Consider the following 122,028-nt stretch of genomic DNA (forward strand, 5'->3'; position numbering starts at 1 on the left):
TGATCGGAAGGTCGGCGGTTCGAATCCAAGCACAGGGCAAGCTCCTGTTGCTCAGTCCCAGCTCCTGCCAACCTAGCAGTTCAAAAGCACCTCAAAGTGCAAGTAGATAAATAGGTACCGCTCTGGCAGGAAGGTAAACAGCATTTCTGTGTGCTGCTCTGGTTTCGCCAGAAGCGGCTTATTCATGCTGGCCACATGACCTGGAAAAACTGTCTGCGGACAAACACCGGCTCCCTTAGCCAGTAAAACAAGATGAGCGCCGCAACCCCAGAGTCGTTCAAGACTGGACTTAACTGTCAGGGGTCCTTTACCTTTACCTTTAGGCCCATTAAATATCTTTGCTTTGATTGATATAACCCAGGGTTTCCCAAACTTGGGCCTCCAGTTCTTTTTGGACTACAATTCCCATCAGTGCTGTCAAGTATCCCGTTTTCCCCGGGATTCTCCCTTATTTCAAGCAGTTTCCTGCTGCTCTCCCTTATTTTTTAATTTCCCTTAAATTTCCCGTTTTTAATGGAAGCAGCTCCTCCCCTGCTGGCCAGGGACTGGGTGGGAAGACCTCGCCTACTTGGGGAGAAAAGCCTCAGCCCTCAAAGCAAGTGGGAGCCATTTCCCGTGCTTACAGGGGGGTGTATTCCTCCCCCTGCATCAGCCCCTATCCGTTGCCGCCGAGCCCCTCAGCCGGCCAATAGGGTTAGCTGGCAGGCGGAGCCTGGCTGCCTTTGAGCAGCTGCTGCTTCCTGTCCTGTTTTGATGGGATCAGGCAAGAAGACGATGGGGCTCCATTGCACGGAGTACATAGCTGCCCTCCTCTTTGCTCCGCTCTGAGCCCGAGCCCGCTTGGAGTTTACATTGCTGCTCCGCCCACTTTTGCTTCTGGCTCCGCCCACCACTGACATGTGACTGTCCCCGGGATAGGTGAGACTGCTGATCCCTTATTTTCAAATCCGAAACTTGACAGCTATGATTCCCATCATCCCTCACCCCTGGTCCTGCTAGCTAGGGATGATGGGAGTTGTAGTCCAAAAACAGCTGGAGGCCCAAGTCTGGGAAACCTTGATCTAACCGATGCAAAAGTTTAGCATCGTGGCAACACTGAACTTTCCGGGTTTTCCAAAAGCGAGCCTCTCCCGCCTCTTCCTGGAGATGCCATTGGGAACTGACCTCCTGCACGCACTGCAGGTGTTCCTACCACTCAGCTACAGCCATTCGCCGCCCCCGTTTGACAGTTGCGTACAAGAAAGAAGTGGGTGGTTATATAACGCTAATTGTGCTTTGAGTTGTGTTATGTAACAGGAGCAAGCAGCCCAGTATCTCCTTGTGCCATCTCCAGCATCTCCAAGTTATACATGCAAACAATAAACAGGAGATCCGGAAGAAACAACTTCTTTTTTTCCGGGTGAGAAAAGTCAAAATTCCTTCACGTCCACAATTTTTAAAGACCCCAGAAGAGTATTCTGTTTGCAGAATACTTTTTTAAAAAAAAAAACCCAACAACAACTAAGTGTAAATATATTAAAACGCAAATAGGATTTGAGTGTGGGGTGAACTTTTTGTTTTCCTTTTGCGATAAGGTGAAGGTGTAAACAGAAATTTTAGGGGGACCACGAAGGGAGGTGGAAGTCGTAGGTTGAAAGACTGGTTGCTAAATTTGAAATGTTGCATAATTGTTTATCTGTTGCGGTAAAAAAAAAAAAAAAAAAGAGGATCTCCGAAGCTAAGCATTGGCAAAGCAAGCGGCCGGAATGGACATTTCCATGCTGCAGCGCTGAGCCATGGAGACAGGAAACAGGGGGAGGCGATGCGATTGGGAGCGGGAGAGATCCCAAACACTCACGTGCCAGCTGAAGCTCGATGGAGCCTTTGAGAGTGCCTCTGGGACGCATCAGAAGCATCACGGTGTAGACCTTGCTGTCGTTGGGCCTGACCCTGGTGATGAGGAGGGACCCGTTGGGGAAGCCAAATTCCCTCCCCGTCTGTTGCACCCCGTTCCGCTGCGGGTTGCCGTTCCCGGGGAAGTAACTGAAGAGCCGGGTCGAGCCGTCCGTCGCCACGCCTCGGTACCAGTCGATCTGGCGAATAGTGCCCGTCACGTTGACCACGGCAAACGTGACGTTCTGACCCTCGGCGGGGGTCTCCGGGATGGACACGACCGAGACTCTGCCAATGGTAGCTTGGCTCAGGGGAGCCCACAAGCCCACGAGGCAAGCTGTGTGAGAGGAGAGGGTCAAGGCAGGTGGCCGCAGGTACTCACAGCATCCTCCAACAGCACCTGTCTGCCTCTGTATCCTACTGGTCTGAAAGCTCCGCCCCTCCCCCCGCTCACCTGGCTCAGCATGTCTACACCAGGCATGGCCAAACTTGGACCTCCAGATGTTTTGGGACTACAATTCCCATCATCCCTGACCACTGGTCCTGTTAGCTAGGGATGATGGGAGCTGTAGTCCCAAAACATCTGGAGGGCCAGGTTTGGCCATGCCTGTTCTACACTAAGGTTCTAACTTTTTTTAAAAAAAAAACAGCCTCCTGCTCCTGTAGATTAGTTAGATGAACTTTTGCCCAGAAGCAAAGGAATGAACGGTCATTTCTTTTGACAAAAGGCCACCCCCGAAAAGCAATAAATCTGTTTTTGTATAACTAACTGTATAATAGGCATGGCATGTATTATAATACAGGAGAAATAGATTCCAGCTTTTACAGCGATTCCAACTTTTCATTTCCCTTTTCCGGCGTTTCTAAGCAAAAGTTCATTTTGCTACAGGAAATGGCGCTTTTTTCTGGGTTTTTTTTTTTTTTGGCAGGGGGAGTCCAAAAGTTATAACCCTAGTCTACACGCTACAGATTCAAACCAGCTTCGGACCAGTTCAGCTGCCAGCAGTTCCCAGTCCAGCAGGAAGTCGCAGATGTGCAGCACCCTGACCCTAGGGGGAAGGGGCGTAGCTCGGGGGCAGGGCAGCTGCTTTGAGTGAAGAAGGCCCCGGGACAATTCTTGGCTTCTCCAAATGAAAGGGACCTTCAGGTGGAAACCCTTAGAGAGCTGCTGCCAGCCAGTGTAGACAATGCTGGTCTGGAGTGGCACAAGACAGCTTCCTACATTTTGCAGTTGCCAACTTCTCAGCCAGCCCCTGCTGCTGTGTGGTCAGAAGTTTGGCCTACCGACCACGGTAAAATTAGGTCAGAATTTTGCCAATCTGGCACCATTTAGGTGTTTCGGGTGGCTCCTATCAGCCCCTGGTTGGCAAAGACTGAATTAGGTAGAATCATAGAATTGGAAGGGACATCTAGAGTCATTTAGTCTAACCCCCTCCAATACTGGTAATTCCAGGGATAATGGTTTTACAGGGTGTTCAGGGCGGGGGGGAGGGGCTCCTTGTATATTCCCCCCCCCCCAACTTACTTCAAAAAGTGGTAAGCCTTGCCGAATCTGGGGAGGCCCTCCCACTAATTTTGCTGCGTGCCCCCAAATTCTGCCGGATGGCACCATAGCCTATGAATCCGCTTGCGCCAGCGATGGGGACTCTTTGGCCAGCCGTATGTTATTGGGCTGCACCCCGTCCAGCACTGACCGATTCCCTACGATACTCCCAAACTCTATAAACTGTAACTGGATCTATAAACTGGAATTGCCAACTTTTTAAACTGACCCCGCTCTTCTGTCTTTAATGGCAGCTTAACATGCAGAACTTAAAACAGGCAAAAGTGCCCCCCCTCCCCTTTGTATCGCCTCCATGCCAGGAAACAGAAACACCTTCAACGTTCCAGTTGCTCATAGAGCTGCCAGCTTCAGGATTCTTTTTTTAAAATGTATTTATGTTAGAATCATAAAATCGCAGAGTTGGAAGGGACCCCGAGGGTCATCCAGTCTAGCCCCCTGCAATGCAGGAATCTTCAGCTAAAGCATCCATGACGGATGGCCATGCAACCTTTGCTTAAAGCCTCCGAGGAAGGAGAGTCCACCACCTCCCGAGAGAGTCTGTTCCACTGCTGAATGGCCCTTACTCCCAGAAACTTCTTCCTGCTGTTTAGTCGCAATCTCCTTTCTTGTAACTTGAAGCCATTGGTTCGAGTCTTACCCTCCGGAGCAGGAGAAAAACCGGCTTGTTACAATAAACAGAATTAATTTAAGAAACCATTCCAAGTGTTACCATAGGTGTCCCTTGAGCAATAGTTTGACCTGGGACACTTCGCAAGCGACCATCGCCCGTTAATTTTAATATATTTTGATTTTTTTCTTAAAAGCAGAAGAGCAGGCTGTGTCAGGTTTTTTTTGGTCAGTTGGCAACCCTATGTACAAATCCCCTGCCCTGCCCAAAACAGCTGGCAGCCTTGTGGGTGGGCTTCCCATTGCTTACCCCTCGGTCATCAACTCACCTACTAGCAGGAAATCCCCAGGAAAGGGGACCCGGCTACAGAAACCCTGCATGGTGGTCCTTGGTGGAAGTTGGCCGAAGTTCACCAAATGACCCCTCCGAGCGGGAATAACACTTCTGAGGTTAAAACCGACACCGGGCAGTCAGCTGGGCACCTGGGTTTCTTCCTTGTTCCATTCCACAGGGTAGTTTCTCCGTGTTGCTCTTGCGAGAGGATACTGATCCTGGCAGAGTCCTATGCCAATTGCTGCTTTCTCCTCCTCCTCCTCCTCCTCCTCCTCCTCCTGGTGCCTGTCTGGCCCCTTTGGGGTGCGAGCCTGTGGGATGGAGGGGGGGGGAGGCGGGAGCAACAACATCACCCAAGGCCGGAGTCAAAGGCACTCAAGCCTGACTCACTGCCTGCCAGGAATGTCCTGCGATATTAAAATTTCGACTGAGCCAACCAGCAGGCCAGGTGTGCTGGCTCTGTGCCGTGGCCGGCGTGGGGAAGTTGTGGGGTGAGCTACAAGCCCCCCCTCTCTGGGACCGGACCTGGGAGGGCCCTCCCTCCCAGGAATCCTAGCACCCCATGATTAGGTGGCAGTGCAGTAGAATGGTTAGGGTACCAAACGAGGGCCCGAGGCGCCGCCAATGACCTGGGTTCAAATCCCACAGCTGAACCACGAAGCTCACTGGGCGACCTTGGGCCTGTCACTGCCTCCCAGCCGAACCTACCTCACAGGATTGTTGTGAAGATGGAACGGAGAGCAGGGGAAAAGCAGGTGAAGGTGATACAGAAATGCAACAATGGCAGCAATACTCTCAACCTTACCTAAATAATAAAAATATTTGTTTGTTTGTTTGTTTGTTTGTTTGTTTGTTTGTTTATACATACTCCACCTAAATGGCTAGGTTTCCCCAGCCACTCTGGGCAGCTCCCAACAGAATATTAAAAACATGATAAAACATCAAACATTAAAAACTTCCCTAAACAGGGTTGCCTTCAGATGTCTTCTAAAATATCTGGTTGATCCTTGTTTTAGCCTTGGCATTGATTTATATGCTTCCCCCCCCCATCCATCTTTCCTTGAACTCCCCCCCCCCCAAAATAAAAACAGGGCCCAGGTTCATAGAGTTGGAAGGGACCCCAAGAGTCCTCTAGTCCAACCCCCCCCCCCCTGCAATACAGGAATCCTGCCCACAGCCATCCCGGCTGGGTGGACTCGAACCACCAACCTTCTGTTTAACAGCCAGACACACAGACCCATTGCACCACAGGCCCCGCATATAATTTCTCGCTTCCAAATTCAGCAGGGCTTCCTCCCGAGTTGTGCAGTGCCTGGGATCAGGTTATAACAGCGCTGCACGAACCACCCACCCCTCCTGCCACTTACGTGGAAAAACAAAGAGAATTCTGGTTTTCTCTCACCTTCCGCTAGGACGAGGAGACAAGATCTGGAAGGGATCTTTCTGCCTCCACCTTCCCTGCCTTCCTCTTGGCTTGTGCTTCTCACCCACACATTCCCAGTCCTAACCCGACCTGACTAGTTAGACCGCAGGGTGACAGAGAGATGGGATAGGTGGGGCTGGCTGCAGGCATTTGGGTGCAGGGAGGAGGAGGAGGAGGGAGTGGGGTGCCTTCCGAGACAGGCAGGGTGCAATTATCTGTAGCACACAGAATCTCTGTAGCCAGCCCAAGCTGCGCCGGTTGGATTTCTGCCTGCCGCACAAAGTCTGCTTGTTGAGAAATTGAGTGTGGGCGCACCATGCTCTATGATAGCGCTTTAAACAGCCGTGGCTTTCCCCCCAAGAATTCTGGGGGTTTTGTCAGGAGAGAGACGCACCCCCACAATTCCCCTCGTGGGGCTACAATTCATAGAGTAGTTTAACAACAAATCTTTCTTCCTAGGGAACTCTGGGAATTCTAGCTCTGTGGTGGGAATCTTCTTTTAAACAGTCATGGCTTCCCCCCACCAAAGGATTCTGGGAGCTGTGGTTTGCGAAGGTTGGCGAGAGTTGCTAAGAATTCTGGGAGTTAAGAGCTGCAGGAGGCCGCTATTATCTTCCCAGAGCCACAATTCTCAGAGTTTCCTAGGAAGAGGGATTTCCCCCCCCCCCTTCTACTCTTTAAAAAAAAAAGTGCTGCAAACAGCACTGTGGTGCTGGGAATTTGCGTGAATGAGTCACCCAGAGGTTATCCATTGGCGGAGGCGTCTCTGTGCTGGTTAGTCTGGTCTCCTTGGCTGGCGGTTGGGTGCCTTGCCGACTGTGCCGCCTGACCCAGAACAAAGCAAAGAGATGCCAAGTTATACACGTAGGCAGTGGTGGCCGAACTGCACTCTGCACTTGCTTAGAGAGATCCTTGTTTATTCTCACGTCTGATATGTAGGGTTTGCTACGGGTGGAAAGAGTTGTCAGGAGACCCCATTCCCCCTCAAAGAGCTACAATTCAGAGTGATTCAGCTATCAATCTCCCTCCCTGAGAAGCTCTGGGAATTATAGTTCCGATGGGGGGGGGGGAGAGAATAAGAGGCCTCCTAACAACTCTCAGCACCGGAGCAAGAATCGCCGCCTTGCCCCGTTGCCTTGCCCAGGCGGAGATGGCGCCAATTTTTCAGGCAAGATGGCTCCAATTTTCAGTGAGATCTCGCCCCAAATGGACGTGATCTTGCCCAAAACTGGCGCCGCCGGCAGCAGTGCTTCTCCATGACTGAAAGTGGCGGCAGGGCAGCTGCAGGCATGTCACCTGGGGACACTGGCCACCTGAGGCAGCTTACCTAATGGCTGGGCATGCTCTGCTCAGCGCCCTTAACAAACTTCCGCTCCCAGAATCCTTTGGGTGAAGCTGTGGCTATTTAAAGTGGCACGATACACATACACTCCAACATTTCTCTGATGAAAATAGGGGCATCCTATTAAACAACAACAACAACAACAACAACAACAACAACAACAACAACAACAACAACAACAACAACAACTTTACTATTTATACCCCACCCATCTGACTGGCTTACCACTCTGGCTGGCTTCCAACATATATAAAGCATAATAAAACATTAAACAGTAAAACCAAAACAATAAAACTCCCCGACACAGGGCTGTGTTCAGATGGTTCGGGGGTCGGATAAGTCCATACCCTCCAAAATTTCTCCAGAGAAAATAGGGACATCCTAAGGAAAAGCGGGACAATTGATGGAATGCGCTCAGCTTGCAGATTTAACATATAGAATAAGAGAACAAGAAGAATGTACGTTTAAAGAAGACTGGGAAATGTTTGCTGAATATATTGGGGGGGACTGTGTTTATTTAAAAATGCTGGTAGCATTAATTTGAATTCAACAGTTACAGGTATGTAGCCGTGTTGGTTTGCCATAGTCAAAACATAGTCTGTTTCAGTGTATCTGAAGAAGTGTGCATGCACACAAAAGCTCATGCCAATAACAAACTTAGTTGGTCTCTAAGGTGCTACTGGAAGGAATTTTTTTATTTTTTATTTTGTTTTGAATTCAACAGTGTACATAAGCTTTGATGGATGTAACAATGCATTACTGAATGGTTTGGTTTGATAAGCAGGGAAGTAATTGATTTAAGGTTGTTTAAATGAATATTTTGAAATGTGAAACAGAAAATTTAATAAAAATGATATTTTTAAAAGGGGGGGGGGAAGGAAAAGCGGGACATTCCGGGATCGAATCAGAAACTGGGACAGCTTCTGTAAATCGAGGACATCCCCTGGAAAATACAGACACTTGGAGGGCCTGAAATAATCCCTTAAACGTATACTACAGTCGGGTGAGGATAAAGACCACTTTAACACCATGTCTGATTTGGTCCTCCCTTCAGATGTTCCACATCTGAGCCTCACCACTGAAGCCGGCTTCCACAACCTGACATTAAAGCACACACTAGGCCAGGTCTCCTGCATGGTTCCTCTTTAAGGAGGAACAGAGTTCAGAGGAACCTCAAAGGTCAAGGCATCCAACCCGCTATCAACGCAGAAAATCTGGTGCTACAGCCTCCCTCGTAGGTGGAAGGAGAGTCCACCCTCCTCCAAAGCCAACTCTGCCACTTTTAAACAACCTGCAGCATCAGGAAGTTCGCAGGGAGGTGCCTGAGATTGAGTCAGTCCACTGGTCCTTCTAGTTCATAGAATCATAGAGTTGGAAGGGACCCAAGGGTCATTTGGTTCAACCCCCTGCAATGAAACTTGGTTCGAGCATTGGTTCAAGTCCTACCCTCCAGAGCAGGAGAAAACAAGCTTGCTCCATCCTCCATGTGACAGCCCTTAAGATATCTTAAGATATCTGAAGATCACATCTCCTCTCAGTCTCCTCTTCTCCAGGCTAATCATACCCAGCTCCTTCAAGCACTCCTCATAAGGCTTAGTTTGCAGACCCTTGATCATCTTGGTTGCCCTCCTCTGCACATGTTCCAGCTTGTCAATATCCATCTTAAATTGTGGTGCCCAGAATTGGACAGAGTATTCCAGGTGTGGTCTGGCCAAGGCAGAATAGAGTGGTGCTCTGACTTCCCTCAATATGGACACTATACTTCTGTTGATGCAGCCTGGAATAGTGTTAGCTTTTTTCGCTGCTGCATCACACTGTTGACTCACGTTCATCTTGTGGTCCACCAAGACCCCTAGATCCTTTTCGCATGTACTGCTAGTAAGCCAGGTGTCCCCCATCCTATATTTCTGCAGCTGCTTCTTCCTGCCTAAGTGCAGAACCTTGCATTTGTCCCTGTTGAAATTCATTTTGTTACCTTGCGCCCATTTCTCCAACCTGTTAAGGCCATTTTGAATTCTGAATCTGTCTTCTGCAAACTTAGCTACCCCTCCCAGTTTGGTGCCATCAGCAAATTTGATGAGCGTCCCCTCAATTCCTTCACCCAAGTCATTTACAAAGACGTTGAACGGCAACGGGCCCAACAGTTCAATACTATCCACACTTATGGGCAGAGACTCTCCAAGGTTTCATGCAGCCCTACCTGGAGATGCTCCAGTTGAGGCTCCAGTACTTTGGCCACCTCATGAGAAGAAAAGACTCCCTAGAAAAGACCCTGATGTTGGGAAAGATGGAGGGCACAAGGAGAAGGGGACAACAGAGGACAAGATGGTTGGACAGTGTTCTCGAAGCGACTAGCATGAGTTTGGCCAAACTGCGGGAGGCAGTGAAAGATAGGCGTGCCTGGCGTGCTCTGGTCCACGGGGTCACGAAGAGTCAGACACGACTGAACAACTGAACAACAACAACAACAACAACAACAACAACAACAACAACCTGGAGATGTGAGGGATTGGCCTTAGGATCTTCTGTGGCAAATTCTCTAGCATTGCGCTACGGTCTTGGCCGGCCTACACATGGGACAGTGTGAGGCAACCACCTCAGGCAGCTGCATTCACAATGACAGCATATCTGGCTTCTAAGGAATCCAATGCCCACTTGCTGATGTTGCCGTGATAGCAACAATAGCTGCTGCCTGCTCCTTGGAGCCTCTGGGCGAATAGGAGGTGCTGCTGGTCTCCTCTCACCCTTGTTTCCGACATCGATCTCTATTCCCTCTTGTTCCTGATGCAAATCTTCACTCGCCCCTTCATCCCTGGCTGGGAGGGGCGCCATTTTGTGGTTCGCCCTCAGGCACCACAATGTCTTGAGCCAGTTCCTGCTCAAACACTCCTTCCTCAAACACTCTGGTAATGTGAAGCCATCGCTCTGGGCCCTCCCCTCTGAAGCAACAGGAAAATATTTGCTCCATCATCTAATTGACAGCCCGTCAGATATTTGGAGATAGCTATCGTGCCTCCCAACCGTCTCTTCTCCAGGCGAAATGTAGGCAACTTTTTCAACCTTTCCTCAAAGGGACAATGTATCCAGTCCCCCCCCCCTGGGGTTCCTCTGTGCAACCTCAGCATTGAGCATCTGTCCTGATTTGCTTGCACAAAGGCTACACGGAGGTTAGACCGTGTCCGGTCACTAATTTAGCATTCTCTCCTATTTGTTTCTGGGGGCAATTATACGACAATGAGCATTCGCCGCACGTTCGTTCCTGATTTGCTTATGGGGAGAAGTGTAGCTGTTTGGGGTTGCTGGGGGTGGGGGGAAGATCTATTTCCATTTCCACAGCAGGGTCCCTGTCTCCAACATCCCAGAGACACCCAATCAGCAGGAAAAGGGGGATTTCTGGCCACGGGGAAGAAGCCCTTGCACCGAATCGGTGTGAAAAGAAGTGCGTCGGCCAGTGAGGATCGGCTCCTAGAGTCACTCTGCAGAAGGCTCATGGGAAGAACACGGGGGGAGAATTTGTTCTGCAGGCTCTAAGCATTCAGGAACACACAGGAGACTTTATAAACTTAGAAAGGGAGAGTAGCTGTGCGTATCACGAAGGTGCCCTGCGCGTCTGAATTCCCACAACACTGCTGCTTCCAGAGTACTTGCACATTTTCCCGTTGATGGTTCCTTCATCCCACGCTTTGCATGCATCCCCCCCCTCAATTTCCCAACTGCAAAATCTCCATTTGAAAGAGGATTTTGAATGCTGGGAGCGACCCCTCGCAGAGCTGCAATTCCCAGAACCTTGGGGGGGGGGAACTACAAATGCATCTGGTATGGGAGGGGCTAGCAAACCATCAAAGGAGGCGCTTGCAGGTTTCGTGAATTAATGAGGCCGTTGGCTGGCCTTTGTCTCCGAAGACACACCGGGAATGTGCAAGGAGGTCACACCCACCTCCAAGTGCTGGTTACCAAAAAACAAACAAACCCGTTTGTCTGGGGCCAAAACCAGTTTGGCTTGGCTTGCTTAGGAATGCTTGAGAAAGAGGAAATATCGGTGGATTCTGCTATGTTCAGATCTGATATGGATTTTTCTGGGTTGGGAGGGCAGTGCTGCTTCGAGATGGATGCTGCTGCCCGCTTTTGCAACCTGTGCTATATCTCTGAGGAAGGGGCACATCACAAGAGACATTATCTATGCGCCACATCTGGCCAAGGGGCCAAAAGAGGCACCATCTCCCGCCTCTGTTTTATCGCAGAAATGTTGGCTTTTAATACCTGATTTCCCCTCTGTCCCAGATTCTTCCCAGCACCAAATCTTTCAGCAGACCTCTTCCGGAGAGCTGTTTCAATGCAGCTGTACTGTTTTCAAGTCTCCCTTTTCCCTCTCCTTGGAAATAAGTCCCAGACCCCTGGGGTGCTCCGTTCCTACCAGAGCTGCCTCAGTGAGGAACGCTTCCCCTGTTGAACTTCTGCGTTGCAGGGCAAGGGTTGAAATGCACAGGTGCTCTGCTTGATAAACCATCCTAAGCATTATTGGAGGGAATCAGCACCTGTTAGCCAAAAGAATCGTACTGTGATCTCTCCTGCCACCTACTGGCTAGGACAGGAACATTAAGTGAGAAATGAAATAACAGTGCTACCTTGGTTTACGAACTTAATCCGTTCTGGAAGTCCGTTCTTAAACCAAGGCATGCTCAGTTTACAAATGGAACACACTCAGCAGTAAGCGGAACATGTTCTGCTTCCAAGGCAAAGTTCACAAACCAAAACACCTATTTCCTGGTTTGCGGCGTTCTTAATCCAAGTTGTTCATAAACTAAGCTGTTCTTAAACCAAGGTACCACTGTACTGTATGCAGAATTAGCTCTAAAGAAAGAGGCTTCAGGATGCAAATGACTTTTGTTCTTACTATAGGTTTTTAGTTGTTTTACTCATTTCGATCTCTTATTTTTAGTCCTAGCTCACATGTTGCTCTCAGGGTGGTCACAAACGACCCCACTGCTGTTTGTGCTTGCTGAAATCCCATAACTTTTTATACCACAAATGTTCTAGATTGTTTTTGTTCTGCTTTTGTCGTGCCCGAGCCCCTCTGGACAGCAATAATGTGGTGCTGTTGCAAGAAACATGAACTTGAACTCCCCTGCGTGTCCAACACCCATCTACTCCCTGCTCACCATCCCAAGAGAGGGATAGCATCAGAGAATCATAGAGTTGGGAGGGACCCCAAGGGTCATCTAGTCCAACCCCTCTCCAAGGAAGGAGAGTCCACCACCTCCCAGGGTAGCTTGTTCCACTGTCGAACAACTCTTACTATCAGAAAGTTCTTCCTGATGTTTAATGTGTGGTGTAGTGGTTAAGAGCGGTAGTCTCGTAATCTGGGGAACCGGGTTCGTGTCTCCACTCCTCCACATGCAGCTGCTGGGTGACCTTGGGCTAGTCACACTTCTTTGAAGTCTCTCAGCCCCACTCACCTCACAGAGTGTTTGTTGTGGGGGAGGAAGGGAAAGAAGTATGTTAGCCGCTTTGAGACTCCTTCGGGTAGTGAAAAGCGGGATATGAAATCCAAACTCTTCTTCTTCAGAATCTCCTTTCTTGTAATTTGAATCAATCGGTTCCACCCTCTGGAAAAGCAGAGAACAAGCTTGCTCCATCTTCCACGTGGCAGCCTTTCAGATATCATATCTCCTCTCAGTCTCCTCTTCTCCAGGCTAAATGCACCCAGCTCTCTCAACTGTTCATCATAAGGCTTAGTTTCCAGACCCCTGATCATCTTGGTTGCCTTCCTCTGCACATGTTCCACGTTGTCCAGTGGCGAAGGAACCCTCTCTGGCACCCGGGGCAGTGCAGCCCGTACGGACTGCCACTTGCACGTCCATACGGGCTGCTGCATATGCACAGTCCGTACGGATGCTGCACCCTCGGCTGCTCTACAGCTGGGGGGAGGCAGGGGCCATCTTGTCACCCCTCCCAGAATGGCACCCAGGGCGAACCTCCCCCTCCGCCCCCCTTCCTACGCCATTGACCTTGTCAACATCCTTCTTAAATTGTGGTGCCCAGAATTGGACATAGTATTCCAAGTGTGGTCTGGCCAAGGCAGAATAGAGTGGTTCTATTACTTCCCTTGATCTGGACTCTATACTTCTGTTGATGCAGCCTGGAATAGTGTTAGCTTTTTTTTTTGCTCCTGCATCACGCTGTTGACTCACGTTCAGCTTGTGGTCCACCAAGACCCCTAGATCCTTTTCGCATTTACTGCTAGTAAGCCAGGTGTCCCCCGTCCTATATTTGTGCAGCTGGTTCTTCCTGCCTAAGTGCAGAACCTTGCATTTGTCCCTGTTGAAATTTGTTTTGTTAGTTTTGACCCAGTTCTCTAATCTGTTAAGGCCATTTTGAATTCTGATTCTGTCTTCTGCAACCTTAGCTACCCCTCCCAGGTTGGTTCCATCTGCAAATTTTGATGAGCGTCCCCTCAATTATTTTACCCAAGTCGTTTACAAAGACGTTGAACAATGTCAGGTCCATTACAGAGCCCTGCTTTTTGCTTTTTTTCCAGGAAAATGAAGAACCATTCATGAGCACTCTATGGTTTCAACCAGCTACAAATCCATCTAACAGCTACTTTGTCCAGCCAACATTTTACCAGCTTCTCTGCAAGAATATCAGGGGGGAATTTGTCGAAAGCCTCGGTGAAATCTCACAAGGGACTCTGCCGAAAACCTTTCTGAAACTTTTTGCTGGAGTCAAAAAGTGCAAATGTTAGTCTCATGAGAAATGACTAATCGGTGATCTGTAGGCTTCCTGAGTCATGACTTTACTTTCGGAGGAAGACTTTGTTGTCTCTGCGGAACCCAATTTTTTCTTATGGAGGGTGGCAATTAAACTATGCTGGTAACAGGCGATTTGTGTGCTGAGCTTGGCATTAAGTGGAACGTCAGGGTATTTACTCATACCTTCAAGGTCACATTTAGAATAAAGATTAGTACCAGGGACTGCTCTGAATTCCGGGATCTCTTCTTTGATCAATATATGTCAACTGCTCTGATGCCCTGATCTACAGCAATAAACCACACGCAAAGTTCAGAACTGCACCCATTGTGACAGTAGCATTGGAGAAGCATCGCAGAACAAACTAGCGCAGAATAAATCCACTACAAATGCACTATTATTTTGTCAATAGCATGTTGCAGAACACATCCACAAGGACATGTCATCAAATATATGGCAGATCCTGATTTGGGATAAGGTATCGGGAGATCTTTGACCTGGGTGGTGGTTTATATCTGCTGCGGGCATGATTCGAACACAAACCACCCTTCGTCAGCTTTTGCAGAAAAAAAATAACTGCAGTTCTGGTTGGGTTTTGCAGAAAAGCGCACGGGGTTTTTCAGAAAAGCACACGGGGCATAGCCAAGCCTTAATTTCACAGGTCGCGGTTCTCATGTGCAGCAGCTTGGTCTGCCGAGATTGGCATAGGGCTGTGCTTCACAGTCGCAATGAAAACGGCTGGTTTCTGCAGATCAAGCTGCACTTGAGAACACGAGGGCAGAGCTTAGAAAAACCAGGCAAACACGACTGTCCCTTAGTTCAGAGGGGCGGGGAGGAAATCTGTCTGATCCTCTTGGGCTTCCTTGTTCTGCGAGTCCTTTTGAACTGAATCAGTGCAGGGGAAATCCCCTGCTCTATTGTGCTGGTAAATATTTACATTCCTCTTCCTCTCTCTACCCCTCCCCTCCTGCAAGAGACCAAATCAACTCTGGAAATCTCCAGAAAAGCCCCCGCTGTCAGATTGTCACGGGGCAGAGGGAGCTGAATAAGGTTTTGGTTCTGTTGGAACAGCAGGGCTCATTAACTTTGCCGTTTAAGGGTTAATTCTGCTGATGCTACTGTCAGCTATCCAAGAGGGGGACAGGTGGAGGTGTTGCTTAGCAGCCAGTCACAGAATCGTAGAGTTGGAAGGGACCCCCAAGGGTCATCTAGTCCAACCCCCTGCAATGCAGGAATCTCAGCTAAAGCATCCATGGCAGGTGGCCATCCAACCTCTGCTTGAAAACCTCCAAGGAAGGAGAGTCAACAACCTCCCAAGGGAGTCCCTACCTCCTTGTTTCCTGCTTGGCAGGGGGTTGGACTGGATGGCCCTTGTGGTCTCTTCCAACTCTATGATTCTACCACTGTTAAAAAGCTCTTGTGGCCTGACCTGAGAAAGACAAAACCCTTAGGTTAAGGTTACCAGATTTTCCCCCCCAACGAATCCAGGGACACTTATTGTTTGCTATGTACCGGTACATGTGAATGCTGAGAAAACTGTAAATCCGGGTACTGTCCCTGGGAAACGGGGACATCTGGTAACCTTACTTTAGGTTACTGTCTCTTTAAATTATATGCCGTTTTTGTTCAGTTTGTTCGGGAAAGTGTTGGTTTGGACTTTTCTCTCTAGACTCTGCCTGCGCTGTTTAAGTGGCTTTGCCAGCAGGCCCATCTGTCTGCACTGACCGGCAGTGGTGGCGCTCCTGGGTTACAGTAAGTCTTACCTGGAGAAGCCAAGCAGATGCCCTATCTCTGAGCCTAAGGCCTTCACCATTTAAAAACCACAAAGAAATCCGCCCTCGCTGGTGCTGCACCACAGAACCCCTGGCCTACCTTCCCAAAAGAGATTCAGGAGACTCCAGTAGTTTGGATATTTTAGATGGTTGTTTGGGAGGGATGGGTTTGTTCGGGCCTAGCCACGGGGAGAGTATATACCTTCCTCCAAGGGTGCCAACTTGGGGGCGGGGGCAGGTATGCCCTGCCCTGCATAATCAATCACACACCATTTGACTGGCAATGCCCATCAACTTTGGGGGGGGGGACAGCTTCCTCAAATATTTTGTGGGGGTGGTGAAGGGACCCTGGCCCCTAGGAGTTGGCTCCTATGCCTTCCTCCAACTGAAAAAAATCACTCCGCAACAGCTCTCCAACAACATCTGGAGGGTCCCTGTTTCCCCATCCCTGATAGACAACCTGCACACCAGGAATGAGGCCCCTCTGGCCTTTTTGATGTTGACTCCAGCTGCCATCTGACAGGCCAGGGGGTCTTCATCCTATCTACAGATTCCCCAGTTCAAACACGGCGTTTGAAACACTGCAACGCACCTAACACAAACACTTCTCCAGCCTGTTTTGAATTGCCAGTGCGGATATTTTATTGAGGTGTTCTCCTTTAGTGGAAGGCAAGAGGAGATCAGAGGGAAGTGGAACCAAAGGGGAAATTCATTCATCCAAAGGGCCAATTCCTTCATCCTTGGAAAGAAAGCTGTTGGTCCATGGGAGGGGAGCCAGATTCATCAGTCTGTAACGAAGAGGGAGAGAGTCAGCTCAAGGGGGGGGGGGGAGAAAATTGCCTCTACATTGTAAGCTGCTATTTGAGACACAGGAGCAAGGCCTGTCAAACGCTTGGCAAAACCAATAGCTGACATGCAATGGCATTTAATATTTGTCAGTGGGCAGCTTATTTTGCACCTATTACATTTTTTTTAGCATGCACTTCCTCTAAGGAATTTAGGGTGTGTGTCCCCCTCACTTTACACTCTCAGCAGAGATCAGTTAGGCTGTGAGTGGCCCTGGATTATGCTGGGCCTGAGTACAGACTTGAACCCAAGTCTCCTGATCTATATCCAGCCCTCCAACCACTACACGATTCTCCCTCCCTTTAGCCAAGAAATCAAGAGATGGCGGACAAGGTCAAGACACTCTGATCGCAAATTTGACATGTGTAATTGAAGTGGAAGGATTCAAACGTTTGTGGGAGTGACCGAGCGTGCCGGCAAGTAATCACACAGTTCAAAGTTGGAGTCAGCTCTTTATTAGAAAAAACCACCATCTCCACAAACTTGGCTGAGTGCCATGTAGCTCAATCCCTGTAGGTCTTACTTCACGAAATCAGTTGCCAAGACCCCCCCCTTTCCAGGGCTTTTCCCAAGCAAACAGAGACTGTGCCTGCATGCAGTCAGTCTCTCCTCTACCCTTTTCATGCCTCTCCTGGTTCTGGGAGACCAGAAGGGAGGGGAGCTTGTCACAGCAGGAGGGGGAGACACCCCTGACTCTTCACCAGCCTGATTCATCTCTGCCTCTTGGCCTCTGCTTCAGCTTCTTCCTCTGATTCTAGATTTCTTTCTACCACAGCCTCTTCCTGCTCACTATACCCTGTTACCTCTTCAGCTTCTGACAGCTCCTCCTTCCAATCTTCTCCCTCTGACCACTCATCCCTCTGTCCCACTACCACTCCCCAGACTCAGAGCCTTCTTCCCTTTGGGGTTCCCCAGCTGGTTCCCCCCACCATTCCTCTGCGTTCAAACAGTCCACGACAGTGGGTAAACTCTGAATCACTGCAGGTAGTCCCACTTCCCCTTTATGTACTCACTGGAAATGTTCAGCCGTGTCAGAGCATCTTCCCATCTTTGACCTGAGCGGTGCCCATGCAGGGCGATAAAATAGTAGTCCCCGACGTCGGGGGGCAGCACGCCTTGGATGACTAGGGCGCAGTCTCTCCCCAGGCTGTGGCGATCCGTGGAGCCCCCACCCCTTGAGACCACCCTTCCGGCCTCAATCTGGAAGACCATTCGTCCCTTGTCGAATCTGTTACCCCGGAACCAAAAGCAGATGGTGGGGTCCCTTATGCCCTGCACAGAAAGGGTGACCGTTTGTCCTACGCGGGGGGTCGATGGGCTGAGGACAATCTGGATGGCACCGGCCAGCTGGAGACAGGAGACTAAGGCTGCAAGACAAGAACCAAGAAGAAAGGTTATAGGAAGATTTCGGGAAGTTCCGGGTGATTATTTAATTTATATACCGCTTATGTGCCGACAAGGCTTCTAAGCAGTTTGCAGGCGTAAAACTGACAAACGATAAAACAATTCCATCAAAAACATTTTTTTTTTAAATCTGCAATTAAAACGAGCACCAAACAAGTCCATACAGCACAGCAAATAAAAGAGCTCAAGCAGAAACGTAAACCGTCAAGCTTGGAGATGCTCGCTGGGGGTGCTTGCTGTCTAAACAGGGATGTCAAAACAAAAAAAAATAAAAAAAAATCCTTCCAGTAGCACCTTAGAGACCAACTCTAAGGTCTCTAAGGTAAACAGGGATGTATTGAGGAGCCGGCAGAATGCCAATACTGATTGGGGCCTTTTGTATTTCAGCAGGGAAATTGTTCCGCCACATCGGTGGAAATTCCCGCTTCTTCGTTACCACAAGCCGATAAACCACGCAAGCTTCCTTCTCTCGCTCCTAATGTTGGCAGCTGCCTTTGGACGATAACCGGATTTCCAGGGATTTACAGGGGGAGCTTTTCGGAACGCAGAGAAAAGACTTATCAACTGCTAGATCCAGCTGCAAAAGGCGTGTCCTGGTGGGAATGCTAACGCAACACACTGGCTAATAACTGTTAGTAATTTACTGTTAGTAAATGCAACAGCGGCTCCATTATCCAGTGAGCACTGATCCATTAGCATGATCTTCACTAGTATGTATATTTCATTGGTAATTATTCGCTGGTGAAGACTTTATTCCGAAACAGTTGAACTATTCCGGATGCACTGTCCTTTTGAGACTTCGGAGAGACGTCATCCTTTGAGAATTTTGTGAGACGTCTTCCTGTGAGAGACGGTTTGGCGTTCCTCGCTATTCATTGGTTGTTTGAATCTTTGTTAGCCTCTGATACATGTAACAACTTGCAGTAACTTGTATATTTTGTGAGATGTGTTGTATGGTATTTATATATTGTTTCGAAGTGGCTTATTCGTATATTTTGAACGGCATCATACCAATTATATATTTACTAACAGCTATTAGCCAGCGTGCTGTGTTTGCATTTTTGTAGATTGTCACATTTTGCAACACAGCTGTTTCTGTTTGTTCTGGTGGGAATGCTGGCGACACTATTCCCTCCCTGAGCTCAGGATAAGGCAGGTGCTTGTGGTCCTATGCTCCAAGTTAGGAGCATTTCAGACCCCGAGATTTCAGGGTCCAGACCTGAGACCTAGGGGCAGCCCCTGGTGGTATGAGGGGAGACCCCCAGTGATGTCACAAGGGGAGGCCACTGGAGACGGAGGTTAATTGGGAGAGGAGAGCAGAGGGCAGCAGACCCTGCAGACTGTCTAGGCTATATTTTCTCCTGCCAGGCTGAATCTTGCAAGCTTCGTGCACAATCTTCTTAATGATCTTTATTTTATTTTAGGGACTTTCGCCCACCTGGAGATCCATGCCCTCCACCTGCCACCTGGAGGAAGCCAGGCAAACCTGGAAGCTTCAGGTCAGACCTGGAGGTCTGGTGGTGACTCTATCCTTCTCTCATTACAAGGCTCGGGAACCCTGGTCTCTTTTCCACCCTCCACCCTGGGGGCCCTTCCCACCTCTTACCTGCCAGGGTCAGAGCCCTGAGCAGAACAGCCATGATGCCTGGGTTGCCTTCTCTGTGGTGCAAATGCCTTCCACCAGGCCGGGGGGGGGGCTTATATATTGTGCAGAGGAGGAATTTCCCCAGTACGGGCAGACATTGCCCAAGTGAAAGGAGGATGGAATGAAAGGTTAGGCAAGATTGAGAAAGGGAGATTGAGAGAGAGAGAGGAGAACTAGGCGTTCTTTCAAAGGAAACTATTTCCCCACAGCGGAAAGTAACAAATTGGTCACCTACTTGGCCACTCATCTGTTCAATACCTAATTTGGCTCTTTTGAGAAAGAAGCTGTTTGTCTGTGGCCTTTTCTGCACAGTCTGAGGGATCGGGGAAGGGGAGAGGTCTGATTCCAGCCTCATTTCAGGCCAAAGCTATCAAATCCCCACTTTCTCCCAACGGATACGCAAACCGAAAGGCATCCACCTTTCGAAATGCACCCTTCTCTGAATTTTGCAATGCCATTTTTCTCGCAAGGTCGTATGAGCAGAAACGAACTTGCTAGGGTAAAGCGTGCATACAAATGCATATGCTGCTGAAAAATGACATACAAAAATGCATCATGCCGGGGGGGGGGGGGAGGGCAGGAACCGCTTTGCAAAATTGTGCACATTGGACAGGATTGCATGCAGAATATTCAGGGAAATTGACATGGAAATGTGGAGAACTGGGCTGAAGGTTGGGGAAACGAGAAAGCAGCTTTAACCAAAATGAACAGGTTCTCTTGTCTGTAGGGAGGCAGGGACGGGCACAAAACGTCCATTAAAAAGAGTGTGCATGCCAAGGAAAGACATCACCTGTTGGGTTGCTGCCTCACAAGCACAGCTATTAAAAGTGCAGGAGCATGGCTAAGTGCATCTGGTAGAGAGAATCAGCTAATAATAATAATAATAATAATAATAATAATAATAATAATATTTATACCTCGCCCATCTGGCTGGGTTTGCCCAGCCACTCTGGGCGGCTCCCAACAGAATATTAAAAACACAATAAAACATCAAACATTCAAAACTCCCCTAAACAGGGCTGCCTTCAGATGTCTTCTAAAAGTCAGAGAGTTGTTTATTTACTTGACATCTGAAGGGAGGGTGTTCCACAGGGTGGGCGCTGCTACTGAGAAGGCCCTCTGCCTGGTTCCCTGTAACCTCACTTCTCGCAGGGAGGGAACCGCCAGAAAGCCCTCGGAGCTGGACCTCAGTGTCCGGGCAGAACGATGGGGGTGGAGACGCTCCTTCATGTATACTGGACTGAGGCTGTTTAGGGTTTTAAAGGTCAGCACCAACACTTTGAATTGTGCTAGGAAACGTACTGGGAGCCAATGTAGGTCTTTCAGGACCAGTGTTATATGGTCCCCAGGTGTTCTGTGAGGCTGCATCCGATGGGCATCCTACTGAGAGCAGACCTATTGAAATTAATGAGCGCACTGTTAAGTAGGTTCATTTATTTCTATAGGTCTGCTCTGAGTATGACTGGCACTGACCCCAACCCACAACCTATAAGCTGGGAAGTAGTTTTGGACAAAGCATAGTGACTGGTCCTAGGCCACCCAGTGGGTGGGGCACAGAGCATCTTTCCTATGCCCTGATCCATGGACAAATCACCTTCGTCATGGGGGCAACATTCCTGGGTCACATGTCCACAGGGGGTGTGGCCAGAGGGAAACATGGGCGGGGACTCTTTTTCTTCCTCCTTTCAAGTGTGCAAAAGCCAGAGGTTTTCTACACATGTGCCTGCCTCCTTGCAAGGGAAGCAAGAGGCATTATTGCAGCCCAAGGACACATTCTGGACCAGAGATCCCCAAACTAATTATTTTTATTTATTTATTTATTTATACATACATACATACATACATACCCTGCCCATCTGGCTGGGCTTCCCCAGCCACTCTGGGCAGCTTCCAACAAAATAATAAAATACAGTTTTATTTGGTCTACTGCCCCCTTTTCAGAAAAATAAAATACTCAGCGCCCCCCTAGAAATCTGCCTCCTTTCAGTGAACAGACAGAAAGATGCAGTGACAAATCTTCATTATTTTATGCGTCTGTATTTCTGCCTACAACATAGTAAAGAAGTGTTGTTCTAAATAAGGGCACCTTGAAGCTTGACGTTTCAAAATCATCTGTTGAACTCAACCACAGTAACATCCGCGTTGCACACAGAAAATTAAGGTAGCGGATCGGTTACAACTTGCGTTTTGTGGGTTTGTTTGGAAAATAAAGACATCGCGACTTTATGTCACATGGGGAAGCGCCATTACACAACAGATGAAACATGCAGAAACGGTTTTGCAAAACTCAGTTTTCTTTCTCTTTGCTTCCTTATTTTCATTCAATGCCCCCCCCCCCCGATTGCACCTGAAGTTACTACCGCTCCCACTCCTGGATCATTCTAGTCCCCCCCCCCGGGGGGGTGATATCACCCACTTTGGGATAAGACTGTCCTTTTTTATACTTTATTAGTAGATTTGTCCTTCCAGTACAAAGTAGTTTGTTTCTGGTCTTTCATAGCACATAGTTTAGGAATGTCTACATTAAAATCCTTATAAAAAAACCACTTGTCTACAGTCACTGTAGGCTATATATGAAGGAATAACATTTCTTACCAAGGGTATTTCTACAGAAAATGTTCAAATTATCATTTTAAAATCCTTCACCAACTTATTACATAAGCTACATTAATTAAAAACTAACCACACAGGTATTTTCATATATTGCACATTAAGACCTGCAGGTCAGCCACTGCTGTAAAGGCAGGCTTCATTTTCATCACAGAAAAATTATATTATAATTTTTTTATATTATAAAAATTATAAGCCCTAGTCAATCGAAAGACCCCCCCCCCCCCGAGACAGACTGGTAATGGCGCCAGTCTGGGGGAAGTCCTCAGAGCCAGACAGAGTAGGCCTGGATCCATGGTCCCTCAGCCTGCTCTAATTCAACCTGTCTCTAACCTTAAAGGTGTTTCCCCAAGGCAAATTTTAGACTGAATGTTGCCTGAGGTGGAGACCTTCCCTTTCATAGGTCACATCCACACCAGGCATTTAAAGCTCACCCACCCACCCACCCCCCAAAAACAACAACCATGGGAACTGTAGTTTGCTGGGATTGTAGCCCTGTGGCGAGTAAACTACAGTTCCCAGGATGCCTTGGGAGAAGCCACTTGCTTTAAATGCATGATGTGACCACACACAAAGACCATTATAACAGTGGTAGTATTTGAATCCTGGTGCCTCGTATTTTAACTATGGGTAAATTTTATTTTTAAGCGGTGTGTGTCTTTTTCAAATGCTAACGTTAATCTGGTGCTTTCCATACAATCACAGCACTCCCCCAGTAAATGTCAATATTTTATTTACACTTTTTCCATCATTGCAATTTCACATTTCATTGAACGCAACCACACCAACACTGACTTCCCTTCCACCGCTTCCATGGTTCTATTTATTTATCCAGTAAAACTGCATGTTCTAAATTTCCTCTTTTTCCAAGTTTCTCTTCCCCCTATAACTATAGCTAAAGTATTAAACAGCTGAATTTGCGCTAATACTGATGAATATTTAATCTTATTTACATAATTCTTCACATACTCTGCAAACACTTTCCACTCTACCTTAAATACTCCATCTTCCTGATTCCTTATTCTTTTATTTTAAATTTGCTAATTCTGCATATTCTGTTAATTTCACCTGTCACTCCTCCTTTGTTGTTCTCTTTCCATTTCTGAGCATATACCATTTGGGCAGGACAGCTGTAACTGTGTAGAAAAAAAAAGTTATTTTGATCTGTAGAGACTTCCATTCCTAATATTCCTAATAAGAAGGTTCCTGGTCTTTTTATAGATATCTTCTTAAACGTCCCCCCCCCATTTCATTATATTTTGTTGTTGTTCAGTTGTTCAGTCGTGTCCGACTCTTCGTGACCCCATGGACCAGAGCACGCCAGGCACTCCTGTCTTCCACTGCCTCCCGCAGTTTGGCGAAACTCATGCCAGTCACTTTGAGAACACTGTCCAGCCATCTCATCCTCTGTCGTCCCCTTCTCCTTGTGCCCTCCATCTTTCCCAACATCAGGGTCTTTTCCAGGGAGTCTTCTCTTCTCATGAGGTGGCCAAAGTACTGGAGCCTCAGCTTCAGGATCTGTCCTTCTAGTGAGCACTCAGGGCTGATTTCTTTAAGGATGGATAAGTTTGATCTTTTTGCAGTCCATGGGACTCTCAAGAGTCTCCTCCAGTGCCATAATTCAAAAGCATCAATTCTTCGGCAATCAGTCTTCTTTATGGTCCAGCTCTCATTTCATTATATATCATCTCCCATAATTCCTTCACATTTTCACATGTCCACCACATATGATAAAAAGTACCCTCCATTTCTTGACTCTTCCAACAAGTACCCGGCTCTGATTTACACATTTTTTTTCTAATTTCCCCAGTAAATTGCAGGGGAAGCACTTCAGTTACTTTACCCTGAGAGTGTCCCGGAGATTTTGTAATATCTGTTTTACTTTTGACTATACAGGAAGAGCATGCTTCAACCAAACTCTTTTAAGATTACCTGGGGGGAAACTATGGTAGTTTCCACAGCCGTTGCTTAAATCAGCCACTAGGTGTCGCCACCGATATCTCCAATCCAAACGTAGGCATAGAAGGGTTGCCACCTTCCTTTCCTAGCCCTTGCTCCTCTGCCTTTAACAGCAGCCAAGTAACCAAAACGATCAAGGGTCTAGACTCTGGAGCAACTCCCCTATGAGTAAAAGTGTTGCAATACAACAATTCAAAGTGTACGTGCTTTGCATTTGTGAGCATCTCTTGATTCTGTGGTAGGCATCAGATATGAGGTGCCAAGAAAACCCATTGAAAATCATAGAAATGTAGAGTTGGAAGGGACCCTAAAGATCCTCTAGTCTAACCCCCAATATGCAGCTATCCCAGGCGGGGATCGAACCTGCAGCCTTTTAAAAAAATTACTTATACTTTTCAAGTTTATACATTTCATTAGTTTTACAATCAATTTAACATTTCCAATTCTGACTTCCTTCCCCCTCTTTCTGCGGTTCCTTAATATTTTTAATACCTTCTGCATATTTGCTCATTTAATTACCTACTTTAAATATATACCCTTATGAAACTGCAGGTTATTACAATAACCCTGCCAATGTTTTCATCTGCTTGCAATTTATCTGTAAATATTCAACAAACCATTTCAATTCTTTTATAAAGAGTTTGTTATCTTGATTTCTCATTCTTCCGGTAAGTTTCTTCATTTCTGCATATTCCATGAGTTTTTGTATTCATTCTTCCTTCGCTGGGACTTCTGCTTCTTTCCACTTTGGGGCAAGTAGCACTCTTGCTGCTGTAGTAGCACAAATAAATAAATTTATATACAATTTAGGTAGTTCTGTCCTTATAATTCCCAAAAGAAAAGCTTCTGGTTTTTCGAACCTGCAGCCTTGGCGTTATCAGCACCATGCTCTACAACTGAGCTATTGAGGCTGAGATTTCTTTCTCTTAGATATTAACTGCACTTACCGGTACTTCCCACCTTTTTCTCCCGAGTTCTTCATTTAACCCTGTGAGGGAGGTGTCCATCAATTATTTTTTTAAAATAATTTTTATTAAGTTTTACAATTTCATAATCTTCACAATCAACACTATCTCAAAAAAGAAAAGAAATATACAGTAAATCCCCCGTGACTGCCTTCAACTTCCTCTTCTTGTTTTTTTTTAAATATTTACTTCCCCTGCTTGTTTTATTCTACCTTAATATTGCAAACTTTAACTTTAAATATTGCTATATTCTTAACATTTTTATACCATGCTTATTATCAAAATTCCTCTTACGCTTTGTTATTTTCCAATTTTTACATCTTGATTTCCATATTTGTTTTGTTGATTGTGTTTGCTGAAACCCTGCTAGTGAGTTCACTTCTTTACAATGTTTCTGTAGATACAACATAAATGGTCCCAGTCTTTTTTGAAGTCTCTGTTGTCCTTGTCTCTAGGTTTTCCAGTTAACTTGGCCATTTCAGAATATTCCATCAGTTTTTCTTGCTCTTTTTCTTTAGCCGGTATCTTATCCTCTTTCCCCTTTGGGGCTAGTAATATCCTAGCCGCCGTTGTCGCATACAATAATAACCTCTTCTGCTCTTTTGGCAAGTCTTGACCTGTAGAGCCCATCAATTTCAATAGCTTGACTCTGAGTAGGTCTGATATTGGATGCAGCCGGAACACCCCGGCGTGACGACAGCTATAACTTACCAGTGTATCTGCAGAGAATTACAGAAGCACACCAAACTCCCTGGAAAATAACCGTGCAGGATTCTGCAGCCTTTACTCAAGTCAGCCGCTAGGTGTCAGCCTAGCTATTGCCAAGCCAAGCTCCCTGGCTGAAGAAAGGGGTTGCCAACTTTGTTTCCTAGTCTTTGCTCCTGTGTGCCTTAAGCAGCAGCCTGACACACAGCAATTTAGTGTGTGACACAAAGGGATGGAATGGCGAGGAAAACTTGGGTTTATTCAGGCGAAACTGTTGTTAAAGGCCGGAGAGCAGGCCCGGTTTTAATAAGTGGCAGCCCTAAATTGGTCTAGACCAGGGGTAGGCAACCTAAGGCCTGGGGGCCGGATGTGGCCCAATCGCCTTCTAAATCCAGCCCACAGACGATCCGGGAATCAGTGTGTTTTTACATGAGTAGAATGTGTGCTTTTATTTAAAATGCATCTCTGGGTTATTTGTGGGGCCTGCCTGGTGTGTTTACATGAGCAGAATGTGTGCTTTTATTGATCTCTGGGTTATTTGGATTATCTCCATGACATGTACAGCTTCTTCACCTGATGCTTTCGAACATCAAGCTGCACAGGAGCAACCAAGAGCTGTTTTTAACCCATCAGGTGGCATCCCAATGCTAGCATCTAGCCTGGACTGCATCTTTGTTTATAAACTAATTCAGATTGACTAATTCACTGGATTAATTTGTGCTACTGTTTATCTTAAATATCATAATTGCGGGGGGGGGGGGGGGGATGATACTAGTAGTAGTAGTAGTACAGTACTAATAGTACTGATAATAATACTAATAAATGTGTTTACACCCAATTTTCCCCCTGATGCTTCTCAAGGCAGCTTTCAGATAAAGACAAGTATCACTGAAAACATAGAAAAACAAATCATTAAAAAACAATTAAACATTGATAGAATACACACACACACACACACACACACACACACAGTATATATTCTGTTTAAATAAAATAATTGCTGTGTCTGTAAAATTCTAAAGGCTTAACAAGAATTAATTAAGTAATTGAACCATAAAAGAATTATCTCCTGCTTTTCTTTTCTTTTCTTTTTTTGAAAGAGCTGTATCTGCAACTAATTCCCTTTGGAGCAGCTGAACTGGAACCAATTCCTTATGAAAATGAACTTCCCGCTTTAATATTTCTTAAGGGAGACTCTTCTCCAACACGTTGCTTCCTGGCAGGGCCTTGAAATTGTGGAACGGGACTTTCCAAAAGTCTGGCTTCTGGGAAAACCTGCCTTTGGGTTTAGGCAGTCCAGAGGCGGGGGAACAATTGCAGGAACTGCACCCCCCCACACACACACACACACTTTATTTGGGCTGCTGGCAGAAGGGAAAACTCTTCACTTTGCCAGTTTTGCTCAATGCAAAGAGCCATCTAAGCTCTCCTCCCCTTTCATGTGTGACTTCACTCACCCTCACACTGTCTGTGGGGAGGGTGGGGGGAAGTTCACTATTTTAGTATAGTGGTACCTCGGGTTACAAACGCTTCAGATTACAGACACTTCAGGTTACAGACTCTGCTAACCCAGAAATAGTACCTTGGGTTAAGAACTTTACCTCAGGATGAGAACAGAAATCGTGCGCTGGTGGCAGCAGGAGGCCCCATTAGCTAAAGTGGTACCTCAGGTTAAGAACAGTTTCAGGTTAAGGACGGACCTCCAGAACAAATTAAGTTCTTAACCCGAGGTACCACTGTATTTGCATGGATCCAAATCATGGGGATGCCTAGCTCAGGGGTCAGCAACCTTTTTCAGCCATGGGCCGGTCCACCGTCCCTCAGACCATGTGGTGGGCCGGACTATATTTTGAAAAAAAATACGAACGAATTCCTATGCCCCACAAATAACCCAGAGATGCATTTTAAATAAAAGGACACATTCTACTCATGTAAAAACACGCTGATTCCCGGACCGTCTGCGGGCCGGATTTAGAAGGTGATTGGCCGCATCCAGCCCACGGGCCTTAGGTTGCCTACCCCTGGCCTAGCTGAACACCCGAGGCTCCTAGACCTTTCATAGTTGTGTGGAAGAGGGAAGGCCAGGAGGAGGGAAATGCCATGCAAAAGTAGATTAAAGATACAGGCACACCCCTTCCTTCTTGGCATTTCAGACCCCCTGGGTTTGTTTCTGGAAGACTCAGGACAGATTAAAGAAAGTTCTTCTTCAAGGAGCACATGGTTAAGCTGTGGAATATTTGTTTGTTTGTTTGTTTGTTTGTTTACAGCCCACCTATCTGGCTGGGTTTCCCCAGCCACTCTAGGCGGCTCCAATAATAATAATAATAATAATAATAATAATAATAATAATAAGCGATAAAACATCAAACATTAAAAACTTCCCTAAACAGGGCTGCCTTCAGATGTCTTCTAAAAGTCAGATAGTTGTTTATCTCTTCGACATCTGGTGGGAGGGCGTTCCACAGGGCGGGTGCCACTACCGAGAAGGCCCTCTGTCTGGTTCCCTGTAACCTCACATCTCACAGTGAGGGAACTGCCAGAAGGCCCTTGGAGCTGGATCTCAGTGTCCGGGCAGAACGATGGGGGGTGGAGACGCTCCTTCAGGTATACTGGGCCGAGGCCGTTTTGGGTTTTAAAGGTCAGCACCAACACTTTGAATTGTGCTCAGAAACGTACTGGGAGCCAATGTAGGTCTTTCAGGACAGGTGTTCTATGGTCTCGGCGGCCGCATTCTGGATTAGTTGCATTGATGGCCAACAACCCAGATGGCTTTAAAAGAAGGTTGGACAGATTCACGGAGAGCTATCAATGGCTACACGCCAGGCTGGCTATGGAGGCAGAAATGCTTCTGAATCGCAGCTGATGGAAACCACAAGAGGGGAGAGGGCCCTTGTGCTTGGCTTCTCCACAAACATCTGCTTGGCCACTGTGAGAACAGAATGCTGGACTAGATGGGCCATCGTCATGATCCAGCAAACTCCTCTTCTTATGCTTTTCCAAAACCCGAGGATCGAACTATTTCTGACACTATTCACCACTTCTTTAATTCTTGCATGGCTGAGTTGTTTGAAAATAAATATCGGGCATGTGGTGGAGAGCGAACTGAACTGGGGCAACAGCACAGGTGGGGGGACTTTAGCCTTTTGCCACCTTGCTGTGGTTCTGATCCCAGTGGCCTCTCTCACACATGCACACACACACACACACACCCCTCTGCTATTTGCAAAGGTATCTTCCCATTGCAAACAGCAGACATGGGGGTGGGATTCTGACTGGGCCTGCAAAGGGGGGGGGGTTGTCATTGAATGTTCCCTCCTCTGTTACAGACCTGATCTGGTTCAGACACCTGCTATTTATTTTTGAAAAATAACAACCACAAAAGAGTTTGCAAGTCATCCAGGTGTCCTGGGGTGAAGGGCAAATAATAAATTGAAATGATGGTTATAATAATACATGGCTCTGGGCAGAGAGGGGATCTTTCCCAGCCCAGCCCTCTGATCCTTTTAACTAGTGGCACCAGAGACTGTAAGCATGTAATCTCAGGATGGCTGTCACCCATCCAGTCGTGTCTCATGAGTTGAGAACATGTACTGTATCCCCAGTGACTGAGCAGTAGGACACCTGCATTGCATGCAGATTGTCCCAGGTTCAGGGCACACAGATATCAGAGGAGGACGAAGAGGAGGAAGCAGCCTTGTCATTGCTCCCGTCAGTCCACTAGCACCAATTCAGTGAGGAGGCTGCCCGCTGTGTCTCTGCACGATTCACTGTTCTGGCCTTGTTTCCTCCCAATCAGCTGCAGACCGGTGTGAGTCGCTGTGCTCTGCTTCCAAGCCAGAGCCATGCTTGGAAAAGCAATTCACAGGGAAGCGCAGACGGGCGAGGGCGAGGCAATCTGATTTCCTCACCCTAAAAAAGAAAAAGAAAAAAGCTTATCAGAGAAGGCCTCCCTTCCTCATTGGCATGGGCGAAGAATGCTTCATGTACGGTAAGAAGCACGGTCCCCACCCACGTGACGGGGAGAGCCCTCGCTTGCCCTTCCTCCTCCAGTTCACCTCCTTGGCAGATCTTTAGATGTACTTGGCTCTGGAGCTGGCGGTTAACCCCTTCGCCTCCAAGGTGGCTGCCCTCTCCTCCCTCGGCCAGCAGGGGGCTCCGTTCCCTAGCCGCGAGCGACCTCGCCTGCCCTTTGGACCAATTCTGGGGGAATCCCATTCAGTTTTCCCCTCCCTTCCCCAACCGCGAATGACGCGTCATTTGCGCAGCCGTTCCGTGCAGCTCCGGACGGAGCGCCGCTGCGCTTTCTGCGTCCTCTGGGGGAACAACCGGATCGCCCTGCATCCTCCTTTCCAGCTAACTTCTTGCTTCTTCCTGCCAACCCACGCGACGCGGTGTCTCTCCTGCTTCAGCCTGCAGGAAAAGGCCAGGTTGCCACCTTTGTTCCCCCTGGCTTTTCTCTCACCGCGCCACGCCACGCCACGCCAAAGGAAGCGGCGCGCTTGCGAGATCTCCGCGTGGCAGGCTGATATTAAAGGAAGAGGAGAAGCAGGGCTGCAGGCTGCCACCTTTTCTCCTTGCTCCTGCTCCTCTGCGCTTAACAGCAGCCTGCAGCGCAGAGATCTGGCAGGCGAAGCTTTTCCTCGCATGGAGAAAGACGCTCGATCTGGTAGATTTCTCCATGCCAGGCAGAAATCCAGCCCACGGACTGTGATAAAGATGGGGCCAACCTCGCATCGGACTTATCAAGAGAGCAACGTTATGACACTGAAGCTAAAAAGCCAATGCTCGTGTAAAGTCGTTTTTACGCTTTGTGGAAAAAAAATATTATTTTAATCGAGGTACAACTTACAGGCAGAATTTTAACAGGTGCAGCTTGCCGCATGATCACGCTGTTAAATCTGCCAGATTTTGTTGGGGGCGGGCAGAACCTGAGTTAGTTATGTACAGTTATGCCCCCCTACGCCCAATAATAACATATTGTGGGGGCACAAGTAAGCCCTGCCCTGCATAATCGAACACATGACGTGGTGCACGGACCCCATTTGAATGGCAATGGCCATCAACGGGGGGGGGTATTTTATTGGGGAAGCCGAAGACCCCCCTCGGCCCCAAGGAGTTGGCTCCTATGTAACGCTTAATGCCAAAATAGGCTAATAAGCGATTTACAAAAGTCTAAAAGCCAGCTACACAAAGATTAAAATGTGTGACTGCAAGGCGGTGGGGAGACGCAAACAATGGCTACGAGCCACGAAGGCGATGCTCTGCGTGCATGGCCGGAAGCAGGAACGCTTCTGAATACCCGTTGCTGGAGAGCGCAGGAAGGAGAAGGCTCCTGTGCCCGGGTCCTGCTTGCGGGCATATCACGGGCATCTGATTGGCCATACAGGATGCTGGACCAGATGGGTCACTGGCCTGATGGTCCATCAGGGCTCTTATGACTGCAAGACCAGTAATTCCAGAACCGAAGCTACCCTTAAGTAAAAACCACTGAGCCACGCAGCCTCATTCATCGCTGGGCGTCTTTCTCTCATTCGCCTGGCCGCTTCCCGAGGAAAGAGTTAAGCGCCCCGTCGCCTCCTCGCCCTGGCGAAGGGCGGTCGCACTCCTTGCCCTTCCCCTCTGGGGCGTTCCCCGCTGGGAGGGGAGAAGTCCGGGAAAAGGGCCGCAAAAGCGAAGCGAAGCGCCCCCCCCCCATCCCGCTCGCCTCTCCGCCCGGGGAGCTGGCAAAGCGCCCTGGGCGCACCTGGCCTCTTTGGCAATGCGCCTCGGGCGCATGGCGCGCAGGGCTCCCCTGGCCGTTTTGCGCCTGCCGGGGGAAGGAGTTTCGAGAGTGGGCAGGCGGCCAAGAAGAGGAGGAGCTGTAGGCGGAACTCCCCCGGGGAGGGGAGGCCGGTAAGAGGCGTCTGTGAAAGTCCCTAGTATTCAGCTGAGCCGACGGGGAAGTCCCGGCTTCCTCTACCGCGGAGGGTGGGAGAAGCAGCGGGTGTCACCGCCGCTCCTCGGGATTCACTCGTGGGCGCCCGCAGGGCACTGAGGGCACTGCCATCGCCACCCGGACCGTCGTGTTTGGGCGGCGGGGGAGCACTTCCAGCGAGGAAAAAGAAAAACAAGAGAAGAGAATGACTTGGCAAGGGACGGAGCACGGAGACCGGGCGCGGCTTGGCTGGTGACTCCTTTCCCCGGAATCCAGAAAGCGGACGAGGAGGGTGCGGGTGGGGTTGTGACCTTCCTGCACCCCACCCACCCTCGTCTCTCTCCCTGCTGCTCTCGGAAAGGACTGCCTGCCGGCTTCCTGAGAGTGACACCTCACCAGCAAAGCGCCCAGGTGTGATCACATGGCACGTCGGTGGAGGTAACCGGGCCATCCATTCTTTCGAGCCTATGGAAAGGGATTTGAAGCGTCCGTCCGAGGGCGCTTGGAAAGCGGCAGCCGTCAGAAACTGAGAGCCTCCCCCAAGCTCCCTTGGGTGAGCAGGTTCCCTGGGGGCTTTTGGTTTGCGAACATGAGCAGGTGATGGTGACTTTCCGACTGCCCACTCAGCAGCACCCGGGAAAGCTGACCAGGTGGACGCCTCCCCCTCCACCAGCCCTTGACCCAGCTCTGGAGCCGAAAGCGAACCCTGCCCGGGAGTCCCTGCCCAGCGACGGCAAGGAGGATTTGGCAAACATGGCCGGAGAGCTACCTGTGGACTTGAGCACCTGGCGGAAAGGGGGCAGCCAAGGCAGATGCGTCTCCCCCGACAGAGAGGTTTCTTTGGATGCCTCCGGGAGGCAGTTGCCCACTTCCCGGGAGCCCGAGGAAGCCCCGAGTGCCGTCTGCCAGCCCGGCCCCATCCTTCCAGGAATGCGGAGCACGGCTTCCCCCCAGGCGGGGCTGGAGGGGGAGAAGAAGGCCAAGACATGCTTGCCCTTGCGGAAACGCCCGTATGTTGTGCCGGGGGCAGGTGGGGGCGCCCAGGGGCCGCTGGCTGGCAAAGTCCCCAAGACGGAGAGCAGCGAGCTGTGGGGCTCCCCCTTCAATGGTTACCACTCTCCTTATATCTCTGTCAGCTACCCAAGATTCCCAGCTGTGTATTACTCAGGTAAAGAGAAGGCACCCTCTCTGGAATGCTCAATCCCCTTCCCCCAGCAGCTGATTTTTCTACCTCTGTATCTTTAGGGTTTATTTTGCAGGCAACTTCCTTCCCAATCACTTGGCACCCACCCGCTTGCCTTTCCAGCAGCGAGAGTGGCTCACCTGCGGTGCTCTAGGTCTCGATGGACCACACACCCCATCATCTCCGGATTGTGTTGGCCGTGGCCGGTGGGAGATGGAGCCCCACAACATTTGAGGGCCACAGGTGACCCACTCCTGGTTTGCATCGTCCCTTTTGCGATCCAAGGGTCCCACTTGGTAATTAAGGCAATGGAAAGGCCTTGGACTTGCACAAAAGGTTTTTGTTTTGTTTTGTTTTTGTTTTGTTCTGTTTTTTAAAAAAACCTTTCCCAGCTGTAGGGGTCAAGAAGAGGAAGGCCTGCAGCAAGGAGGAAATGAATCTGTCAGGCAGGTGTGGCAGCCAGATGGATGGGAGGTCTGTGAAGCGGGTGAAATGGAGATGTTGGTGCCTGCCTTGGTCTGAATCGAGAAGTCCCCTTGTGTGCATCGCACCTCAGCCCTGAAAATGCCTAGGTGGCTGTAGCAAGCTGCTCCTGGCCTGCAGTGAAGAATATTTTCATTTATTTTATTATTGTACCAAGGCTGCAGGTTCAATCGGTGTATGGAACAGCTGTATATTCCTGCATTGCAGGGGGTTGGACTAGTCAGGGTTTCCCAAGCTTGGGTCTCCAGCTGTTTTTTTGGACTACAGTTCCCATCATCCCTGGCCAATGTTCCTGCTAGCTATGGATGATGGGAGTTGTAGTCCAAAAACAGCTAGAGGCCCAAGTTTGGGAAACCCTGGACTACATGGTCTCTTCCAGCTCTAAAATTCTATGATTCTGTTCTTATTCATTTTATTTCTGCCCTTCCTTCTGGAGCCCAGGGCAGATCTTTTAAATCATTAAAAGATATAAAATCATTAAAACATCTTGATGCAGTAAAGATGCAGACTGGGAAAGATCTCTTGTCCAAAGAGCCTACTGTTGGCGAGCTGGAGCACTCTGCAGAACGCATGTGCTGTAGAAAGAAACGCCTGAAGTATTTTTTATTTTATTATTTATTATGAGTTGTTTGCCATTGGACCAGCTAGGGGCTTGGAGATGACGAAGCTTCTGAGCACAACAGAAGTCTTTGTCAGCTGTGAGGCCAGCACAGGTGCAAGGTAAATTGAAGCCCCCTCTTCACGTGGGGAATCCAGACTTCACGGAATGTTTTGTCAGAATTGTGGCATCTGTGGCATCGGGAGAAGCACACCTGTGGCAGCGCTAGATGCTCAGGCTTTACTTCTGCCCGTGTCTCCATCGAAGGAGCATCCATGAAGCTCACCTTCTCCCTTTGAAACCACTCCCTTCCTTGCTGCCCACTGGGTGTGGAAACTCTGCGCTTCACCTCAGGCGGCAATTAAGCAAAGACCGTCCTGAGTTGCGGCGCAAATGCGGCCAGACCGAAACCAAGCACATCTTATTGGATGCAGTCCACATCCGCTCAACACATTTAAAGCACTCTTTCAGCACTGTTAACAAACTACAGCTCCCAGAATTCTTTGGGGGGGAGCAGTACAAAGTGGTATAAATAGTGCTTTAACTGTATGGCGCAGATTGGACCCGTTAATTGCCCTTTTCTGCTGCCGTCCCACCCACTTTGACCAGAGTGAAGAAATCTGAGCATCTTAGCACCAAGAACCAAGGTTTTTTGGGAGGGGGGCAGTTTCCTCCTCTCTCTCTATTTTTAAAACAAATCAACAGGACCACCCTTGTCTTCGGTTGTTGCGATGTCTAAAACGCACCTGCGTATACGAACAGCGATAACAAAGCACCCTTTAAAATGTGCTGCTGCCTTTGGAGGCAATGAAATGCAACCTTGGAGCTTTGCTGCCACTCTTGCTGCTTGCGGCCCTATGCGCCCATTCTCTCTGCCACCACTACCGAGGCTCAAAACGGCATTCCTGGCTCCTGAAGAAGCTGGCGACGGGCAGAGCTCAAGGAAAGCCTTCCAGTGAACTTATCAATGAGGGGACTAGGAGTCCCGGACGCCTGGGTTCTTTTAGGGTCGGCTTTGCGTCTCATTCCAACCCCTTCTTTCTCTTTTTCCCCACCTCCCCGTTTCAGGTTTGGCCGGCCCCTTCATCAGCCCCGAGATGTCGCCGCTTTTGCATCCCGTGACCCCCAACCCAGTGCTGAGGGTCCCCACCCCTTACTCGTTCCTCTGCCCCATGGAGGCCCAGCTGGCCCTAGACGTTGCCACAGCGACCAAGCAAGATGAGGACGGAGACACGTAAGGAGAGGGAGAAGCTGGGTGCTCGAGGGGAGGGAGCTGGAAGTGCAGGAGAAGCCGGGACGGATTGGGGCCTGGCAGGCAATGGGGGTGGGGGGGTGAGCTTCAGTTGTGAGGGTCGATTCTGAGAAGGCATGTGTGCAATACCTGGGGATTTATAATTAAACGGCAGCTTGCACATGCTCAGAGGACTTCCTTGTTTCTGATTTTCCCATCCCGGCACCGAAGTCTGAGTCCTGGGTGGAAGTTGAATCTCGCCTCTAGATTCAATTTCCACGGTGGGGCTGAAGAATTTGAGGCATCATTTGAGGAGGCAGAGAGGGCAACTGCCAACACCCCATATTTCACCCCACATGCAAATGGTTGCTTTGTGGTATCTCTTATCTCTATGCTGGTGACCAGCCGCTTGCAGATTCTGGTTGTGGGGAGAGGAATTGCAGCAGTTTCCCGTGCAAATGCCATGACCCACCCCCAATGCGTTTGCAGAACGCGTAGTTCTAGCCTCAGTGACTATCTGCGTAATCAGTGAAATGGGCCTGTGCGCTAGCTAAGCCAACAGCACACAGCCCCTTTGTTTTAAAAAAAGGAAACAAGCAGCTGTTGGTTATTCTGTACAGACATTTCTATAAAAAAGAGCATAACTGCAGCAAACACATTTAAAAATACACTTTTTTTTCAGGGGAGGGAAAGGGTAGGTTATTTGACTTGGAAGGTATCCAAGAGTTGAGCCTTCTGGAATCTTTCTGCTGTAGATTTGAACCCGGGTCTCCCAGGATGAAGAAATCCACCCTTTGCATAATCAACACGCACCAGCCTTCCCTAACCCTCCAGATGTTTCGAACTACAACTCCCGTCAGCCCCTGGTGTGCGGAATTGTGTTGCTGCACCATGTCAGGGCAGCCGTTTACTTAGGCTGTCCGCCACAGTAGCTAAGTTGAGCCTCCATATCCAAAAGCAGTCTACCCCACCTCTAGGGCCAAACAGCAGGAGCCTGCCTCTTTCCACCCTGGGTGGTTGGAAAGATCATAGACGTAGCCTAAGTTGTACAGGTAATGCTCTTCCTTCTGGTTTGGGTTGGGGGGGGGGGAGTGGAGTGGAGGGACATTTGGAGAGGAAGGCCTCTCCGCCTTCCTGCTCCTCTCACTGAGCAGCTTTGTTTAACTGGAGCCAAGTGAAGCTGCCAAGGGGGAATCCCCTACCCAAGCTACACCCCTCTCCCTCCCTCTCTCTTACACACACCCTGACTTCCTCCCTGTCTGCTTACGTTTCCCCTGCTGTGTAATTGTTGGCAGTTCCGTCCCTTTTTCTGGAATGGGGCAAAGCAAAGGGGAGGAGTGATCCCCCGCCCCACTCTCCTCCTTAAGCCATCCCAGATCCTTCTGAGCTGCAGAGCCCCGAACCAGGGGTTGTTGTTGTTCTCCTCCTCCCTCTCGGCTGCTTTGTGCCGCAGGGGGGGCTCCTGCGGTGAGCCCTTGAGGCTCTCTTAGCGAGACAGGAAGCGGAGGTCAGGGCTCTGCTTACTTACTGGAAGTCGGTGCCCTGGGAGCCCTTCCCGTTGCCTGTGGGCTTGGCCCCAGACGATAAGGTGGTTTCGTTTCATTGCAAATGGGGAGAGAGAGAGGTCGCTTCTGCGAAGTCAGGTGGAGCCAGGGGTGCTATGTGGCAGGGGGTGGGGGCATTGGGCAGAGGAGACTTTGGACAACCTAGAGCAGGGGTCAGCAACCTTTTTCAGCTGTGGGCCAGTCCACCGTCCCTCAGACCATGTGGTGGGTCGGACTATATTTTTTGTTGGGGGGGGGAATGGAACGAATTCCTATGCCCCACCAAAAATAAAAATAAAAACACAGAGATGCATTTTAAATAAAAGCACACATTCTACTCATGTAAAAACACCAGGCAGGCCCCACAAATAAACCAAAGATGCATTGTAAATAAAAGGACACATTCTACTCATGTAAAAACAGGCTGGATTGAGAAGGTGATTGGCCGCATCCGGCCCCCGGGCCTTAGGTTGCCTACCCCTGACCTAGAGCAAGAGGGGGCTGCAAGCCGGGAGACCCCTTAATCCCACACATGACCCTTTATAGAGGGTTCAGACAGCAAACCGGTGTTTCTCAAACTTGGGTCTCTGGCTGTGTTAGAAGCTCAGATATATAAGCTGATCGCCAAATGGCACCTTGAACTTTGACAACGGAATGACGAGGCACCTTCCCCCCCGCCCCCGGCGAAATTTATTATGATGTTGCTCAGTCGGTAGAGCATGAGACTCTTAAGCTCAGGGCCATGGGTTCGAGTCCCGTGTTGGGCAAAGGAATCTCAGGCTTTGCCCCTTCCCTCCCGAGCTCTGCAGGGGCAAAGAGGAAGCTGCATTCACACTCCCCATTTGCTCTGACCTTGCAGAGCTACAGTTCCCGGCACCTGAGCAAACTGCAGCCTCCTGGATGCTCCTCGGCTGCGAGGGCCGGTGTGATAGCGCTTGAAATGTATGGGGGAAGGGAAGGCAGGTGGGGCCAGCTGCAATGGGGTGCTGTGGCGTACCCCATTCACTCTCGTGGATGGGCGCCCCTTGGTGGTCCTTGCAAATGGTTATGGCAGGCTGCTGAGCTGAGCAAAGCAAGGGGGTGGGCCGACTCCGGAGAGGTGAAAGGCAGGGACGGGGAGGGGGGAGCATTTGTGGGGTTTCTTGCACCCAGGGCATGGTGGTGTAGTGACTGGGGTGTTTTGAAGAGCTGGCTCTCAGTGCAGTACAAATGACTTGTATAGGTTGGTTGCACTATTAAGAGGCAATATTAAAAACAGCTTAAAACGGCACCCAATCACAGAGATAAAGTGCGTCCTAAAAACGTACATCTCACGTCATGGGTGATTTAGCATTTCTGCATCTCATGGGGGGGGGTTGGACTGGATGACCCTTGGGGGTCCCTTCCAACTCTATGATTCCAAGTGTCAGAAGCCCCGGTATAGTGTTTCTTGTATAATGAAGGTGGCGGACGTGCTTCTGGGTGCAGGGAGCTCCACGGCTTGGAAGCCGCTGCTCCAATCCACGCCACCTTCAGTCCCCAGTCGACTTTTCTCATGTGTCAATGTCCCTGTAATGCAGCCTCTGCCAAAGTGGGGCCTCCAGGTGGCTGATGGGAGTTGTAGTCTGGAAGGCACCAGGTTAACAAAGCCTGCTTTGCAGACCAGGAGGGGTGGGATCTCTGGTCTAATGGATTCGCAGCTCATTTCTCTGTCCCGTTCCAGGCCTCTCCACATCGCTGTGGTTCAGGGGAATCTTCTGGCCGCTAGACGGCTGATCGCTCTTTTCCACCAGGGGAGGCAAAGCCTGGACACCTTCAACAACCTGCGGCAGGTAAGTGTGAGCCACGGGGCAGGGGCGTGCTGTCGGTCCATCATTCAGAGAGAGGCAGTGTGGTGTAGGGGTTAGAGGTGTTGGACCCAGCCTCAGGAGACCAGGGTATGGAGCTGGTTGGGTGACCTTGGGCGTCACTCGCCCTCGGCCTGACCTACCTCGCAGGGTTATTGTTAGAGGGTAAAATGGGAAGGAGAACTATGCATGCTCTTTGGAGGAAAGCAAGGCAAACGGAAATGCGAAAAATAAATAAATCCCACCGTGGCCACCAAGAATCTTAGCATAGAGGATGTGAACGCAATCATACCTTGTTTTCTGTCCGCAGCCCCTGATATTTTGAGGTACACTGCTCCTGGACATGGGGGCTTTGCTTTAGCAGCACGTTTGGGAGGACTTGGAGGGCTTCTCCATCCGAGCGCTCACAGCTTGGGGTTGTGATCGCCTCTCTCTTAGGCCACGGGGAGAAAGTTTCCTTCTGGCTTTTCATTCTTCACACCATTGTGGGCAGCCAAATGTTATTGTAGGTTTCAGGCTGATTTCACACAGCTGGAAAAGTGGGGAGAGGAATCATAGCAACCTGCCTTATACCAAGGCCACATTCACCCCAGACATTAAAAGCACCGCAATACCACTTTAAACAGTCGTGGCTTCCCCCAAAGAACTGGGAGCTGTAGTTTGTTAAGCCCTGTTCGGAGACCTCCTGTTACAATCCTCAGCCTTGTTTCGCAGTCAATCCTGCTTCCCACTACAACTGTGGGAATTGTAGTTTTAGCGAATGGAATCAGTTATCTCCTAACAGCTCTCAGCACCCATAGCAAACTACAGCTCCCACAATTTTTTCCTGGGGGGGGGGCGCTGTTTAAAGTTGTATCATAGTGCCAGGGCCGGCCCAAAACAGTTTGGCACCTGAGGCAGAGCCCAAAATGGCACTTCTCTCCCCGCCAGGGAAGAAGGGGTGAAGGAAGATCTACATCAGGAGCAAGGGGGGGGGGAGAGAAAAATGGACATGAGGGCTATGCCACCCTGGTGGATCTTGCCACCTGAGGCGGTCGTCTCCACTTGCCTCTTGGGTGGGCTGGCCCTACTTTAAATAGTGCATTAACCTTTCCTCTTGGTTGGGCCGGCCCTGGCTAAAGTTCTACACCAGGATCTGCTGTCCCAGCGGACTCTGCCGCCTGAGGCAGTCGTCTCACTTTGTCTCTTGGGTGGGCCGGCCCCACACGGTGCTTTAAATGCACAGTGCAAACTGGGGCCAAGTCCGTCTAGCTCAGTTTTGCTTGTGCACTGACTGACAAAGCCATGGCTCTCCAGGGTTTCAGGCAGGGGACATTCTCAGCCCTACCCAGAGACGCCGGGGAATGAGCCACGGGACCTTCTGCATGCGAAGCAGAGGCTCTGAACCACGGAGCCACAGCCCTTCCCCCTCCAGGAGGTTTTAGAGCATGATCAGGTCTTGTGCATCGAGGGAGGGAGAGAGAACAGGTTCCCCCACTCTTCCCAGGGCTTCCAGTAATGCTGGGGTATTCTGGATCCAGACCTTTAGAGGCCCTAAGCAGTTAATAGACTTTGGTGCCCCCATATACAAGTTCCAAGGTTCCAATTTGGTTGTATTCCCAAGATGAATGTATATCATCAACCTCTAGCTGGGATAGCTCTGTCGGTAGAGCAGGAGACTCTCAATCTCAGGGTTGTGGGTTCAAGCCCCACATTGGGCAAAAGATCCCTGCATTGCTAGATGACCCCCAGGGTCCCTTCCAACTCTATGATTACTATTATTCGTTCTATGTATGCACGCATGTATGTAGGTATGTAATTTTTTTCATTTATTGTGGGAGCCATTTTTTGCTGGGACCTGGTTCCGACGCACCATGGTAAATCCAGCAATGGAAAATTTCTGTGCTGCCCCCTTTGAGGGTGTCCTTATTTTGCTGAATGGTTAATCCAGCCAGTAAAGAGAGAGCGAAATAGGAAATTTGGGGGGGGGGGGCAGACAGCAGAGGGACAAGGAAAGGGGGTGTTTTCCCACCACGGGATCCATTTCCTTTGGCTGCTAACATACAGCCTCCCCTCAAAACAAAATAAAATAAAAAATCCTTCCAGTAGCACCTTTGAGACCAACTAAGTTTGTTCTTGGTATGAGCTTTCGTGTGCATGCACACTTCTTCAGATACCATGCACACGAAAGCTCATACCAGTAACAAACTTAGTTGGTCTCAAAGGTGCTACTGGAAGGATTTTTTTATTTTATTTTGTTTCGACTATGGCAGACCAACACGGCTGCCTACCTGTAACTAGCCTTCCCTCAAGAACACGGCCCTCAAGAGAAGGAAGACCCACACAGAAAGCACAGGGATTTGGGCAGAAACCTTGCCCAGGGGAGACCAGAGATCGATCGAGGTTTACTGAGCTATCGATCCATTCTTCTGCCGAGGCAGGGGGTTCCTGGACGCCTGTGCCCCCTGTGGAAAGTTGGCAGCTTTAAGAATTGATTATTAACGTGACCACAGCCATGCAGGTCCATCTTGTGCAGATGTAGTGCCCTGCTGGAGTGAGAGAGAGAAGAGAAACGACTTCAAAATGTAAAAAGTGGTGGTGGGCATTAGGTCCTGTATTGCAGGTTGGGATTTTGAGTCTGAAAAGGCGAAGGGTCATATCCAGGGTTAATTCTACTCAAGAGTTGACGCATTGGGTGCATTAATTGCAATGGGTCTACTCTTGAGGCCACATCTGCGCTATGTATTTGATGCCCTGTTACACCGCTTTAGCAGCCGTGGCTTCCCCCGCAAGGAATCCTGGGAAACGTAGTTGCCAGCAGGAGGCCCCCTATTCCGCTCACGGAATCAATCCCTCCTCCCAGGGAACTCTGGGAATTGTAGTTCTGCGAAGGGGGTCTCCTGACAACGCTCAGCACCCATTAAAAAACAAAACAAAACATCAGTTGCCAGGATGCTTTGGGGGGAAGGAGCCCTGACTGTTTAAAGTGCTATCCTATTGCGTTATTGTGCAAATGGGGCCTGAGCAGAACCCTCTTGGTTTGGGACCAACTCTGGTTTCCGGGATATCTGAGCTTCCTAATGCTTGGTGAATTTCCCTGAAAGTTTGCGCAATCCTATCTTCCCCTGGGATCCGTCGCCATGGAGAAGCCTTGGGCGTGTTCTCAGAGCGGAGGTGGAGAGGTGGCGGCAGATCAGGACCTGCTGGGAGATCAATACAAAGGCCTTCCCTTCCAAATTGGGTCTGTTTTGTGGCTCATGAGCTCATGCAATCATTGGCCTGACGTACTGATCCGCCATATTGTTGGGACACCACCCACCTCAGTAACTAAGTTGGACAGGCCTGTTTCCAGTGTGGTTTAGGAAGGACTCAGGACTCTTGGTCCCTTCCCAGGATGCCTCAGGGCCAGCCTGGGATTTTGCGGCCTCCATGGCAACCAAGGGACCGGCTCGCATGATCTTCGGCCCAATGCACCCCTCTCGTTTTTGTTTTTGTTTTTAATAAAAATTTATTGAAATTTCCACATAAAGAAAACAACAAATAAACAACACCCATTCTACAAATAAAAAACAAACACATCAAACAATACAAATAAAACTTAAAAGAAAACTAATACATACCTCACACCCTGACACTGGAACACACCAATTCTTAATTATAATCTTATTTCAAATCTTATTAAGGGGGGACTTCCCCCGCTCTCTCTTCTGCGTTCAATTCTAATTTACTTTAGTAACTTTATAACTAGTTTAACAATCATTCAACATTATTCTTAATCTTCAAATAAACATCTTATATCATTCCACTTATTAATATCACATAAAATCCTATTCCAAATCTTAACTTCTTATATCTTTTTTTTCCTCTTGACATAGTAAAGCTATTGCTGTTATTACTTCTAATTCCTACCTTAAAAATAAAAATTGTAATCAACACATTATCATAAAAAAGCCTAAATATTTCTTCCCTTCTCCAAATCGCTTATTGCCCTCTGACGTCGGAGTACCATGGCTAGCCTTCCTAATAAATCTCATGCATTCTTTTACCCCACCCCCCTCCTCACCGCTTTCCCTCTTCCCATTTCAATTTCCCACCAGTCTTCCCCCCAACATTTTCCCAGTCCAGATCTTCCTTCCCCCACACCAATTTCTTCTTTCCAAATGTCACCTTTTCCTTGTTCCGTTTTTGTATTTGCTCCCAGTAGAGAGCGGGGTCTGGCTATGATAGTGGGGTGCCTTAAACCTGTTGCCACAGTCCAGTGTTTCTCAAACTCGGGTCTCCCGGTGTTGTTGGACTACAACGCCCATCATCCCTAGCAAGCAGGACCAGTAGCCCAGGATGATGGGAGTTGTAGTCCAACAATGCTCTGGTGGGTTTTTCCAGAAGATAATTGCTGGCGATCCTTTTGAGTCCCTGGCCTCGCTGTTGTGTGATGAAGTGAGGATAAATCTTGATTTTTATCAAGTCTGAATTATTCCAATGTGCTGAATGTGTGTGGAGGCTCCAGACACAAAATTCAGTTTATTAAAAACTGAGGGTTTTATGTGTTTTTTTCAACCCAAGTTTCTAGCCTTTAAGGCTGAGAAGAAAGGCTTGAAAGTTGATGGACAATTCTTGTCTGAAGCAGGGAGTGAGGCTTGAGTAGGACTTCAAGGGTCAGGGTTTAAGTTCACAGGTAACTTCTCCTCCCCAAATAAGCTTAATTTCCATAATTCACAGAGATCTCAGTATTCAGCATTCTTTGCTACATATATTTTTTAAAAAAATTACAGTGGTACAGTCTGTTTTCGGACATCTCCGTTGCCAAACGTTTCGGTTTTCGAACGCCGAAAACCCGGAAGCTAATGTTTCTGTTTTAGAACGCGCCTTGGAGGTCAATTGGCTTCCGCTGTGTGTATCTGTTGTTTTTCACAATTTTTTTCTATTGGATTGGCAGGCCGCCCTTTGTGCCTTGGTTTTCGAACATTTCGGAAGTTGAACGGTCTTCCGGAATGGATTACGTTCGAAAACCGAGGTACCACTGCATTTGGAAAGCACAAAACGCAACAGAAGTAGCATGGGAGCTTGCTGGAGCAGGGAGAAGTAAACTCTTGAGAGGCTGGGGGTCTCCTAATCCTTGGACCAGGCAGGTTGCATAAGGCTTCCTAGGTCAGCTCTCCCACAAAGCGGAGCAGAGATTGTAGTTTAGCAGTGGCACCGAGTCTGGAAGGAGACCAGCCTGGCAAAAGCTGCACGCCAAGGAGAGAAGGCCCCAAACACTGCAGCCCTTCAGGAGTCTTCGACGGCTTAATTCCCAGCAGCTTCTTCTGCCCTCCCCTCTCCCGCCCAAGGGACTTTCCCTAGCCCTCACTGGTGGCAAACCCCAGGCAACTTCCTCAATGTGTGGCTCAAGAAAGACACAAGGACTCTGCACTCAGCAGCACTGAGTCACAACACCAGGAACAACAGGCGGAAGTTGCAGGGGGGTGGGTAAAGGTTTTAGAGGGGGTCGGGGTTATATATATATATTATATAAGCATGCAGTTTAGGGTCAAACCATCCTGCAGATAAAAAGCCGCCTCCGAAAGCATGCAAGGCTGTGTGCTTTCTCCTCTCTCTGTTTCTGTCCTTTTTTGTGCACAGCCAGCTTTCGGATTTGAGGCGGGCAAGGTTTTTAAACTAGATTTCTGTGGCAGCCATAAATCTGTAAAGCAGGCGCGGCCTTGCGCAACGGAAAGGACGGCTCGTGGGAGTTTTGTCTTGTTCACGCCCATCCGCAATCCTCAGACTGCAGGAAAGAAGGTTCCCAGTGGCAGCTAAGGAGATGTCTTACTAAATGAAGACTGGCTCCTGGGTAAATCCATCTTGCATCCTTCCAGCATAGATAGGTTCCGGGCCAAATTCAAAATGCTGTTTCTGAGCCTTAACATGGCTCAGGACGCCAATCTCGCAAAGACTGCCTCTCTGCTTATGAACTAGCTCAAACCCTCAGCTGAAGCTCTTCTCCGTGTTCCTCCTCCAGAGGAGGCCAACACCAGAATGGGGCCTTTTCAGTGGTGACTCCCCTCTTGTGGAATGCTTAGCGAGGCTCACCTGGCACCATCATTGCTCACCTTAGGGCGCCAGGCAAAAACATTTCTTTGGCTTTTAATGAGCTGTGGCTTCCTTCAGTGGGTGGGGTGTTTGTGTTTTAAAAAAAGATGAATGATCTTTAGATTTTTTTGCTGGTTTTAATGTGTATGTGTGTTTGTTTGTTTGTTACTTGCATGTTGTTGTTTTTTAAAAAAGCAACCCATGTTTAATAAAGAATAATGTTCCTGCTTGAAATCCCAAGCAGTGAGAGTCCAGAAATTTTGCCTTCCAAAAAGGAAGACTTGCAGGGAAAAGTCCTCTTCGGAGATGTCCTGATCTAATAAGGACTCTCAAAAATGAAAAGTTGAACCTTTTCGCTGATTTGATTGCAAGGTTGGAGGAGACCCCCTTTCTGGTCGTCTTCACTGCACTTTTCCACTAGCTGGAATTTGGTTTTGCTGCCACCCAACCGCTGCCGTGTTGTGCCCCAAATGTTGGCATTATCCTAGTCCTCAAATTGCATTTGATTCTGTCTCTCTGTATTACAGCTTCCTAGTTACCTAGGGGTAGCAAACCTATACCTCCCATTTTGCGGGGGGGGGGGACCACGACGACCCGTTCCGATGTCACAAGTACTCAGGATTCCTCACAGCCCATGCACACTTTAATTTCCCCCATGATTTCAAGTCACAGTAGGAGAGTGGGGTGGGTTTTTGTTGTTGTTGTTGTCTTGCCGCTTTCCCCGGGAAAACCCCCTCTTTACTGCTGAATCGGAACAAATGCCAATTGGATTTTACATGATCGGGAAACAGCTCCACCCTCTTGGAGTATGTACAAATGTCACGTGTTTAGATCCCCCTGCCCCAAGCTAGTAGCAGAAAGTGACAATGCGAACTTGCCTTCTACCCGGCGATCCTGGACCCATCTGTTACTAGTATTGCCTCATCGTCAGTTTCTCTGCTGTAACATCTGGCTTTCCAGGGTCTTGGGGGGTGGGTGGATGAAAGCTCGCACAGGCTTGTTCCTGGAAATCCTTTTAACTGGAAATGAAAATTCAATCAGCCATGAATGACACTCACTTTTGTCTTCTACAGTTTTGGTTTCTTTTTAGTTTTGCTGGGGCAGAGCTAGCTTCCTCATGTCCAAATGCTTCCTGGTACATTTTTGATATCAAAATCATAGAATTGAAGTGCTGGAAGGGACTCCCAGGGTCATCTAGTCCAACCCCCCCCTGCAATCTCAGCTAAAGTATCCATGGCAGGTGGCCATCCAACCTCTGTTTAAATACCTCCAAGGAAGGAGAACCCGCAACCTCGCGAGGGAATCCGTTCCACTGTCAAATTGCTCTTAAGTTCTCCCTATTTTTGAGTTGGAATCTCCTTTCTTGTAACCTGAACCCATTACCTCCAAGTCCTACCCTCCAGAGCTGGAGAAAACAAGCTTGTTCCCTCTTCTTATGTGACAGCCCTTGAGATATTTGAAGGTGGGCCACCCTCTCCCTAGGTATCAAGGCAGATGATGCCATTTTACAAAAGCCGGTGGGGTTGGGAACAGAACAAAAAAAAAAAAAACACCCTCCAGTTGTGCCAAATCAAGCCATCCAACGGCGTTCATTTTCCGCCTCGTCCCTTACAGACCCACCTCTACCACAAAAGTCTGGCCAAATGACTTCCAAACCAAATGCCTTCCACAGTGCTATGTTAAACTGTGGAACTCTCTCCCACAGGAGGCAGTGGTGGCCAACAACCCAGGTGGCTTTAAAAGAAGAGGATTGGGCTATCAATGGCTACGAGGCACGATGGCTCTGCCTCCGCAGTCAGAGGCGGCGATGCTTCTGAAAACCAGTTGCTGGCATCTGGTTGGAAAACAGGACTAGATGGGCCTTTGGCCCGGTCCAGCACACTCTTAAAAGATAACCTGGGCTCTGACTTTGGAGGGTCTCCGAAAAAAAAGAGCTTTCCTGTTTACAGACTCTCACTCACTCACTCTCTCTCTCTCTCTGTCTGGAAGCCTTTCCGAGGAAAACAACTGCACCCTACGCAAGTCAGATTGCGGCGAGGGTTCGAGAGAATGGCGCAATGCCGCCAAAATAGGGGTGTGTGTTTGTGTTTGTGTCTGCGTGGAGTTCAGGGTAAAGCGGGCTGTAGATTGCCCTCCCAGCCTCGCTGTCATTTCCTTATCTGTTTCTCATAAACCCTTCTTTTGCACCAACCCTGTCCCTTTCTGAGAAGCGCCCGATTGCGTCAGCGCAGGCAGGTGCTGGGGGCTGCGGTTTCTTCTGTGGGAACCAGCTGGGTTTCCTCTGGTTAGCTGGCTGCGTAGGAGATGCTGAGTTTGAACCCTGCCACTTCTTCGGTTTCTCTTCTGTGACATCTCCAGCTACAAACAGCTCCGGGGGGGGGGGTCTGCATTCAACTTTCCCTGTAGTTGTTCTGCTGTTACCCAGAAATGACCTGCAACAACACAGCACAATTTTTCATTGAGTTTTGTGTTGGAAACGAATCCTTAGTCTGATCCTAAATGCTACTAAGAAGCAAATCCGGTAGCATTCAGTACGAGCTTATTCTCTGTTTAAAGGTCTGTTTCGGATTTAATGTGTGACCGTGGTTTCCTGCTAGCTCTCCTAGCTGTGGAGACCCCCAAGCTCCTTCTCACCCCCTTCCACCTCTCTCCTCCTTGTTTACATGCCAGAAAAAAAGAGACAGGATGTTTCTACATCCAGAATCAACTCCCCATGATGCCCAAACTCAAAAACTGTGGGGTGTTGCTGTTGTTTTTGCTATGGTTTCAGAGTAAGCCAGGTTCTGAAACTGCAAATAGATCCTAACTAGAGTTTAATCAAGCCATAGTTTCCCAAACATCACAGGGAACTGTTATTAGTTTACAGTTGGAATCAGAAGCTTCCACTCCCATCTTCTCCTGGGACACTTGGCGGGTATGACGTTTTATATTGATCAGCAATGGTAGCAGGGGCTGGACCTTCCTGTTGAGTTTTCCATTACAGTGGACTCTCTGGATATGGATTTAATTCGTTCCGGGGGTCCATGCGCACCCCGAAAAATCTGTAACCAGAGGTGCTGCTTCGGCGCACGCACAAGCAGCAAAACCCTGAAAATACTTCTGAGTTTTCCGCTTTCACAACCCGAAGCTTACGTATCCAGAGAGTTATATAACCTGAGGGTCCACTGTAATTACCATTTGGGAGGACCCATAAAAAACATAGACTGTGAATGACCATAATCTACCTGGGGGGGGGGGATGAGCAACTGGGACCCCTGTTGCATGCACGGTTTCTCACGCAGGGAACGTTTCCAACTTTAACCATTTCAAACATTAAAACAAAAGGTTCTTTCAAACCCTTGGACCTCCTTCCCTCCCTCCATGGGTTCCATATTTAAAATAAAGTATTCTGCATTTTTTACCCTTATCCATCTATTATATATCCATAGTTATCATAATTGATTCCACATTACAAGTGTCGTTATATCCTTGCCAATGATTTTAACTGTTTACAATGGTCTTTTTAATATATTGAAAATTTTACTCCAGTCTTTTACAAATACTTGAACTTCCTGGTTTCTGATCTTTCCCATCGGTTTTACCATCTGTGCATACTCCCATCAGTTTAGTCTGCCATTCTTCTCCATCCTTCCATCTCTGGGCTAGAAGCATTCTCACAGCCATCGTCACATACATAAAAAAGCTTTTCCTGTTATTCTAAATCCAATTGTCAAGGCTTGCATGACCCTTATCTAAAGCAGCAAACATGTACACAATACTGTGAGCTGCTTCTATGGAAGAGACGCCGTCATCCATTTTGATCCATCATGGCTGCTTCAAAGCATGCCTGAAACATACCGCAGCTGCTGGCTTTGACGGATATGAAGGCCTTGGAGGGCCCAGATTAAGAACCTTAGTTATAGTAAAGGTAAAGGGACCCCTGACCATTAGGTCCAGTCGTGTCTGACTCTGGAGTTGCGACGCTCATCTCGCTTTATTGGCCAAGGGAGCCGACGTACAGCTTCCGGGTCATGACTAAGCCACTTCTGGTGAACCAGAGCAGCGCACGGGAATGCCATTTACCTTCCCGCAGGAGTGGCACCTATTTATCTACTTGCACTTTGATGTGCTTTCGAACTGCTAGGTTGGCAGGAGCACGGACCGAACAACGGGAGCTCACCCCGTTGTGGGGATTTATCTACCACAGCGCCACCCGCGTCCCGTTAGTTATAGTAGACCTCTATAAATACATAACCAGCAGCCACCCGCATTCACAAAGAGTTTCTTTTGTCCCCTACAAACTCCAGACCCCCTTACACTTGGCCGTCATCACAGCCCAGCCAACTCTGGTGAAGCTGCTGTTGTCTCACGGAGCGTCGCCCATGGTGCTGGACCGCAATGGGCAGACCGCCCTCCACCTTGCCTGCGAACACGACAGCATCCATTGCCTGCAGGAGCTGCTGGATGGGAGCCCGGGTCCTCTGGATCTGGAGGCGCGAAACTTTGAGGGTAAGCGTGGAAGAGGAACCAGGAATGGGGTGTGGAAATGGGTTGGTGTGTTGATTGGGACCCAAGGATATACCGGTAACTCCCCAAACCGCTGCCCTAATGAAGTTTGGAGCTTTGGTTAACTTCCATCCATCGTAACACCACCCATGGTCATGGAACTTCTCAATTTGAGCACAATGGATGTGTTACTTGAACCCTGGGCAGTTGAATTTTAGTAGTTATGGGGGGGTCCCCACTAGCTGTAGATTACTGTGATCTGGGTAGACTGTATGGAAAATGGCGGTCTTGGAGATCAAAGCCAACATCTTCAACTTTCTATGGCAGCTGATTTTGGCCTCTACATAGTATAATCATGAATACATGGATGGATGGATGGATGGATGGATGGATGGATGGATGGACAAAACATGTCTCTCCCGTATCGGTCTCTATAGCCACAGCAGGCACTGTAACCTTCCTTGACTTCACCCCCCATGGTCTCCCAAGAAAGACCTATGCCAATCAAATGAATAAATAAAATGCCGTTATTACTGTAGCCAGTGTAGATCCCTTGGCATATTTTATATGTGAGCAGCAGGAACCTCTATTAGGCATCCTGAACTTGCTACAGCTTACAAGCCGACTTCAAGGGTAGCCCCACACAGAGCACATGGCAGCAATCCAGCTGTGAAGTTAACCGGTGCATGGATCACAGCAGCTAAGCTATGTCTTCTAGGAATGCCCGCCATCAGCAGTACCAGCTGAAGCTGGCAGTAAGCACTCCTTGCCACTGAGGACATTTGGGTGATGGAGATAGGTGTAAGCGCACACCCAAGCTGGGCAATTGCTCTTTGGGAGGGAGCACAGCCCCATCTAAAAAAGCAGGTTTCTGTATTCCTGAACCTAGGAACCAACCAACCACAGTGATTCCATCTGACCAGGGTTCAGTGTCAGTTTATTGGCCCTCATCCAGCCCACCGAGGCACCCAACCTCCAGTCTAAGGCATGCACAGCTACTTGTGACTCAGTTGCAACAGAGAAACAGAACAGGCTGTCACCTTGCCCACAGACTCCCAAGGACCACTTCCAGCAGCTTCATACAGATGTTAAATCTAGATGTTTGGCGCCTGAGATTACTTTTTTAGGGCCCACCCAACTCTTCTGGCTGCAAATTGTTTTGATTTTAATATTGCATTTTTCAATTGTTGTCACCCACCCTGTGACCTTAGGAAGAAGGACGGCTAAGAAATCTAATACAGCCGTACCTTGGAAGTCGAACGGAATCCGTTCCGGAAGTCCGTTTGATTTCCAGGATGTTTGGGAGCCAAGGCAGGGAAAGTTGAAAGCTTCTGCAGCCAATCAGAAGGTGCAGAAGCCACGACGGACATTCGGGTTCCAAAGAACTTTCACAAACCAGAACAATCACTTCTGGGTTTGCAGCATTCGGAAGCCAAAACGTTTGTCTCGCAAGTCGTTTGACTTCTGAGGTACGACTGTAGATACTAATTATTATAGTATCTATAGTATAGTATATAGTTTTATTATTAATAATAATAATAACAATCTGCTATTTTTGCATACACCAGCAATTAAAGTCATCTTTTCACATAAGCTTAAAAGCCCCAAACTGCACACTTCTTGAGGTGAAGTGAGCAGAGCTGTATAAAGTATTCCAAATATGATTGCAACATAGGGTACTTCCTATTATTATTATTATTATTATTATTATTATTATTATTATTATTATTACCATACACTTTTATATACTGCTTTCAGTCACAAGGAGACCTTAAACTGGTTTACATATAGCAGTCAAAGTCATCTAAACGTAAATCCTGAAATACCATTTTAAACCACAGCGATAAAATTATTATTACTACTGCGTTTTCTGCATCATTTTGTTTTGTTTCCACATTTTCTAGTCATTATATGGAGGAACTATCCTGCCTCCGTGAGACAGATAATCCTCAGGTGTACATTTCCTTCCTTCTTCAGTCGTCTCATTTCTTTCTCTCTTGCATTTTGACCAGGTTTTACACCTCTCCATGTGGCTGTTGGAACCCAGAATCGTGACATTATTCTGACTCTGCTAGAACACGGGGCAGATGTTGATGCTGTGGTAAGTAACTACTGGAGCTGCACTGAACGTTCTCAGAAGACGTTGTTCTGAGGAAAATTGAAGACGGGTTTCCTTTTTCTTGCTCTGCTTAGAAGAGGAAGGCCATTTCGCAGAATTTTCTCCAACATTTGTGGCGGCTGCCATTTCCCTCCCACAATGCCCTGCAACAAAGCTAGGCCTGGGGCATTATGAAGGATGCAAAATAGGGCCCGGGCTACAAACAAATACACACACAGGCCACATTCAAACCATCTATGTAAAGCACTATGATACCACTTTAAACGGTCATGGCTTCCCCCCAAAGAATCCTGGGAGCGGTAGTTCGTTAAGGGTGCTGAGAATCGTTAGGAAGCCCTTATTCCCCTCCCATAGCTACAATTCCCGGAGTGGTTTAGCGCTCTATCCCTCTTCCCAGGGGACTCTGGGAACTGAGGCTATCTGAGGGGAGCAGGGGACCCCTCCCAACAATTCTCAGCACCCTTAAGGAACTACAACTCCCATGATTCTTAGGGGGAAGCCATGACTGTATAAAGTGGCATCATAATTCTTTACATGGTTTGACTGTGGCCACACACACAGTCACAGAGGGAGAAAGAAAGAATTTGTCCTCCCGTCATGACTAATGACGAGCCCTACTCCCAAGAAACTGTTGGGGGATTTCCCTTCCTCCGAGAAATTCAGTGAAATCCACCTTCCCCCTTCCAGAAAAGGGGAAAAAACCAACAACCCACCCAGTAGTTGCCCACAAATGGGGTGAAGAATTTTGAGAGGATGTCTTGCTCACAGCTCTAATATTGCAGGGTTCAAGAGAACTCTGTCCAGGAGCTGGATAGCTCAGTTGGTTAGAGCGTGGTGCTGATAATGCCAAGGTGGCAGGTTTGATCCCTGTATGGGAAAGCTGCATATTCCTGCATTGCAGGTGGTTGGACAAGATGAGCCTCAGGGTCCCTTCCAACTCCAAGCAAAGCTTGCTGCCTGCATAAAGCTGTAAATTTCAGCAAATGTGCATCTGTTTCCATAGCTTGTTTCTTTGCTGAGGGGTTACAAACACTTCGGGTTACAGACTCCGCTAACCCAGAAGCAGTACCTCAGGTTAAGAACTTTACCTCAGGATGAGAACAGAAATGGCGCACAATGGCGGCAGCATGAGGCCCCATTAGCTAAAGTGGTACCTCAGGTTAAGAACGGACCTCCAGAACGAATTAAGTTCATAACCAGAGGTACCACTGCACAGTGTTTTACAAGAGGGCAGGTCCCTGTCCCGAGGAGCTTACAATATAAGATTCAGTACAATGGCGCTTGGAGAATGGATTGTAAACAAAGGGTAGGAGATCTACAGTGTTGTGCCAAGAGCTCTGCAGAAGCAATGGCTTTGAGGAAGGATTCTGGAGGAAGCGGAGACGAAATGGGCACCACAGCGCTCCTGGGCAAGCGAGGCAGGGTGGGTGGAGTTGTTTGAGGACATAAGAGCTGATTAGACAGCCGCAGGTGTGGAGAGTTACTTGCTCCTGCAAGTCACAGGGAGAGGCTGCGCTCGGTCATCACGGCCCGTTTGCTAGACAAGCTGCTGAACGGTGCCTTGTCATGGCTGTGAGATTTCAACATCAGACTTCCAAATCTCATTGCCTGCAGCCTCAGGAGATGACTTGCATGTGAAAATGACCCAACACAGATTAATCACTGCAAGCAAGATGTCCCCCCCCCTCTATTTCCTTAGTGTAAGAAGAGCCTGTCTGTTAGAACAAGCCAAAGGCCTATCTAACCCCGCAGCCTGTTCTCACAGTGGCCAGTCAGATAATAATAATAATTTTAGGGACGCGGGTGGCACTGTGGTCTAAACCACTGAACCTCTTGGGCTTGCTGATCGGAAGGTCAGCAATTCGAATCCCCATGATGGGGTGAGCTCCCATTGCTCGGTCCCAGCTCCTTCCAACCTAGCAGTTCGAAAGCACACCAGTGCAAGTAGATAAATAGGTACCGCTGTGGCGGGAAGGCAAATGGCGTTTCCATGCACTCAGGTTTCCGTCATGGTGTTCCATTGCGCCAGAAGCGGTTTAGTCATGCTGGACACATGACCCGGAAAGCAGTCTGTGGACAAACGCCGGCTCCCTCAGCCTGAAAAGCGAGATGAGCGCTGCAACCCCATAGTTGCTTTTGAATGGACTTTACCATCCAAGGATCCTTTACCTTACCTTAATAATAATTTTATTATTTATACTTGGCAGCTTCCAACACACATAAAAACTTAATAAAAAGTCAACCATTAAAAACTCCCCTGAACAAGGCTGCCTTCAGATGGCTTCTAAGCTTCTAAAAGTCAGATAGTTTTTTTATCTCCTTGACATCTGATGGGAGGGCGTTCCACAAGGCGGGTGCCACTGCCAAGAAGGCCCTCTGCCTGGTTCCCTGTAGCTTCACTTCTCACTGGGAGGGAACCTCCAGAAGGCCCTCGGAGCTGGATCTCAGTGTCCGGGCAGAACGATGGGGGTGGAAACGCTCCTTCAGGTATACTGGGCCGAGGCCGTTTAGGGCTTTAAAGCTCAGCACCAACACTTTGAATTGTGCTCGGAAACGTACTGGGAGCCAATGTAGGTATTTTAGGACTGGTGTTCTATGGTCCTGGCGGCTGCTCCCAGCCACCAGTCTGGCTGCCACATTCTGGATTAGTTGTAGTTTCCGAGTCACCTTCATAGAATCATAGAGTTGGAAGAGACCACAAGGGCCATCCAGTCCAACCCCCTGCCAAGCAGGAAACACCATCAAAGCATTCCTGACAGATGGCTGTCAAGCCTCCGCTTAAAGACCTCCAAAGAAGGAGACTCCACCACACTCCTTGGCAGCAAATTCCACTGTCCAACAGCTCTCACTGTCAGGAAGTTCTTCCTAATGTTTAGGTGGAATCTTCTTACTTGTAGTCTGAATCCATTGCCCCGTGTCCGCTTCTCTGGAGCAGCAGAAAACAACCTTTCTCCCTCCTCTATCCTTTTATATACGTATTTTTTGCTCCATAAGACTCACTTTTTTCCTCCTAAAAAGTAAGGGGAAATACCTGTGCGTCTTATGGAGCGAGTGGTGGTCCCTGGAGCTGAATTGCCCAGGGGCCAAAAGCAAATTGTGCTTTTTATTTTACAAAGAGAAAAAGGGGTGTTGAAAGGACCCGCTCAGCAGCTGATCAGCAAGAGATCGGGAGAGAGATAAGAGTCCCCGGCTCCCTTTCAGCCCCGCCCTCCTTTGTTGAATGTGCTGCAGAGGGAGGTTGTTTGTTTCCCCAGGACATGTGACTGGCTGATTAGATTATCTGTCTGAAAACAGTAGAAATGGCTCCCTTTCCTTAGGATTTTTCAGAAATGTGAGTTAAACCCCATAAAAATGGGGGTTTTCCTCTTTGCTTTTCCCCCTTTGCAAAAGGAGCTTTGCTTTTCCCCCTTTGCAAAAAAAGCTGCAAAACCTTTAGCTGATCCTCAAAAAAAAAACCAACCCTAGGGCTTTTCCCTTTGCAAAAAAAGCTGCAAAACTTTTAGCTGATTCTCAAAAAAGGCCTTTTGCCTTTGCAAAAACAGCAGCAAAACCTTTAGCTGATCCTCCAAAAAAAAAAAAAAAAACCCCAAACCCCAGGGCTTTTCCCTTTGCAAAAAAAGCTGCAAAACTTTTAGCTGATCCTCAAAAACAAAACAAAAAACAAAACAAAACGGGGCTTTTAGAGGAGGAAAACCAGAAAAATATTTTTTTTCCTTGTTTCCTCCTCTAAAAATGAGGTGCGCCCTATGGTCCGGAGCGTCCTATGGAGCGAAAAAATACGGTGTTTGAACATGGCTATCATATCACCCCTTAACCTTCTCTTCTCCAGGCTAAACATACCCAGCTCCCTAAGCCGTTCCTCATAAGGCATCGTTTCCAGGCCTTTGACCATGACTCAAGCTAAGCCTAGCCATTGTGGCTAGTAGCCATTCCTAGCCTTTAACCTCCCGGAATTTGTCTGTTCCTCTTTTAAAGCCATCCAAGTAGGTGGACGTCACTGCCTCTAGTGGGAGGGAGTTCCACAGTTGGCCTATGCCCTGCATGAAGAAGATCATGCTTGATCATCCCCTTCGATCCTGTCGGTTACCATTTTCTGAACCTTTATTTATTTAAAAGCACTTATAAACCACTCAGTATTTTTTAAATCTCGAAGTGGCATGTGACTGAAAAAATGTTTGTTTGTTTTTAACTCATCAAAGCAAAAATACAGTACAAAACCAGCGAGGCTGGTCTAAAAGCAAATTCAAAACAGGAATTTGGAGAATTCAGATGAATCAAAGTGTTTATGTCCTCTGGCATTGACTCATTTGCAAAAAAAATTCCATCGGCATAGTCGGGCTGCAGTGAGGTCACCCGCACACTCATCGAATGGTCATCAAATGCCGGGCAATAAACAAACTGATTGAAACAGATGTAAATCAGGCTTTCCCCCTCCTCAAAGCTTACCTTATTTGTTGTAAAGCCCAAACTACTAAGTGCTGTGCAAGATTTTTTAAAATGCAGCAGATGCTCCCTGCAGACTTGCAAACCTGAACAAGCGCACACACAAAAATAATATAAACTACAGTCAGATATACCTTAAGGGCTGGAGACTGAGCCATCCTTCTTAAACAGAAGCCTCTGGATTCCTTATTCTCAGTTTATAGCTGTGCAGTAACATGCAGGAGTATACTATATATTCTCGTTGGGGGAAAAGGTGGGGGATAAATAAATAAACACATACTCATGTGTGTACAGCTCATTCGGTAAAGCCTGAGGCTCTTAATCTCAGGGCCGTGGGTTCGAGCCCCACATGGGGCTAAAGATTGGACTAGATTAGGGTTGCCATATTTCAAAGGGTGATATTCCGGACACAAAAGTTACTGAGTTTTTCTTTGCAAGATCTCCCTTAAAAATGAAGTTTTTGAGCTATTTTTTAGGGAATTCACCCAAAAAAATCAACACTTCCAGCATGGGTTGCCATACGCCCAGGTTTTCCTGGACATTTTAAACAATTTTTACACGGACACTGTTTCCGACAAACAAATCCCAGATATGTCCGGGAAGTTCCTGACGTATGGCAGCCCTAGATGACCCTTGTGCTCCCTTCTGACACTAACATTTAAATTTATGCAGATCTTTTATTTTTTTAATAAAATAAAATAAGCCACCATGCATTTTATTGAAATATTCTTGAGGCACAACAGCAGGGTATAGATGCAGATAACAGTGCCAACCTGAAAGAGAGTTTGACGGAAACTGATTCTGCACTGAGGAGATACTGATTGCACCTTAATTGACCCCACCAACCCTGCTAAGCAGAATCCGAGCTTCCTCTTTCATCTGTTGTTGTTTAAGCTGTCGTTCTTTCTGTGTGCACACATTTGCCGGTGAATGGGTCCATTTGCAGTGTACGCAAGGGTGTCGACATACTGCTCTCGCCTAATAGGACAGGGCCTGAATGTGGCAGAATTAACAGATATGTGAGTTCCCCTCCACACACACACACACCCCTTTAAGAACAGAAAGTACCTCCTAATGCAAATCTAATTTCAAAGTCACAGAGCTACAAATCCCAGAGTTCCTCTGGCAATTGTAGTTTTGGGGACGAAATGGCGGCTCTCCTGACAACTCTCAGCACAAACTGCAGCTCCCGGGATTCTGGGATTCTGTTGAAACAGTATCCTGGTGCTATAAATGTATAGTTCTGGTGGTCCCCCGGTTCATTCTCTTATCTCTGCTACGGGGCAGGACAGAGGGCAGCTCCGGCCCTCCTTACCCTTTTCTGGTGGCCCTCTAAGCCACTATTTTTGGGACTGGAATGGGTCGGAGGAAGAGGGTTGTGAATTCTGTTCCATCCTCCCTCCCGTAAATTGAGAACTGACGCAGGATTTGACCGAATCTTTACTCTCGCACCATTGTGGTTCTCTCCCCACCCTAGGATATTAAGAGCGGGCGGTCTCCGCTACTGCATGCCGTGGAGAACGATAACCTGGAGATGGTTGAGCTGCTGCTACAGGTAAGCTTCTCTCACATCTCCTCCTCCACCCATAACCCCTTGTGACCGTTTCGTAAGAGCCGAGCACCCTTGTTCTGCCCCAAATTGCACACATTAATGAACGCAAACCTCTTGAGGGGCCGGCCCCAACATTGGGCAGAGGTGGCGATAGTGTCAGGCGGCAGATTCTTTAGGGCAGGAAGTGGTGTTGAGGTGTTGGAGAGCACAGCTGCGTGGGCAGAGCAGCCAGCCTGGCTGTCAGGAGCCAGAGTCAGGAGTAGGTCAGAGATAATAATAAAAACAACAACACCGGTGTCGGTGAGCTTTTTATTCAAAGAAACCAAAACAGCACAGGCCTAGTGATTGCAGCAACTCTTCTCAGTATGTCTTGTCCCAGTGAGGCAGTTGCGAGGACTGACGGTTCTTCCCACTGCTCCTTTCTCCACCCCTCCCCAGAAAGCAGAGGTAGGGTTGCCATATTTAAAGAAGCTTTTGGGGGGGGGGTCAAAAACCTGGACATTATTTTTTTGATATTTTTATTATAGATTTTACAGATACAACAAACTAAAACACAAAGTCTCCAATTACAAATACAAGTCAGACGCAAATACAAAACTTAAATAAAGTTATATACAATAATTATTTTGATTATAGGCGTCATATTTTCCCAATTCTGAACAAGGTATATTATACATGTACACATACAATAAGCACAACTAAGAAGAAAATAAGTAAAATAAAAAAATAAAACAAACAAAACAAAAACCTGGACATTTTGACGATTTCCCAAAATCCCCCCTGGGCGCTAATTCCGTCATTGGAATCCCAGACACGTCCGGGAAATTCTGGTCATATGGCAACACTACCTGAGACTCCTTCGTCTTGTCTCTCTTTGCTCTGCCCTCGTCATTTCTCTACATTCATGGAATTGCTGTCCCTAGAAAGGCTCGCCTGGTGCCTTCCTTATAAACCTTTGGGCACCAGGCAAAAATATTGTTCTTTAACCCGGCCTTTGGCTGATCCAGTGCCCTTTTAAAATGTGTTGCGGGCGGGGGGAGGGGCTATTGGATTGTTCTTGTTTTCATTATGTATTTTGTATTACCGGTACATCTATTTGTCTCAGGGCAGTTATGACATAAAATCACAATATAAAATCACAAAATACATAGTAAAAACAAAACAAAAAAACAATCCAGTAGGAAACCCCCGCCCCCACCCCAACAATAATAAGTTCTGGCAGACCAGGGGAGAGGGGAGCGTACCGCAGCAGGAGGCACGGATTCCCTGGATTCTTCAGCAGCCTGCCTCATCTCTGTCTCCTGGCCCCCCTCCTCTCCTGCCTCTGATTCTGGTCTGCTCTCTGCCCCAGCCTCTTCCTGCTCACTAAGCCCTGTTGCCTCCCAGTCTTCTTCCTCCAACCACTCATAGTCATCCTACCACCAGTCCCCTGGCTCTGAGCCTTCTTCCCTTTGGGGGTTCCCCAGCTGGTCCCTCTTAACACTCCTCAACGTCCGGCCAGTTGTAATATCAGTGCCCTGCTGGCCTGGTCAGCTTTTGTATGTGAGATGGGCATGGTGCCATCTCAACCTTTGGCCTTGGGCTGGCGCTGCGTAGACCCCACTCAGAGCCATCTTAACCATAGGTGCCAGGGGTGTGGGGGACTCAGGCCCTGGGCTCTCAGGGGCGCCAGGCTGAGAGTCCGGGGCCCAAGAGTTGGAGGCCGGGGAGAGCTCGCCTGTCGGTTAGAGCGCTGCAGCAGGCTCTGCTGCAGGCCGCTCTGCGCTGCGAGTTCAGGGGTGAGCGAGCCAGCGAGGTGCTGAGGTAGGCAGCCAGCTCCGCCGTCCTGCGCGCCTGGGATTGACGTAGGGCTGTGGAGAGGCTTGCCCAGCGCACGCTGCTTACACCACGAGGTACCCGGCTTCGCTCAGTCTCCAACGCTGATGCCTCAGGCTGCCTTGTCGCACTGGGCTCCTTATGTTTCCCGTTTTCTATTCCTGAGCAGAGATAAGCGTGGTGTCAGCTCCCTAAAAAAGGAACATAAGGACAACTCTGGGCAACCTGGAGGTGGGGGGGGGGGCGCTTAAGACAGCTGTGACCCCTGTCCAAATTGGAGAAACAGGCTGCGTGCTCCAGAATCAAAAGGGCTACAAATAATATTTAAGTGGAAAATGCTTATATTTTCTCAAATCTAACTGCGGCATCACTGGATAAAATTCTGCAAACCTAACAGGCCTGTCCTCCAGTGGTTTTCCCCAACGGCCTCCTTGCCCAGGGATTTTCTCTTATTGTTAAACATGTGGGAGCGTTAGATTCCCTCAAATCTGCCCCCAGCCATTCTGTTAATGTGTCCGTGTTTCTCCCCCACTTTGCAGCACAGAGCCAACGTCAATGCACAATCGTACGGGGGCAACACAGCGCTCCATGCGGCCTGTGGGCGGGGGCTTCTGGAAACCCTGCGTCTCCTGGTGCGCAACGGGGCAGATGGCAGCCTGAAGAACTACCACAACGACACCCCCTTGATGGTGGCCAAGAATAAAAGGGTGAGAGGATACAGAGAGAGACAGAGGAACTTCACGATGCCTCCGTCGGAGCTTGGCATTCGATTCTGGTCACCAACACCTGCCGTTTGTTAAGCAATTTTTAGATTGTTCAGTTGACTGCGCATGCGTCATCCAATGACCCTGTAGTGTAGGTCAGTGCTGTATCGCAGAAGGGAAGCCTGAGGCTGGGAGCTGAGGATTCTTAGTGAGCTCCTGGCGGTGGCGAGATTTGAACCCGCAACCTTCCAGTTCGTTGCTCACAATCTCAGCGTCTGCACTGCACTGGGAACTGACAAGTAAGGAAATAGTCCTAGGAGATCTAAAAGGTGGATTGGCACTCTGGGAGAGGGTGACTGCTTTACGGACATGTCAGGGCGCCTGGTGTTCAAGGCGAAATCTTCCGAGCGAGCTGAGCAGTTGGGGAATTTTCTTTTAAATCTCTTCTGCCTCTCCCATCATCAGGTGATCGACATCCTGAGAGGAAAAACTTCCCGCCCTGGGCCGCCGCCTGAAAACATCCGCGAGGGTTCGTCCCCAGCAACCAGCAATGCCAGCTCCCCTGGTATCCGACCCGTCCACACTGGTGAGTAATCTCTTCCCAAGTGCGAGACAGCTGGCCATGTTTTCATCCTCAGTCCTGGATTAAAAGGGGTGTGAGAATTTGTATCTGAGGCAACAGACACTCTCGAACACACATGCCAAATAGGGAGCATTGTGCAAGAAGAATTGAGGTCAGGGAGTATCCTTCATGTAGGGCTGAACTCTGCCAAGGGTAGATTAATCAACCAAACCTTTAGTTGATTAACCAATGGGGACTTAAAAAAAAAAAAACCTCACCAATAACTGACAGGATAGCAAGTTAAGTGCAGTCGTACCTCGGAGGTCGAACACCTTATGACTCGAACGTTTTGGCTCCCCGAACACCGCAAACCCAGAAGTGAGTGTTCCGGAACGTTCTTTGGAACCCAAACGTCCTCCACAGCTTCTGATAGGCTGCAGGAGCTTCCTGCAGCCAATCGGAAGCCACGCCTTGGTTTCCTAACATTTTGGAAGTCGAACGGACTTCCAGAACGGATTCCGTTCGACTTCCGAGGCACGACTGTACACATTTTTATTTGTTTTGAGGCTATCATGATTTTAATGTATGATTTCCCATAGGAAATTTCTCCCAATAGCTTTTGCTCAGTAGCAAGTTATGTTATGGTTCCTTTAGTATCTCAGAGAAGTGTTGAGGCTTTGGTAATAGGCAAAGCTTAAATTCCACTGAATTTCAAGTTATTTGTCATTTTTAACCAATTAAGTTCTTCTGTTGGGTTGACTGTGTTATTCTTCTCTGTGCTTTTGTCTCCCTCCAGGCTTGCTGAGGGCTTCTCCCGATTCCTGCCCCACCACCCCAAGCCCCGCCCAGACCCCGAAGCCCCACAGAGCCGTGCAGTCCCCCAACTCGGCCAATCAGAAGCCCGAGAGCACCGCATCGACCAATGGGCCTTTGACACATGGCACCTTGTCTGGGGTGAAACTGGAAAGGAGCCCGACTCCGCCCACACCAGAGCAGCCAATGGGATTTCCAGGGATGCCCAAGTTCTTCCTGCCAGTGGCTGAGAGCCTGGTGGATCCCGCCTTCCACACCACCCTCTACCCCTTTGCGTCGTCCAGCCACAACTATTCGCCGCACCACCTCTGCCTGCTTCCCGCCGGCATGCAGCATTCTGTCATATCCCTGCCCGCAGCGCCCCAAGCCAATCGGATTCACCCGCGGGGCACAGAGGTGGACCAATCACAGACGCTGCTGGACTCTGAGACCCCGCCAGCTGCCGACCTCAAAGGGCAGTGGCCAAAGAGCAGAGACAGTGGTCCTGGCGGCAGCTGACAGGAGGAGATCGAGGGACTCCCTCCTGATTCCTGTACAGAGGGGGCTTCCCACTCGATGCTGTGCCTCACCAGGCAACAAAGGGCCAACCCGTCCTAGACTTTTGCTGCTATGGGTTCCTGGCGCGAAAATGGCACTTGTTTGCGGCTTCGGGACCCAGAGGGCCGCAGCTCTGACCGATGAGACTCCTGATCTCAGGGTTGTGGGTTCGAGTCCCACATTGGGCAAAAGATTCCTACGTTGCAAGGGGGGGTGAACAAGACGACCCTCGTGGTCCCTTCCAACTCTACAATTCTATGACAAAGCTGAGATGATCCTATGGGCAGTGGTGGGCCAGTCAGCTTGACCCCCAACTACAGTCCCAGCAGCCTTCCATACTCGGGTCTTGCTGCTTCTAAGCAGGGTTGTTTTTGCACGTTTGGAAGGAGGTGGAACTGCACACCCCATTAAAAGGTAGCGCTGTATGCAAAACAGATCTTCCCTGGTAAGAGCTAGGAGGCACAAGTTTAAGATTTCTCTCTCAGTCTACTCCAGGGGTAGGCAACCTAAGGCCTGTGGGCCAGATGCGGCCCAATCGCCTTCTCAATCCAGCCCACGGACGGTCCAGGAATCAGCGTGTTTTACATGAATGGAATGTGTCCTTTTATTTAAAATGCATCTCTGGGTTATTTGTGGGGCCTGCCTGGTGTTTTTACATGAGTAGAATGTGTGCTTTTATTTAAAATTCATCTCTGGGTTATTTGTGGGGCATAGGAATTCGTTCATCCCCTCCCCCCCCCAAAAAAAAATAGTCTGGCCCACCACATGGTCTGAGGGACAGTGGACCGGCCCACGGCTGAAAAAGGTTGCTGACCCCTGGTCTACTCTCCCCACACACTGCCCTTACTCTGCTCAGTAACACTGCCAGCAAGACCAGAGGCAGCCAAATATTTAAAGGTAGCACCCCTGTAGACATCCTGCCAGAGGCAGATTTAGAGCACAGCAACTGGTTCCCCCGCACTGGGCTGGAAGCCTAGTGGGTGCCGCAACCATGACAAAATGAATTGAGCAGAACAGAAGGTGAGAGGCAGGCGGGCACCGAATTTTGGCCTCTTGCAGGGCACTGCTGGAATTTGAAAGGCCGAAATCCACCCCTGATTTCTGCCCCCCTCCACCATTGGTGGAGAAGCAGCAGCAGCAGTGGTTTCCAGTGAGAGAGCGTTAGATTTTGCTGATTTCGCTGGAACCCGGCACCAGTGGCCAACCAGCAGCAGCGAGGAAGCACAACGGCTCGGGAGGTGGGGCTACCTTCCCATCTTGCCTCAGGCGGCAAAACGGGATGCGCCACCCCAATTGCCAGGTTTCCTGGCCGTTTACAAAACCACGGATTTCAGGAAGTGCAATGTTAACGTGGTGGTGGTGGCGGAGAGGGAAGAAGGTGACGCAAGGAACTTGGAAAGGGGGCGAACAAGGGGGTTTTCTGAAAGTTTGAGCCAGAGAAAGAGGAATGCCGGGTGCATTTTAAGGGACTGAAATACCAGAAATTCCCAGACGGGTTATTGTCTTTAGAGGAAGTTGTGGAGGTGGAGATGATTAGTCAGGGCAGTGAGATGATTAAGGGAGGGAAGGATGAGGTGTGGCTGGCTGGCTTAGTGGTCCTCCTGGCTATCAGATCTCGCCTGCAAGGAGGACCGTCCTCCTTCCTGCCCAACTTACAAAAGAGATTGCCAACTGGGAAGAAAGAGGGAGTCACACGCAACTTTGTCTCGAAAAACCCCTCCTGTGAAACGCACCACTTGAAAAGTCACAGGTTCAGTCCCTGATATTTCTGGGCGGGGCTGGGAAAGACTGAAACTGGCTGCCAATCTGTGGAGGTGATGCTGAGCTAAATGGACCAATGGCCTGGCTTGGTATAAGGCAGCTTCCCCATCACTCTTGTTGGTATTAACCCTTTCATTCCCTGGTTCCACCACCGACACCCCCACAAAAAAAACCCAGTAGCAAGGTCTCAGATCCTTCTCTTCCCAACCCCCAACCCCCCTCGCAATCGTCTTGCCAGATGTTCCTTCTCTGCTTCTGTGGGACCAATACTTGAAAAGTACTAGTAACACCCTCTGCTCATCCCGTGGCAAGAAAACAGGATGGGGAAGGGTCTTTTCCATATTTGTCAATAAAGTATTTTTTTCTATTTTCAAAAGCTGCATATGTGTGTTTTGGGGGACAGAGGTGAAGGCAGCACCGACGGATGGGGGGGGACAGTGGGAGGCCCCATTAGCTAAAGTGGTGCTTCAGGTTAAGAACAGTTTCAGGTTAAGAACGGACCTCCAGAACGAGGTCTACTTTGGGGGCCTACTTTGAAGGCCTATAAGGTATGTATGCTCGAATATTTCTCGCTGTCCGATTTCTGTGACCATGCACTGAACTTTCCAGTCACACCTTGTCAGTGGCGTCGCTAGCCTCTGCGCTGCTGGGGGCGGTGGCAGCGCAGAGGCACCCCCTGGGGGAGGGGCACGACCCGCGCGCCGTGACGTCATCATGACGTCACGACGCACGTGTATACAGAAAGGGGGATTTCCCCCTTTCCGAGGCTTTTTTTCGGCGGGGGGTGGTGACCAGCGAGGAGGGGGTGACAAGCGCACCCCCCCCCCCGCTGGTCGCCCCCCCCCCCCCCCGCCGAAAAAAAGCGGCGGAAAGGGGAAAAAGAAGCAGAGCGGCGCTTAAACGCGCCTGCTCAGCTTCCTTTCCAGGCTTTCCCCGCCCCCCCGCGGTTTTTTCGGCGGGGGGTGGTGACCAGCGAGGAGGGGGTGACAAGCGTGACAACCCCCCTCGCTGGTCGGCCCCCCCCCCGCCGAAAAAAAGCGGCAGAAGCACCCCATCCGTGTGCTGCTGCTCCTGGGGTGACGGAGGGAGCGGCGGTGCGTGGGAGTGGCGGGAGGGGCCGCCGCTTGTCACCCCCACCCGCCACTGCTCACCCTGTCACTGGGGGCGTACCGCCCCCACCGCCCCTCCCCAGCGACGCCCCTGCACCTTGTAGTTTCCTTGACTAAAGAAACAAAATTTAAAAATTCCTTTCAGTAGCACCTTAGAGACCAACTAAGTTTGTTATTGGTATGAGCTTTTGTGTGCATGCACACTTCTTCAGATGAAGGAGTAACTTGACTAAAGAGTTAACTTCACGGACAACAGAGCCACACATCTTTCCTGCTGACCTGCATCGGACACCAGCTTCTCCCATACCCGGTAGACACAGCAAGATCCTTGCTCTGTACCTCGACTTCCTAGGTCACATAATGCCCTGTACTTAGAGCTCAGCTCTTTTTATCTGCAGAGGGAGGGCCCATTCATTCACCCTTTCATTCGCATCTCACATGGCTCCTCTGATCCTGTGTTGTGCTAACGGCTCATTACCCCCAGACTATTGCCTCAAAGGAAATTTGACTCAATTAACTCTTAACTCATGTTGGTTGCCTGGGATTATCATGGTCTAATACTTTAGGACAGTGGTGGCGAACCTATGGCACGCGTGCCCAAGTGGGCACGCAGAGCCCTCTCTGTGGGCACGCGCGCCATCGCCCCACTGGTCTAGGCCCTGCGGCGCGAGGGCGAGGGGGCGGGGTCTCCCGAGCGGTGCGAGGGCGAGGGGGCGGGGTCTCCCTAGTGGCGCGGGGTCTCCCGAGCGGTGGCGCGGCGGCGGCGTGTTTTGGGCGCCACACTCCGCGAGGGAGCCCCGCGGCGGGGCCGAGAGAGAAACGCCGGGATGTGGAGGAGCAGCGCCCGCGCCGCCTGGTGAGACGGGGGGGGGGGGAGCAGAAGGGGGCGGCCTCCCTCGCAGGGCTGGTGTCGCGGCGCCTCAAGCCACAGGCCTCAGGCCCAACCTCCCCCGCCTTAGCAGGACGCGCAGAAATTCAGGATTCCTTTGCGCAAGTCAGTCAGGCCTCCGTGGTGGAAAGGCTGTCACAGGGCTGCAGCGATGGGACAAGGGCGGGAACCTGCACCTGCCAAGACTCACTCAACAGAAGAGCCACAGAGGGCACGGGAACCCTCCCTTCTGTGGCCCTTGCCAGAGTGGCAGGCTGAGGAGAAAACAGCATCTCCTCTTTCTCTCCCAGCCACTGATGGAGGATTTGCTGGAAAGAGGCTGAGGAATGGGGTGCCGTAAGCCCCCACTTCCTGTCTGAGCCTTGGCTAGGAGTGTGAGGAGGACAGAAGGAGTATTTTGCCTATTCCTGCAGCTTTGGTGGCAGGTGGAGGTGCCAAGTTTCACTCCCCTCCCGTACCTTAAAAGGGAGGCACATTTAGTTTCGTTACTGTAATGCATCATTATGATGGTATAGTTTGCTTCTTGAGGATTTGCAACTCGCCATACAATTTCCACTTCCAGGTGTGGCCCTCAGGCTGTTATAGTGTGTCTCCGATCACCCTGACTGCAATGGGTTGGAGCTATTGCAAAGCCTTGGGGGCCCCGAGCCTCGCCCGCCCTCCGCCAGGCCTCCAACTCTGGGGTACTCCTCCCAAAAAAAGCTCTCCCCCATTATCCCCCGGATTGGCACTTTGTGATAAATCATTGGGTTTTGGGTTGCAGTTTGGGCACTCTGTCTCTAAAAGGTTCGCCACCACTGCTTTAGGAAGTTTGCCTGGCTTAATTACCTTTTAGCACACGCCAATTCCAGCAGATCAAAAGCACCGAACACAAACACCTTAATACACATTGGGTCCAGCACCGTTCTAACACAAGCCGTAATTAAATTCTAACACTAGCTCAATCCAGGAATTTAAGGAAGTTGGGCTCATAACAGTATGCTAATGTGCTGGCTCATCACCACCACTTGCCTTCCTTTGCAGCTGTTGATGCCACGAGTCTGGTTCATGCAACAGCGGGCTCTGGCTGCGGCTAGTAATGGCTAAGAGCAGAGAGAAATGGTGTGCTGCCCTCCAGGCGCAGTTGGACTACAACTCCCATGAGCCCCAGCTAGCGTGGCGATTAGTCTGGGGTGATAGGGCTTGTTGTCCAACATCGTATGCAGGGCATCACATTGCCTAGGACAGGGGTGGGGGGGAGCACTGATTGGGGAGCCCTGCTAAAGTCATTCCCCGATTGGAAGCTACAGCTGTCAGTCACAAAATGAAACCACCTTCCTCCTCCTGGAATTTGTCATTTAGGGAGAGTTTGCCATGGGAGAATTTAATCTATCAAACTGTGCACTTAAGGTGGGGGGGGGGAGAGGAAACCCCTTTTAAGTGGGTCCAAAGCGTTGGAGACCAGCTGCGTCACTTTGGACCATTTTGGATCAGGCCCACTTCGCTTTGTTTACCTCCAGAGTAGGCCGTTTCACAATATGTTGTCTTTTATAATTAATCCAACTGATTGAGCACTGCCCTGGAATTCTAAATAAAATTACAATAATAAAACAGAATAAATAAATCTGTCCTGCCTTAGAGGGTTGTGGCAAACTGCTTTCAGCAATGGAAATGTGCTCTTTAAATGCTAGCAATTATGATTAGAACTTTTTGCAGGCAGAGTTCCTGAAATATGAAATCCATAAAAGTCACAAACACACAGCAGCGTTGCACAAGTCCAGAATAACTGTGTGGTATCTTGGGATTGCTCCCTGATGAATTTAGAGCTGAAGCAGTAATGTCAACAGCTTGTGTGTCAGTTTGGACTAACTTTGTGAAGCCATTCCCGGAAAAAACGGAAAACAAAAACTCAGGGTAAACAAGACAATACATTGTTGCCTTTCCGTGGAAGTGACTGGCAGAGATTCAGAGACCACTGATTCTGCAAAATTCATTCCTGGCTCCTTCCTTCCTAGAGTAACGCTTGAACCAAAATGAGGAAATAACCAGGATGAAAAAGATTGCACAAACTATGAGATTGCATCTTGGAAAAATGTACGGTAGACCCAGTCATTTGGGAAAAACACATCCTAACCTGCTCCTGCCTAGCGCAGTCGTGCCACAGTGGAATGAGCAGAACTCATTCAGACTCTCAAGGTGTCCAGAAGGGCTGGTAGCCACATGCCTGGAGGAAGCCGGTCGGCATTCCTTGATGGATGAATCAACCCTGTGCTCCAAGCTCTGAAAATCTGTGGTTGAAGTCAGCCGGGTCTGTGCGTGATGTCATATGGTGGCTCCAGGTGGTGCCATTTAAACTGGTTCAAGGTAGCAACATTGTGCAGTGGTTAGAGTGATGGGAGACCAGTGTTCAAATCCCCACTCGGCCACAAAGCTCATTGGGAGACTGTGGTCCAGTCACTGCCTCTCAGCCTAGGCCGCCTCGCAGGGTTGTTGTGGGGAATGAACGAGAAGTTGGAGAGCCATGTACCCCACCTTGAGGTCCTTGGAGAAAAAGGTGGGATCGAAATGCAGCAACAACAACAAAGTGTATCCTCTGGGGTGAGTTGGAGTGCTTGGTTTTAAGGAACAGCAGAGGTATATTAGGCATATTGTAGCATTCTGGAGAGAAGTGGAAGGACACAATTATTTCTGGATACAAATGTTATATGCCAGCAAAGGGTATCCTAAACAGGACATAGAATCCAACAAGTTCACTGGTGCTGGTGCGGCTGTCTCTCTCTTTTTATTTCAAATGGATTTTTATCAGGGTTTTATTTTTTTTACACAAACTTTGACAATATTCAGTTCACATTCAGTATAATAATTTCTTACATTTTCACTTCCTATCTTTACGCCTGTGACGTTCCTGTTGTGTTCCTTTATCTGCTGCCACAGCTGCCAATTATTTTCAACCGCCTTATAACTTATATTGTAATCATTCATTTATTCTCCTTCCCTTGCCTATTATTCAAATCAGGCTCGGGATTTCATTTCACTGTAGGTTTTTTTTCTTCTTCTTCAAATATCCCGAAAAGAACCTCCGCTCTTCGACAAAAATTATCATCTTTGTGGTGTCTTATTTTTTGCTGTCGACTTTGCCATCTCTGCATAGTCCATTGGCTTCAAAACCCTTTCTTCTTTCGTTGGGACTGCTTCTCCTTGCTTAACCATCCCTATAATCCCTGGAAGAAATGCTTGGGTATAGCTATTTTAAACATCTTTCTGTATCTCATGGCGAAAGCTTGGGCTCTCAGAAGAAAACAAGAGAGCTGCAGGTATATAATAATAATAATAATAATAATAATAATAATAATAATAATAATAATAATAATAATAATTTATTATTTGTACCCCGCCCATCTGGCTGGGTCTCCCCAGCCACTCTGGGCAGCTTCCATCAAACATTAAAATACATTTAAAATATCACAGTTAAAAAACTTCCCTAAACAGGTATTCAGTACAGCTCTTCTTACTTCCTTTTCACCTCTCTCCCCTACTCCTACAGCAAAGACCGTTCATGCTGCCTTCTAGTGCTTGCAGTAAAGTCTCATTTGCTTGCAGTAAAGTCTCATTTGTTGTGGTGAGTGGGCTTGCATGTTCCTATGACCCTTGTGTGTGAAGCCATCGGGAATCTCATACTCCCAGCAGGGTCACAGGGAAACCAAAATGCTTGTTTACAAAGCTTTTGTACTACCAACCTTACTGTATGCTTGTGAAACATGGACCGCTTATAAACGCCATCTCCAACTCCTCGAAAGATTCCATCAACGGCGTCTCCAAAACTTTTACACATCACTTGGGAAGACAGGCAAACTAATGCCAGTGTCCTGGAAGAAGCAAAGTTTGCCAGTGTTGAAGCAATGATTCTTCAACAACAACTTCATTGGACTGGTCATGTTGTGCGGATGCCTGATGATCGTCTTCCAAAGCAACTACTCTATTCCGAACTTAAAAATGGAAAGCATAATGCTGGTGGTCAACAAAAGAGGTTTAAAGAATCTCTCAAGGCATTTTTTTTAAAAAAATGTAGTATAAACACCAACAATTGGGAAACACTTGCCTGTGAGTGTTCCAATTGGAGAACAGCCTTTACCAAAGGTGTCATGGGCTTTGAAGACACTCAAACTCAGGACACAAGGGAGACATGCGCTAAGAGGAAGGCACGCTTGGCAAACCCTCACTGTGATCAACTCCTGCCTCCCACTGTGGAAGGATGTGTGGATCCAGAATTGGCCTCCATACAGTCACTTACGGACTCATTGTTAAAACCGTGTTTAAGGGAGACAATCTTACTCAGCTATGAGTGATCACCAAAGAAGAAGCAGCAGTAAAGTAAGGATGCTTAAGGAAATTTATTCCTCTCCATTCTGACGTAAACTGACCTGATTCCCGCCTCCCAGATTAATGTGCAAATTGAAATGATCCATCAACGTTCAAACTCTGAATTCACCAGGTCTGATAGTACAGTCCTTGGCTCTCAAATACACCAACATGCGCATTTTAGGATAATAAGCATTTCATAGAATCATAGAGTTTGAAGGGACCCCCAAGGGTCCTCTAGTCCAACCCCCTGCAATGCAGGAATCTCAGCTAAAGCATCTGCTTAAAAACCTCCAAGGAAGGAGATCGGCACGCAGAGATAGAAAGTGGCTTTAAACATTTATTTTTGCTGCGAGTTTTTTTTTTTCCTTTTTTCTTTTTAACATCAGCAGATTAATGTAGATCCTGGACAGAAGGGACTTTTCAGTGAGCACACGTGAGTCTGACACAAACCAGAAATAAAAACACGGTGGCGATTCACGTGCTAGGACCGTTCAAGATCAATGTCATCGCACACTCTGATGTGGGAAAGCAAAATTTGGCGGAAATTCTCTCCGGTCCATGGGAGAAGGAAACAATAACAGAACAATATCGCCCCATGGTGGTTGCTGCAATGTGGCGAGGACATGATCTCTTTTGGGACTCTCCTCCCGCCCTCCTCTGCAAATATTTTTTGGGCCAGGCTCCAAGGTAAGCCGAGAGAAGGGTGGGGTTCCCAGGTGAGCAGATAGCAGCTGGATAGACAGGTACAGCAAGTCACGTCCTCCACCTCGTCTCTTCAAAATTACAGGTGGGTAGCCGTGTTGGTCTGCCATAGTCGAAACAAAATAGAAAATTCTTTCCAGTAGCACCTTAGAGACCAAACTGAGTTTGTTCTTGGTATGAGCTTTCGTGTGCATGCACACTTCTTCAGATACACTGAAACAAAAGTTCAGATACACTGAAACAGACTTCTGTTTCAGTGTATCTGAAGAAGTGTGCATGCACACGAAAGCTCATACCAAGAACAAACTCAGTTGGTCTCTAAGGTGCTACTGGAAAGAATTTTCTATTTTGTTTCTCTTCAAAATGTCAGCCAAGAACCGGGGGAACACTAAGATGGCTCAATGCAAGACAAGACCCCACTCCCTTTAGACCCCAGATGCACCTGGTATTCAGGCCCGTTGGCGCCATCCCATCGTAAAATAGATCAAGGCAACTTGCAACACAAAATTCAATTAAACACACACACACACACATACTGTATATGAAACATAATTAAATTGAACAATGTTGGCTAAAAAGAAGGCCTGTTTTAAAAGCACTGTTTTCGAGAGACATCTGAAAGTAGGTATGGGCGGTGCCTGCCAAACCTCTTGTGGCCGGGAGTTCCACAGGGCAGGGCTTGCCACACTAAAGGCTCAGTCCTTGGTGAACCTCAAGGATATGGGGAACCACCAGAAAAGCCCCCTCAGAAGATGCCATCAATCAAGGGATCAGGTGGTTGTTGAGGTAGTTTAGCCCTTTGTGAATTAACACAAGGACCTTGAACCTTGCCTGGACTACAACTCCCATTGTCCCTGACCATTGGCCATGCTGACTGGGTGGCCACAGGCCTTTATTCCATGTTTCTTGCACTTCCGTCTCTTAGCAAATACACCTAGTGACTCGCCTCCTCTTCTCCCGATTCCCAAGCTTTCTACTTTTATTTTTCTCACGTGACACGGAAAGAGAACATTTTCCACCCTATAACATTTTTTTGGGTGTGGGGAGGAATTAATTGAGGCCAGAGCATACATAAGCAGGTACAAAGTGCCTTTCCCTTTCCAAGCACCACCAACCCTTACCCTTCCGGGAGTAGAAGCTATCAGAGCCAGGGAAATTCCCTCTCAGGGATCAAGGAAGGTGATGGGGTTCAAAGTCTGTCTGCTGATTTTACCTCAGAGGCTCTGATGTCTCTCCTCTGCCCAGAACCAGGTGCCATGGGAATGCATGTGGTGGTTGATCTGTTATGACGGAAAGATAATCCAGTTCTTTGGTGTCGAAAGCTAGGATTCGGAGCAAAGATTGGGGAAGGCCTTGCTCAAACAAAGCTCAGCTTAGTTCCAGAGCCTCTTGCCTTATTAATTCCCTTTTTATCCCATCCTTTTATGCAAGGCACTCAGTGTGGTGCCCGTGATTCTCCCCTCCGTATTTTCACAACAGCCCTATTGGGTAGTACGGATGGAGGAGAATATCGGTTCTCTTCACGTTTGAATGAAAACCTACTAAACCGCACTTCCTCCAAAAAGTATGCAAACGTATCTTTTCCTTGAAATCCACACACCGTGTTTGGGGAAAACTGCTTGCAAATTTTTTCTTTAAAAAAATGTGAATATTGAGCAAAAAGGGCATACAAAAAGGGCACAACAGGAGACAACGCTCACCAAAATGCTGACAGGTTTTTGCGAGGACTCTTAAAAAAAACCCCAACAGCATCGCACACTGATGTGGAAATATGAATGGAAAAATGAGAAACTGAGCAAAACCAAAACTAACATATTGGCCCATCCCTTAGAGGTGGGTTAGACTGAGAGACAATGTGTTACACAGGTACACAATGAGTGTTTCCTGGCTAAATGAGGATTTGAACCTGGGGGCCCCCAGTCACAGTCTGACATTCTAACCACTACAGGGCGCTGTCTTAGAAAATAATCTGCCCCACTTGCTCTGCTTCCTGTTTCTTCCAGGGGCCAGCTGATACATTATCTTATCCCCATGGTAGGCCGCTTCTGCAAAGTGACTCTCCTCACCTTGGTGAGTAGTGGTTGCAGATTTCTATTGGGTCTGGTGGGGCAGAAGGCAGGGAGGGAGGCCACCAGTAGGTGGCGCCAGAGCTAATGACAGGCAGAGCCAATTCCTCCTGGGTTTGTCCCCATTCTCCACCCGGCAGAGTTGCGCAAATGCAAGACGGACACTCAGGCCACATGGACGACCCGGACAGATTGGAGAACTGGGACCCAAACCAGCAAAATGAATTTCAATAGGGACAAATGCCAGGTTCTACACACTAAGGCAGGGAAAACCAGCTACTGTACACCAATACAAGATGGGGTGCAGGATACTTGGCAGCAGTACTAAGATCTGGGGGTCTTAGCAGACCACAAGATTAACATGAGATGTGTTATGTATTGAAGTTCTCACCCTAGGCCACTAGGGGTGTGTGTATATACCGTAGTTCATTCTGCTGCTGTTTTCACTCAGGTCTGCACATGCAAATGAAGGATTGAAAAGTGACGTTCAGGGATTGGGTAACTACAGAAAGTTGTTACTGTTGCTTGTAGCTGAATTCTATATAAGCAGGCTGCTGAGCTCTTCAACTCACTTCTGTTCCAGCCTGAGAATAAACAAGAGCTGCTTGGAAATCACTGTGTCGTCTGCTGTGTCCACCCACAACCTAACAAGATGCAGCAGCAAAAAAAGGCTAATGCTATTCTATTGATCACTGGAAGTAATAGCACTGTTTATTCTGCCTTAGTCAGACCCTACCTGGAGTCCCGTGTCCAGTTCTGGGCACCACAATTTAAGGAGGATATTGCCAAGCTGGAATGTGTGCAGAGGAGGGAGACCAAGATGATCAAGGGTCTGGAAACCAGGCCTTGTGAGGAATGGTTGAAGGAGCTGGGTATGTTTAGCCTGGAAAAGAGGAGACTGAGAAGAGATAGGATAGGCATCTTCCACTAAAGCACCCGAACCAATGGATCCAAGTTACAAGAAAGGAGATTCCGACTAAACATACGGAAACACTTTCTGACGGTAAGAGCTGTTCGACAGCGGAGAGGTCTCCCTCGGGAGGTTGGGGACTCTCCTTCCTTGGAGGTTTTTAATGGCCATCTGTCATGGATGCTTTAGTTGAGATTCCTGCATTGCAGGGGGTTGGACTAGATGACCCTTGGGGGTCCTTTCCAACTCTACGATTCTATGATTTCCCACCATATATTAAAAGCACTGTGATGCCACTTTAAACCAGCACGGTTTCCCCCACAGAATAATTGGAGCTGCAGTTTGTGAAGTGCGCTAGGAGTTGTCGGGTGAATCTTTGGAGTTCCCCATTAAACCGCTCTCTGTGGGTAACCACGAAGGCAGCTTGTTCTTTGTGTGTCATGGAGACTCCCCACACATTCTTGCTGTTACAAAGCACCTGCATGGTGCCAGAAATGGCCTTGCATTTTTCTTTTGTTGTGAGAATTATAAGGTCTGAGATATAAAATAAATGTTCATAAATGTACCAGGCAAACACATACATAAATATATAAACCACATGTCTGAAACACTACAGGCAAATAGTCCTAAAGCCATTTTGACTCTCCCAAATTGACCTCAGATGTTTCTTTGCAAGGAGGAAGGAACTGGGAAAACATCCCCATTGTCTCTTTGCTCACAAATCCTGTCTTAAGGGCAAAACAAAATTTTTAAAAAAATCCTTCCAGACAGTAGCACCTTAGAGACCAACTAAGTTTGTTATCGGTATGAGCTTTCGTGTGCATGCACACTTCTTCAGATACTCATACCAATAACAAACTTAGTTGGTCTCTAAGGTGCTACTGGAAGGAAATTTTGTTTGTTTGTTTTGACTATAGCAGACCAACACGGCTACCTACCTGTGTCTTAAGAGCGTATCTGTGTATGAATAGGGCGAGCCTGTGACCTGGATTCAGGAACTGAGTATTTACCATCACAAAGAATGGCCAGACTGCCCAGGTAATGCAATCAGTGACCATTATCAGGTACCCTGGCAGACAAGATTTCTGCTGTAGACAGCCTCCTCTGCTGTTGACCGCCTCCTTCTGTGGTGTATGTATGATGTTTCAGGGGGGTGGTCTTGGGCTACAGGGTGGGCAATTTCAAAAGTCTATATAAGGGCTTGCACACCAATGTTCTGGGTCCCTCCTCCCTCCTGTGTGGGGGTGTGAGCACCCTGCTGCAACAGTTTAATAAAGATCAAACTTACTAGCTGCTTTGCTTCTTCATATTCTGTGGTTGGCCTCTGTTGTTTTCGCCTACCGATAGAGAACCTAATTAAGGACTCTATATGGTCTCTTGGGTACCCCATAAGGGAAAGGGAGCAGTTTTTCTCTTATAACACTTTGAACAAGTGACTTCCCCGCCCCCCCAAAAAAACCAACAACCTTTGGCCTAACCCCACCCCCTCCATCCTTACCTACAACCAAAGCAGAGACAAGTTTCTTGTTTACTCCTCTGCCTCTTCTGACATCCTATGTTCTGTCTGGCTCCCGGCCAGCAAATCGGAAAGGGACAATTCCACCTTTTGCTCCCGATGCCATTGTCCCCGCCCCCTCCAAAGTAAAACCCCGTTCTAACTTTACAATGCAAGCTGCTTGCGTGCAGAGACCTTTTCCATAACCTCTGACATTTCTCCAATGAAAATAGGAGCGTCCTTAAGAATGAGGACGGTGATTTTATTATTTAAAAGCTTACCCAGCCACTCTAGGAGGCTTCCAACACATATAAAAACATAATAAAACATTAAGCATTTAAAAACTTCCCTATACAGAGCTGCCTTCAGGTGTCTTCTAGAGGTTGTATAGTTTCTTATCTCCTTGGCTCAGGGGTTCCATGACTCCATACCCTACAACATTTCTCCAATGAAAATAGGGACGTCCTAAAGAAAAGTCTTTAAAAGCAAAGACATCACCTTGCTGACAAAGGTCCGTATAGTTAAAGCTATGGTTTTCCCAGTAGTGATGTATGGAAGTGAGAGCTGGACCATCAAGAAGGCTGATCGCCGAAGAATTGATGCTTTTGAATTATGGTGCTGGAGGAGACTCTTGAGAGTCCCATGGACTGCAAGAAGATCAAACATATCCATTCTCAAAGAAATCAGCCCTGAGTGCTCACTAGAAGGACAGATCCTGAAGTTGAGGCTCCAGTACTTTGGCCACCTCATGAGAAGGGAAGACTCCCTAGAAAAGACCCTGATGTTGGGAAAGATGGAGGGCACAAGGAGAAGGGGACGACAGAGGATGAGATGGTTGGACAGTGTTCTCGAAGCGACTAACATGAGTTTGGCCAAACTGCGGGAGGCAGTGAAGGATAGGCGTGCCTGGCGTGCTCTGGTCCATGGGGTCACGAAGAGTCGGACACGACTGAACGACTGAACAACAACAAAGAAAAGTGGGACATTCTGAGTTTAAATCAGGATGACTTCTTCCGTAAATGTGGGGCTGTCCTTGGAAAATAGGGACACGTGGGGGGGGGGTCCGCTTTTCCTTATGTTGCCCTACAAAGAGTTCTGTACATTGAAATTACATCAAACGGCAGAGATTTAAAAATAGTGGTAAGGAAAATAATGAAAAGCAACCATGTTTTGGATAAGTATCAGTATGATAATCTCTTGCATCAGGTCCAACTAAAACATCACGAAGCAGCGAGGAAGTCTTTGAGTTCCCTGAAAGATAAATAAAATGGCATTTGTACACGCCTTTCCACCAAAACAGACTCTCGAGGCAACAGGCCAAAAATCACAAGAATCTATCAGCAAATCTTAGGGAAATGATGCAGCTTGCCGTGACTGGAAAACACTGGAGGGGAGAAGGCTCTTGTGCAGGTATAAATAAAAAGGGAATTTGCTGGATGTCTAAGATAGGTTGTCCGTGGTCTCCCCTGCGTTGTGGCGAAATTGAGGGTGCGCTCTCTGCTTAAACATACGTTTTCCAGAATCAGCCCAATCCCCACACACTTTGGATAACCCTGATGTTCCCCAGATCCCCAGCTGGGGACTGGGAGGGATGAACGCCTACATCTCCCTACATCTGAATCTTTAATAAAGATGTGGCCAATTTTAATCCCATAACACGTTATCGTGAGTCATTATTCCACTAGGGAGTCACCTGGGGTGGGAGTGAGGGTCTCTGCTTGTCCACACAAAACATACAGCAAAGGAAAGCGTGGAAATATCGGCTGTTAGACCCTTAAAATATCTTCTTCTAAGTTGCTCCCAAAGTTCCTCTTTTCCCTTAGCACAGAAAGAGACCATAGGTTTGGTAAGTTAAAAATGATTTCCTTACAAACTCTTCAAAGGTCAAATTCATGTGCTTTTCCATACAGCAGTCAGAAAACACAGGCAGCAAAACTTTGGTTTCCAAGTGGTGAGTGTTTCTAAATTGTTTGTATAGAAACGCAAAGGATGGCTTGCTTAAGCCACAGAGTCTGAGCTTGGAACAACCAGCATAGACCTCCTTACTGGTAGAGTTCACATGGTGGAGTGGAAGAACAAGGAGCTTGATAACCCTTCCTCCCAAGGTGAGGGGGTGTGACCTAGCTAAGCCTGGCAGGACAGCTTACTCTATGGTCTTAACCCCTTCACGCATTAATTTGACTTGAGCATGCTGGTTATATGAGGCTGGTTTCCCCAGAGCAGTTTAACAGTCGATCCCTCTTCCCAGGAATCAGCGGGAATTGTAGCTCTGTGAGGAGAGTAGGCACCTTCTAACAACTCTCAGCATTCTTAACAAACTACAGCTCCCAGGATTCTTTGGGAGAAGACATGATACTGTTTTAATGTAGTGTGCAGATGAGGCCTTAGTGAGCTTATGGGCCTTTCAAAGAGGCAAATGCTTGCAGTTAAAGGTCATATGTATGCAAAATAGGCATGGTTGAAGGCCAGGTTTTCTACTGAACGGCTACCCTGCAGCCAGAAACATAACCATTGAAGGTTTTCCTGACCAAGGATGAAACAGTGCTAGGTAATCCAGCCAAATGGGCAGGGTATAAATTATTATTATTATTATTATTATTATTATTATTATTATTATTATTATAGTATTATAATTTCCTGCATGCATCTGTTGGAGGCAGAAGAGGCAAATCAGAAAAGCTGGCAACCTTCCCTGCAGTCTTGGCCCTGAATGTGGCCCCCAGGCACTCTATCCGGCCCTCGAAACTCTCCTCAAGCTCCACCGTTCCCTAGCCCTGCTCAGCCCCTTCCCAAACTCCTTTCCCTGGCGAGAAACATCATCATCAGAATACAACAACAACAACAACAACAACAACAACAACAACAACAACAACAACAACAACAACAACAATTTTATTATTTACCCCGCCTATCTGGCTAGGTTTCCTCAGCCACTGTGGGCGGCTCCCAACAGAATTAAAAGCACAATAAAACATCAAGCATTAATAACTGCCCTAAACATGTCCTTCAACTGTGACCACGAAGCCCTTTCCTCGCCTGAGGGAAGGATGGCTCCAGACATCTCTGGGTGCAGACAGCCTCGCAGGGCTTCAACTTAGGCCCCAGCCCCCACCTCCCGCCTTCCCGTCCTCTCTCCACTCTGGCATGCAGAGACCCTCCAAGTGTTCCTATTTTCCAGGGACGTCCTTGATTTAGAGAAGCCATTCCAGTTTCTGATTTGATCCCACTTTCCCTTAGGATGTCCCTATTTTCATCGGAGAAATGTTGGAGGGTATGGAGTTATCTGACCCCCCCCCCCAAGCCGTCTGAAGGCAATCCTGAATAGGGAAGTTTTTTTGAAAAAATGTTTAATGTTTTATTATGTTTTGATATATGTTGGAAGCTGCTCAGGGTGGCTGGGGATACCAGGGTATAAATAGTAAAATTACCATTATGGAACGGGACGTCCCTATTTCCTTTTAAAAATAATAATATTTATTATACTTTAATTTACATAGAACTTAGACAATACAATACCTACAATGCAAAAAATTACATATATACAAACCCAACATAAACACACCATGAATATTTGACTTCCAACTCTTCTCATTGTGTTGTTTTGTAATTTGTTCATTCTGTACGCATTTCATTTTTGTTATTCTACTTTCCTGTATTTTTTTCTATACAATTTTTTGCCAAACGTTTTCTCCGCTTTCAAGATTTCATTCTGCGTCTTTTCAGGAGATTTACATTATCCGTGTAGTTTTTTAAGGTGTTCTTGAAATACCGCCCATTCCTTATTAACTTTCCGTATTGCGTTTCCTCTCCTCCCTATTTCCATCGGAGAAAAGTCGGAGGGTACGCACGCGGCCCTCGGAAGCTTGCGCGGGAGAGAATGCGGCCCTGGGGGCGGAAGAGCTGCCGCACCCCTGCTGCGGCCTGCGCGACATGCCCAGTGCACAACAAGCAGCCTGGAAATATTCAGTAGCAGCAGGAGGTGAATAACCGGAGCACTTTTTGCATGCGTGCGGGGTGTTCAGGGTGAGTGTGTGATGCCCTGAGGCAGACGAACAAGCCTGCTTGGAGCAAGCATCAGCTTGTCCACTCCCGCTGCAAAACTCTCCCCTGTGTTTTTGTGGGCAGCCCTGTGGTGTGTTGTCAAGGCCTCTCTCGCTCTCCGGCGCTGCTTGTTGTTTCCTTTTCAGGGGTTGTCAGAGGTTTCCCCCCCCCCCTCCACGTCTCTGCTGTGCTCTTTGGCCTTCTTATTTCTCTACCTTTCCTCCTTCCTCCCTGCTTTTCTGTGTGACGCAAGGCAGTGCCCGCTCAGAAACCTGCTAGCCTAGCTCCGAGGCTGGCACTGGGGAACTCCAGCTAGGCTGGGCGGCCTCGCCTTTCTTCGATTCCTTTCCTCCACCCCCACCCCCCAACCCTGCCATGGAGACACTTCCCGGGCCGTCCCGGCTGCCTCGCTGGATTTCGGCCCATCGCACCCTAGAGAAAGCTCTCCAGGGCTTGGCGAAGTTGCAGCACCTGGTGGGGCAGCCTCGCCTGGGCCTCCGCAACAGCCCCCCTCACCTGCCGTACCTCCTGCCCCAGACGCACCAACACCTGAGGCTTGTTCGGGAACACTACGGGGCAGGTTTGGCCCAGCTCTGGGAAGAAACCTACTTTCGGGTCTTCCTCACCAACCTACTAGAGAAGATCAAGCAAGCCACGAGGCTCTTCAAGAGGGAGAAGGAGGAGATCTTCCAGGAGGGCTCGGCTGCCAGGTAAACGTCAAGAAACGGGTTAAATCTTTGCATGTTAAAGAGGGCGAATCGTAGAATCATAGGGGCCACGAGAGTCATCTCATCCAACCCTCTGCAATGCAGGAATCTTTTGTCCAACGTGGGGCTAGAGCCCGCGACCCTGACATTCAGAGTCTCATGCTCTGCCAACTGAGCTATCCTAGGTTCTGCAACATCTTGCTACGCTGCCCCCCATATTCTGGGACAAGGGTGGTCGCCAGTGCTGGATTTGCGAGCAAGTGGAACTCTGTGATGCTTAGGGAGCCTCTGATTATGCAGGGTCTCTAAAACAACAACAACAACCATAAGCTAAGTTTCCAAATACTGCAGGCTCTCCAAGTGTCCCTATTTTCCAGGGACAGTCCCAGATTTAGAGAAGATGTCCAGATTTCTGATTTTCCTTAAGAAGTCCCTATTTTCATTGGAGAAATGTTGGAGGGTATGAATTTATGTGGACCCCCCCCCCAGGCAAGGAGATAAGTAAATATACAAATTTTAGAAGACATCTAAAGGCAGCCCCATATAGGGAAGGTTTTTTAATGTTTTGTTATATTTTTATATATGTTGGAAGCCACCCAGAGTGGCTGGGGCAACCCAGTCAGATGGGCAGAGTATAAATGTTGTTGTTGTTGTTGTTGTTGTTGTTGTTGTATTATAGGGTGTCCCTGTTTTCATCGGAGAAAGCTTGGAGGGTATGATATTGCACAGTTACGTTCCAGCTGGCTTGTGAGCTAGCAAATGCGAAAGTTCATTATTTCTGTTTTCTGACAGAATAGCACACATTTTGGGGAAGTAGTTAGTGCTGTGGGGTCCCTCAGATTTGACAAAGCTAAAGACCACCCCCCCCCAAGTATGGATTAATCTGGCATTTCTGAACTGCAGCTCCCATCAGCACCAGCCAGCATGCCCAATGGTCAGGGATGGCGGCGGCTGTCATTCAGCAACATCTAGAGATCACCCCAGTGGCTCCCCCAGATTTAGGTGCAAGGGCACGCTTTTCGCCTCGCTTCCTTCCCAGGTTGCAAGCATGCTGGTGGAAGGCCGCACCTGTTAGGTTTCTGCCTGGCTAAAGCCCAGGATTCCGGCCAGAAGGAGTTTTACAAACTAGCAACCCTGCTGGTGCTCTGGGATAAGGCAACACTGTTTCTATTGCCAGCTTCTTTCATGGCAAAAACCCTATTAAATAGCAACCTGGTTGTGGGTTCAGTCGATAGAGCATTAGACTCTTAATCTCAGGATTGTGGGTTCGAGCCCCACGTTGGGCGAAGGATTCCTGCATTGCACAGGGTTGGGCCAGATGACCCTCGTGGTCCCTTCCAACTCTACAATTCTCGTATTCTACTAAACAATATGACCAGGGCAGTTTGTTCTGTTACGGAAGAGTAGTACAAGTTCAAGAAAAAGCTGCATCTTTTGGATTTCTACCTGCCACACTGCAGCTGTTAAGGGAAGCAGAGTTTCTGCCATGGTAAAACATGGGCAATTATCATTTTTTGTTAGTAATAATTATTACATTTATTACCTTCCCTTCACCAGCAGGTCCCAGGTGCGATACAGCAATTTAAAATTTAAAAAAGTGCTTAAACCAGATTGCAATCACGGGAATAGGGTGGGCCTTGAAAGCACACACCTCAGGTGTGAAAGCCCTGGATTAAAAGTTGCAGTAAGGGCTGTGGTTAATTTAAAATCAAGTACACCTCGAAAGCTGGGATAGATCAATATCATTTAGTCCCTGGGGCTCTCTTAGGCTCTGAAACATTGCAACCAGGGTGAGGAGAGGTGGCAAGAGGGGCGCTGGCGAATTTTAAATTAGATGATTTGGCAGAAATGGCAACCAGGAAGGTGAATTGGCCGGGGGGTGGGTGGGAATGGCGGGCTGCGTACATTTAAATCACATTTCCACAACACACAACCAAAGAATCCTGGGAACTGTGCTTTCTTAAGGGTGCTGGGAACTGTAGTTTTTTTGGGGGGGGCGAGCTACAGTTCCCATGATTCCTTTCGGAAGTGTGCTTTCAGAAGTGCACGGCCTCCGCCCGGTTTAACAACTTGACGGCAGAATTCGTCAGGGGATTATTTCATGCTAGCATGTGCAGATTACGGTACTGATAGCAGCACAGGAGCAGGTGAAAGAAAACAGAGTTGGCCATTCCCCCCCCCCATCCACCTGAGGCCTCAGTGTTTCCTCCTTTATCAGCTGGTTGTTTGCTTAGTAACCAGGGCCTCGCCCCTCCCGTTTTATAAGGCCAGGATAGGACCTTAAGAATAAAAGTTTATTGCTGCCTTTTGAACCCAGGAGCTGCAGCCTTTGGATCTACAGCAATCTGCAGTTAATGTCCCTTTGGGTCTCATTCCCTCATGGCAGCCTGCTGTGAAAGGAACAGGGGCAGGCCAGGCCTGGCTTTTTTTTCCTGGCCGTTCGGCAACCCTGTTCGGACCCTGCTGAAGCCACTCACCCAGCCCTTCCCACCACAACGTATACCCAATCCACAAACCCCAGGAGGCATTGAGGAGGAAAGCGCTTCACCTGTCACATTTCTGCCTGTTCTGCTGTTGTTAAACGACAACCCATATATTTTCCACATTTCCCCCCTGTCGTCCCCCCCGCAAAAAAAACAACAACCAAGAAGCCAGCCCTAATGCCTGTCTGCAAGGTTGCTTCTTCTGTCCTGGCCAGGGCTTTGACAGCTGCACAGTTGAAATCAAACAGGTGAAGCTTTGCTGTCGCAAAACCTGCAGGAAAATCCATTAAAAGCTTGTGCTGTTGAATTTTATTGTTATCAAGATGCGGCTGATTACTGCACGGCGTGGTTTTTATGAATGGCGTGTTTCTGAATGGCTTTCAAGACTATGAGTCAAACGGGGGGGGGCAATTGGAATCATAGAACTACAGAGCTGGGATGGACCCCGAGGGTCATCTAGTCCAACCCCCTGCAATGCAGGAATATCGACTGAAGTATCCATGAGGGGTGGCCGTCCAAACTCTGCTTACAAACCTCCGGTGAAGGAGAGCCCACAACCTCCAGCATGTATTTTAGATAAATTATTGTGAGAAGCAGGAAACGGCTTTATATTTCCCACCTGCTGTTCGTCGTTGTGTTGTGTGTGCTTGTAAAAATTGCCTCCCCGGGCACCGCTGGTAAATGATTTATCGTTTGTGCCTACAGCTAAGGCCAGTTGTGTGTGATTGACGGGCTGGTCGGCCTTCCCCACTTCCCCTTCTCTTGCTGCAGGAGGAACCTCACCAAGCTGTCCCTGATTTTCAGCCACATGGTGGCCGAACTACAGGCTCTGTTCCCCGATGGGCAGGACCGCGGCAGCACCTACCAGCTCAGCAAGCCCGAGGCCCAGACCTTCTGGAGGGAGACATGGGGTTCAAGGTAGGACCCTCCCTGGAGGTCACTCAGGCTTGGCACAAACAGCACACCCAAACATCCTACCCTTCCTACTGCAACAGACCAGTGCCAGATTTACGAATAAGCTAAACAAGCTATAGTTTAGGGCCCCAATCTCTTGGGGGCCCCAAAAAAAATTAAAGGAAAAAAAAACACCTGAATGTACATTTCCAAAATATATGATAAAAAAACAAATAAAACCAAACCTACATACAGCAACAGTGTTTTGTGTTGTGTAGGCTCCTATGATGTAAGTAATGGGCCCCGCCTGCTCCCGAAAATATCACTTGTTTGCTCATTTCTATATACAGGGTGCCTATGTTCTGCTATTTATAATTATTAGTAGTTTGCACTACATATTTACACCTATTATTATTTCATGTAATAGCAAGTTTCCGGAGACTAGATTATGAGTCTTTGTAAATTGTGTTTCTAAAGGAATTTGTTATTGCCAAATGCCAATAGGTTTACATTATTAAGTTTGTTATGAATAAAAGTCATTTTAAGTTAGAGCTTAATAATTATTTCACTATTAATATACTTCTTAATTGTATTTCACTATTAATAGACTGGGACGTGGGTGGCGCTGTGGGTTAAACCACTGAGCCTAGGGCTGGCTGAACGGAAGGTAGGCGGTTCGAATCCCCGCGACGGGGTGAGCTCCCGTTGCTCAGTCCCAGCTCCTGCCCACCTAGCAGTTCGAAAGCACGTTAAAGTGCAAGTAGATAAATAGGTACCGCTCCAGCGGGAAGGTAAACAGCGTTTCTGTGCGCTGCTCTGGTTCGCCAGAAGCAGTTTAGTCATGCTGGCCACATGACCCGGAAGCTGTATGCCGGCTCCCTTGGCCAGTAAAGCGAGATGAGCGCCGCAACCCCAGAGTCGTCCACGACTTGACCTAATGGTCAGGGGTCCCTTTACCTTTTAATGGTATTGGGGGGGGGGGGTGTCATACGTGACTCAGGGTAATAGTGGGGGGTAGGGGGTTCGTACACGATCCTGCTTTTCGATCCCATTCGTGCCTGCGAAAGATTCGGGGCAGACGTTCTGCCTTTTCTTCCGATCGGCGCAGGTCCCGAAACTTCCTGCTGAAATCTTGTGTTGTAGGGTTAATAACACAAGGTTTGACAAACTCAGGTCTTCACCTGTTTTTTGGACTACCACTCCCATCATCCCTAGCTAGCAGGACCAGTGGCCAGGGATGATGGGAATTGTAGTCCAAAAAAACAGCTGGAGACCCGAGTTTAGGAAACCCTGGAAACCTCAGCCCTCCAAATGTTTTGAGACTACAATTCCCATCATCCCTGACCACTGGTCCTGCTAGATTGGGATCATGGGAGTTGTAGGCCAAAAACATCTGGAGGGCTGAGGTTGAGGAAGCCTGGACTAGGACCTGGGAGGCCAGGGTTTGACTCAGTAGTAGAATCATAGAATTGCAGCGTTGGAAGGGACCCTGAGGATCATCTAGTCCAACCCTGAAGCTTGCTGGGTGACCTTGAGGCAGCCACTGCCTCTCAGCCTAGCCTACTTGACAGGGTTGTCGTGGGGATTAAATGAGAAGAGGGAGAACCATATGCGCCACCTGTTTGTTGGAGAAAAAAAGTGGAATAGAAATGCAATAAATAAATAAATAGAGGAAACGTTATACTACGGTACCAATGCTCCAGTATGTGTATGTTATATATCTCCAGGTTTTCTTGTGCTACAGTGCAAGAGTGCCTGTCCAAGCAGGCACTAATATAAGACAGCATCGCAGAACAACTGACAAGGCCGAAGGTGTGCACAGTCCAGTATAAAACCATCAAATAATACGCTACGATTAGGTCAATGCCATGTTGCAGAACATATCTGCAAACAAACCCAACAACCCAGCAGTCTGGAGGGTCCCTAATTGATCCACCTTAGTTGCTGAAACCATCTTTTCATTCCCCTTGTCTCTCCCCCCCCCCAGGCCACATTCACGTTTAAACCACCTCGATACCACTTTAAACAGTCATGGCTTCCCCCAAAGAATCCTGGGAGCTGTAGTTCCTTGAGGGCTCTGGGAGCTTTTAGGTGAACCCCTGTTCTCCTCACAGAGCTACAGTTCCCAGAGTTCCTTGTGAGGAGGGGTTGAATGCTAAACCTCTCTGGGGGTTGTAGCTCCCTCCACAGTCCGTGGCTCCCAGAATTCTTTGGAGGAAGCCATGTCATGTGAAAGTGTCCTCATGGTGCTTCGAATGAATGGTGTTTCATTCATTTTCTTGCTACCCCTAGTTGCCCTCGTCTGGGCATGTTCCAATTGGCCTGTGACCCTCCTTACTCTGAATTTGGCCTCACCCTTTTGTTTCTCTGCAGGAGCCTCGTAACCTGGTCTGAATTTCGAGAAGGACTCCATCGGGTCCACCCCGTGGATCCTGGCCCAATGGCCTTAGCCCTGAGATCCACCATCGACCTCACCTGCAATGGGCACATCTCCGTATTCGAGTTTGACATTTTCACCCGCCTCTTTCAGGTACACGTGGGGAGTTGGTGGCACCTTGGAGTTGGTTTTAACCCTGAAAACGAAACGTCTTGCCCTCTTCACCTTCAAAAGAAGCAAAATCGGGATACTTGGGGAGGGAAAACGTAAATCTGTTTATTTTATATTTATTTACTGTTTTATCAGAATACAGAATCAAACGCAAAACGGAATCATTTTGCGAAATACCTTTTTAAATAACACTTTATTAATTTTCCAAAAATTAAAACAATAATAATATTCACAATTAACAATTTCAACCATAAATCTTAATTGACTTCCTTCCACTCCCCCTCCTGGTTCCATTATTTTACTCTTATTCATGCACGTCCTTAAAATCTTATCAAAATAAAAATCAAAAAATCAAAAAACCCTTCCAGTAGCACCTTAGAGACCAACTGAGTTTGTTCTTGGTTCTTGTTCTTGGTATTAGTATGAGCTTTTGTGTGCATGCACGTATCTGAAGAAGTGTGCATGAACACGAAAGCTCACACCAAGAACAAACTTAGTTGGTCTCTAAGGTGCTACTGGAAGGATTTTTTGATTTTATATTATGTTTTGACTATGGCAGACCAACACAGCTACCTACCTGTAACTTAAAATCTTATCTTCTTAATAATCTAATTTTTAAACCTCATTCATCTTATTACAAGTGACTTTTAAAAGTTCAGCTAATGTAAAAACCTATACAGTGGTATCTCGGGTTACAGACCCTTCAGGTTACAGACACTTCAGGTTACAAACTCCACTAACCCAGAAATAGTACCTCGGGTTAAGAACTTTACCTCAGGATGAGAATAGAAATTGTGCGGTGGCGGCAGCGGGAGACCCCATTAGCTAAAGTGGTACCTCAGGTTAAGAACAGTTTCAGGTTAAGAACGGACCTCCAGAACGAATTAAGTTCTTAACCCGAGGTACCACTGTACACAGAGCTCACAAGGTTATGCTTTAAACATTTCACTTGTTTAAAAAAAAGGGGGGGAACCAATGTCCTTTTGGATTTCAAATTGTCTAATACGTCCTGCATAGCTCACTCGATTATTTTACCAATCTTCTTGGGCAGTGGCTTCTTCCTTCTATGGGCTGGTCTTGGCCTGGCATCCACCCTCAGGTGCAGGTCATTTTGCAAAATATCGAAGCGGGGACAAAGAATTTGGGGGGCGGGGCATAGAGAGCAGCAATACATTCCAGGCTTTTGATATAATAGAAATTAGAACAAATCTATGAAATAAATAAATAAAAACCACTCCTAACATCTGTTATCCCTCCCTGGGCAGGGCGGAGGAGGTTTAACATTGAAAATGAAACGTTTAGCTCTCCTTTGACTCCTCACATTCAAGATAAGCAACGTCGGAATGCTTGGGCACTGAAATGTATTATTTTATTTGTATGTATTTTTATTTATTTATTTATTGGTATTTCCACACAAAACAACAAATAAAAAACATACAAACTACATAAAATACAAATACACTACAAAATACAAATAACAATCAAATAAAACTGATACATACCTAACACCACAGGAATTTTATTTGTATGTATTGTATATGTATTGTTTTATTTTAAAGCATTTATAAACTACTTAGCATTAAAAAAACTCCAAATGGTGTACGATTAAAAAAAATAATCTTTAAAACAAAATTACAACATAAAACCAAGAAGACAACAATATAATGGTATATATATATATATATTTTAAAACCAGAATGGGAATTTAGGGGGTGCAAACAGAGAAAATGGGGGCTGATCATATGAATCAGAGGAACACCAGGGCTAATTTTAGGGAAACTGCTCTCGGTGGTCCTATTTTATCTCCATTTCCCGTTGTCATGCAACGCGCCCCCCCCCCCCGAGTTTGCTATTAGAGGGAACATGGCACACGCATTGTGTTGTGTTGCCTGTTCCCTTTATATGTTCAGTGAGGTGAGGTGTTTTTGTTTTTTTAAAAAAAACTGAACGCACTTCCTCCCTGCACCTTTGTGAAATTAAACCGAACCAAGAGATGGAAACTTTGGCTCCTCGCCCACCTCTGCTGACCCCCCTCTGCTATCACCACCCACGCATGGCAGCCGTGAGTGAGAGATGGACTTAACTCAGCCACATCCTGCCCTGTGGTCAGCTGCTCTCCTTGCAAGAGGCGCGAAAAACGCAAACGGTGCGCACAAGACAAAGATCTTCCATGGAGGGGTGTGGAGGAAGGGGGTGACGGATGTCGTGAGGGAGGCAGCCAGTTGTTCATCAGGTGGAGCCGGCAGCCCTCTGACCCATTTGCAAAGCTCTCTCCGAAAGCTTCCTGCCAAGTCAGTTCGCCCTGCCCTCGAAATACCATGTCCTACATTCTGAGGTGTCAAGGCTCAAGCCCCGTGTTAAAGGCGCCAAGAGCTGTGAGGAGACCCCCATTTTCCCTCACAGAGCTACAATTCCCGGGGTGTTTTCACAGTCAACCCCTCTTCCAAGGGAACTCTGGGAATTGTAGTTCTGGGAGGAGAATAGGGTTTTTTTTCCTAATAACCCTCAGCACACTTACTGTATATACTTGAGTATAAGCCTAGTTTTTCAGCACATTTTTGTGCTGAAAAAGCTGCCCTCGGCTTATACTTGAGTGAGGCGGGTGGTGGGGGCGGCGAGAAAGAAGCCCTTTCTCTCCGCTCGTGCCGCCACCCGCTCTCCCCAGTCAGCCATTCCTTAAGAAGCATACAAGAACAGCAGTTCTTTACTCTCCCCAGGTAGCTTGTTCCATTCCTGAACTGCTCGCATAAATGCAAACTTGGCAAAGGAGGAAGAGGAAGGAGCAGCCCAAAGGGCTGCTTTCGGGCTGCTCGTTCTCCTCCTCCACAGCGGCAAAGGTGAACCGGCTTATACTCGAGTCAATAACCTTTCCCAGGTTTTTGTGGGAAAATTAGGTGCCTCAGTTTATATTCGGGTCAGCTTATATTCGGGTATATAGGTAATAAGCCACAGCTCCCAGAATTCTTTGGGGGAAGCCATGACAGTTAAAGTGGTATACTTTAGCGCTTTAAATGGGTGGTGTGAATGTGGGATAAGTTGTTGTTAACTGAGGTCCAGCTCCAAGGGCCTTCTGGTGGTTCCCTCCCTGTGAGATGTGAGGTTACAGGGAACCAGGCAGAGGGCCTTCTCGGTAGTGGCACCCGCCCTGTGGAACACCCTCCCATCAGATGTCTGAGAGAAAAACAACTACCAGACTTTTAGAAGACATCTGAAGGCAGCCCTGTTTAGGGAAGCTTTTAATGTTTGATGGATTACTGTATTTTAATATTTTGTTGGAAGCCGCCAGATGGACAGGGTATAAATAAATTATTATTGTTGTTGTTGTTGTTGTTGTTGTTGTTGTTGTTGTTAATGCGGTTTAGACTGGGTGATATATCAATATATCGCCCAATACCGATTTGAAGTGATATCGGTTTCATAATTTTTGACCTGGCAATGTATTGCAAATCATTATGTGTGTCAGGAGTGAGTGAAATATCGTCCTAGGGATGATGCGAGTTGTAGTCCAAAAACAGCTGGAGAAACCCCAAACTAGATAGACCTTTGGTCTGATATAGGAGGACTTTTCTTATATCAGATACATAGGGAATGTGGTCCTCCTCCGGACCTCTTTCTCTGGCCCCCAGGGCTATTTCTGGGCTGCACCTCCTCCCTAGTCACACTCCCTGCTTTGCATCCTCTGTGAGTGCTTTTGCCTGCCTGGAAATGCTCCCTTAATAATACCCGGATGGAGGACTATGTGTGTGGAGAAGTAAGCCTACTCCGGAAGGGAAAATTTGCATCTGTTGCTCCGCCTACTTTGCCCCTTGCCCCACCCACCACCGGCATGCGGCCCCTGGAAGGTTTGCCAGAAGGGGATGTGGCCCTCAGGCTGAAACCGGTTCTCCTACCCCCCCCCCTCATACATTTATAACGACTCCTGGCCTCTTGCTGATACCTCTCTCTGCTCCCTTCCCTGCAGCCTTGGCCGACACTGCTCAAGAACTGGACGTACCTCGCGGTCACGCACCCGGGATACATGGCGTTCCTCACCTACGACGAAGTGAAGGCACGCCTGCAGGCTTACACCAACAAGCCCGGCAGGTAAATTGGCGTCCCCGACTGGTTCTACCCGAGCAGGCCTCCTTTAAGAACTGGTTTTCTCAGGGACCCTCCAGTTTTTATTCCGCCTTCATCCCGATTTGCTTGCACAAAGTATACGCGGCTGTGTAACTCTGGCTGGCGGTGCTGGGTCTCTCCCTCGCATCCCTGACTGTCAGCTCCTCCTCCTCTTCCGTGGGAGAGAGCTCTGGAGACGGGCTGTGAGATGAGTCGGGTGACAGCAGTGGCTGGGGATCCCTGTACCTGAGCAAGACCTGCTCTCGAGGAAGTTCCCTGCCCTGATCCTACCCCCTCAGAGGATCTCTTTCCCCTCTCTCCTCGCGAGGAGTACTCCCGCCCTGGCTCTCCTCATGAGTAGGACCTCCGCCCAGGCTCTTCTCGCGAGGAGAAGGCAAATCACTGACAGCGGCGGTTAGACCAGGTCCGTTTCCCCCCTCAAGCCTTTGTTCTGATTTGTTTATGGGGCAGTTACACAATAAGGAGCATCTGTCCTGCATTTATTCCTGATATGCTGGTGGGCTGAGGTGTAGTGGTCTGGGGTAACGGGAGGGCCAAAGTCCCCTTTCTATTTCTGCAGCGGGGTCCCTGCCTCTAGCATCCTAGAGGCGCCCAGCCAGCATGAATGGGGAGATTTCCAGCCACTAAGAAGTCTTCTCACCCTTTGTGCTGGTTGGAGCCAATCAGAGTGAAAGGAGGCCAGTCGGCCATTGAGGCCGGGCTCCTAGGGTCACCCTGGAGAAGAGATGCAGGGGCAGCACTGAGGAGTTGTGGTTCTGTATGCTCCAAAGCTAACCATTTAGGAACACTGAAAAACACAAGGGGATTCGGGGTTCGAGATAATGCTGAGCGAGTTCTGTTACATACAATGGAATTTCAAGGAAAACACAACTTTAGCCACTCTGAAAGAAGGATTGACGAACACATCATGTGCAATTTCTGGGCTCTTTGTGAGATATTTACCTGTACACAATTTCCCGCTCATTGTTCATTCATCCTGCATTTTTCTCATTGCTTTCCTAACCTCAAAAGTCCAGTGTTTTTTGGGGGGTTTGGGGACTGCTGGTGGTGGATTAATTGCTTTGTGGAGACAGAGTGCCCTAACCTGCTCTAATTGCCCAAATCTAAAATCCTGCCTTGCTCTGGAATCCCTTGACAGCCGAGGTACCTTCAGAGAGCAAGGGAGAAGGAGGAGTGGCTGGTGTGTTTAGAGAAGCGCCCCCCCCCCCACACCTTTCCTGCCTCTATGCTGCTCCTATGGTTAGCAAAACAGGTTGGGTGGCTGCCATGCTAGGAGACTGTGGCGTTTGAGAGCTGGAAGGGGCGCTGGGAGGGTGCCTGGGCCAACCCCAAGCAAGGACCTTGCTGCTCCTTCTTTGCATGCCAAAAGTTCCGGGTTCAATTCGTGGCAACTCCCAGGTAGACTACTGCTTGGAACACAGAAAAATTTCCTTAAATCAAATTGGAACATTGGCCCATCTAGCATTGTCTACACTGACTGGCAGTAGCTGTTTTGCATTTCATCCAGGGGCATCACATTATTATTATTATTATTATTATTATTATTATTATTATTATTATTATTATTATTATTATTATTCTGCCCTATACCCGGAGGTCCTCAGGGCAATTCAAAGAACAAAATCAAAATGTCAAACCACAAAATATATAATCAAAATAAAAACAACACCCCCCCCTAAAAAACACACATTTTAAAAGGGCATAGGATGTCAATCAGATCAGCCAAAGGCCTGGTTAAAAAGGAACGTTTTTGCCCGATGCCTAAAGGTCTATAATGAAGGTGCCAGGCGAACTTCCCTGGGGAGAGCATTCCACAGATGGGGAGCCACTGCAGAGAAGGCCCCGTTCTCATGTTGCCACCCTCCGAACCTCTCAGGGAGGAGGCACACAAAGAAGGGCCTCGGAAGATGATCCCAGCGTCCAGGTAGGTTCATATGGAAAGAGGCAATCCTTTGCGGCCCTGAGCCGTTTAAGGCTTTATAGGTCAAAACCAGCACTTGGAATTGGGCCCGGAAACTAATCGGCAGCTAGTGCAGTCGGACCAGGATCGGTGTAACATGCTCAAACCGTCTTGCTCCGGCAGGCAACCTGGCCGCTGAATTCTGCGCTAGCTGAAGTTTCCAAACCGTCTTCAGAGGCAGCCCTACGTATAACGCCTTGCAGTAATCTAACCTTGAGGTTACCGGCTACCTGGAGAAGCTGCCAAGGATTGAACTTTGGGGGCCCTCTGCATGCAAAGCAGTTGCCCTAACTACAGAGCTATGCTCCTTTCCCCCCCAGAGAAGTCCTGCAGAGCTTCTGCCGCACGGTTTGGGCAGCACTGAGCTAGGTGGACAATGTCTCTGACTTGGTACCAGGGAGTTTCTGAGGACCTCTATCAGATGCCAGCCAACCACCACCCCACCATCAGCTTCTGCTTAAATGCTCCCAGCTAAAAATGCTTCTAGATCACCTCCCTCTGTGAAACTCCCCAACCCACCCACCTTCCAGGTCTCTTCCACCCCAGTTTGAGAACCGCCATTCAGTTTGTGCCGCCAGTTCTTACTGCTCCATTGCCACAATATTGACCTCTCGCTGGGTCTCTCTCCATCTCAGCTATATTTTCCGCCTCAGCTGCACCCGGCTTGGCCAGTGGGCCATCGGCTACGTGACGGAAGACGGGAGCATCTTGCAAACCATCCCACAGAACAAGCCCCTCTTCCAGGCGCTGATTGACGGACGCAAGGAGGGCTTGTAGGTGATGGGGATTGGCGGTGGGGATGTGGTAGGGCTGGAGTTGAGGGTGTTCTATTATTGTTACTACGGTAATTTCATATTTATATTTAAATTATTTCTTTACATTTACACTTATATTCCACCCTTTGTCCAATAAGCTCAAAGTGTATTCATTTTCATGCAAACTGCCCCCCCCCAATATATGCAAATTTGCAAATATGGTTCGGTGAGCAAGCTGCAGAGCAAAATTCAGATACATGCACACATTTTTGTGTTTCGCTTCATATGTTTTTTTTTGGGAAGTTGCGGGTTTGTTAGATTCTGCTTCAGGCGAGACCTGGATTGAATTTCTATCCCATCCCCCTCCTGCAGCTATCTGTATGCTGACGGGAAGAATGCAAATCCGGATCTGGCAGAGTTGACGGAAGTGTCATCCCAAAACCGAATCCAGGTCTCGCAAGTAAGTCTCCTTGTGCTCTTCCCCCAACCTGAGCAGGTCGCTAAGACTTCGGGCTGTAAAATTAAGTGCTCCAAGTAGAGAGATAGCAGAAAAAAACAGAATAAAAATGCATTCATCAGATGCCAGGTTTCCAGCACACATATCTGCAGCTGCTAGGTGGGTTTCAGCTGCGGACTCAGCTACATTAGTAAAAACAAAATAAAAAATTCTTTCCAGTAGCACCTTAGAGACCAACTAAGTTTGTTCTTGGTATGAGCTTTCGTGTGCATGCATGAAAGCTCATACCAAGAACAAACTTCGTTGGTCTCTAAGGTGCTACTGGAAAGAATTTTTTATTTTGTTTTGACTATGGCAGACCAACACTGCTACCCACCTGTAACTACATTAGTAAAGAAACAGCAATTTGAATGCACTATGAACATGCAACACCAGATGGCTCCAGAGAGCAGAAATTTTTAAAATGAGATTTTCCATAGAGATTATTTTATCTTTTGTTAAAACGATCTGATTTCTGACTTATTTATAGCGGGTCCCCCCCCCCCCGTGTTTAGATCTGCCCAGAGTAGGGGGACTTTTTGGTGTTGACACCTTGTTTGTGGCCTACCACTCGAATTAAGATTGCCGGAAAAAATATCAACAACCTCAGATATGCTGATGATACTACCTTGATGGCAGAAAGTGAGGAAGAATTAAAGAACCTTTTAATGAGGGTGAAAGAAGAGAGCGCAAAATATGGTCTGAAGCTCAACATCAAAAAAACTAAGATCATGGCCACTGGTCCCATCACCTCCTGGCAAATAGAAGGGGAAGAAATGGAGGCAGTGAGAGATTTCACTTTCTTGGGTTCCATGATCACTGCAGATGGTGACAGCAGTCACGAAATTAGAAGACGCCTGCTTCTTGGGAGAAAAGCAATGACAAACCTAGACAGCATCTTAAAAAGCAAAGACATCACCTTGCCGACAAAGGTCCGTATAGTTAAAGCTATGGTTTTCCCAGTAGTAATGTACGGAAGTGAGAGCTGGACCATAAAGAAGGCTGATCGCCGTAGAATTGATGCTTTTGAATTATGGTGCTGGAGAAGACTCTTGAGAGTCCCATGGACTGCAAGAAGATCAAACCTATCCATTCTCAAAGAAATCAGCCCTGAGTGCTCACTAGAAGGACAGATCCTGAAGTTGAGGCTCCAGTACTTTGGCCACCTCATGAGAAGAGAAGAATCCCTAGAAAAGACCCTGATGTTGGGAAAGATGGAGGGCACAAGGAGAAGGGGATGACAGAGGATGAGATGGTTGGACAGTGTTCTCGAAGCTACTAACATGAGTTTGGCCAAACTGCGAAAGGCAGTGAAGGATAGGCGTGCCTGGCGTGGTCTGGTCCATGGGGTCACGAAGAGTCGGACACGACTGAACGACTGAACAACAACAACAACACTCCCTGGAGAAATCCACCACTTTATTCCTCTTTGTTTTAGCCATTTAAAATGGCAGGTTAAAACCACTGTGTTTCGCCAGGCCTTTGGTGAGTAACAGTGCATGCCTGTCCCTAGCTTCCCCTCTCCCAAATGTATCCTCCGAACAACCCTGCGAGGTAGGTGAGGCTGAGAGACAGCGACTGGTCCGAGGTCACCCCCTGAGCTTCAGGATTCAGTGAGGATTGAAACATGGGTCTCCGAGTGCAGCGCTCCAACCATTAAGCCACGCTGCCTCTCGTTCTCTCAAGTCGCCATCCTGTGCCCCTTTCTCTGCTTTTCCCGCAGGAGCAGTTTGAACTCTACTGCCAGGTGGGCTCCACCTTCCAGCTCTGCAAGATCTGCGCCGAGAATGACAAGGATGTCCGGATCCAGCCTTGCGGGCATCTTCTCTGCCGGGGCTGCCTCAACACATGGCAGGTGAGGGCCCGACCCCTGACCTTTCCCAGGCCCCTGCCCCTTCACCCTGCGTGGCTGGGCCTCACTGCCATATGCAAGCAGCTGCTTCTCTCTGTCTCTTCGCCCTTTCCCTTTTATTGCTCTGATCGAGTGGAGACCCTTCCCTTACGTTTGTCAGAATGGCTTTACACACACACACACACAGAGAGACACGGAAACCCTGTTGCCGGTTAACATTCAGTTCCTGCAAAATGCGCTGCGGAAAGTCTGCAAGTATCTTTCCTTTGCCGAGCGAAAGATCTGCAGAATCTTCTGCCTTCTTTCCCTCGGTCGCAGAGACCCTCAGCCACCCTTTATGCTATTCCACATTAAGCATTATGCCACTTTTAAAGAGTCATGGCTTCCCCTCCGAAGAATCTTGGGAGCTGTAGTTTGTAAAAGGTGCTGAGGGTTGTTTGGAGACCCTTATTCCCCTTCCTGAAACTACAGTTCCTCAGTGTGGTTTAACAGTCGGTCCCTCTCCCCAGGGGACTCTGGGGATTTTAGTTCTGTAGGCGAATATGACAGTGTTCTCGAAGCTACTAACATGAGTCTGACCAAACTGCGGGAGGCAGTGGAAGACAGGAGTGCCTGGCGTGCTCTGGTCCATGGGGTCACGAAGAGTCGGACATGACTAAATGACTAAACAACAACAACAGGCAAATGGGGGCCTCCTCTCAGCATCCTTAACAAACCTTAAAAAAATAGTTCCAGTTATATCACTATGGGAATTGTGCTGAGAGTTGTTAGGAGGCCTCCATTCCTCTTCCAGAACTACAGTTCCCAGAGTTCCAAGGGAGGAGGGTCCGGCTGTTAAACCGGTCAGAGGACAAGGTTGTTCTGTGGCAAGCAAACTACAGTTCCCAGGATTCTTTGAAGGAAGCCATGGCTATTGAAGTGGCATAAGACTGGACGGTGCGGCTGAGCCCCTTGTTGTTGTGGTTTTCCTTGATGTGCTCCACAAGATCCCCAGCTGGTTCCTCCCTCCATTCCTCTGCTTCCAACCAGCCCATAATACTGATTCCATCTTGCTTAAGTGTTCATCCAGTCAGTAAAGTGGTACCTTCGTTCTCAAACTTAATCCGTTACGGAAGTCAGTTCCAAAACCAAAGAGTTCCGAAACCAAGCCGCGCTTTCCCATAGAAAGTAATGCAAAATGGATTAATCCGTTCCAGACTTTTAAAAAACAACCCCTCAAACAGCAATTTAACATGGATTTTACTATCTAACGAGACCATTGATCCATATAATGAAAGCAATAAACAATGTATTGGAGTCACACAATCCATCAGTCAGTAGCAAAAACAAAAATGCAAAATAAAAAGGAGAAACAGACAGTGTAACACTCAAATCGGAAGCGTAACACTCAAAACGGAGCACATTCAGCTTCTGGAAAAAGTTCGCAAACCGGAACACTTACTTCCGGGTTTGCAGTATTTGGGTTCCAAGTTGTTTGAGTACCAAGGTGTTTGAGAACCAAGGTACCACTGTACAAGGATGGGGAACTTGCCGGTCTCCAGTCATGGCCAAACTCCGACTCCCATCAGCCCCAGCCAGCATGGTCACTGGTCAAGGATGATGGGAGCTGTAGTCCACCATCGTCTGCAGAGCTGCAGGTTCTCCATCCCTGGTTTGCTATTTCTAAATGCATCTTCTTCGTTTTATATCTCTATCTACGTTTTGAAATACGGCCCTGATATTGTAATCTAACCCCCGGACCGCTCGTCAAGCTTCCATAAATCATTAAGAAAATCGTTTGAGACTGGAGACGGTAGCGCAGGGAGTTGACAAGTTCATCCGCCACGCATCTGGATTTATCAGTTCCATCAGGCTTAATGGCCCATTTGCATGAGCCAGTTCATTAGGCAATCTCTCGATGTCTTTTATTCTCCTCAGCACATTTTGGAGATAAGCTGCTCCTTATCGTTTGGCAGCATAAACCAATTCTCCGGCCCGTCGTATTTTAACAAACTCGGAGACCGTGTGTCTCTTACAGTCAGGGAGTCGGATTTAAACGAGGGGCGGCATAGTTCAAATTCCCACACAGCCACAAACCTTAGGTGCATGATTTGGGTATGTCGCTACCTCCTAGTCTCACAAGGGGTGATAAAAGAGAGGGGGAACCACAAACACCCCCCCCAAAAAAACTCAACCCAGTGAAGACTGAGCGTGCTCAGTATTTACTGTTTATTTATTGTATATATTTCCCCAAGGAGCTCAAGGGGAACCCAGCCAGATGGGCGGGGTATAAATAATAAAATTATTATAATTGAGGTCCCCCTCCTCATCTGATCCCCACAACAACCTTGCGAGGTAGGTTGGGCTAAGATAGGCAGTGGCTGGCCCCCAAGGTCACCCAGTGAGCTTCATGCCCAAGTGGGGATTTGAACCCTGGTCCCTCCCAGCTCCTAGTCCGAAACTCTAACCACTACACTATGCTGGCTCTCTGTAGCCTCAGCAGCCAGGGAATGCTAACTTGACTGTGGGGGGAATTACAACCCAAGGGAATGGAATGGAGTGATTAGAATCGGGGACAGCAGGACTCAATGCAGCAATACTTTGTTGAAGTTCCCAGTTCTTAAAACGCTGCTCACATGTGTTGCAAAACCACATCAGCTGCTGCCCTCTCTTCTGCCACCGTTACCACCCCCCTCCTTGGGCAAAGGTGGGGCAAATCTGGCCAAATCGGTTCCTCTCGGTTCCTCAATTTTACAGCCTTAAATCCAGTTCCCCACATTTCCATACCAATTCATGACTGCTTTATTTAAAACAAAAAAACAAAAAACTTATGAAAATTCACCAGCGTTTAATGTGAAGTTCTCCAAATTTGCTTGTATGCAATTCTACGTAATATGCACATTTTCACAATGCAGCTTTCCTTAAGATAATGTGGATTTTTGGGGACATTAGCTGTGATTCGTGCTAGATGGCCCAGTACGTTTCCGAACACAATTCAAAGTGTTGGTGCTGACCTTTAAAGCCCTAAATGGCCTCGGCCGAGTATACCTGAAGGAGCGTCTCCACCCCTAACATTCATCCTAGACACTGAGGTCCAGCTCCGAGGGCCTTCTGGCGGTTCCCTGACTACGAGAAGTGAGGTTGCAGGAAACCAGGCAGAGGGCCTTCTTGGTGGTGGCGCCTGCCCTGTGGAACGCCCTCCCATCAGATGTCAAGGAAATAAACAACTATCTGACTTTTAGAAGACATTTGAAGGCAGCCCTGTTTAAGGAAGTTTTAATGTCTGGTGTTTTATTGCCTTTTTATAATAATTATTATCATTAATTCTGTTGGGAGCCGCCCAGAGTTGCTGGGAAAACCCAGCCAGATGGGCAGGCTATAAATAAATTGTTGTTGTTGTTAAGCTGTCTTCCAACTCCACAACCCTATAATTCCATCATTATTTTCACTAATACGTGCAATTTAAAAAATGCACATTATCCCAGCATTTTTGGTACACATTACTTGGCTGGAGCAGGGCGCTGCAAAATTCAGGAAAGGGCCTGTTTCATGGGCGGTCTGTGTGCGAATTATGTAGATCCGCCTTTAACAGCGACCTGGACAGGATTCTGCCTCCTAACTCCCCCTTCAGGTACACAGTCGGCCTTGACACCAGCCCGGCAAATTCTAACGCAGCCTTCTCTGCCCCCCTAGCTCTCCGAAGCTCATACCTGCCCCTTCTGTCGCCGGGACATCTGGGGCCACGAAGACATCCTCATCGACAGCTACAAAGAAGACAACGCTGGCCTGGAGGACGAGGGGGACGAGGGGGATTTGGAAGACGTGGAGGCGGTGCTTCGGGAACTGGCCGTGATGCGCCAGGGGAAAGAGGTTGGTAGAACAAGGTGCAATGCCGGGCGGGGTGGGGTGGGGAGCGCAGCCTATGGGGCAAGATCTGGATTAATTCTGCCCTTCCCCTTCTGCACCAACCCTCAGCTCCAGGCAGCAAATGCTGTGTCGTCTCCGTGCGACACCCCCCAGTTGCAAACCCCGCCAGTGCCGCCTCGGCTAAACATGCAGGGGCAGAAGAATATCCCCCTACCCAGTCCTGACTACCAGGTGAGTGGTACTCAGTTCTTAAGTTTTGCGCTCTCTCTCTCTCTCTCTCTCTCTCTCTACACCAGAACTCAGAGGCATCTAGTGAAGCTGAATGCTGGAAGAATCAGGATAGGCAAAAGAGCGTTTTCCTTTACGCAGTGCATAGTTAAATGGGGAACTTCCTCCAGCAGGAGGCAGTGACCGCCTCCAACTTGGGTGGGTTTGAAAAGACGACTGGGCAAATTCATAGAGGAAGGAGGGCTACTGGTGGCTGCTAACTATAAGGGCTATACACTTGCCTCCACCGCTGGAGGCACGCTGGAGGAGGAAACAGACCCCACGTTTTCTGGCCTTAAGCTTTCCCGTAAATTCTTTTAAATACCAGTGGCTGGAAACTACAGGAGAGGGCTCTGGTGCTTGGATTCCCAATCTCGGGTTTCCCAGCTGCTTTTTGGACTACAATTCCCATTCATCCCTGACGACTGGTCTTGCTAGCTAGGGATGATGGGAGTTGTAGTCCCAAAACAGCTGTGAACCCAAGTCTGGGAAACACTGAGCTAGAAGGTTCCCTGAAGCTTATCTGGTTGGCCACTGTGAGAACGGGATGCTGGATTGGATGGGCCATTCGGCCTCATCCAGCAGGATATTCTTACATTTGGTGTGGAGTGGGATCTGCAGAGCATGTCCTGGACAGTCTGCAGAAGATTGCTTGAATGACTTTGGTGGGGACCATCTAACCCCAGGGCCTGTCAAATGGCAGAGAGGACTCCGGTTGCTGCTTCCCCTCTGCGAGGCAGAGAGGAACAATTTACAGTGAAGAAGCCCCAGGCAGGGGAGAGTTTACCCTTTTCCCCACCCACCATTTCCCCCCAGATGAGCTTTCCCTCCAATAGGGGCTCCCAGAAGCAATGCTTCTCCCCTGCAGATGGCACATTTATGGTGACTTGCATTTGTTGCAACCCAGGGTGGGTGCTTCCCCCAGCACTCTCTTGAAATTTCAGGACGTGGGATCGTAGAATTGTAGAGTTGCAAGGGACCTCAAGGGTCATTGGGTCAACTCCCCTGCAATGCAAGGATAAATGTGCCCACGAACAGTGCCGGATTTACGTATAAGCTAAGCAGGCTATAGCTTGGGTCCCCACTCTTCTAGGGCTCCCCCAAAAAATTAAAGGGAAAAAAATACCTGGATGTACATTTCCAAAATATAAGATAAAAAACAAATAAAATAAAACCCACATATAGCAACAGTGTTTTGCGTTGTGTAGGCTCCTATGGTGTAAGTAATGGGCCCCACCTGCTAGGCTGCTCCCTAAAATATCACTGGTTTGCTCATTTCTATATATAGGGTGCCTACATTCTGCATGTGCAAATGGCTTTAGATACCTATTAGGTCCATAAATTACAGCATATATTCAACACCAAAAACAGCGACAATTTGTTGTTGACAAAGGACAGCTGGACATATAAAGGGCCCCATTACCTTCAGTAGGTTAGGGGCTCATCAAACCTAATTCTGGCCCTGCCCATGAGTTCCAAACATCTTTGGCGGCCAGCTGATGCCAACTCTTTGACTCTCTGCTCAGGCCTCCTCCTCCGGCCACTGGATGCTTCATCGGCCCTTGCCAAGTCTCCCCCAGGGCAGCCCCCCTTCAGCAGCGCCTTGGGACACCCTGGCAACTTCTCCGTTTCCTAGGGGGGAGCAGCTGACCTGATTGTGGCTGAGACGGCAGCGGAGACGGGTAAGAGACATCGCCAGCAGATTAATCAACCAAAGACTGAAGTTGATTGACTGAGGAGGGAAGGTTAGGCCGATTGCATATGAATATGAGACCTGTGTGCTGAATCAAAGCTCCACCTAGTGACAGAAGAGCAGAAATGAAAAAGGACAGTGAGAGGAGAAGTGTGGGGAGAGAGAGGGGGGGGGGAAGGGGAGAAATCTGAAAGGCCCTCTCTACTATCGGAGCAATGTCCATTGGTGGAAGGGTGGGATACAAGCTTCATAAGTTACACAGAGTCCTTCAGCAGAACCTGTTCCAACCAGCTATGGGTGGCCTTGGGTTTAGCATCCATCTTCTGGCTTCAGCTACCTCGCAGGATTGTTGTGCAGCAGCTGAAATGCACCCCCAAGCTGCTTGGAAGGGGGTGGGGTGGGAGAGCCCCACTACAGTTTTTCAGTATTATTATTATTATTATTATTATTATTATTATTATTATTATTATTATTTGCTTCCTTCGTTTGCCCCTCATCAACAATCCAGTAAGCTGGGTCAGGCTGAAAGAGAGTGACTTTGAGCTGCCGGAGCCAGGCAGGGTGCAACAAGGATCTCTGCAGGGTGTGCCTGGTTCGTGCCCCTCCCCCAAGATTCTGTGCCCAGGGCCACAGCTCCCCCCCCCAGCACCTTCACACTACACCACTGAGATAGCGTATGTGGCCCGAGGTTAATAATAATAATAATAATAAATGATGATGATGATGGCTGAGTGGGGATTTGAACCCTGGTCTCCCAGGTCCTAGTCCAACACTCTAACCACTAAGCCACACTGTCTCTCTAGGGTGCTCCTGGCCAGGCAGCGCCTCCTTTACCCAACTCGAAAGCTTCCACCCTCTCCAGAGCCAACAAAAGCAGCCAGAAGGCTAGATGTCGCCTAAACCCGTTTTGTGTTTGCACAGCTGATGCCATCTGCAACGCACAATCTGCTCCGCTGGAAGGTACCCCTGTCCCTCCGCCTCCGGCATCCCATCGCCAGCCTGGATTGCATCCGTTGGGGGCAGCAGCCATGCAAGACTGAACTCTCCATCTCACTGGTTGTCACCCACTCTGCAGCTCCCTGTTTGCCAGGGGGAAAGACGGGCTTGCTCCTCTTCAACTCTTTGCCTCGCAGCCTTGAACTGCACGGACTTCCCCTGCTAAGGAGGAAGGAAGCCGGCGCGACAGAGCCAAGTGGGTCCTGGGTGCCTTTTCAGACTGGTACCGGTTTTCCCAGGAGAACGGCACAACCTGCGCAAACCACATCGCACAGACAGCCACTCCTGCCAGCAGAAAGTTGCTCAGCACTCAAAGCATCGTTGCTGGGAAACAGCGGTTTCCCGCTCCTGCCAATGCGTCACAAGAGCTTCCTCCTTTCCTTGTGAGAATGACAGTGGTGCTCATGCCACTGGCTCTGACTGGACAGTGTCCATGCCGTCATCGCCATGTCCCATTCCTTGCCTAGCTGCGTCATTGTTTGGCAGGCTGCTGGTTTTTGTAAATTGCTCTGGTGCCTTTTCCCCCCTTTTGGGAGCATACTCAGAAGGAAGGGTCAAATTTTTTTCCCCCAGACCTTCTGAGGCCAGGATTGAATCTGGCCTGTGTTACGAGTGGTAAAGAGTTAGTTTTGGTTAGCATTTCAAGCTAGCTGTGTGTGCATGATGCTTTTCTTGGTTGGATGGATGCTATATTAGCCACATCCACAAGGTGGTGTCAACACTCAAGTGATAGAGGCAGTGAATACCACAAGTTCAAGTTCGAACTTGTGTATACACACACACACACACACACACACGCTTGTGCACTTCTAGGGCATTTCCAGACTACGGCTGCTTCCAAGTGGGATTCATTCTCATGCCTGCAAATTCAGGTTGCACTTCTAAAGACGATTGGGCTGCTGTTTTGCAGCAGACCTGCTTCCCCCAAAATCAGATTTTATTGCAATATGGAAAATGATGGAAAAAAATGTCCTTGTAAAGTGTGAGATGAGAATTGCTTGACCTGACATTGTGCAAACTCCCCTCAAAGAAATCAGAATGTATACTCAGTAAATATAAATGTCGTCTAACCTCCCTGCAAACCTTGTGCAAACAAATCAGAATGAAAGTGTAATAAACAGGTCGCCTGGAAGCGACCGGAGGCTCCTTTCAGATTTTTAAAGCATGCATTGTTTATTATGGGTGCTGATGGATGCAGGGATTTTGGGTGGGACCAGGAATTTCCTTACTATTTTTATTTATAAGATTTATTGGCCGCCCTTCACCATGAGGTATACATTACATATGGGATGCTACTATCTTAAAACATCATAAGGACAAGTCCAGGTTACATTACCTCAAAAGCAGTGCTGGAAAATCTCCAAGGTTTAGGGCTTCTGCCGTTTTAAAACTGATGTTCCTGCTGTCCCTTTAGCCACACATGAAAAGGGATGTTTTCATGTGAAGCTCCCCCAGCGCCCATCCCACCTCACACCCCCCCCCACACACACTACTAATGAGGAAAAACCTGGTCTGCAAAATTCCTCTCCATCCGAGGCTGCAGGATCTGAGCCTGTCAACGAAACCATGGCCCTGAGATGTGCCCAAAATATCAGGCAGGACATCCGAAGGAGGGGGGGAAGCAAAGCAAAACACTGAAAGGGCAGGGACAGCTAATTTCTCACCAAAAAAGAGAAAAAGAAAAGGGGCAATGCATTTTGCCTCATATTGCAATTTTTGCAAACGCTAGGAATATTTGCTAGGAAGAAAAAGGAACCTGGGGACCTGGAGGTTACAGTTTGTTGGAGGGGGGATTCCACACACCCCCAATAGATGTTCGACCTGTGTTCTCCACTACCTTGACCCGTGTGGCAGTTTGCTCCTCCGGCGAGGCTATTGATCTTGGTTCCCCAGGGGGAAGGAAGAGGTGGCTGCTGGCTCCGGGTGGCTTGGTGAGATCAGCTCCTATTCCGGGAACTGTTGAGAGCACAGATCAATGCTCTGTGGTGGAATGAAGAGCTCAGGAGGCGAGCAGAGCAGAATCTGCACGAAAACAGAGGAGGCTCAGAAGAACGCCCCTCCTCTGGACCACCAAGGCACATAGGCAGGTGGTGGAGATGAGGTGTTATTATAACAGCGGCAGAGTGGGAGACGGGTTCGAGGGGTGCAACTTGCTTCCCCCCTCCCCTTCCTTGGGGGAATGGCAGTTGTGATCCTGCCGGAGGCTCCTATTGGCCAGTGCCCATGCCATCACCACTCTGGGCTTCTCCACAGGGCCACACTTAATAGCTCAGTGTCTGAGCACTGGTGTTTTTTGGGGGGGGGTTGCCCTGGAGTTTTCCCCGGGGAAACCCTCTCTTTAGCACTCGACTAGAGCAAACGTCAATTCGGGGTTTTCCAAATTGTGGACACACGCGGTGGAGGAGCACCCCCAAACTACGCACCTGCTCCTCCACTGTAGCTCTGTGAGGGGTAAAACTACAGTTCCCAGGGGTGTTTTTTTTGGGGGGGGAGCCATGGGCTTTCAGCATAGGCTGCGTACGCAGCAGCCAATAAGGTATAGGACAACTCTCTAGTTACCCTGTGCTCACCCTTTGTGGCCTAAGCAGAAATGATGCTAATGGCGTGGGTGTAATTTGCAGTATCTGTATTTTAAAATGTATATAGCAGTCACTGAGCTTGGGGGGGGGGGGGAAGCAAGATCCCAATGGGCGTAGAGGGGGAGTTTAACCCTTTGTAACCCGCTGCCCTGATCCCAGCAAAAGCCACAGCCACCCATTCGCCCTCTTCTCCCCACCTCCCTTTGGCGTTTTACCTCTTAACTTAATTCCATTTCTGGCCCACCTCTCATCCCAGGAGCCCAAGGCAGCGTGCGTGGTCTTCCCCCTCATCTCTTGATGTTCTCCTCACAACAACCGTGCGAGGTAGGTTGGGCTGGAAGAGGCAGTGACTGGCCCAAGGCCACCCAGCTGAATTCTGGGGCTAAGGCTGTGGGATTTGAACCCAGATCTCCCAGGCCCGACACTCCTAACAGGCTGACACTGGAAGGAGAAGCCTTGATCAATGCCGGGCTACAGATCTGCCATTTTCCTCCATAACTCCTAACTCTGTTCTCAATCTGAGGCAAACTGGGCGGCGTGTGGGGGATTTTAATAGCTCCTGCCTCTTCTCCCCCATTCTGGCTCCTGTGATCTTATTTTCTTTCCACACACACCCCGGGCATCCTACACCCACCCCCCAGACGCCACTGCGCCAGCTGTAACCACGCTCCATTTCCCATCCAATTTCCCCTCAGCGAGAGCTGGAAGCAAACAGGAGGTGGGGAAGGACATTGGGGAGGGGTAGGCAATGGATAAATCATTGGGGGGGGGGCCTCCAAAATGGCTTCCTCCCCACACAACACAAACTGCAAGGGCCTAGTGCGACTGAAAGGACCATGGAGTGCATTTATCAGAAACGGGAGTCAAAATTCTCCCCCTCGGGGTGAGATACGGGCTGCCACATCCCGCAGAATAAAATATGGGAAGGAACTGGGAGATAATATCACCAGGCTGGGCGGATTATCTCCTCCCTTCCCCTGAGGAAAGCAGCCATGGCTTCCGAGCCTATTATGAATCAGGCTAGTCTTTCTGCTGCTCCCAGCATCCATAGGATTTGGTCCAGTTGGCAGGGAGAGAAGAGGCGGTTTCTACGGCAACAGATGAAGTGTCTTGCTCGGACAGTTGATTTCAAGGTTGGGATGGATGGGCGGGTGGGTGGGGGTTGGGATTTGAGAGGGGGGCAACATTGCCGGGAGGGACGCAGGACAGAGGAGACTCAGTGAGGGGAAGAGATGGGGTCTGACAGAACTGGGGAGCTGGGGGGGGGGAGGCAGCCGTCCTAATATAGGACACTGCCTGGGGCTGCTCGCCACTTCCCTCACAAGTTCCCTGGGGAACGTCGGTCCTCACCCAGGTCCCCTTGACGCCTCAACCAGTGGACAACATCCCAGACTCCCCTCTCCTCCTGCAAGGTGGGGAGGGGGAACCTGAGCCCCACCCCCGACGTCATTGAACTACATCTCCCATCATCGCATGCGGGCTGGGACTGTTGAGTCCAACTATGACTTGGTGGTTGGTGGCAGAGGTTTCCCCAGCCCTGATGTATAGGAAGCTTTTTGTTGCAGGCCTGTGTTAAGAGCCCGGCCAGGGAACTGTATATATACCCTCGCCAATCGTTCCGTTGCATCACCAAGTGGGAAGCCTGGATCCAGTGGCGAAGTTTCGGCTGTCTCTGCGTGCTCACAACCTTATGCCGAACTTCGCTTGCCCAATCTCCTGGAAGACACTTTGTCCCTCCAAGTCGCATGATGGCTAAGGCTCCTGCTCGATCCCCCCCCCCCCAGGAGCCTGTCCCTCGTGGACACACACACACGAGACCCCTCTTTGTCTTTCTCTGCTGTCACACTCAGGCAGTCCCCGTATGGCGCTGAAAGGCCGGATACTCACCAGCCTTTATGTGACCTTAATAGGGGTTTTCTGGCTCCGTTTGGCGGATGCTGATTTTCTCTGAGTCCATTAAATCGAGCCGGCTCATTAGCCGCTCACTGCAGCTCCTCCCTGCCTCCTGCTCTAGCAATCGGAGCACAGCAGCCCATGTCCCTCTCTTCCCCCCACCCATGCCTTTGCTTTTAAGGGGGTGATCGAAGCTCCTCCAAGTTTCCTCGCTTTCTACTCAGTGCAGGAAACGAGCCAAAGGAGGGAGAGGTGCTTAAGCTCTCGTCCCTGCAGCATGCAGCCTGGCTCACTTCCTCGAGCCAGCCAAAGCGCCCTAGGCCAGGGACGGGCAGCCATCTTCAACCGAAAGGGGGCAGAGAACCTTTGGCACCGGGTTGTGGGGACACACATGGCAGCGTTGGGCAAAAGTAGGGGGAGCAACGGATGTCAAGTTCACCTTCGCACGGTTGGCGACTTTCTACACACGCTCAAACATTCCTGTCTATTTTCCACCCAGGCAAGCGAGAGGCCTTATCGGAGCTGAAGAGCACATTCCAGCCTGGCAAACACTCAAGGAGAGTGCGGAGGAAGGAGGGTGGGTGAGATAGGGCACCTGCAGGAATTTTTCTAGTGAGCAGCAAGATGAAGCACTGAAAGGAGAGAGCCAGCTAGTTTCTCTCTCTCCCCCTCCCTCCCTCCCTCTCTCTCTCTCTCTCATATTATGGGAGGGAGGAAGGAAGGAGCTGGGAATGTGGAGGTTATCCGGGGACAAATCCTGAGTGTCTGCACTGCTGTGGACCCCCAAAACAGGGGACAGGTGTGTCCCGGTGGGAGGGGAGGCTGGCTGAGAGGGAGCGTGGCCTAAGAGACTTCCAAAGGACAGAGAGGGAATGGGGTGGGGAGCTGCATTTCACACACACAAAAAGCACACACCAGACCCTCCAAGTGTCCCTCTTTTCTAGGGATAGACTCCCAGATGTCCAAAATCCGTTTTGGGGGCCTAATCCGGCCTGCTGGTTGATTTAATCTGGCCCCCATGGCAGTACATGTACTAGGGTCAACAACTTTGGGGTAAAATTGCAAGAAAAGCCCAACAACTTCAATCCCAAAAGAAGCTCAGCAACTTTGGTCGGCCCTCACGCATGTTCACTTCATCAAATCCGGCCCTCTTTGAAAAAAGTTTGGGCACCCCTGCTTAGGACATCGCTATTAATATAAGTAACCATAAGTAACCATACAATCTTTAGGACATCAGAAGGCAGGGAAGATTTAAAATTTTAATAAATTAATTAATTATGTTGGAAGCCGGCCAGGGTGGGCAGGGTATAAAAAAGGACACTTGGAGAATTCTGAGTTCAGAACACAAACCCACTTTGAAAGGCCTTCATCTTGGGCTATGTCACATCTGCTGCCTCCAACTGCCCCCAGTTTAGTAGGGTGGGGCAGTGTTCAGAGACCCATTGCTCCGCCACAAGTCCATGCAGCAAGGCTGGTCAAAGTTGCCTGGGGGGGGGCAGCACTTCCTGCATTGACAAGGGACACGTTAATAGCAGGCAGCTTCGGCGGCTTCCAACCAGGGACAGAGGGCTGTCTCCATCCCCGAGGCAGCCAGCTGGCTGTCTACCATTAGGAGCCAGAGAAGTGGCTTAGAGAGAAGGACCTTTGCTCTGACCCAGCCGGGCGAGCCAGTGTGGTGTAGTGGTTAAGAGCGGTAGACTCGTAATCTGGTGAACAGGGTTCGCGTCCCCTCTCCTCCACATGCAGCTGCTGGGTGACCTTGGGCTAGTCACACTTCTCTCAAGTCTCTCAGCCCCACTCACCTCACAGAGGGTTTGTTGTGGGGGAGGAAGGGGAAGGAGAATGTTAGCCGCTTTGAGGCTTCTTAAAAGTAAAGGGATCCCTGACCGTTATGTCAAGGCGCGAACGACTCTGGGGTTGCGGTGCTCATCTCACATTACTGGCAGAGGGAGCCAGCGTACAGCTTCCGGGTCATGTGGCCAGCCTAACTAAGCCGCTTCTGGCGAACCAGAGCAGTGCACGGAAATGCTGTTTACCTTCCTGCCAGAGCAGTACCTATTTATCTACTTGCACTTTGACGTGCTTTCAAACTGCTAGGTTGGCAGGAGGTGGGACCAAGCAACGGGAGCTCACCCCATTGCGGGGATTCGAACCACCGACCTTCTGATCGGCAAGCCCTAGGCTCTGTGTTTTAGACCACAGCGCCACCCGCGTCCCTTGGGGTAGTGATAAAGCGGGATATCAAATCCAAACTCTTCTTCTTCTCTTCTTTGCGCTGGGGTGAGGGGATGGCTAGCGCTTGCCGGGCAAGACCTCTCCCATATGCTCCTCTGGAGGTCAGGTTGATGCCCAAAGGGAAGAGGAGCTGCCAGATGTCGTCTTGCTCGTCTCAGCTTTCACCTTGAACATCCCGGCTCCGCGCCGCGCATAGGGAGGACACCCCTGCTCACAGAACACTCCAATGTCACTGCCGTTCTAAGAGAACGAGGGAGGCGTTCACAGAGAGGTCCAGCAGCTTTTCCCCCTCTCGGAAAATAGCCCTGCCACATAAAAGCGGAATATATAGCACAATCCCAGCTCTCATTTCCATGTTCTTTGCAAACGGGTCTTTCTTTCTTTTCCCCCCTAGAAGGAAATAACACGAAAACGAGCGCCAAATTCGCGCCACTGCGTCGTTATATTTCCGAAAGTGGCTTTTACACCGTGTGAAAGTTCAAGTCCATTGCAGAAGTTAACAGTTAAGGAAATGTCGAGGAAACGGAATAAATGGTTGGGTGAAGGCCGCCTTGGGAGAGGCTGCATTCAACGGCCACGTCTCAAAAGACAACGCACATGCTTCTCCCATTTCTGCAGGCACCAGATGCCCATGCTCAGGAGGAAGATTTTTGTAGGGTATACATACTTGGAGAATTGAATGCATAGGCCTGAACAGCACCAGACCCTCCAAGTGTCCCTATTTTCCAGTGGCGGCCCCGGGTTTACAGAAGCTGTCCCGGTTTCTCATTTGATCCCGGAATGTCCTAAGGATGTCCCTATTTTCATCGGACAAATGTTGGAAGTAACCATACAACCATCAGAAGACATCTGAAGGCAGCTGTCTACAGGGAAAAAATTGTAGTGTTTAATGTTTTATTATGTTTTTATAAATGTTGGAAGCCACCCAGAGTGGCTGGGGCAATCCAGTCCGATAGGCAGGGTATAAGTAATAAAAATGATTATTGTTGTTGTTATTATTATGGAATAGGGCGCCCCTATTTTCATTGGAGAAATGTTGGTGGGTATGCAGCACAATCAATACCCATAGCAAAACCCAAGAATGGAGCACACCCAGGAATCTACCTAGTCAGACCAGCGGTCAATCCAGCTCAGTACTGCAGACACTGAGCGACAGCAGCACTCCAGTAATTCTTTCTCCCCAAAGGCAATGGGTTTTATTGTGGGTGTTTGTGGCTGGGTACCTTCCACCCCTGGAGACTGACTGGCTGGCTGTCAGATTCCTCCTCCTCCTCCTCTGTCTCAGTGCTGTCCCCTGTAGGACTCAGCTGGGACCGGGAGGATGGAGACCAAACGAGAGTGGGTTGCCCCTGCCTCATGTTGGCTCTGGCGCCACCTGCTGTTGGGCTCCCCGCTTTCCACCCTACCGGTCCCAAATGCCCACCCCCAGCCCAACTGGCCAGAGCTGCAAAGGCGTGGGTTGGCTGCAGCTCATGTATTGATTTGAAATAAGTAGGGACTGCTTGGTTTTGACATCCCACTAAGCTGAGGTCCTGAAGGGAAAAGTGCCATGTGTGTGTGTGTGTGTGTGTGTGTGTCCGTCCTCTGAGTGAACCTTCACACACACACACACACACACACACACACACACGGCAAAGCACACTCAACCCCTTGCAAGCACTCAGTTGTTAGGGAATTGGAGCTCCATCGAAGGGCTGCCCGCTAAGGGAAGGAAATTCACTGCCACTCCCACCCAGCCCTTCCGTCCAAAGGGAAACCCAGCCCAGATTCAGGACCATGGTTGCCGTAATAAGCAGGAAAAGTCTCTCTCTCTCTCTCATGAACACACACATGTGCAGGATCACTTAACACACACACACACACACACACACACACACACACACACCCTTTTCTACAAACCTTTGCTGGATTTCCGTGTCTGCGATCAGGACCGCTGAGATTGTACCACCTGCTCACGTTTAATTGTATTTTGCATCAATCGAGCAATCGATTGCATTCATATCTTGTCTTTTTTTTCTCTCCAAGGAGCTGTATTCTCCCCTCCTCATTCATTCGTCAGAACAACCCTGTGAGGTAGGCTGGGCTGTGAGGTGGTGACTGGCCTAAGGCCATCCTACGTGGCCAAAGTGGGGATTTGAACCCCGGTCTCCCAGGCCCTGGGCCAACACGCTAACCAATTCACGGCATTGGCTCTCAAGCGATGACACCCTTTGAGCAACCTGAGAGGAGGCAGTCTCAGAGAGGGGTCTTTTCCCAGCCCAACCTGGAGGTGTTGAGGAATTGAACCCAGGATCTTCTGCATACAAAACAGGTGAGCGGCCACTGAGCCCTGAATCCCTCCAACCTCCTTGTGTAGAGAGGAGGTTGGCATCCCTAGAGATACCTAGGTTGCCAACCTTTCTTGGAAACACCTTCCCCACGACTTACTGCCACGCCAGGTAAATGTTCACCTGTAAAGCTTTATCTTGTGGTATGGGGCGTTATTGAAGTCAAAGCAGTGACTTTGCTTTTCACCTGAGCTCTGCAAGTGCAGCTTTCTCCCGACTGAAGTGCAGTGTTTGAGGGCCGGGACATTCACAGGGAAACCAAAATGCTTGTTTACAAAGCTATTGTACTACCAACCTTACTGTATGCTTGTGAAACATGGACCACTTATAAACGCCATCTCCAACTCTTCAAAAGATTCCATCAACGGTGCCTCTGAAAATTTTTACATATCAGTTGGGAACACAGGCGAACTAATGCTAGTGTCCTGGAAGAAGCAAACATCACCAGTGTCGAAGCAATGATTCTTCAACATCAACTTCGTTGGGCTGGTCATGTTGTGCGGATGCCTGATGATCATCTTCCAAAGCAACTACTCTATTCCGAAATTAAAAATGGAAAGCGTAATGCTGGTGGTCAACAAAAGAGGTTCAAAGACTCTCTCAAGACAAATCTTTAAAAATGTAGTATAAACACTGGCCTGTGAGTGCTCCAATTGGAGAACAGCATTTACCAAAGGTGTCATAGGTTTTGAAGACGCACAAACTCAGGACGAAAGGGAGACATGCGCTAAGAGGAAGGCACGCTTGGCAAACCCTCACCGTGATCAACTCCTGCCCAGAAACCTATGTCCCCACTGTGGAAGGACGTGTGGATCCAGAATTGGCCTCCACAGTCACTTACAGACTCACTGTTAAAACCATGCTTATGGAAGACAATCTTACTAGGCTGCGAGTGATTGCCAAAGAAGAAGAAGAAGAAGTATTGAAGTCAATGCAGTGCAGTCCATAAAGAGCATGGCGTACCTAATTGTTTTTGGGGAGACGGCTGTGCGGCCATGTTTTTCCCTGCTGGGTCTCCTGTGCCTTTAACAGAGGGCAGCAACCCACCCGGGAGTCCAGCTCTAAACCCTGCTGCCCGGGAACCAGGAACAGAACCCCAAACGCTGCCAGTGGGGATGCTGTTGATCCCAAGTGCACTAAAGCATGTGCAGAGTGCTGGTCCCCTGTTAAAGAGTTACCGCAAACAGGCCTCGGCAGAAACTCCCTTGCTTCCTTTTATGGACTGGTTCTCTCTTCTGTATCTCAGCAAAAGATGCCATATTTAGTGCATCAATACAAGTCCCCAGGGGCCAGGGTTGGCATATGTGTGCGCCAACTGTGCAGTGCATGTCGAGAAGCTGCGCTGCACTGCGGCGCGATGATGGATAACTCCTCTTTATGAAGCGAAGGGAGCTGGGAACAGGCCCCATTAAACACAGGCGTATTCCTCAGCCGCCTCAAGCTGGGGATAAAAGTCCATTCAAGGTCAAAGGACACAGGCAGAAAATTCACATCACTCTCAGAGCTGGGGCTTTTCGAGGAAACCGGTATGCAACATACCGGTACTTAGAGCACATTCTACCCCAAAAAAAGATTGCTGCAAGCTGCAGTTTAGCCCTCAAATAGCTACAATTCCCAGCACCCTTAGCAAACTATATTTCCCAGGTCAAAACAAAACAAAATAAAATAAATTCCTTCCAGTAGCACCTTAGAGACCAACTAAGTTTGTTCTTGGTATGAGCTTTGGTGTGCATGCACACTTCTTCAGATACACTGAAACAGAAGTCACCAGACCCTTATATATAGTGAGAGAGTGGGGAGGGGTGATTTAAACACCTGGTGTTTATGTAGCCAAATGGCCCATTGAGGCTTTGAGGCAGGGTGAGCTTTATTAATTTTTACATATTTCTTGTATGGCTGTTGTCCAGAATAGTTGGATTTTGGGACACTCCCACCACATGTGGAGGTATGTGCCTGTGGAGGTGACCCTCTCCAGCATTTTGGTGAGGTTCCTGGGCGTATTAGCACTAGTTTTCTTGGTGTTATGTACCACCTGTAAGTATTTTCAGAGTGAGTTCTTTTCTTTTTGTTGATATGGATTTAAAGGGGGATTTAGACCACATTCTGGTCTATTGAGTGGGTTTAATCTCATAGCCGATGTCATCCTCCCATTGTTTTTTGATTGTGTCTAGGGAGTTTGTGAGATTTTGGAGTAGTATTTTCGAAGGTTGTCAGGGGCCTAGTTGCTGCAGATTTTACTACTGGATTGTTTAAGAGGGCATGTAATTGGTGTTGTGTTAACCAGGACATTTGGGTGTCTTCTAGTTTGTCTTGCATTTCTTGTGTTGACAAAGGATTGTTATTTTTATAGAAGTGTATTCGGCGATATAAGCCTTTGGTTTATCTGGAGGTTTTGTGCTGCGTGGTGGAATAATGAGCTTTATTAACGATTCCAAGTTCTGATGACTTTCAAATAATTCCTGGAGAATTGGCCGCCTTGCTGCCGACAGCAGCTAGAGTAGAAACAGCTTGTCGCTGGGAGGTGGCGGGGTCACTAAAGGCCAGACAGTTTGACACCCTGGCTAGCCTGAACAGAGGGACATGGTGTTATCAGAGCAATTGGTGTATCATCACACCCGAGTGGTGATAGGCATTGCAGACAGATAAACTTAACATAATATGGTGGTCCTTTATCTCATACCTTGATGAAGATTTGTGCAAACCTCCATCAAGCCAGATATCAACGGGGAAGAGTTATATTTAAAGGACCGGCCACAGCTTGAGGACATTGTAGGAAACTTTGCTCCACAGAAAGGACTGTGTCGATGTACCACGGCAACCTTCTTGTTTTCTGTCTTGATTTGGCAAAAAGTTCATTAAAAGCAACTCCTTTGGGAGCATGGAGTCCCTAGTCCCGTTTTGTCCCGAATGGCTCCTCATTCATTGCATCCCCGTGATTTATTTTAGCAGCTTGGTGCTCAGCTGTCTAGGTGATTTGGCAGGATGAGAACAATGGCAAGGGACGCAAGCATCGGGTGTGATCACCCTTTGGTCTCTACCATCTATGCCAACTTGGCTTGTTCTTGGGTGCGGCATTTTTGGTTAAGAAGGGATCGGCAAAGATCCCGTGGGACACGCCCAGCGCTCCCCAAATCCCCTGAGAGGTGACATGATTGCCACCTTCAAATATCCAAAGGGCTGTCAAGTGGAGGACGGAGCAAGTTTGCTTTCTCCTGCTCCGAAGGGCAGGACTCGAGAAATCTCAAGAAAGGAGATTTCGACTAAACATCAGGAAGAACTTTCTGACATTAAGAGCTGTTCGGCCGCGGAATGGACTCCCTCAGGAGGGGGTGGACTCTCCTTCATGGCGGGGTTTTAAGCAGAGGTTGGGTGGCCATCTGTCATAGATGCTTGAGTTGAGATTCCTGTGTCGCAGGGGGGTTGGACTAGATGACCCCTGGGGTCCCTTCCAATTCAACGATTCTATGATTCTAAGGGATCTTGGCCAAAGACCCCATATCTGACCCCACTGATCTCAGAAACCTTTAGGCTGGTGTTGATGATGGGGGCTGAGTCCTTCTGCATGCTAAGCACGTGTCCTTCTACCACGGTCTCCCACAAAAACACCTGTTCAATCATTGTTTCCAAAGTAAGTTGCCAGCCACCATTGTGTCCCTCTGACTTAGCCAGCTGAACGACATCCGTACAGGAGAGAGCCAGATGGGAAGCTGTAACACATCCAGTCAGGGACCACCTATAGAGTTCAGGAAGTGACAGAGTTTCCATCCACCACTCTTCTTCCATTCTCTCTCTCCCCCCCCCCATGGCAGGCAGAAATCCAACAGGTTGAGCTTTCCCTGCCCACTCCATGCTGTTGAATTCCAAACCTGCTGAATTTTGTGTGCAATGCTACAAACTCTAAATTAAGAGATCTTTTGCCTGAAGAAAGATTTCTGTGTCGCACATACGCTTTCTCATTTTCTGGCATATATATATATATATATATATATATATATATATATATATATATTCTCACAATGCTTACAGGGTCTCAAATTGCAGATTACACACACACTGCATTATTGAACGCTGTAAAACTGAGATCATAAACGTCCCTACATTATTTACTAGATTCCGGCTCCCCAGAGGATTTTTAGGTACATGTAAAACACAAAGAAAGCTTCATGTTTAAGCCTTGTCTCTCTTACCCCAGGATTTTTGTGAGGTTTAAACGGAATCAAGGGACGCCCCCAAGACCTAGCCTCCCAGCTTGCTCTTCTCAGTTTCAATCATTCAGCACTAGAGTATCGGTTCATTTGAGCGTGCACAGAGTGCTATTCCGAGTAGCCACAAACAGCCCTCACCTCTTAAGGGTTTTCGAGCCAGAAAGGATTCCAGGTCAGAAAGGGGGTTCCCAACTCCCCCTCCCCCATGTCTTTAACAGATGCACAGCAGGCAGAAATTCAGCAGGTCCAGCCAAGTGGCCAGAGGTGGGGTGAGGTGATCTCATAGGTAAACTGGTCCCAAGGGCTTTCGATACTAATAAAAGGTAAAGGGACCCCTGACCATTGGGTCCAGTCGTGTCCGACTCTGGGGTTGCGGCGCTCATCTCATGTTACTTGCCGAGGGAGCCGGCATACAGCTTCCGGGTCATGTGGTCAGCATGACAAAGCCACTTCTGGCGAACCAGAGCAGCGCATGGAAATGCTGTTTACCTTCCCACCAGAGTGGCACCCAGGGCCGTCTTAAAGGGATCGGCCGCCATGGCGCAACGATCCCTCAGCACCCCCGGCATGCCGCCTCTCCGCCCGCCTCCCTCCCGCACTGGCCGCCCCTCGGGAGGGGGGGGTGAGCGGGGGATGAGGTGCATTGTGCTGGAGCGGCGCGGGGCTTTGCGTGCCCTTCCCAGTGCTCCAGCTGGGGCTCTGGAGGGCGGGCGGCTTGCAGCTCGCCCGCTGGCGCGCAAGCACCCGGCCGCCCGCCCGTGGGGGTGGGGGCGGGTTGGGGAGGGGGCGCCCAGTATGCCAGCGGGCTTGCGGGGGCGCCCCTGGGGGGCCCGGCACCCTGGCGCACCACGCCACCCAGCATCTATGACGAGACGGCTCTGGTGGTACCTATTTATCTACTGGTACTTGCACTTTGACGTGCTTTCGAACTGCTAGGTGGGCAGGAGCTGGGACCGAGCAATGGGAGCTCACCCTGTTGCGGGGATTTCAACCGCCAACCTTCTGATCAGCAAGCCCTAGGCTCTGTGGTTTAACCCACAGAGCCACCCGCATCCTTAGATACTAATAGTAGCACCTAAAACCTAAAATCGTAACCAAGGTAGATCTCCGAGCACAGGTGTTATATCTTACTATTAGAAACCCTCTTCCTCAGCTGAGCTGGAGAAAAGTACTTGGAACCACCATCTCGTCCTTGCAACCCCCCAGCAATGCTTTTTCCCTTCTGAGGGATTCATCCTCAGCATGTGTGTATTCTCCTCAGATATTGCAAAACAGGGCCTGTAGGTTGTGCCACTGCTGTTATCCCCATAGGGCAAGGAGGGGCCTGATTGACAGCAGTTGCCCTAAGCAAGACCACCTAGAAAGCTGGTTGCAGAGGTGCGAACTTGTTGATGCATGCACTTTTTATTAATTTTGCAAAAAGGAAAGAAACAACAACCCACATGATAATTTCCCAGCTTTACAGCAAGGGTAAGGAGCCAAGGGCACTGCCGAGTGTGACTGCCGTCTCTCTTTACAGGCCCAGCAGCACAGAGTTCCAAAGATACTGGCCAATGATCTCCAATGCCAAGTCTTTTCATTCTCAGAAACTCCCTGGTGGTGGTGGTGGTTTGGCCCAGAGGGGATGTGACAGCAGCCAGCCAGGGAGGGGGGGGGGTCCTTTCCAGCCAGGAGTGCCAACCCTGAGTGCCTGGAGTTGTGGGTGCCATGCAGGATGCATGGCCCTGAAATTTGTGGATGCCCGGCCCCTTCATGGGGAATTTTGTGGGTGTTTGGCCACCCAGAACCCCGGGGAGTTGGCACCAGTGTTTCCATCTCACCATCTTTCCAGACACGCTCCAGGTTCACAGCCTCCTCTTATCCAGAGTCTCCAGGGGGAAAAAAGTTGGTTGGTTTTAAGAGCACCGGAGCCAAGACCAGGAAGAAAGTTGGCACCCCTGAAGCAGAGTAGGCTGAGTTGGGGTAGGCGAGTGCCCCTGGACATTCCTTGGAAAGAAGCGGGGAGGAGAACTAATGAGTTAAAAGCAAAAAAGGGCGTGTGGGGAGTCGAGGGAGTAAGGAAGGATGTCTGACCAAGAAGGCAGGAAGGAACTGCTCTAATTAGCAGCTTATGAGTCTTCCAGAGACCAGAGTCCCTGCGGAAGAGGTGCAAAAGATGGGAGAGTCCAATACACTTTCGGGAAGGTGTGTACAGCTGTGGCGGCTGGCCTCGGCATAGACAGATCCAGATCCGGAATCCGTGTTTTATCCCACCCCTGTTCTAACCACAGGAAGGCTAGGTGGGACCTCCGAACAAATTCACACATGCATGAAGGTCACAACCACCCTTTGAAGTCCTAACAGGCAGTCATCTGTGATGCCCCAAAGCAGGAGAGATAGGCCATTTCTAACCTGTGATGGGCATCTACGTTTTGACTGCTCTGGTCCTCCTTTGATATGGCAAGAACTCAAGTACTGGGGTGGGAACTCCTTGCAAAGCAGGGGTGGGGAAGGGCATGCCTCAGGGCAGGATGTGGCCCTCTAGGACTCCCTATGTGGCCCTCAGGCCATGACACTTCCTCAGAGTACCGCAGCCCTCTGACCTCTCCTGAAATGCTTTCGACTGGCTGGAATGTGCCCGGGAACTGCAGCAATGCCTGATGGAGGGCAGAGAGGCGCTATCTCAACCTCTGTCTTTTGCATGGTTGTAAAGTCACCGACTGTAGAAAGGCAACGAGTCGCATCCATTGCCCCAAACACCCCTCCTCCAGCCTCTTAAAGGTTGCTCAGATTGAAAGAAAAAGGGTCCCCCACTTCTGCAATGGAGATTTCTGGCCATCTCCTACAACTGGCACGGCCAAACTTGGCCCTCCAGCTGTTTTGGGACTACAATCCCCATCATCCATGACCACTGGTCCTGTTAGCTAGGGATGATGGGAGTTGTAGTCCCCAAACAGCTGGAGGGCCAAATTTGGCCATGCCTGTCCTACAGCACAGAGAGTCCAGGCTGCTTAACCCTGTCCCCCCTCCAGGGTCTTCTGTTCATAACCCCTCCTCCTCTGGCTGTCTTTTATCTCCCACACTCCCCCAATGGATGGGGAAACAGCTGGGGAAGATTTTGAGGAGGGACCGTTGCCAGAATTTTACAGCAGACATGTCTCCCCCTGACAGACGTCGACTCAAACCGGCAGCCTCCTGCAACTAGGGATTTCCCTTGCATTAAGAGTGGCAGTGAGATACAGCGTTTAGACTAGTGTCAGGCTCTTAAAAGAGACCAAGATTCAAATCCCGACTCAGCCATGCTCAGATGGTGATCTTGTGCCAGTCATTGCCTCTCAGCCTAACCTTCTACCTCACAGGGGATTAAAAGAGGAAGGGGAGAACCTCGATTTCCTTGGAGACGGAGGTGAGATATAAATGCAAGGCAAGGCAAGAATGGGGCAGGCTCTTGCAGCCCCCCCCCCAATGTCACTGTCTACCAGGCTCCTACAGAACATGGCTGGGCATTTCCAAGTCAATGCATCCCCAAGGCTTCCCCTCCCAGTCCCAGCTTACGTTTTCTCCTTTGTTCAGGTCTCCGCAGGCAAATCCCTGCTTCCTGAGAAGGAACCTTGGCAGCTGTTCAGACCGGCAGCAGCAACAGGAGCTGCCAAAGGCCTCTGGAAAGGGAAAAAAAGTTTCCTCCTTCTGTGTCTGTGGGTTCCTAGGCTCTCAACCCTGCACTTTGCCCAGCCTGGCCACGTCCTTAACTTGTGCCAAGGCAAACCATTAGCAGCCAGGGACCTCTGGAGCTCCGGGCAGCGTGGAGTCCCTCTCTTCTCAGTTTTCTTTCTGCTGGCAGAAATCTCACCCTCCTTTCATTGCTGCTTCCTTCCTTAGGCTTCTTTCAGCTTTCTGCCGCTCACCCCCAAAGCAAGTTTCACCAATCCCTGCCTATAGTGAGCTTCCCTCTTTGCCAGTAGTGTAATGGTAAATTCAGAAGGGCAGAATTCCTTCCTGATAGTCGCAGCCATGCCTCTGTCTAAGAGCATACAATGATCTTATAATTGCCTGGGATAGCTCAGTCGGTAGAGCACAAGTTTCTTAATCGAGGGTCGTGGGTTCAAGCTCCACGTTGGGCAAAAGATTCCTGCATTTCAGGGAGTTGGACTAGACGAGTCTTGTGGTCATTTCCAACTGTAGAATTCTATGGTTCTATGAACCTTTTTACACTTGTACTCCCATTTGAATATTTAAGACAGATGCTTCCAGCTGAGAATTTCTGGCTGGTGCCGAATTTCCAATGGACCACTTAGCACTTGTCTGTTACTGAGATTATTCCAAGCAGCACTCAACCAAGTTGGGTCCTTGAGAGCCAGTGTGGTGTAGTGGTTAAGAGTGGTAGACTCGTAATCTGGGGAACCGGGTTCGTGTCTCCGCTCCTCCACATGCAGCTGCTGGGTGACCTTGGGCTAGTCACACTTCTCTGAAGTCTCTCAGCCTCACTCACCTCACAGAGCGTTTGTTGTGGGGGAGGAAGGGAAAGGAGAATGTTAGCCGCTTTGAGACTCCTTCGGGTAGTGATAAAGCGGGATATCAAATCCAAACTCTTCTTCTCTTCTTCTTCCTTGTCCAATTGAGGAAGGGGCTTCCTATGGTCTTAAGCAAGAGTGAAATAGGGCAGACCCGCACTATACCCAATTATTGTTCAACATCAACTTCGTTGGACTGGTCATGTACTGGAAGAAGCAAAGATCAGCAGTGTCGAAGCAATGATTCTTCAACAACAACTTCGTTGGGCTGGTCATGTTGTGCGGATGCCTGATGATCGTCTTCCAAAGCAACTACTCTATTCCGAACTTAAAAATGGAAAGCGTAATGCTGGTGGTCAACAAAAGAGGTTCAAAGACTCTCTCAAGGCAAATCTTTAAAAATATAGTATGAAGACCGACAACTGGGAAACCCTGGCCTGCGAGCGCCCCAACTGGAGAGCAGCCTTTACAAAGGTGTCGTGGGCTTTGAAGATACTCAAACTCAGGACGAAAGGGAGAAACGCGCTAGGAGGAAGGCACGCTTGGCAAACTTTCACTGTGATCAACTCCCGCCCAGAAACCAATGTCCCCACTGTGGAAGGACGTGTGGATCCAGAATTGGCCTCCACAGTCACTTACGGACTCACTGTCAAAACCGTGTTTATGGGAGACAATCTTACTCTGCTACGAGGGATCGCCAAAGATAAGAGAGATGGAGGAGACACACCCAGTGCACATTTGAAGCACACAACTTTCACCAAAGAATCCTGGGAATTGTAGTTTCCCCCTCCCAGAACTACAGTTCCCAGCACTCTTTAACAAACCACAGCTCCTGGGATTCTTTGATATCGGTGGTAGGGGGTGGGGAGTCATGTGCTTTAAAAGCAGGGATCTGTCCTTCCACAGGGGGATCTCTTAACAAATATCAAGCGTCCCCCCTTTCCACTGCTCAAGAGATCTCAAGCCTGCGCTTTTGGCCTGTTCCGCAAGAGCGGTGCATCGTGGGAATCCAGGGCCAAAAATAAGCAGGCCACGCAAGGCAGAAGGTCAAACCCGACCGCGAGCACCTTGCAGGGAGAAGAACAAAACAAAACAAAAAATAAACTCGCTCCTGCTCCCAGCTAAAGTTTCCTTCCCAGGAGGAAGGAAGCCTCAACATCTCCAAAGTCAATGCCAAAAGCATTTTGCTCTGTCCATGACTAGGGGCGACTCCAAACGGTACGTCCCAGATGAGAGAGGTTGCATTTTTTAATATATTTTTTTGAAATCCAGTTTAAAAGGGGGACATTAGAGGAAGGGGCACAAGGTCCGCAGGGAGAAGAAACAAACGCGGGAGCCGAACGGAGGTTACAATATTTTTATTTGCTAATGTACAGTGTAACCCAGTTGGGGGTGGAAGGGCAACAGGTAACAGAGACATCCGAAGGGATGGGGAGTGAGAAGCTGGAGCTATAGCATGAGCTGAGAGAGGGCGGCCCGGGGGTGCCAGGTGGCTGCGTTTGCCAACTGACATGCTCCTGCGTGGTTTTTGCAGTAAACGTAAGTCTGTGGGTGGACGGGGTGGGGAACGCGCAGGTGAATCTTTCCTGCTAGCAGCCTGCAGATCGAACAGCTGTGGAAAGCAGAGGAGCCAGGTATCTGTTTCGTTTTTGTTTTTTTTAAAGGTGGCAACCCTAAAAACAGCAGCAGGCACAAGTGAAAAGAAGGCATGAAACAAGAAAGGGGTGTAAGGAGGGGGCAGTCTGGGCCAGTGAGGTGTGTTTAAGAGAGACACAACACCATCCCTCGCTAGGAAAATGTGGGGAAGGGTGTGAAGAAGGGGAGCTAAGGAGTCTTGCAGCTGCCATACTAGGAGGGGAGTTATGGGGGGGGGGGAACCACCTTCGTTTCTTGCAAGGATGGTTGAAAGTCAGTAGCCAGAATATTACCCTCATTGCTGCCTTCTCCCACACCTCCACCCGTAGCTCCGTGGCCTCACCTTGCTCTCTAGGATGCAACACCATTAAATACACTACATTTTTTTTTTAAAAAAAGCCCCAAGTCTCCCCACACCCACCCACCCACCCAAAACAGAGCCAGTGTCTCGACATGACAGTGCAAGAGACAGAGAAAGGACACACACCGCCGGGGGGTCAGGGGAGAGTAGGAAGACTAGAACCCCAAAAGGCTTGTCCCGTTCAGACCGATAATAAATGCCATTTAAAAACACACACACACACACACACACACACACACACACACACACAAACACACAACCCAATGCATTTCAATGAAGTAAAACAGAACACTGAGAGATCAGGGCGCCCCCTGTAGGTAGGGGTGGTGAATGACGAGAGCACGGATGGAGCCGAAATGGGAGCAGCTGCCTATTGGTAAGACTCGGGTGTTTGGGGGCAGGTCGCCCATTCTCCAGCTGCCGTGGTTTTTTCATCGTGCGTGGAAAACGTTAAGGCGGAGTGAGGGGGGGAATCTGTAGCCCTCCAAGGCCCATCATCCCTGGCTGGAGATGATGGGAGCTGAAACCCCAGGGGACCCACACGTTCCTCACTCTTGTCAGAAGTGGTGTGTGGGTGTGTACGCAGAGCAGGAAATGTAGGCCCAGGTCCGCTGCAGCGAGAAAGATGCGGCAGACGAAGCCTGCCTGGTAGCCACACTCCTCAGGTGGCAAGGCCCCGCCCTCAAACCCCGCAGGAGGTAAGGCTGCCTTTAGGG

At 48.8% G+C, this 122,028-nt stretch overlaps 3 protein-coding genes across 4 annotated transcripts in view; 2 read left to right on the forward strand and 1 right to left on the reverse strand.

Annotated features, from left to right (window-relative positions):
* The window catches only part of LOC117051722 (carcinoembryonic antigen-related cell adhesion molecule 19-like), an 11,812-nt gene extending 7,171 nt beyond the window's left edge, over positions 1-4,641 (reverse strand). For both annotated transcript variants that reach the window (XM_033158350.1, XM_033158351.1), the window contains exons 1-2: positions 4,372-4,641; positions 1,838-2,209 (exon numbers count right to left, since the gene is read on the reverse strand). In XM_033158350.1, coding sequence (XP_033014241.1) covers positions 1,838-2,209; positions 4,372-4,423 — 424 coding nt within the window. In that variant the 5' untranslated portion in view covers positions 4,424-4,641. The remainder of the gene's footprint in view (positions 1-1,837; positions 2,210-4,371) is intronic.
* Positions 4,642-32,114: 27,473 nt separating this feature from the next.
* BCL3 (BCL3 transcription coactivator) lies at positions 32,115-62,008 on the forward strand. Its single transcript, XM_033158352.1, has 9 exons — positions 32,115-32,879; positions 35,044-35,209; positions 38,453-38,561; positions 48,914-49,115; positions 51,125-51,213; positions 57,152-57,229; positions 59,581-59,748; positions 60,211-60,331; positions 61,104-62,008. Exons 1-9 carry the CDS (start codon positions 32,312-32,314, stop codon positions 61,616-61,618), a joined length of 2,016 nt encoding a protein of 671 aa, XP_033014243.1. The 5' UTR covers positions 32,115-32,311; the 3' UTR covers positions 61,619-62,008.
* A 17,156-nt stretch (positions 62,009-79,164) lies between these two features.
* CBLC (Cbl proto-oncogene C) lies at positions 79,165-102,749 on the forward strand. Its single transcript, XM_033158353.1, has 11 exons — positions 79,165-79,681; positions 82,933-83,079; positions 85,429-85,585; positions 89,565-89,686; positions 92,318-92,455; positions 92,810-92,897; positions 94,657-94,788; positions 98,458-98,634; positions 98,740-98,862; positions 100,425-100,580; positions 101,513-102,749. Exons 1-10 carry the CDS (start codon positions 79,347-79,349, stop codon positions 100,551-100,553), a joined length of 1,548 nt encoding a protein of 515 aa, XP_033014244.1. The 5' UTR covers positions 79,165-79,346; the 3' UTR covers positions 100,554-100,580; positions 101,513-102,749.
* Positions 102,750-122,028: the final 19,279 nt, after the last annotated feature.

The sequence above is a fragment of the Lacerta agilis genome, chromosome 8 (assembly GCF_009819535.1).
Source record: "Lacerta agilis isolate rLacAgi1 chromosome 8, rLacAgi1.pri, whole genome shotgun sequence".
Classification (NCBI taxonomy): domain Eukaryota; kingdom Metazoa; phylum Chordata; class Lepidosauria; order Squamata; family Lacertidae; genus Lacerta; species Lacerta agilis.

What these genes read in the sequence shown, in the direction of transcription:
- BCL3 (XM_033158352.1), top strand. Translation starts at nt 32,312, where the DNA reads ATGGTGACTTTCCGACTGCCCACTCAGCAGCACCCGGGAAAGCTGACC. An exon ending in TGGTTGAGCTGCTGCTACAG is followed by an intron (nt 57,230 to 59,580) that starts GTAAGCTTCTCT and finishes CCCACTTTGCAG; the next exon opens with CACAGAGCCAACGTCAATGC. An exon ending in TATCCGACCCGTCCACACTG is followed by an intron (nt 60,332 to 61,103) that starts GTGAGTAATCTC and finishes GTCTCCCTCCAG; the next exon opens with GCTTGCTGAGGGCTTCTCCC.
- CBLC (XM_033158353.1), top strand. Translation starts at nt 79,347, where the DNA reads ATGGAGACACTTCCCGGGCCGTCCCGGCTGCCTCGCTGGATTTCGGCC. An exon ending in ACCGAATCCAGGTCTCGCAA is followed by an intron (nt 92,898 to 94,656) that starts GTAAGTCTCCTT and finishes CTTTTCCCGCAG; the next exon opens with GAGCAGTTTGAACTCTACTG. An exon ending in TGATGCGCCAGGGGAAAGAG is followed by an intron (nt 98,635 to 98,739) that starts GTTGGTAGAACA and finishes ACCAACCCTCAG; the next exon opens with CTCCAGGCAGCAAATGCTGT.